Here is a 117,599-nt window from a genome sequence, read left to right as displayed (position 1 = left end):
AACCAAAGTAATTTGACTTGATTTTACTCATCAGATGGTTTACAGTGCTGCTGGGTGTTGTTTGTTGTTGTTGCTGTTGTCGTCATGCCAGCATGACTGGTTCGGTTTTAATGACAAACTGGATGTTGCAACAACACAAACTTACTTTTCAACAAACTCAATTTGAACAATTTTTGCGCGTGTGCTTGAAACAAGTTTGTGTAAAAGTGGACCGCAGACGTTTCAAGGTTAAACATCCCGGAATTGTATGATTCAAATAAGATTCAGGTTTTTTGCAAAAATAACAGCAGGTTACAGTAGATAAAAGAAATTTAAATACCACTAACCGTTTGTCTGTAGCTAAAACACTTTAGTTTGTACAGGAGATAAACTTTGAAGGGTTTTTTTCCTCACTTTCACATCCCACACGTCTTCGTATTTGTAAAGCACAGAAGATGCACGTTAATCGGCAACACACCCACACCTTAACCCTTATTAGTTTCATTTATGAATACATTTGCATAAAGAATATGCATCATATGAAAATTAAAACACTTCCTGTGTACATATAGTTTCTTTTCATGTCTTTGTTCAGTACATGTGTGACATTTCACAAGCATCCACATAAATCATCAGAAATAAACACTCAGCCTAAAATACTTTAAGACCAATCTCCTGCCACTGTATTTAGTTTTGTGTGAGAATCATACACAACCCATGATGGAGATTCATTAATTTCCCTTAAAACTTAACTTAACATAAAAGTCATTTCGAAATCCATTTCCAAAAGTCTTCCGGCCTCTTCGCTAATATTTATAAAAATAAATAAAATTGGACCACAGTTTGATTCGGAGTTAAAAGCAATATGACACCCAGAGGCTCATCTGAAACACTGTCTGTAAGTGCAATGTTGCATTCAAGTGATAAAAGGCCTTAAAATATCAATAAATATCTTCTGTACAACATTTGCACGCACACTGTTCAGCAGTCCCACTGGGTTTGTGCTGGAGGAGAAGGAGAAGTGTTCGGAGGAGAACAGCGTATGAAGGCTGGACTTAATGTGACGTGGTTGACTTTCCTCCAATGTTAAACCTGCGACTTGGTGCTTCTGTCCCCTTCCAGCCAATATTCTTCAGTCTGCATCTCTGTGAGCCGAGACACCGTCCTCTGGAAGGCAAACCTTTCCTCTTCTCCACTGAATATGGACAGACTGCTGGCCTCGTCCTGTCGAACCCAGGGAAACAAAATCACACCTTCGATATGTATGTAATGTGTACTGCTTAAAATAAAAAGGCAAGTGGTTTTGACATTAGTTTAAAAAAAAGACAATTAAACAGAAGAATCATACAAACATGTTAAAATCGGGTATTTTCTAAAGGAACCTCAGACGATCTTAAAGTTTTAATCTTAACATGTTTACACAGACTTTCCTTTTACTGCATATTTACATTTTAAAATGTTTTTATCTTAATGATTTCTCTTGATCCTAAAGAAACAACATTTCAGCTTTTTCAAAATCACCTCTGTGGAATTATATGTTTTATTAGACATTGCTAAAGACGAGTCGACAGGAAATGAGGAGGAGGAGAGACTGAGATGCGACGCAGGGGATTTTTGAGTTCATGGTGGACATGTCAGCTCCTTCACCGGGGGGGCATCCCACAACATTTAATATTAACTGTATTTTTTTAATAGTTTAAATGAAAAATAAATAAACTTATGTCAACGTTTCAAATGAGTTAGGGGAGATTCTACCAATCGGTTATTTCCATCTCTATCGAAAACAGGAAATTAATTTGCCACTGGAGTGAGATGATTTATGTATCTATGCAGTTTCCATAGATACATAACTTGCATTTAAAAATAAACCAGCGTTATTCTGAGTCAAATCTGTATTAAGAAAACAGCAACTCATGCAAGTTAGATTTTTATTTCTGTTTGGAAAAGGACTAATGGCCTTACACGTGTTTCTGTTGATTGTTGCAGATATTGTTCAATTATCAAAGTAATAAATATACTTTAGGAGTGAACATTCCTGGCAGCAGTTTGCACTTTGACTGTTTTATAGCCTTTTATATTGAGACTGAATGTACACACCCAAGCCGAAAAACTGGTTCAGCTGGATAAAAGAAAAAAGGAGAGTTGCAGAGCTCTTACCCTTTTCAGCCCCAGATCGTCCATGAGAATGTTGCTCTCATCATGACCGCGATCCCCGTCGAGCACAAAAAGGTCCTCCAGAGGGTGGTCCGCGAGAATCACCACCCGCACCTGAAAACAGAGATGACTCATTGTAATAAAAAAGTTTTGGGTGATTAATGTGTGAGTGAATTTGTGCACCGTACCTTGTGGTCGTAAAGAGCGTCCACCAGCGTGATGAGTCGCCTGGCTTGAGTTTTTTTGTTCAGCGTGAGCAGAGGAATGTGACGGATAAAGAGGGTGTCGAACAGCCTGGATATCTCGAGGTAGTCACTGGCCCCTAAAGGCTGAAACATTTACATTCAGACACTGGACACCACAGCAGCCAATAAGCAGGGCTTTGGACTTGACTGTTTACTAAAAAACTCATCCTTTTATGACTTATCTGATTTCTTTGGATAACATTAGCTCACACAGAGCCATTAATGTGTGAATCACTTTATCACTTAACAATCCAAAAATGTTTTAAAATGATCAAATGTAAACTTGGTCAAGTTCTCTGTGTAGTAAAAGACACCAAATAGTCTGAGGCTGAACTTCGGCGACAATAGAATTAAATGATACGAAATAAATCTATATCGATGTGATGCTGAAACAATGTTTTGTGTTTGAATATTTCGTGCAATATTATCGTATTGTGGTTTTGATGAAGCAAGCAAAAAAGTGTAAAAAAGCAACACACAACAAAAAAGACCCACAATTCAGGATTAGAAGTCAATAGTGACACAGAGTTTTACAACAGTTATGTCATAATATGCATCTCACAGTCAGGAGTGGAAAAGTCCAGACGGACTCACCCTATCACAGAGCTCCTCAAACGTACAGTCTGCAATGGTCCCACGAGCTTTGTTCAGACGCACTTTTCTGTTGAGAATGTTCATAACTCTCGGTCGTGTAACTGTAGGGAAATGTCACAACATATTATAACCGCTATAAGCAGCAGTGGGTCGGGGCTGGGCATTTTGAGGAAGTGTAGGAGGAGGATTATGTCACATATCATATTCAAGTCCACTTACTGTCATTCTGCTTGAAAGCCAGCTCATCAAACATCTTGTCAAGAGTCGCTTCTACGTCAGGTTCACTTGAGCTACGATAAATGTGACAGAGAAGCGTTGATTAATCTAACTCTGACTTTTGATGATTGATTTACCAGAAGACTTTCTTACAGGAAGTAGAGTTTTCCAGCCGAGGGTCTGTTTCTTCTGCGGTAATCGATCCCAGAATCCAGCCGAAGAGTTTCGCAATATTTCTGGAAGTGAGAGACAAATAATTAACAAACGGAGCTGTAAAAATATGTAAGAGAAAAAGAGATTTCAATATGTTTGTGAGTGGAAAACCTTTTATTCTACATTCTTACCTGCAACACGGCAATAAAAGGCACAAAGTTGACTCTCTGCAGCCCATTTTTATACAAATCTGAGGCAAGATGACAGATATAATTTATTTTATTATTTACATTCCCGTAATGTGGATTTCTAAATCGATGAACACATTTAATTTGATTAAAAAAAAAAATCACGAATCGCAGATATTTCAGGGTTTCTTCTCTTGATTTGCAATGTCTGCAGAATCATGTTGTGAATATGATTAATTTTAAATCATTATAATCAACTTGTATTGGATCCTACTATTTTGTCCTTTCAAGAACAAAATAAGGAATATGGATGCCAATTGAAACCTATTGAATGCCGAGTTAAAACCCTAAATTTTCGTTTTACACATGCAAGTTTGAAATGTGCTATGTTATCTAGATATACAGGGATTGCTGCACTTGTTTCTTACCTTCAGGAGGTCGATTAGAAGTTGCCACGACAACAACTCCGTTCAGAAACAGATTCTCAAAAAGCTGCTTGACAATCATGGCATCAGCGATATCAGTGACCTGAAACACATAAAAGATGGAAATTAACTTTTAGCGGCAGCACTGCTGAGGTTGCAGAGGCTGCCAGACTCACTGTGATGTGTTGAAACATGGAAAGAGCATTACCTGAAACTCATCAAAGCACAAAACACAAGCCTCCTCACTGATCTCCTCAGCAACTGGAGCAATTGGGTCATAGGATTTGGCCATTTTACCTGCTTTCCTCTTTGGCATACTCTGCTTTAATCGATGGATCCCTGAAAGTAAAAAAGTGAGAAACTTATAAATACAAATTAATTCACACAAATACATGGTCGCTCAGAACCTGAAAGCCGTTGTGGGTGTAAATATACAGTATAGTTAGAGTTACTAAGTACAACATGACAAACTAATTCAAATTCACTTCAAAATGCACTTGAAAATTTGCTAAATATTTGTGATTTAAGTTATTGTTTACTTTATCAAAGCACAATTTTTTAATTGAACAATTAAAATAAAACAAGTTTTCTGCCAACTAGTTACAATTTCACCTCTTCATAGATATTAGAACTCCACATATGCCCAATTTTTTCATAAAGACCTGTGAATTATTTCATAAAAATTCCTATAATTACCAAAAAAAACTCCCCATAAGACTGTTAAAAAAGAAATCCTGGGCCCGATATACAAAACAGGGAGAGGTAGAAAGCTAGGCTGGCGTATTTAAAGCCTCTAACTGCAAATACAAGAGATTACAGAAATATAGAAAACACAAAATAACTTCAGATCGTTTTTGCCAGACACCAAAGTGCTGTGTTGTTCTAGGACCCTCGTATTGGACATTAATATACAACTCAACAAATCACATCACCAATTACAACTAGTTTGCTTCAAAGACAACAATTCTTGACAGAGAGGCAAAGTGTCTTGGTTGATTGGGTAAGTCGTCTTTAACAACTGACATAATTTAATGAGTTGATTTAATGATGAATGAAGGACTACTTTTACTACTAAATGTAAGGTCACGTACAGTAAATGGTGACAAGAATAAAGATGCTTTTCAGGCAAAAACGACCACGAGAAAGCTTTGGTTCAATGTTTTTCCTTCTCGAGTGAATAGGGTGGGGACACAGAGTGAAGACCACAATGAAAAGGATACAAATCTGGTTAACTGACCATGTAGATGGTAACTACAAGTGGGTTGAATCCAGAGAGCAGATTCAACAACCACTGAACTTAACCCTGAACTCTGAGGTGTGTAACTCTGAGATGTGTTTTCAGTTTCATTGCAGCTGATCAGAGTTCACCCGGAGTCAAGTGAGTGTGGTAAAACAAAAAAAATCCCTCCTCAATGCTACGATACTGTGATTCACCATGGAATGTGTAAATAGAGAGTGAAGTCTCAGTTTTGATCCAGTGGAGCTGTAAGTATACTGGATGAGAATACACATGTATCTTTAAACCTAGAGTGTCAGAAAAGGAGCCTGAGTTGGAGAGAAGAGTCAGTGACATTTCATTCAGCAAAGTCTATTCATCCATTGCTTAGCAGATTAGATTTATTTTAATGGATGATGAAGCTTGAATCCTCATGTTATTTTAGATTTATTGCTAAAATCGGTTATACATTTATTTATAAATACACTGACTTTGGACAATTGCAGATTAAAGTGTCTGTTATAAACTAGAGTGTATATTTTTATAGTGAAGGCTGGGTATTTCATATATTGCGTTAGTTTTCAACATGTATACATTAATATAGTTACTGAAATACTGTTAAAACAGAAAATCTCAATCTCAAGTCTGTTTCGTCACTATAAGGACACAAATCTGCCAATGAGCATTTTGCATCCAGAGTTTTAGTAACACTCAGTAACCTACCCAAAATCAAAGTGATCTCAGATTCTAGAGCTGGAAAATTAATCTCCCTCAACTCAGGAATAATAAACTTAATGTTTTAATTAAACTTGCATAATGTAAACTCCAGCATATATCTCTCTCTCTTTTATGGAAAATATAAGGTGAAACGTTCACTTCACAGCCTTTTTTTTAGCTTGCAGCACAAATGACACCTTTTCAAACAACTCATGTGCCCTCTAGTGGCTGTTAGGAGGACTCTGTGTATGAAGTGTACTCACTTTTATGCACATCCAACATAAAGCCATGGAAATGAACCCGCTTTTTCTTTTCCGTCTCCACATATGAATAAAACATGTCCATGACCATTGTTTTTCCTGTGCCTGAAATAAGAAAGACAACGCCAGTCAGAAACAAATAAGGACATAAAATACTAGGTAATTAGAAAGTTGATTTCTAGGCCCACTCCTTACCGACATCACCAAATATGTAGAAGCCTTGTGGAGGTTTAGGCTTTGTAAAAAACTGGAAGAGATAAAGGGAGAGAGAAATAAGGAATTAGATAAGATAAGGAAATAATAGAGCACAAGTCTAGTGGTTACCCAAGTTCAACTGACTCCATCAAAATAGCACATGAGACCTGTTATCCATTCAAAGGCAGTAAAGTATGCTAATAAATAAGTTATTGTAACAAAAGATATAATCACAAAGGCTTTGAGTAAGCAGACTGGAGTTACTGCCTTTAAATAAACTAAGAACAACACATGATGATGCAACCATCTACAGAGAGGATAAGCCTGCATCTACACATAATACAGACACAGTGGTGGATGAACGGATGTGAAACCTATGAGAACCTCATGCATATGTAATAAGAACAACAGTACCAAAACATTCATGCTTGTCTGATATTCTACTCTAGCTACTGTAACAACAACAAGCACTGTTATTCTTCCACGTGTCATGATTTGACTTCAGGTCACAATGGGATTTGTGTGTATTTGATTCAGCTGACACTTACTGAAAAAAAGTAAAATCTATGTAAAACTTTGCTTTGCTATCTGTCAAGTATGGAGGTGGAACGATTGTTTGAGTTTGTGTGGCGGCTAATGGCACAGGAAACATCGCACTGGCAGAGGGAAGAACAGTTTCGGCAAATTGTGAAAGCAGATGTCCTTCAATCCATCCAGAAAATGAAACTGAGAAAAGGGTTGGGTCTACTACAGGATCCACAGCAGACCTCAGGATCCACCACGAGCTACTTCAAGACAAACTTCTGAAAGTCTGATCTTAAACATTTTGTGTTCAAGCATGTTTTGTTATATAGGAATTTCTCTTTAACAGAATTTCCTCCTCCTGTCAGCGAATCATTGTTTTTGTGAATGCACTTATTGGACTGCTGTAATTAATCTTGTACTCTGTGCAATGACAATAGAATTCTCTAAATATATAAGAGAAAACTTGAGGCAAGCCACAGCGAGAGTAGGTGAACACTTATAAATTAGGAATAGAGAGAAAAGCTGCTGTTTGCTACAGTAACATCTGACAGAAAGGGTCAGGTTACGAGTGAGTGAATCTGGATTTTTGTACGTTCAGTTTGCTGTAATATTTTAAGTTAAACGCTTGAAGATTGTCTTGTTCGCTGCAGGGGTTGTATTCACTTCTTTTTGAATCAAAAGATCAACACAACTGCACAATATTCAGGTAGAATTGGCCCCTGAAGTTCTGTGTTCAACAGATCAATAATTTCTCCAACCGATGTAAACATGTGGTGAGATCCTCGGGAACAACCAGTCACTACCTTGGAGAAGATGGACGTGGGAGTGTTGCTGTATCCTCTCAGTGTTTTGTGCAGCTCGTCCAGTCTCTGCACCACCGATCTCTGGTGCTCGTCCTCCCGCAGTGTCCCGTCCCTGATCAGCCCGCTGTAGTGATCCACAGGCCCGCAGAAGCTCCTGGTGGCGCCGGCACCAGCACCCACCTCCTTCTCCACCTCCTCCTCCACCTCCTGCCGGGCTTTGACGGAGTAACCTTAGAAATGAGCAGAACACAGACACTAGTGGAAGTTCAGCTCGTGTGTTTACAGCAGGAAAAAGAGGCTTCAGGGTTCATACACATTTTGACCAATGGGTTTCCATGGTTTTCAATAACTTTAAACCAAATTTCCATGACCGAACATTTTGTGAAATCTGGGTGTATACATGAAAAAGTGACAATTTAGTATTTAAGCTTACAATGAGATTTCAAAGCATACAGTATACCTTAAATTGGCATAGTGCATTATCCCGAACGACATGAATATGAATATAAGAAATTTCCATGATTTCTCGAAAACTTCTGGGATTTAATTGTTTTCAAGCACTTTTCCAGGCCTGGATATAAACATTTAACAATTCATGACTTTTCCAGGTTTTTCATGACCGTAGGAACCCTGAGGCTTATAGATGAGGTTCGTAACAGTGAAGGGTGACAGCTGTCAGCGACAGAATAAACCCAAAGAACAGATGAAGTTAAGTTTATAAAACTGGTCAAACAACCAAAACAACACCGGGTTCGCTGTGGGAGAATGTCACCCGGCTAGCTAGGTGGACTTCTACACCGTTTACGACACATTTTAACCTCCACCGTCACAGGGACTCCAGTGAAAGACGCCTCACCTCGTTTGCAGATCTGCGTTAAACATGTCAGCGGGCTCCTGGAACACCCCGTAAACAGACGCCTGATGCCCGGGAAGGCTGAGGGTGACATCCCCACACACAGCGGTGCGAGGACCGCCATCTTGTTTCAAATGACGTCAACGAAACTTTATTAGCAAGGACAGCACACACACACACACAGACAAAACAATCGTCAGCCAGCAGGGAGCGACACATCTCTCAACTCTGTGTTAATGATAATAATAATATAATTTTGTTCAACGTGTCAATCTATTGCAGGAAAGGGTTATTTGAGTTTTGTGGGGGAAGTTACTAAAAAAGGAAATTAAAAAAACACAACAAGATAAAATTTAGCTTTTCTCTATTTGTATAATATTTTAAAATGTTTTTTTTGTATATCAGACAATCGGACTTATCATATTCATATTCATTTCTGTCTGTGAAATTCAGTGGCTAATGTGCGATCCATTTCATCGTACATATGTGCACACTGTACATATTCAGTTTACACTGCATATATATTAGTTTTATGGTTTTAACCGCATTAATATTTTTTTAGACTTTTCTTATATCTCCTTATAAGTATTGCATGGTACTTGTTATTACTTTACTGGTGGTTATCCCTGACTGCCCTCTTGCTGCTGCAACGCTGCAAATCTCCCCTCTGCGGGACTAATAGCTTAGCTTAGTTTAGCATAGTTCAGCTTAGCTTATTTTGTTTTATCTTATATATGTCTATCGATGTACACATCAATTCTACAATATCAGAAAAACTGAATAGCAGCTTATTGTCATGTTTCTGAGGCTGGAATGAAAATATTTTTTTTGGACCAAATTTCCCTAGAAGAATATTTGCATTTCATATTGATATTTAGTTTCAGCTCAAATATTAACATCGGCTGTCAAATTAATTATTTTAGTCCATAAACTACAAAGTAAGTGTAGTAATTAAAACTAAGATTGACTGAGAATACTAATTATTGTTTATTACAAACTACTATTAATATCTACATTGTTTTAATTAACCGATTAATCTAGTTAATGCCGCTTATAATTCACCACAGCTCAAGATTTTAATGTCTTGTTTTTTTTACCTATAGCCAAAACCTAACATAGATTCAGTTTAACATCATGCATGGCAAAGAAAGCAGTACCCTCTTACATTTGAGAAGCTGCAACCAATAAATATTTGGCATTTTGACTCAGGAAATGAGTAAAAACAATCTTTGATATCAAACAAATAGATTATCTTTGTAATATTCAAAGTCACAAAAAATGTGAGTATGAATGTTTAAAGTAACGGTTAAGCACACCATTGGAAACCTACAACAGAACAATTACATTTTAATACTTTCCTATGAATTCTGTCATTATGCTCGGTCTAATTATATCTCCACTGCACTGAGCCGGAGTTGCAGACAAAACATGGCTGACAACAGTCAGGGTGTTCCAGGGCTTACAGGCTTGTTGCCATGACAACAGAGGAGCCCTTCTCTCCCCCACCCCTCTCCCTAATGCACACAGACACACACACTGTCACTCGCTCTCTGTCTGTCTCTGCTGTACACACACACACACACACACACACACACACACACACACACACACACACACATACACACACATACACACACACACACACACACACACACACACACACACATATACACTGTATAACAGTGGAATCCGCCTTGCTTTGAGATCCAAGCTCTGCTATTGGGAGCAGGAAAAATATAAGAAATCCAGCACGGAGCAGAGGGATCCTCCACATCTCCACATCTGTTTTGGATGGTGAGTGCCTGGTGACTGGTTATTGTTTGTTTACACACTGGATCCTTTGCCAAATCTGCTTTAAGCAGGATCCTTTTTAAGTGGCATATAAATAAATTGCAGTTCCTTCCTTTGGTTAGCTCTGCTGCTGCTGCTGCTGCTGCTGCTGCATGAAAGATGTGCCACATGTTCCTCTTCTCGGAGCTGCTCCTTCTTATTTTTTAAAGATTAGGGTGGAAGCTGTCATCGTAATGGTAATTCATAGCTGGGTAGCCATGGTGAAGTCAATTTCCCCCTCCCTCTGCCACTGCTGAATGCATTAGTCTAATGAGATGTCTGCAGCCTGTGTGCCGAGCAGCAGCAGCAGCAGAGGCAGAGGAGCCAGCAGCCGTGTGTTAACCAAGAGGGGACGAGGAAAAAACCACATCCAGAAAGACAAAGATGGCTTTCACTGCGGTGTGAGGGATTTAGGTTTATAGTCACCTTCTAGGCTCCTAGGAGTTAAGACTAAAGGGCTTGGCTCTTGGACTTTCACAATAGAAGATAGCAGGTAATAGACACCCCTCCCTTGCTCTATCCCCCTCTCTCCCTTTCTCTCTCTCTCTCTCTGGGTTATTGGTGTGTTATCAGTTCATGATGGAGGTGCTGTTTCCTCCACAGCTCTTGCATGGCTGCCTTTTGTGTTGTTGGATTATTACCACAGTGCTCTGCTAAATTCTGCTCTCCTCACTGCATCAGTCCTCTGCAGTCTCTCAGTGTCGCTGTTGTGCACCGTTACACCAAAGCTACTTCCTCTGTGTCCACTCTGAATTGATGCTGCTCTCTGATCTGCAGCCCCTGAGGAGGAGTATTGATGTTTAAGTAAAGTGCACGTTTCTGTGTGTTTTCTATTGCCTGAGCTCATCGGTTGTGTCCTTTGTCTCCAGCTCCAAATGAGTGTACCTGCAGCAACGGCACAGAAATCAGACGGCAACAACAGTGAAATGCAATCAGCTGCAGTGGCTCCCTCCTTCCTCCCCAGCCAGTCGGGGAAGATACCGGGCAGGAAGAGAGGGAGACCCCCACTCCGCAATGTCGCTAAGATGGATTTTCCCAACCGCTACCCAGAATCGCTGCCTCCGCTCAAAGTGCCAAAGAAGAGGGGGAGAAAGCCGGGCATCAAGGTCAGCCAGATTAGGGGGAAACAGGGGGGGTGAGATGTGATGTTGTGGATGCAGCATGTTGAAAAATGCATGTGTTCGCAGACACACAGGCTCATTGCCCTTCAGATTTTGTGGGACCCCGGTGTAACAGAAAGACATTAAAACATCTATGAGGCTTTGTTCTGCTGCAGTCAAATATTTTACATTTTGGGTCTTAAAGGAGCCGGTCATTAATACAATAACAAATTCATTGTATGTAGAATATAAAGTACAACTTCACACAGATTTCGTATCCAAATTATTTAACCACCCCCCCCCTCCTTACATCATTTAGTGTGTGTAAATAAATGATATGCCCGAAATAAATATAGAAATCCAAAAACATGTACTCTTCTGCAGCTCAAACCCAGGATGGTGATGACGCCGTTGGCTATTTCTCCACCCAGCAGCACTCCAGAGCCAGATATGAGCTCCATCCCTCAGGATGCCGCCACCATCCCTCACTCTGCCACGCCCCAGGTGCTCACAGGTAGGACACCAAACACTCTCATGGCCTTTTAGTTTCCAGTCTGGGGTTGTTTAAGGACAAACTCTGATGAAGAGATAGATGGTTTCTCCTTTTTTCCTTATCTCCACCTGTGTTTTTCCCCTGCTAGTGTGTATCTACATCAACAAGCAGGCCAACACGGGCCCCAACCTGGACAGGAAGAAGATCCAGCAGCTCCCCGATCACTTTGGACCCGACCGGCCCTCGGTGGTGCTGCAGCAGGCCGTCCAGGGCTGCATCGACAGCGCCTTCCAGCAGAAAACAGTGTTCACGCTCCTCACACAAGGCTACGGGGGAGAAAAAATATCAGGTGTTGTACAAAGACCCCCCTCAGGTGTTGTTTTCTGTTCAATACCCTTCAATACATTTCTTACCATTTTACCTGAGGTGGAAGTGAGAAATAACTATCTTTAGACCATATTGACCTACTTTGTGGGAAATTGTGTCCGGACTGTGCTGTTGTTTCAAGTGCTCTCCCTGTTTTGCTCTTGCAGCCACGTTTGACGGGAAGCAGCACCTTCTGAGCCTCCCTGTGGTCAACAGTATTGACTATGTGCTTCGTTTTCTGAAGAAACTCTGTCGCAGCTTGCACTGTGAGAACCTCTTCAGTGATCAGCCCATCACCCAGCACAGTGGCCGCTCCTACCAGTCAGATGGTACTTGTACATTTTGACCTCAGCAGAAGCAACTGGGCCAATACAAGCAAATGCTTTCAGCTAATTTTGACTCTAATCTTTTCTTTAGCTGAGACATCCATGGCAGACGACTACCACTTAGACCAATCAGACGGCAAACGCTACTCCATGGACCCTGGCGATTCTGCTTTCGGCTCCATAAGCTCGTCCTACTCGCCAAAGTCCTCCTACGGGTTCCGTTCATCACAGCAGTTCTCCAACGGCTCAGCCTCCATGAGCATGTGCAGGCAGTCGTCAACCAGCCCAAGCACGTTCCCAGAGAGCAACAGGACAGGTGAGGAGTCGTGGGGGGGAAAAACGAACCAAGATTGTGTCCGAGATTATTTCCCAGACGAATGAAAAGTAAAGCTGCCTTCTCTGCTTTGTTCTTCCAGGAGGATACAGTGCATCTCCAGAGTCCCAGGAGTCCAAAGCTCCGCACAATAAAGACCCAACCACCTGGTCTGTGGAAGAGGTCGTCTGGTTCATCAGGGACGCAGACCCACACGCTCTTGGGCCTCATGCGGATGTCTTTAGAAAACATGTAAGTCCACTGTGTTCTCGACAAGCTGACATGTCAGACTGCTGCTTCAGAGCCAGCAGAAATCCCCTTGGCTGATCAACAATTTCTCACTTATTTGACTTCTTTTTCTCTCAGGAGATTGATGGAAACGCTTTGCTACTCCTGAAGAGTGACATGATCATGAAGTACCTCGGACTGAAGCTGGGGCCGGCCTTGAAGCTTTGCTACCACATCGACAAACTAAAGCAGATAAAGTTCTGAAATCCTTCCAAAATATATCTCCTTCCCACTTGAATCCAAGTTGTTTGAGTTTGAGAATAGGGTCACGTCTGGGGTCTCATGTCCCCAGGCGTAAAGGTACGTCACTTTCTTCAAGGTCCCCAGAAGTAGGTGTCACTTCCTTTTCTACCAAAAACATAAGAAAAATAAATTGGCTTCTACTTTTTATTTATCTCCTTTTTCGTAAGGAAGAAACAGTACTGTCATTTTTGAATTGATAATGTGATAGTGAAAAAAGCCACTTAAAGAATTAGATGTCCAAGGGAAAAGATATGCTCAAACCTAATGCTGATATATTAATGGTGATATTATAGGGCTAATGTAAATCTTCTCCAACATCACCTGCAGTTTATGCGATGTCAACAATGCTGTATTTTTTAATATTCTCGTTTTTCACAGTTAACACACTATACGCACTTTAACACTACTTAAAGCTGCAATTACAGATTTTTTGGCCACTTGAGGGCAGTGGTAACATGGAGGACTTGTTATCAAACAGTTAACAGCAGTTATGGAATTACATTATTCGGTCTCATTTGGTGCTTCTGATCACCTGACGAATGTATGTTCTTTTTTTAAACAAACAGCAAAAGCTACAGCTTCAGGTGACAATTCTGTGTAGTTTTCTCAAATTGAGCATCGTGCGGTCACATTTTTACATGACCTTTTTATACTTTGTTATGACCAAAAAAATATTATCCATTCTTAACCATTTAGGAATGTTGAGCAAACTCGTTGAATGTGTTAAATAAAGGGAAATGAAAAGGAGAAAGTGACGTCCTTTAGTTCTAGGGACCCTAAAGGAAGTGGGTACCCTACTCTGAGCTGAGGGCTAACCCTAACCCTAACCCTTTTAGTACAGATTTTGTTTTTAAGATTCCCATTTAAAATTACTTACACCACCTTTGTCACTGATTTTGAATAAAAAACCTTCAGATTATGGAAAACATCCACCATAAACATCTTATGTATATTCCTTATCTGACTAGAAATGTATAAGAGAAAACATTTTTTACCTTAAGACAACTTTCCATTGTCAGATCTCACCACAGGATCTTGTTTACTCGTGTTTATTAAGATGAAAACATATCTATGACTATACTGAAAATGGTGCATTACATACTATGTTGCTTTTTAATTGAGAGATTTAGAAAATCATTTTGATACTATTTTTTCACATTTCTGTGTCAAAAACTAAAATACTTTCCCTGTGGATGGGTCCTTCTTTTAATTATGATTTCAAGATGTGAAAGACTGTATAACCTAAGCAAAATATAGAAAGACAGTAGCTCTCTTGTTCGTATACACAAAGTAAAATGAGAGCATGTGAACGTGATATATTTATGTTTCAATATGCAAGATTGTTACATGCCAATTATCTCTCCTCATGTATACTCATTAGGACATTTTTTTTAATTTCATATGTTTATAAGTTTTTATCAAGCATCAGTGTTGATACCGAGGTCGTCAAAACACGTAAATGTGACACTAAGAAAACCTAAATGGCGATGTAAATGGGTATATAATATAGTATTGCTTTTGTATACCACTTTTGGTGTACAGTATGCATCCTTTTTAATCAAATAACCTTTGTAAGTGAATGCTGCTGTAAAGAAATTACATGTAAGCCATGCCTAGTGAGAACATGCTGAGGTGTTTTATTTTGAAAATCACTATGAGTCATAGTTTTAAAGAATGCTGAGTGGATCAGAACTCTACGCCGGTGCTAAAAGTTATCTACGTATTTAAGTGTTTGCTTTTGTGTCTGTGAGATGGAAATGATATTCTATGTGTATACTGTTACTGTATGTGAGTATTAAATTAAGAAATCAAGTAATCAGAAATTATGAGTGAGTCAGGCTTCTTTTTTCTGTGGTTCTGGCTTCCTGGCTAAGCCTGAATTGATCCAGATTTGAGTTTGGGTCGTCACAACTGAGAATTACTTTGTCTGAGGTCCTTTACTGTGCTTCAAAGTGTGATTTAGCTAAGGTGACCTATATCTGTTGTTCCCCAGATGGTGTCCAGGGACCTCCAGGGGTCCTAAATAGGAAACTAAACTAGACTAGAAACAGCCAGTCTGGCTCCGTGAAGGGTAACACAATCTATTAACCTGACCTCTATAGTTCACTGATATGTATCTTACATGTTTATATTTACAAACACTTACATTTGTATCGATCTTCTCATCTATCGCAACAAGGAAACAAGCAAGGGTGTTCCCCAAAATGACACAACATCCCTTTTTGTCAGAGTTTTAGAGGGGTTTAGGAAATTAGAAAAGATAATGTCTGTTCAGTTTTGTGCTTCAGAAGTGCAAATTCACACATTTATGTATTTATATGTTTTTTTTAGTCACCTCAAACCATTTGCCACACAATCCAGGCTGTTGTTAACGCTTAAGTATGAAAGTCACACTCGGCATCGGCAGATTACAGACACGTGTTGTCCCAGTGAGAACAACAAACCGAGGATATTCAAGACAGAATGGTCATTACATCTTAAACACAGATCAAGTGCCCCTGTGCTTGAAAACTGGGATTGAGGTTTTCTTTACATCGGTGAGATTGTGGTAACTTGATGAAATACAAAAGATTTATTAATGCACCATGTGAGGACAATTTAAAGCACAAGAATAGCATTGGACCCATTTGGTTTTCTAAACAAACTAGCAAAAAAAACCTGTAATTTTATATTATTTTATGTTACAAAACCCTATTGTCCTATTATCCGAACACTTGGTGTTTATTTATGGCCTGATTCCACTTTTGCTTAGATACAGTATCTACACAGAATCTGACATCTTAGGCCAAAAGTTAACAAACAAATAAACGATTCAGCATCACAGCATCTCCACCTGACCTTTCCTATTCCCTGGTGGTGTGGATAAGGTTTTGACACTTCACTAAAAGAGCATGAAAGTCATTCATGACCTTGGGAACACAGGAAGATGAAGGTGGACTGGTTGAAAGCTCGAGGACTAGCTAAATTGGTATAAACCTTTGTGTAAATGGACGTAATGTCCTCTGATGTCCTCTTCTGGAGCCACGTTCGTGTGTGGATCAAACATTTAGCATAAAAAAACGATGTAAATGAGGCTGTTTCCAGTCGAATTTGAATGTCTGGGCTTTTGGACACTTGGGTGATACCTCAAGAGCAGTATGGAGACTTGTTATGTGTTTTTTATGTTTTTTTATCTACGTCTGAAGAATCGGTCACCCTTTACCTCAATTGCACTTGAGGGGTGGGGTTGGGTGACACCTCAAGAGCAGTATAGAGGCTTGTTAAGTTTTTTTCGGTTGTTTTATTTATGTTTGAAGAATCGGTCACCATTTCCTTCAATTGGCTGCAACACTGTTTACCCCTTAAACTCCAAAAGTGTTTTGTGGACTCAAACATCGGCATATGGTGAGTAGATAATGAGTGAATATCAAATTTCTGGTTAACTATCCCTTTAGATTTTCTGATGGGGGAATAAAACCAACATATAATTTTACATTAAACTGGATAAAAGGAAATGTATTGTATAACAGGGTGTGGCCATGGGTGTTTTGGCCTCATGGCTCTTGTGAACCAGAGGCTTTCAGTTGCCCTGATTGGTTTTCCAACCCCCGAAAATCCCAGTATGCTTCTTAAAGCGATGTTTAATGTGGGTGCCATAATCCAACCCTCAAGAGCATGGATTACAAATTCCTGTTTCGTCAGTTTCATAAAAATGGGAACGCATCGCTCCATCTTGCGCATTGTTTAGTTTCCTCAACAATCCCCAACAATCCCCCCCACCCCAACCCCTCCTTTTGGACACTTGGGTGATACCTCAAGAGCAGTATGAAGAATTGTTATGTGTTTTTTATGTTTTTTTATCTACGTCTGAAGAATCGGTCACCCTTTACCTCAATTGCACTTGAGGGGTGGGGTTGGGTGACACCTCAAGAGCAGTACAGAGGCTTGTTAAGTTTTTGTTCGGTTGTTTTATTTATGTTTGAAGAATCGGTCACCATTTCCTTCAATTGGCTGCAACACTGTTTACCCCTTAAACTCCAAAAGTGTTTTGTGGACTCAAACACTTCACCCACTCCTCCATCAGCATATGGTGAGTAGATAATGAGTGAATATCAAATTTCTGGTTAACTATCCCTTTAGATTTTCTAGCTGGGGGAATAAAACCAACATATAATTTTACATTAAACTGGATAAAAGGAAATATATTGTATAAGAGGGTGTGGCCATGGGTGTTTTGGCCTCATGGCTCCTGTGAACCAGAGGCTTTCGTTACCAGGTTTCGTCAGTGTCATAAAAAGGGGAACGCATCGCTCCATCTTGCGCATTGTTTAGTTTCCTCAACAATCCCCCCTAACCCCCCACCCCAACCCCTCCAAGAAAAAAACAGATTTATCCCCTGATGATGAAATGTGGGGGGGGGGGGGGGGGGGGGGGGGCTGCCCGTCCTCATCACCCTGAAGGGATCCGGTCATAACGTGACAGGATCCAGCTCCATCGAGCCCGAGCGGAGCAGCAGCGCCTCAGTGAACTTCTGATCAGGCTGTGATGCGCACGGTTGGTGACGCCGCGCTCCTGCAGTCGCGTAACCAGAAGACTGGCGTGGGATCGGTCCCTGCTGCGCCTCATCTGGAATAACGTCGGGAAAAATCCAGGAAAAAAAAACACACTGAATAGCGGGTGTGCGCTCGTTCTTTTTTTTTTTTAAAGGAGGCGAGCAGTGTTGAGAATAATCCCCCTGTTGGGCGAACGTCTCCATCGGAAGGAAAGGGGGGGTTTTCTGTACTTTGCAGAAGCCACAGCAGATTTATCCCGATAGAGAAGCACCAGATATAGACTGTGGGGGAAAAAAACACACACAGGTAAGAAGTGACTGTGCGTGCAGATGTGTTTGGATCTTCAGATTACAGATGCGGCAGTCGGTGGATTGTTGTGATTAATATTGATCATTTGGTTATTTGTCATGTTTTCCTTTGCGTTTTGGATGAATGCGATGATGGAGCAGACGAAAGGCTGGCACCTGCGCATCCCTTAAAAATAAAGCCTCTGCCTGGAAACAGCCTGAAAAAGAAAAAAAAAGAAAAACGGCGGTGGATGATTTGACGGATGAACAAAATGTCGTGAGGGGGTTTGCGTAATAATTGGCTTTTATGGAGACGTAGTGTGTCTGCAGATGGAGCTGCTTTGCGCATTTTCTTTTTTTGTGTATTATTCTGGCTTTGTGCGGTGGATGAGACTTGGGCAGGTTTCTGTCTCTCTCTCTCTCTCTCTCGCATGGAGAGGTGCCATTAGGAGCAGGATGGAGGGATATGATGGGAAAACACTCTCACTGCGTCGTTTCCATCGGAATGCAGCAGCAGCAGCGTCTCTCTCTCTCTCCCTCTCTATCTGCCTCTCTCTCTCTCCCTCCCTCTCTCACATTTAGCTTCAGTAGCATTAACTCTGATGTCATTGCCCACAGTGTGAGAATAAAAACAGCATCTGTCGAACCCCACGTCCACGGGCACGACGAGTCCTGCGTGCCCGTGGCCTGTGCGAGATGTGGCGAATGTCTGCCACCGCACTCGACCCCTTTTCTGAAGCGCTACCCCCCCCCCCCCACCCCCCCTTTTTTTCCTGCTAAATAATGCTCGTCCTCAAGGTCATTCACCGGAGCCTTTGTGTCAGTGATCAAACCCCCACGATCTCTGGCTGTAATTCACCACACATCGCACGTCAGGGTTGTGTGTGTGTGTGTGTGTGTGTGTGTGTCTGTTTATGTGACACGCAGTGATTGTGGCTGCAGCTCATTTCTGCTGTTTGTTGTGGAAGGCCTGAGCCAATGCAGTCCAGTCTGCTGCTGCTGCTGCTGCAGAGATCTGGACCATATGCTGGTCCTCAGAACATTTTCACACTGTGTTCCGATATGCAAATAATATGCTGCTGCCTCATTTGGTAAAATATGTATGAGCATTGACGCATACTTGGCCATTTTATGTCATTTTTGCCACATCACTGGTCAATAATTCATGACTCCGTGACTCCTGACAGGCTGCTCTGGTGTGGTTGTTCCAAGTTGTCATGAGGGCTACTGAGGGCTTTCGTTTTAAGAAACTAATCCAAACAGATTGTTCTGCGGATTCCCGACACCTGGCTTAAACACTATATGACATACTCATTTATAAGCTGTATTCCCCTTTGATCCAGATTATGGAAGGCCCTCTGCATTCTCCTGCATGATGCCCATATACTGAGGTCTGTGGATTTACTGCAGCGCTGCCGCTGACACAACCAGGCAGAGGCTTTGTTGTCGCTGTCAGGTTGTAGGACAGTGTTTTCAATGGAAACTTGATAGCGGCGATCGAACATTTGATGAACTGGTTCTGCTCTGACAGTGGTGATCCAGGTCAGTGCTACGCGAGCCACAGACTGGCACAAACAGGCTGAGGGGACAGAAATAGAACAAGAGCACCAGGGAGAGAAACCCCCCCCCTCAACAACTCAACAAAAACTAAACACATTTACTCACTCCCCACTAACTCATGTGGATGGCAGAAGGGGGAGTTTTTTTCTGTGCAGTGCAAGAGATTTTCATACTTTCGTCGCTCGAGCAGAGATAAATGCATTATTCACGTGTTCTTGCACCACAGGAACCATGGGAAAGCAGAACAGCAAGCTGACTCCAGAGGTGATGGAGGATCTGGTGAAGAACACAGAGTTTAATGAACATGAGCTGAAGCAGTGGTACAAAGGATTCCTGAAAGACTGCCCCACTGGCAGGCTGAATCTGGAGGAGTTCCAGCAGCTTTATGTCAAGGTCTGCACCAACCACGTCCTTTCTTTATTTAATGATCTGCTTCTTTTATATAATGTCAGAGTTATATTTTAGAACATTTATTCTTGCCACAGCCTTGTTGCAATATATAACCGAGGCTATTACCGCTGCGACTGCAGCCTTTTTAAAACCCTGAGTGAATAATTGAACGCTTCTCTCCCACACTTGCAGTTCTTCCCTTATGGCGATGCATCAAAATTTGCAGAACACGCCTTCAGAACCTTTGACAAGAACGGAGACGGGACCATTGATTTCCGAGAGTTCATCTGCGCCCTGTCTATCACATCCCGTGGCAGCTTTGAGCAGAAACTCAACTGGGCCTTCAACATGTATGACCTGGACGGCGACGGAAAAATCACCAGAGTGGAGATGCTGGAGATAATCGAGGTAAGGGATTATGGAGTCATTAAGCCCTCGTTCATTAGGGGACTGGCTCTGGCTCTTTTTTTTCAGCACACCTGTCATGCCTTGAGCTCAGACGCTGTTTCATAACGACAGAACTGCAGTTGTATTGAATTACATCCATTTCTGGAAATACACCAGAATAGTAAATCTGATCTGTTTCAGTGATAGTGGAGAATATTGACAGTTCCTGTTGCAATAAAGATGGTACGTGCTTTATTCTCAAGCATCTATATCAATGACAATCTGTTTTTTCTACTCAAGTACCCAATCTGTCATATACCAGACTGCTCTGATGGATGGACTATAAACTGGATGCTACTGAACACGTTGATATAAAGGAGGTTATCATACAATTTAGTGTTGAGGTTGCTTTGGTCACGTTTACATCCACGTTACTACCACTTTGGCAAAAGCTGGAAAGTTGAAGCATTCTTGCATCTGTAAATGTTACTTGTAGCAAACAGTTAAAGCACTGTATCTGTTGTTGAAACCTGCAGTTTGAACAGTTTTAGTTTTAGCAAATTTCAGCGTTATGTGACTAATAAAGGATTTTATTAACTGTTTGATTGTTGCTTGAAGCAACAGTTCACATTTTTATGTATTTTCTCGACCAGTTTATTTGATTCTGTTAGCAGTGAAGCCAAATTTTCTCGATCGCCCCCTGGTTGCTGGCTGCAGTATAGGTCTTATACCATGCATCCTCCACGTAAGTGGCTTGGACATAATTAAGAGTCAAACGACCTGTTAAATACATTTTTCTAAAGGAGGATTTCTGTTTTTTTAGGTAGGCCAGTTTCTTCATGTTTCTGATAAGTTTGGTTTTAATTAGGTATTTGATGCTATGAAAATGAGGTGATAGGTCCAGATTGACAGATTGACGTGGGGTCGGTCTGACGCATGGATCAAAAGAACTCGATATGACGGCTCCTTATCACTGCTGCACAGACTCTGGCTTCAGAGGACGTAATAGTCCAATATGGCAGCACACGTATCCAGGAAGCTAAATTTCTCTCTTTATTACGCGGTTCTATTTTTTAGTTTCACTTATTTAGTCATGTTGAACTGATCAGTTTCCTCTTCCACACAACCCTCAGCAACTCGGCATGCTGACCCCCTGGAGTACAAACACCCCTGGTCGTGAATCACTGATCCATGTCCTCATGAACAAATGACTACACGTAGGCCTGACTGGATTACGTAATAAACCATTAGCTAATTTCTCACTGCATCTCACCCACAGGCCATCTACAAAATGGTGGGCACTGTGATCATGATGAAGATGAACGAGGACGGTTTGACACCACAGCAGAGGGTGGACAAGATCTTCAGTAAAATGGATAAGAACAACGACGACCAGATCTCGTTGGACGAGTTCAAGGAGGCGGCGAAGAGCGACCCGTCCATTGTGCTCCTGTTGCAGTGTGACATGCAGAAGTGAGCCCACCCACCACCCCCCTTGCTCGCTCCTCTCCCTGTCTGTATTCCACACACTCTGGACAGCAGCACATGTTTTAATGTCTCATTAGGTTCTCTGCCATTTCCACAGGAAAAAAACAAAACAGTGCTTGGACTATTTTTCAATGGACTCGCTTCTTGTGGTTGTATGCATGAGAATGTTAAATGCTGAATAATTTTGAATATAGCTATAAGATATCATACATTTCTATTTCAAAACATGCCAATGTGATTTGTGCACAGTAACCCCACACATCCTCATCCATCCCTAGCTTGTATATCAGTGGAGCACTGCATTAAATTATGTTCCTACAGTATTTAGGATCCCCAGTGTTCACTGCTGCGACTACTGTACGCTTTACATAATAGTATCAAAACAATAATTCCTATGATAATTGTAACTGTCTCTGCTATCCAGACTTGTTGAGCTCGTGGAGAATAGAAAGGCTCCCGTCTGTTCCAGATGTTTTCACGCGACGGAACCGAAAAGTATAGGTTCTTTGCATGCCTATATTATGTGTCAAAAAAATATAATCTCTTACCTTTTGCATCTTTAGGTGGCTATAAAAGAGAACCCCTCCGAAATTCATTTAGTATTGTTGCATGGGATGTACAGTATGTGACTCACCAGACCATTAGTTCACCTCCAGCTGTGTGGGAGCATGCTTCCCTTTTAAAAGACGTGAATGTGTGACACGATATTTAGGTTGCAGTTGTCGGTTAATTATGCAGAGGAAGAGCATTCACATCACCATTCTATTATATGTTTTGCTTCAGTGATTTGTGGGATGAGCAGAAATATATATATGGAGCATCACTCCCTTTTGATTTTTTTTGTACTGCTGCCACTTAATCTGGAGTAGGGGCCAAAATGATTGCTGTCATTGGGAACAGTACTCGTGCATTATTCATAATGATCTAAAATTGGCTTCTTTTTCAGGCTGCTTATTGGAATTTAGGCTTAAATGAAATTTATTCCGTACATATCAACATGTTTACAGAAATGATGAGCACTGCAAAATGAGAACAGCCTCGGCTTTTGACCCTGATGCTGGGAGCTCGCTCCACTTCCAATTCAGCAAAAGGGGAGGACAAAAAAGCCTCGTATATGTTTACTGAACATACTGCATTCCTAAAACCTTTTTGTAAGGAGAAACTTTTTATTGAAAAGTCTCATCTTCTAATTAATTCCATTCGCAGCAATCATTCAAGATGCGAGACCCTCAAAGGGAGGTGATACATAAAACCTTTGAAAGAGCGTTTCAGAGAGTGACAGCAACTGGTTGGAGACGTAGGTTGAAAGTTATTGACGAGATTCTCTTTCAGGAGTTTTGCAAGCACGGAATGAGTGTCTGCTTGTAGTCCACTTACAGCAGTGGAGGCTGCAGAAGCTTTTCACCGTTCTGTCTGTAACATAAGAGAAACCGACCATCACATTATTGATGTCTATTTGATTTACACATTTCAGCCCAGTCACCACGGCAGATTCTTTGTTTGAGTAAATATTTATATCAAATATGAAAAATCATCATACAAGTGACTGTATTCTTTTTTACATGTGGCATGTGTTGCACCCAAACCCAATTCTGTAGTGATTAAAATAAATAAACCATCAACAGGCTTTTTCAAAGGACACGGTCTGACAGGTGCAGTTACTGAAGACCAGACTTTTGGCTTTGACACTGTGTTGAAGATATGATGCTGTTGATGGATGAATGAATGAATGAATGAATTATTGAATGATGCTCATGATGCACAAAGTAGTTCTAAGTATACTGCTTTACATTTATTGTAACATTGGTTAAGGTTTTTCACAGAAATGACACCTAACAATCAGTTTTCAGTACATGATTTGAGATGTTGGTATGAACATTACTTCAGTTATTGAACTACATTCTCATTCTCATTATTATTAATTACATAAAAATATATATTTGTTCAAGTTATACATTTAACTGCTGGGCACCAAAAAATGAAAATGCAGGTTTAAAGTTTCTGCATCACATTTGTTAGTCTGGAACATAAGCCTTAAACTGAAATCAACAGTAGGCACTAAGAAACTTTCATCAATATCAGAGACATGCTTCTATTGTCAAACTGCACTTTGTGTCGAAGTTTTCAAAAAGAAAAGCATGTAAACAGAGACGAGCATTAGGTAGATTGCCACCTGGTGGTCAGCAGGATAATAAAAATATCCGAGTAAATCTATTTCCATTATTAAACTACATGCTGCACATGAAGAGATGTTAAACGAACACCAGACGTACCAATATGGAGCAGGCCTCGTTGCTGTAATCAAAAATCCCTGAGATCATCATCAGATCATCTTTATCAGGGACTTGTTGAAGATTAACTTGCATCTGACAGAGAGAGACCTTTGGGATGAAGAAGAGGAAGACAGACAGGAACTACGATCATGCATCATTCTGTGTCTGTTCTGCCTTGGTAGAATCAATTCGAGGGAGGAAACTCAGCAGGTTTGTTTTCTCTTTGTAGTGAGCGAGGGCCTCAGCGTTTTCCCTAATGAGGGCAAAGGGAAGAAATTGGCAAAGCCTACATTTTTCTGTCTTCATCCTTCAGTATGCACATGTAAATTAGGCCAGAGGATGATTTAGTATTGTGGCCAATAGGCAGATCAGATTGAGGTATTTAGTATGAAGAGGTGTCGGCAGCAGAATTAATTAAAGTCTAAATATGTCTGCAGTGAATGATCAAGGCTAATATATCATGAGATTATATTAATATTATCGATGCATCAAAAGTCGGTCAGTTCCTCCTTCTTGTTTGAAACAAGTTGTCCTAAATACATGATAACAAGCAGCAGCATGAGTCCAAGCTGCATGGCACCCTTTAGTTTACCACAAGTAGAGCAGCACAAATGACAAGATACAAATGTTTAATTTAGAGTTGCTTCAACTATAAGAGCCAAATGATTCCAGCTTCTCCAACATGAGAATCTGCTGTATTTCTTAGACATTTATGACAGTCAACTGACTTTCTCTGAGACCGATGGTCACATAAAACAAGCTTTGAATAGATCACCTTGAGCGGCAGGAAACTATGACATAGTGACAATAAAAATAATAAATAGATGAATCTACAAAATAACTGGCACGTTAATCTATGAATTTCATCAATGAATTGAAATTATATTGTTTCTTTAGCCACATTAAAAAAAGAAAAAAGGTATTGTGTACTTAAGGTTAAAGCCAGTTAATACTCTTGGGCCGAAAACCTTTCCTGCTGCTCATAAATTTCATCAGTAACTTGTATAATGGTGAGCCCAGTTCCAGGTCCTTCTATTTATAAAACAACTCTGTGACATTTACAGCTCACGCGTAAATGTGAATGTAAATACAAGACACAGATGGTGAAACGGTGCGTACACATATAAAATGCATGCGTGTAAATTTATAGAGGGGGGATTCCTGGCCAGGAGTAAAGAATGTATACAGCGCTGGGAGACGAGGTGAACTGTCTTCACAACCCAGATTGTTTGAAGTATCTGACATTTACTACGACTGTGACAGACTGGACCTGGCATGAAGATAATCTGCAAGTCAGGAAAGTCCCCGGATTTGTTCCATCACTTGAAATCTGAAGCTCGATGGAGATGAAGTCGCCTCAGAAATCCCTTGGATAAAGATCTGGTCCTGTTTCTCAGTTTCATTGTTATATCTACATTACTAGGGAACAGAGTAAAACCCACCTGAGAATTAAATGTGAGACAACAAAGACTAGGGATTTAATATCTGCAAGAAAAATCATTTGAAAGACATTGATTCAGAGTTAGAATAAATTGATGAATGCAAATAAATACACAATGAGCAGATTAGGATTATATATATGCATAATATTAAACAGTGGGAAATTAAAATCTGTGCAATTTCCCCTAAGCTTTTAACAAAAATGTTGAAAGACGTCCTAGGTTGAATTTAAAGAAAGTGCCAAAGATTTAGCCAATTTTGCTGAATCCTTCTAACGAATAATTCAAACAAACATGTAATTAAACATAACATTCTCGGTGGAGTTAACAAGCAGCAACAGAAAAAAAAATACTTTTATTATTCTAGTAACATTTAATTTAGGTTTTACGTTTCAATTTGTTTTACACCTTATTTATACTAAAATTCATATATTTGGCCTTAATTCAAATATTTATAAATACAAAATATAATAGAGTTCTACATGTTCAAGATAGAATGCGTCATAATACAGGTTGTAGTTATTTTTAGTGTCAAATGGAAAAGCTGCTTCTTCCACCTCTGTCTGCTGCATTCAGGAACACCTGGGAGAAGTGACCCCTGTTCTTAAGACTACAACTACACAACTACAAGACTTGACAAACTTGAGCATCTCTTCCGTTGTAAACTTTACCCACCGACGTGTCCCACCCTGTGTGCTCAGCCAGCAAATACAAAACATCGTCAAGACGAGTGGATCGACCCCAAACTTCCTGCTGAGTCGAGGAAGGGAAATCTCCCACAGAGGAAGGTGCTGTGTCATCCCAGCCTTTATAAACCCAGGTAAGGTCCCGCCCCCTCCTCCTGCCATTCAACCGCATCTCAAATCAACGACTTCTGAAACCGTCACGGTGAGAAAACCTGAAGAATCTCAATTGTTTCCTGGCGCCACGTGTTCGCTTCTTGTTCCAAGTAGCTTTGACTTCATCGAGATAAACGTGGTCCTGTAAACACACGTGGAAAGCTACGAAAAGCGTGTGTTCAGCTGAACTTCTCGTATAGTAAATATCATTATATAAAAGCAACGCAGTGCATTTCACCACATACAAAGCTGTGTAGAACAGTAGGATCATGATTATGTTATGGACGTTTACTATTTTTATATATGTATTATGTTATTATTTATTTATTTGGTTACTTTCTTTGTATTTTTGAGGCTAAAATTAATCAGGATTCCCCCCCCCCCCCCCCCCCCCAAACAAGTTCGCACAACTCATAGAAATATTTAACTTTGATTGAGGGGCCTTTGTGTAGTTTTATAGTTGTGTAGATTAATTCAAATGGTGAACGTGAGTACGCGCTTTTGAAGATCTTTGTTTCACATTAATTTGTATCTCTTAAATTGTGAATTCAATTAAACATTTTATAAATTAAATTGATAGGTAAAAAAAACCGCAATAGAGCACAGATACAGAAAATAAATGTTACAGATGAGAAAATAGTGAAAGATTAAATAAAATATTTTAAAACGATTAAACATCAGCCCTAGAAATTGATTGATATGATGACTAGCAACTGAAATGTGTTTCTTAGAAATGAATACAATTTGTTGTTTTATTTTGAAGGTGTATTTGCTCTGGGCTCCACAATGTGTTCGATTCCCGGGCTTCCAGCACCAGGATTAGAAGTACGTCTTCTCATCACAAGGGTAAACCTAAACCCCAGCTGTGGTCTTGTGGAATTGTGGGTTAACATGGACGATGAAAGAAAGCATATTTATGAGCAGATGAAAAAGGAAATTCAGATCCCTAAAAGGAAGTTTTATGGATCAGAAGGAAAACCAGGGGACCTTTGTTTGGTCTGCATCAGTGACACGTGGCACAGAGCTCGGATTGTATCAATTCAAAGTGACGAGTACAATGTTTTTCTAATCGACCACGGAGAGACCCACATCGCTACAAGTGAAGCTTTAGCGTGGGCCCACAGTGACAGCTCTCTCCTTCCTCCTGAGATCGAGTCTTGTATACTCGCAAACGTCATCTTCCCTGAGAACAATTTGCAAGAAAGAGCCACAAAGTTTTTGAAGTCTCTTCCGGGCAATACATTTAAGGGAATGGTTCAACATGTGCTGATGCCAGAGGATGCCAGGAAAATTATCCTTGACATTCCGAACATTTCCGAGTACATCTGTGACGTGGGAGTTCCACAGACCATCCCAGGGGAGGACTTTAAAAGCCTTGTACTGAAATCTATACATTTACTCAAAGGAGAGGCGTCTGAGGCCGACCCTACATCGCAAGAACAGAATTTGAAGGTTCGCTGTCAACTTGAGAAACATGACCAATACTTATACCCAGAACTGTTAATTGACACATTTGAAACTGTAACTGTGACAGAGGTAACTGATCCACAGGGCATTTTTTGCCAACTCCTAATTTTCACCAAAGCATTGAAGATATTATCAGAACAGATCCAGCAGCACTATCGAGAGAGTTCAGAGTTTGGAGAGGTGCGACCACAGACCTGCGGGGATCCATGCGCTGCCAGAGATGGGACCGGCAGATGGCATCGCTCGTTGTTGAAGCAAAGCATCATGACCGGGGATGTTGCTGTAGAGGTCTTGCACGTGGATGAAGGAAAAACTGAATTGGTCCCAGTCAGAGACATCAGACCACTGCATGGAAAGTTCCTGAGAATGCCAGTTGTCACATACGATTGTTCTCTTAATGGACTAAATGGTGACGGCACTGAATGGACACCAGACCAGGTCGAATACCTGAAATCAATGATCCTCCACCAGACATTAATGGCCAAGTTTAACCACCACGATATATCTCAAGATGTCTATCGTGTCACGCTCTATACAGCTAATGCCGAATGCATAAACAGTTGTTTTTTAGAGAAGGTGGGACTTTTTCCAGCCCCAAAGGATGAAGATGAAAATGTTTCCCTTCCCCTCAGTTCCCATGGAGATGAACAAGATTTACAAAACACAGTCATTGTAAATGTTGATGATTTACTACATCAAACTTTGCCGTCCGACCAAAACCTAAACAGCAGTAGCAGTTTGGCTGATGTATACACGACTAGCACTGATGATCCTGTGTACTTAGAACATTCAGACAACAGTGAGCATGATTTCAATGTGGGAGGTAAAAGTAACGTTAATGGGACCTGTGGAGGAGTGACGTCTGATGAAGAAGGTCTGCCGCTAAACATGGTAGATATAGAAACACCAGCTCACAGTGTATGTCAGCGTTTGGCCCAGAAATGTGCACAGACAGAAGCTCACGTTCAAACTCCTCCACAGGTCCCATTAGACACATACAATTACTCCACACACAATATTGAGGTGGGTGGGAAAGAGAATGTGCGTGTTACCAGTTCAGAGAGTGTTGGTCACTTCTACTGCCAACTAGTCAGGAATTCTCATTTGTTAGACAAAGTGATGGAAGATATCAAGCAACAGACTGTCCAGCCGCAGTGCACAGATCACCCTATTGGACTTGGTAGCATTTGCTTTGTTAGGCACGATGATGATCAGTGGCACAGAGGTCAAATAGTAGAAATGTCCCCAAAACTTAAAGTGAACTATGTGGATTATGGTGAAACAGTTGCAGTTGATAAATCTGATCTATGCCCTTTTCCCTCTGAGGGAGGTCTTGCCAGGTCTGTCCCTGTGCTGGCTGTTCCACTGGGACTGTTTGATGTGCCAGCAGAAGTGCCACAGGAAGTTAACCAGTGGTTTGCAAACGCTGCCACTGACCAAAGTTTGGCCATTTCAGTCATATCAAAGGGGGGTAAAGGGAAGCTACTTGTTGAACTTTTTGATGGAACCCTAAATGTAAATGTGCTAGTCAGAGAGAGGATATCAAAGATGGCTCAGCAAAATATGACTGGTTTCAACCAGCAGACTGACCAGCTGTCTTCTAAAAGTTCAGAACAGTCCTGTGTGCCAAATGAATATTGCACAAAGCCAGCCCCCATGAATGGGTCATTATTAACAAAGACAACAGAGCAAAACAGCGACAATGGAATGTGTCCTAGAGATGAGGTTAAGATGAATTCAGAATCTTTATCTAATGTCTCTGCAACAGAGACTGAATATGGAAAGACTTTTGAGGTGATTGTCGTGGAAAATGAATTAGTGATGGCGGAGACTTTGATAGAAGGAAATCACAGTAACTCAGAAATAGCAAAACTTTCCCTGTCTCCTTGCCTTGAGGAAAGCGTGAATATCTGCATGTACAAGGAGCCAAAGATTGTTCATGAGCAGACAGAGGAGGTGTATGCGTCCTGCATTGTCGGACCACATTTCTTTTGGTGCCAGTATGCCAACACTGAGGATCTCAACAAATTGTCAATTCTTGCTCAGGAAGCTGGACAATCCCAGCAGGACACGGTTTCCCCAGAGACTCTTGGTCCTGGCAGTCCATGCCTTGCTTTTTTTCCCAGTGACAATCAGTGGTATCGAGCTCGGGTAATTAAAAGAACTGACAGTAGTCTTCATGTTGTCTTTATAGACTATGGAAATGAGTCTGACATTGAAATCAAGAACGTGAGACCACTGCCTCAGATTCTGCTGGATGTGGCTCCTCAGGCCTTTCTGTGCTCTTTGAATGGATTTGATGAGTCAAAGGGCAGCTGGGACGACCAAGTATACGATGACTTCTACAATCTTCTGGTGGATAAACCCCTCAGAGTGACAGTTTTGAACATCGAGGATCATCATTCCGAGATAGATTTTCCTCTATATTCAGTCAAAATAGAGTGTGAAAAGCTGGTTGTAAACGATACAATGCAGAAATATTGGAAGCCTGTTGCAGAGGAACAAATTATGACTGAGAGCCCTCCAACAAAAGGCTCTCTCCAGGTTCGGGAAACTGAGTCCGACCAGACAGAACTTCCTGATTCTGAAGAAAAAACAACTTCTTGCATGTACAAGAAACCAGAAATATGCAAAAACCAAGCAGAGAATGTGTATGCCTCTTTTATGGTGGACCCCTGTTTCTTCTGGTGTCAATACACCAAGACTGAGGATCTCAACAAATTGTCAAGTCTTGCTCAGGGAGCTGGACAATCCCAGCAGGACACAGTTTCCCCAGAGACTCTTGGTCCTGGCAGTCCATGCCTTGCTTTTTTTCCGAGTGACAATCGGTGGTATCGAGCTCAAGTAATTCACAGAACTGACAATAGTCTTCATGTTGTCTTTATAGACTATGGAAATGAGCATGACATTGAAATCAAGAACGTGAGACCACTGCCTCAGATTCTGCTGGATGTGGCTCCCCAGGCCTTTCTGTGCTCTTTAAATGGATTTGATGAGTCAAAGGGCAGCTGGGACGACCAAGTATATGATGACTTCTACAATCTTCTGGTGGATAAACCACTCAGAGTGACGGTTTTGAACATGGAGGATCATTCCGAGATGGATTTTCCTCTATATTCAGTCCAAATAGAGTGTGAAAAGCTGGTTGTAAACGATACTATGCAGAAATATTGGAAGCCCGTTGCAGAGGAACAAATTATGACTAAGAGCCCTCCAACAAAAGACTCTCTCCAGGTTCTTGAAACTGAGTCCGACCAAACAGAACTTCATGATTCAGAAGTAAAAAAAACTTCTTGCATGTACAAGAAACCGGAAATATGCAAAAACCAGGCAGAGAATGTGTATGCCTCTTGTATGGTGGACCCCTTGTTCTTCTGGTGTCAATATACCAACACTGAGGATCTCAACAAATTGTCAATTCTTGCTCAGGAAGCTGGACAATCCCAGCAGGACATGGTTTCCCTAGAGACTCTTGGTCCTGGCAGCCCATGCCTTGCTTTTTTTTCCAGTGACAATCGGTGGTATCGAGCTCAAGTAATTCACAAAACTAACAGTAGTCTTCATGTTGTCTTTATAGACTATGGAAATGAGTCTGACATTGACATCAAGAACGTGAGACAACTGCCTCAGATTCTGCTGGATGTGGCTCCTCAGGCCTTTCTGTGCTCTTTGAATGGATTTGATGAGTCAAAGGGCAGCTGGGACGACCAAGTCTTCGATGACTTCTACAATCTCTTGCTGGATAAACCACTCAGAGTGACGGTTTTGAACATGGAGGATCATTCCGAGATGGATTTTCCTAAATATTCAGTCCAAATACAGTGTGAAAACGTGGTTGTAAATGATACAATGCAGAAATATTGGAAGCCTGTTGCCATGGAACAAGTTATAACTGAGAGCCCTCTAACAAAAGAGTCCATCCAGGTTCGTGAAACTGAGTCCAAACAGATACAACTTCATGATTCCGAAGAAAAACCAGATACGTGCATGTACAAGAAACCGGAAATATGCATAAACCAGGCAGATAATGTGTATGCCTCTTGTATGGTGGACCCCTTCTTCTTCTGGTGTCAATACACCAACACTGAGGATCTCAACAAATTGTCAATTCTTGCTCAGGAAGCGGGACAATCCCAGCAGGACACGGTTTCCCTAGAGACTCTTGGTCCTGGCAGTCCATGCCTTGCTTTTTTTTCAAGTGACAATCGGTGGTATCGAGCTCAAGTAATTCACAGAACTGACAATAGTCTTCATGTTGTCTTTATAGACTACGGAAATGAGTCTGACATTGACATCAAGAACGTGAGACCACTTCCTCAGATTCTGCTGGATGTGGCTCCTCAGGCCTTTCTGTGCTCTTTGAATGGATTTGATGAGTCAAAGGGCAGCTGGGACGACCAAGTATACGATGACTTCTACAATCTCCTGGTGGATAAACCCCTCAGAGTGACTGTTTTGAACATGGAGGATCATTCCGAGATGGATTTTCCTCAGTATGCAGTGGAGCTTGAGTGCGAGGGGGTGGTTGTAAATGAGGTGATGGAGAAGTACTGGAAGGGAGTGGAACCAGATCCTGCCTTGGCAGAAGGTTTTGAATCAGGTCAGAGACTATATTTATAAAATATACATTTAATGAGCTTTTTAACTTTCATATTTACTGATTTTTATTTAATGATAATTTCTGTTCTGTAATCTTTAGTGCATCAGGATGAAACCAAGCCCACGAATGAGGTTGTTGGAGTTTAAGACAATGAAAAAGCCAGCAAATGAATGGTAGGACTTATCTTGTACATATCATGAAGATCATCCTGTGATTTTACAAAACTACTGCTGTAATAAGTTTTAATTCATTGCTACAGATGTTAGTGTTGAATTACTCATTAAGGGCATGTAATCACATATATTTGCAAAGTCAATTTCCGGAAATTGGATATGAATGAAAGCTCTTCAAAATGTTTCTGCTTTGAACATGTGCTAATTTCTTTCAGCTCTGGGCTGCTGGTGGAGAACCCAACTCTTAACGGAGAGGTCTCGACTCATGAGAACATGTTTGCCTTATTTCAAAATGTTCTCTTGTGGCACAAACAAAATTAAATTAGGCTTGTCATGTAGTTACCTTGTATCAATAAACACAATGAATTAACAAGTTTGGGACCTCATTTTTTTTCATGGATTCTACACATTTAAACAAGCTCTTTGCAGGCTTTTTAAGCTATGGATATTTTTCAAGTAGACAGCAACATATTCACAGGTCCTGGGTCTGTTTTGTTTTTTCCTACATATAATAGATCTGTTGTTGGAATAAAAGGAGGCAGATGGAGCCGTTTGTCAACTAACCAGAAGGTTGGCAGCTCGTCCACGTCTCCCCCAAAGTGTCCATGGTCAAGATACTGAACCCCAAACTGCCCCAGATGGCCGAGCCCACAGTGTATGAATAATGTGTGATAGTGAAAGTCCTGCAAACAGATTGTATGAAGGGATGAATGGCACAACTGAACTGTAAAGCCCATTAAGATTAGAAAAGCACAGATACATACAGACTATTTAGCTGAACTGTTTACAGTTCTGATGCTTGCAGCTCTTTAACAAGCTTAAGATATTTCTAGTCCTTGTATGTTTTAAGTAATTATAAACTATTTCACTTGACGATTAGCCTCACAGTCACTAAGCTTAAACTCTGTATTTGCAAATTTGTTACAAGCTAATGCTTTCCTAAGTTTATTTGCTCATTAAGTGGAATTTCAACATTTAACGTATTCCCTACAGAGTGATTTTGTCTGCAGCCGCCAGGTGGCAGCATCACTGTTCACAGGCTCAGGAGCTGGACTTCATGTTGTGCTGCTCGGCTGTTGCTGGGCGACCGCAGTATCAAAATGACAGAGTTGCACCAAGCTGCCGCAGCCGGAGACTTACAGGGAGTCGAGGATATTCTGAGGCAGAACAAGTGCAGCCCCAACCAGAGGGACATCGACTGGAGCCACAAGACCCCTCTGCACTGGGCAGCAGCCAAAGGTAGACGGTGGTGGATCCGTTTCCCCTTTTAGCCGCTATCACTAGTGTCTAGTGTCGTCATTCAAAAAGCGTTGTTGCCGTGTGTGTGTGTACATGTCCAGAAAGACCTTTGTGGTTTTTCTCTCTCATTCAGTGTAGTTTGTTATTGAAGTTATGTTTTGAACCTGAAAATCGACAATAACAATCTATCTTTTTGTCTCAAATTGTCAGTTTTATTATTTATAGTGAATCATTGGCTTTTCACCATTTTCAACACCATCAAAAACAACAAAGAAATTGTATTTCATCATTCAGTTGTGACCACAACACTTAAAAATACAATACAATATTTATAAAATAAAGAAAATGCAAACTCACTCAAATTTTCTACAATTATTATATATTCCTTTAAAATAATATAAACTCTTTAAAAGTATTAGTTTGCTTGAGTTCAACAATAACCTAACAACAAAGCTCTACAACTGTTAAAATAATAACATTGAAAATATTCACATACAACCCACCACCCACAACATCACACAAAATATATCAATCTGCACATGATTCCCATTTTCAGAAATTCAGCTATTGTGGTAAATGTAAATTGTAAAGAAATGTAAAATCCCAAAGGTTTTTGATGCTAACATAAACCAAGAAAACACAAATTCAATAACATATAAATTATAGTAAAAAAAACAACTTATGTCTTATTTTTGTGTTTATTTCCAAGTATCTTAATTTAAATAATTTGTAGTACCTTTAAAGCATATTAAATTCATTAAAATAAGTTTTTCAGTAAAACGTAAAACCAAATGTTGAGCCGAGAAGCCCCGATCATTTAGAATAGTTTGTTATGCGTAGTCTCGTTTTGCAGTAGTGAGAATTCGTTTTTATCAGGCTGGATTATAAAACAACAGATTCCTAAACACGTGCATCAGATCACAACTTGCTGTCTTTTCCGCAGGAGACACAGAAACCGTCAGGATCCTCATTGAGCACGGAGCAAGGCCCAGTCTGAGGACGGAGCACGGATGGACTCCTGCTCACTTTGCTGCAGAGTTCGGCCAACTGGCTGCGCTGCGGCTGCTGCACTACTTCCACGCTCCTATAGACAAGGAGGACTGCTGTGGAGACAAACCAGTGCGGATAGCCCAAATATATGGACACCAGGACTGCGTTCGATTCCTTAAAAAGTATCTAAACATTTCCTCTACTTTTGTTTTGTATTTCCGCCTTCAAACCACATTTACATGATTTTCCCACCTTTCATAACTTAAGTTAGCTTTTCTTTTAAACACACAGGCCAATAACTTTATGATACAACTTTTAAAATGTTGTCCTTTTTGTGTGTGTTGCAGGGCTGAGATCGAGTGCCAGGCCTACCGCAAGATGGCAGCCGAGAAAGGGATTTCACTGGATGACACAGATGAGGAGTGGGCGGATCACGGCAAAGAAAATTAAGCGAGAGGATCTGTAACAGTAACGATCAGATGATGGCCCAGCTCAACGTCACACAACAACATTCAGACATGAGTTATATCCTTGTAGTCTTTCAGTTGAAAGTGTTGCTGTGACTTCCCAGTGCAGTGAGAAATATATAACAAACAGTATTATCATATAAAACAGCTTTGGAACTTTTCCTGTCAAAAACGCATCTACTAATATGGAAATATCCTTTAAAATTGTATCGCAGGCAATAAAACCAAATGAAACATCTAAACAAGTCCATCAAGATAAATGTAGCTTACACGCTCGATCGTGTAATTTGTCGTTATTTCAGAGGAAACGTATTGCAGTAGATTTTCACTTGCTCAATTTTGTGTCCAACGTGGTGGAGCTGTCACTGACGGATGCCTGGAGAGCAGAGGAGAAGGATGTGTACGAATAATTAACAGTCGTTGTTGTGTTTTACATATTCACAAGTAAACTCAGTCGTTGTACGCTTACCCTTGTTTTCAGATGGTTTAGCAGTGCTGCACGGGTCTGTCAAAATGGGATTAAAACATATTTATTGACAAGACCTGTTTGTTGTGGATGACATTTATTTTGACAAATTTGATAATTTTCCAAAAGTTCTTATGACAATGGGGTGTACTTGTGGATAAAAGCCTGTAATTTAAAGTGGCGGCAATTTTTTTATATTTCTCCCCAAGTATTCGGAAAAAGTGTCCCATAATGACCATTTTAAGCACAGACAGGGAAACAATTCAATATATGCTCACTAATCTCAAATTGCATATGAAAGCAATTTAAAACTGTCTTACCAGATTGTCCCCCAGGTATGTGGTTAACAAAATAAACAAACCCTGTAAATGAAATGACATAGGTTACTGAACAAGAAATAGTGACTGGTACTCGTTAAGATGTCCAGTTAAGGATTAAATTAAGTATACCTGAAATGAGTTCAGCAGGATAAAGGCATAGTTGACCAAAGGAGCTGCGATCCCAGATGAGAGGTCGAGAATAGTTACACCAAATCCAAAGATCCAAGTGACACCGAAGATCGGTGTCAGAAGAATAACGGTCCTCATGACCGATTTGGCAGCAGATCTGTCATCAGAGGTTCCTGCATTCGTAGGGTGATCCAAAAGCTTAATGATTACCACCACCATGGACAACACGTTGACGATAACAATTATACCGACTGGTATCATAAATGTGTGGATGGACCCACTAAAAAGTCCACTATAAACCAGCCAACAGGTTTCTTTGGAGAAGTACACGCCCTCAGCACCAGCCCTGTTAGTAAGGAATGTGATCAAAACGATAAGTAGCGGACATGCGTAGCCCAGGATTATGTAGAACCTCAGGTAAACCTTCTTGCTCATCTTGTGGAACAGGAAAACTGCTTGATGAAGAAGCGTGCTGCTCAGACAAAACATCCAAAAGAACATGGACAAGTAACAGAAATGCTTCAACATCACCAAGGCCTTACACCAGACCTCGGAAATTGTATCTGGCTTGAAAGATGCTAAAAAGCAGCCATCTGCGACTAGCAAACACAGAGAAATGTTTACCTGGGCAACGTGCCGTAGATATCGAGTATTGCTTTTAACTACATCCCTCCAGACGATCACTTCTATTACAAGAGAAATAACTAAAGACATGACTGATATAGACAGACCAATGAGGGTTATCTCACTCATCCATGGGAGAACTATTGGATACCGAGCCATTAAAATGGCAAATGAGGACAAATGGTTGCAAACACAGTGTCCATCAGCTTGAGGACCCATCCATTCACATCCACGCGATGACCATTGTCTTTTGTCGTAGTCCCATGAGACACACTTTATTCGTACGTTGCGAGCCCTTGGACGGAGCAACGGGAATTTCATTTGAATCACTGAACCCGAGTGATCCTTTTGAGTGGTTGTCGTCACAACAATGCTGTTGACCTCGTACTCCTCATCTCTCTGGGGCAAATAGTTCTCCAGTTGTTTAAATCCAGCTGTTGCCACGCTGCCATTGTCTGAACTATCAAAATCGACAGTGACACCGAAGGCGGTGTTGGTACATCCAGACCCCGGCTTTTTATCACACGTGGCCATCTCTATATTTTTTTGGATGTTGTTAGCCGTTATGTTTGCCATCTTAATTAATTTCTCAACAGAACGTATATATGTCTCTGCCAATGTCAAATTTTGATCATCTTTTTTTACGGTCCATGTTTTCTCAAGAGACTTCTCCATCAAGTTGCTGGATGATTCCAGAAAGCCCTGAAAAGAGAGACTCTTGTCAGTACTAGTCTGCACAAAGTTAGAAAATGCCTGTCGCCTATTAATTGGGAACAAGAATAAGTTGACATAGGTTTTGATATTTGTATTAAAATAATAATATTAGAAGCTCTCCTTAAGATGTCGATCCTGGTTAATGAGACGATACCAAAGTTTCATTGAAACATTAGTTTAATACACTGACTTCATGCTGTGCCGCGGGCATAAACATAGCTGTGGTTGGTGAGCTTTCTATGATGATCTGTTATCTAACAGGTCATTTCAACTGGTCATTATATTATCATCATTGTCAATTGGGCCACAGTAGCAAAAACCTGAAAAATAACTAAATACGCCGCTTTCCCCCATAATTTTACATTTAAACGTTTAATTTGCAATAACAATAACTTCATGCAGACATTGTGCAATGCAAGTGAACTGTAAATCATGAAGCTGCACTGACATACAGAACATGTCTAGTTTCCTGTGAATACTTTGTGGGATGTGAGGGCAATTTGAACCCAGTACAGGAATTCATGTTGAAGTTTAGATCTTAAAAAAATACAGGTAATTCCCTTTCCTCCCCATATCAGTTCCAACCCATTGACAAGGTTTATTAAAAAGATTACCAGAGATTCGTCTGAGATACTTACAGACACTCCTGATCCATTCAGCGTGAGCCCTTGCTTGTCACTCAAGACATTGAGTACGTCCACCGTTGCCTTCACGTTGGACACGGTGTTGATAGCCATTGAGTTATTAGTGACATTACGCAGGCGGTTAAATACGTCTTCAGCATTTTCATTTAATGAGCCAAGTCCGATGTCAACATCCTGGAACAACAATGATATTTTGTATTAGTGATAATGAATTCATGTCAAGAAGGAAATCGACAAAAGCCACCAAGGAGTTATAATCTCCATAAAAGTGTGAAAACGTAACAATCCCTTCTGTAAAAATAAAATGTGTGATGTGATGTGTGTTTAATGCCGATAGAAGGTGATCGCTTTTGAAAACCAGAATATGCATTTTTAAAATTAAAAAAATGTAGCTTACACGTGCAAAGTGCAGCAAACTCGACACATCGTTGTTTACACAATTCTCTTCCTCCGGTTCCCATGTAGACCTGGAATGATTAGTTAATTAGCTGATTAGTCAATCAAAAGAAAATATTCCATCAGCAAATATCATTATTGATTAATCATTCAAGTTATTCATTTTTCTAAACAATAATGCCCACATTTAATTGCCCAGCTTGAGCTGTAGACAAAGAAGCAGTTATGTTGGGGATTTTCACTTATTTTTGTATAACAAACATCTGAAAAACAAATGGAAGATCATTTATTGATTTAAAAAAAAAAAATGATTAATGATTAGTTGCAGGCCTACTTAATGCTGCATCTCCTTTGTCTTAGTCCGTCTGCGTTCTGGCACTGTAGCTTTGCAGTGAAGCCAGCTTTGGTCTCTCCCCAGTCACCCTCTGGTGCACAGAACTCTTCTCCATCTGTTTAAAAAAAAATATGCTGTGGCTTGATTTATCATTCATTACATACGATAACTGAATAAATAACTTGATAAAATACTTTATGCTAGAGGGGGGCAGTAAATTAAGATATTCGCTAAGTTCGCTTAACATGCTGTATCTTGAACTTCATTGCGGCACTATATGAAATACACACAGAGATATAATATGGCAAAAAGAGACCTTGATGTCAGAGAAACCTTATTACCGTATATGATATTGAAAACAAATGACTCGCTTTTCGACTGATTGAGTCTGTTTTTAAATGTGCACTTTACTGTCGGTTTCGGGTCATTTGGGTTGCAGGTGACCGCTGCCTCAGCTGGATAAACAGCTTCTTCAGAGGAGTCTGCAGAGATCACATAGTTATCGCTTATCATTTCATCATAAGCTTGCATAAGAATCAATGGACAAGGAAGATGAGCACAAGAAAATGTACTTACCCTCGGCTTGTAATTGAGTAATTTTCCCAGGCATTTTTTGACTTTCCCATTTCACGGTGTAAGCTTCATTGTCCTTCCTTATCAAACATTTGGATGTTATTTTCAGTACATCGTCTTTGGTGTGACAGCGTGGAAATTCTGGGACTGCGGTGATGAAAATGTTTGGCAGGAGAGCTACGTCCATTACGGCACTGGCACTGTGAGTTATGACTAATGAGTCTTTCTTTTGAGGGAATAAACATGAGTACTCTCCTGAGAAAAAAAACAAAAAACAGACAGGGATGACAGTTAAACTGTTGTGACTATTCTGATTTAGATAGTCACAAAAATAGACAAAGTGAGTCCCTATTCTACAAGATACAAGTAATTTAACAAGAAAAAAACTAATTCTTGAATTTTATTTCTATAAATCAAACTTTTATCCCAAGGTCGTACAATATTGTAAAGAAAACCAACAGTTTGAACAACAATGAGGAAACTAGCTGTAAAAGCAGTGCTAAAGTTGTTTTTTTGCTTTGTTTTGGTCTCCACCAACTCCTGGGTTAAATATTATTGCTAAGTGCTCGACTTTAATCTTGATTGTATTATAGAAACTAGATAATTAACACAAATCCTTGAAACAGACTAATTTAACCTGCAAAGGATTAAAGCTGTCAGAGAGATTTAATGAACCCCCAAAACTCAGTGAAGTACAGTATTCAAAATTGGGCCCAAGTACAGTACTAGATGTACTTTGTTACCTTCCACCACCGATGACTATTTATTTATTTAAAATAAATATGTTGAATACTGAGACTGAAACAAACATACCTTCCCAGGAGGCTGATATCCTTTTGAGAGTGAGTGTGGACTTGCGTGTTGAGAGCGTAATGTCTGCCTCTGTGCCATTAGTTATGGAATATACTTTTTCATTGTCTTTCTTCTGGCGCCACACTGCCGTGATGTTCAGATCCGCATTTGATGTGCATACGAGGTGTTGCTGGGAGTCGTAATTCACAGGGTTGTCTGGCATCGTTAAACTCACAACACCTGTGAGAAATAAGAATCTGTAACAAACCTGAGGCAAGACTTGACTGGAATATTGTTAGCGCTCCTCTAAGGGTAGAAACATGACATCATGTCCTCTGGACAGTTTTGGGTCACTTTCTGTAAATGAAATATACCTTCTAAAAATACTACTGTAAAAAACATGGCAGCCTCCATAGAGAGGACCCGCTCCAGATGTAAATATAAAGTGTTTAAATATAAAGGGTCCATTCTAGCATACAGAAACAATTCAAACAATTTAGTTGAAACACACTATTGAAAACTAGGAGTATTTTATATAAAATTTCTGCTAATAGATTCTTTTCACCTAAATCTTACACTGGACCTTCAAAGACTTTTCTTCTTAATTGACTCAACAATGTAAAGCCTAACTCCGAAAAAATATTTTTTTGTCTATTGAACCGCTATGTATATAAATATATATCTACTATCTGCAATATATTATTGTGTGTCATATGTATATTTTATAAAAAAATGTATGATTAACAAAAAGTCAAGGAATCAATAAAGTTATTCCAGAGTTTTCCTGTAAGAAACTTTTAAGTTTGTACCATATTTTGAACCAAGTATATGTACATTTATGTCATTATTCATTTTCTGTTCTTAATTAGATTAAAATGAGTTTGTAAAAGAGTCTAAATGTTATTTATGTTTGATTTAATACTCGATTTAAAGAGGAAAAGTAGGATTTTAAAATAGTGCTCTGTGATAAGCCCATGAGGTTTAATTACCTGTAGTTTCCAGATTGAGTGAGCTGTTGGTCAGAGCTTTGATTAGGTTTTCTGATTTCTGGATCAGGTCGTTTGGACTCACACTTTTACTGATTGTAATTTCAAAATCTGCGACAATGCTTCCAAAACTTCAGTGAAGAAAAACAAAAAGGGATATTTCAGTCACATATTGAAACAGATCCTATTGAACAACACTTTATTTTATTCGTAATCAAAAAGAAATACCTGTATTTGATAATATTTAAAAAGTCAAATCCCTTCAAAGTGCTGTAGACTTTTTTCATCTGTAAAAAAAACATTTATTAATAATAATAATAAATTTAATTCCTAAATTAATGACATTACTCCTCATCATTACATGGAATTGATACTTAAATACTTGTATTTACCTCGCGTAACAATTCAGTATTACAAACACGATATTCCGGTGAGTTTTCATCTTTCAGACAATCATGAAAATTTGATCCCAGTATTCGAATGGATCCTGTGAGTCTAACTGTGAAGAACAGAAGATGTCAAACTTTGGGATACTTGATACAGTAAATAAACACACAGATACACAAAGACACACACAGAGGTTAAAAAAAGGCTAAATACCTGTGTCGTTTGAAACACATACGTGAGACTTTACGGGGAAAGTGCACGTGTTGCCGGCACAACCAGTGGAATTAGACTGACGCACATTATCCGTCCATCTGTGGTCCGCCTCGCAGTGACACTCTCTTTTACCCGCCACATCCTTACAGGCTTATTAGAGAAAAAAAGCACGACAGTTTTACTATGGGATCTTTTTTTTAATTAAATCAATGGAAATATGCAGTATTTGAATATCAGAAAATGGTTTACTTGTTGTGGGTTGAAAATCGTCAACTTTCCAGTTGGAATTACTCAGGTTACCTGGCAGCCGATGGATTAGTTGTCTGATGTAATTGTTATCGATTCTCACTTTGACATAATACATTTGTGTTGAGTTGGCTGAAACGTGCAGAACACACAGACATCAAGAAAAAGACCTTTCAAGAAATTTAGGCAAAAAAAAAAACGATTAACTGATTGTGAAACTCATATAAATGATTTTACCTTCTCCAGTTGCCTGTGAAGGTGAAATAAGAACATTAATGTTAATGTCATTTTATGTTGCAGTTGAAATTTAGGAAGAATCCTGTGTTACTGACCAACCTGAGAAATGTTTAGCCCCAGGATATAGAGAAATATAAAGCCCCACATCTTGTTCATGTTCCTGCAAATAATAAATAACCGAAATCAAATCATTTGAAATGGCCTCTGGTGAACAAGATGACTGATGAGAGACACTCCATGACCACTTTATTAGGTATATACATCCAAATCCATTAATTCTACTTATATGAAGTTGATAATGTTCAGTTTAGTAGTTAATAGTCTTGAACCTTTTGTCCTCACCATTTACCTACATGAAGGATGAAGAACATTAAAAACACAATCTAAGCACAAACAAATATATCAAGCACATGAAATAGTCCTTGTTTTAATTAGTCTCCCTATTTAGCATTAAAAGGCAGTATACAAAACATGTATAACACAGTAGTGGAGGTTTATAAGGTAGCAGAACAACAAGACAATTGTGAATACTTGCCTGTTTTCCTTGGGTTGTATTACTGAACCATCACAGCAGCATCTCAGGATGAAGAATCTGAGCTGATGCTGCCGCAGCCGCTCTCAGGGAAGTACAGAACACAAGACCACAGTCACTTTACATGAGCACAGTTAAAAACTGAAACTATAAACTGTTACTGCCTCTGGTCATGCAAAATAGGGATGTTATTCAGGACTCATTTGACTTTCAAAAAATGAGACAGACACATGGTGTTTGCGATGTGAAGATGGCTTATCAGCTATATTAGCCAGTGTTTCTTTTCATAAACTCATGAAACTAAAAGGCTGCAGAAATCAAGTTGAAGGTTTATTTCCAGCACATTTGCTGTACATTGTATGGCGCCTTCATTATTGTTTGTGTTACAATAAAAGGTATTTTGCACCTTCAAAGTACTATGCCTGTTGTATTGATAAAATCGGAAAAAGTTTGTTTTAGTCTATTTGAAATCCAGTTCGTAACAGTAAAAAATGGGAAGAGTTCAAAGGGAGGTGAGTGCTTATGCAAGGCACCACTGATGCAAATTTACTGCTGGTATTCGTCACAACACAACCTTTATTACAAAATATTTGAATATTTAAATGATGGAAGGACCATGTAATAAATAAACATGAACTCCTGAAGTATCTATTTATTTGATATAATAGACTTTATGTTTGTGCGTTTGTTGAAGAGTTCATTATGACTTATTTAGGAACATATAACTCGACTCAGGTCATTACATATGCAAGTGAGCCATGACAGTAAAAAAGCTTTTCTCACAAAAAGAGCAAAAACCATGAAAATATTAAATACAAAATCTTTATTCTTTCTCAGAAACGTTTTTTTTAATAACATTCATGAAGCTGCAGTAGTGCTGAACAACAGTCAAGTATGTGCAGTAGAAAATCCAGCTATAAAACATTTCTGTTGATATAAAGTTCACTGGATGTTTATTCTCAGACAGCAGCATATTTACATGTTTGGACCCAACAGCTTGTGAAACAGTGATCGTTCACCTGAGGATCCACAGATACGGTATGAAAATCAAACATGTGATTATGAGTCAACCTCTGAGGCTCAGCTGCACGATCGTACGTCTTTTATGAAACCCATGAAGAGGCCAGTCGATTTTTCAAATACAACTTCCGACTAAACATTGTTTAGCTTTCAGCGCGCAGAAGCATTAGCACAGTGCAAATCTCAATCTCTAACCATGAATTCAACAGTATACGATTGTGTTGTTTGGCCACGTGCTCTGTCCGAGGAGGTTTTCTAACCCGACACACGAGAGACTTCATCACACGGCTGTTTCATGCTCCACGTAAGGCGTTTGAGCATCCGGAAGAAAGCTCTCCATCTCTTCCTGAGGTGCTCCGTCCTCTTGTCGTGAGGCCGATCCGTTACTTTCTTTGGACTGCGGAGGCTGCGTTTGTTGTGACGAGAGCTGCAAGTATAAGGGACACATTAAATAATTGATTTACACTATTCACAGCCAGGACGTAAAACACTACAATTCTACAACGACAAATGATTTCACTTCACGTCAGCTTAGCCAGAAACAGTGTGCGCAGTTGTGTGTGTGTGTAGAGCTGATCTGACAAAGGTCAAAAGGCCAAAGTCAATAAAAATATCGGAATATGGTGCAAAAAAAAGAAATTTTCCGATAAATTTCTATTAACAATAAAGGAACAATCAAAATCTCATATTGATCAGGAATTGATTCAGTAGCCGACAGAACTACAGACACGACCTGAGGCTAATATAGATGGGAAAATGGGAATTGCTCATTCTGTCATTTTGTCTCACCGTCTGTCCCAGTGGAGTCACACAGCACAGCTTCTTTTTCAGGTGTTCAGGTAGAAAACACAGCAGTTTCCCCATCAAGGGAAAGACTGTGCCTGGTGTCACATCCTCCTCTTTCATAGGACCTGAAGAGAAAACATTTTAAAGTCAGACTTAAACGTTCTGAAGAGCAAGTGTAAATGTAAAAAACTTGCCTACCTGTGAGAAAGCTGATGACCAGGCCTATCACAATGACTGTGAAGCAGTTAAACGCACTGTACCACATGTAGGACAGTGAATAAAACCTCTTCAATCCAGAGGGTCGGCTGAGGAACGGAGAGAGATGATTAAGTTGGGATATGACCACAATAAACACACACTCACACAGTGTAATCTATACCTCAGATTGCTGCTGATTGCAGTCTGAATGACAGCAGTCAGGTTGTCTGACAGCAGGTCCCCTCTGCAGTTAGGCGGCAGCGGCCTCGTGCTGGGGCTACGAGTGAAGATGCTCCCGATGCCGACCCACAAAGCCACGGAGAGACCGGCGCCCAGACCTGCCAAGGCTCCCTGGAGATAACAGCAAAACCAATGATGATGTCAACAGTCTAGCCAGTGGCTTCCAACATCAGAGTTGTTTCTGTACGATCCCATCCAAACAAGATGCAGGGAAACACCATTTGGGAGCTCAACCTTACTCCACATGTTTGTGGAGCCTGCTGAGACGCTCCAGAAAATCTCATCTCTGGTTATCTCACCTTCTCAAATGCAGATAAAGGACAGCAGCGCAGTTAAGGCCACAGCTTTATTATAAGGTTTTAAAAACCAATTATTAGAGTATTTTGGTAATTATAAGATCTGATTATTTAGCAGTGATGATTTATGTCAAGATCATTTTGACCAAAGTAAGCAGAACATTAATAAAACAAGATGATACTGTATATTCCCTCAAGCCAGATCTCATTGGGATGTGGAACTTACAGTGGAGTTGGCCCAGGGGAAAAACATCCCGAGAGAGAACACACCCAGAATAGGACCCCCGACCATCCCGAAGATTTTTAAAGCCACCTGGAGTTCAAACGTCAAAACAATAAAAACACTTATAAGAATATTCAGTGCAAACTTAGTGAGAAGAGTTGTTTATTATTTGTTCGTACAACCTGTGAGCTTACCTGTAGAACTGAATCACCCATCAGGTGGGTGAGATAGGCCATTGCCAGACACAGCAGCCCATAGGACATAGCTTATTGAGGAGACAAGTAAAAACAATAGAGTAAAACTTTCATTTATCATTCAGCTATAAAGGCTTGTTTTTCTGTGCATGTAAAAGCTCTGCTAAGTTAAAGAAAAAGGCCAAAGTCTGTAGCAAAAGGGTTATTCTCTCCTCCAAAAGACTTTGAGGAAAATGTGTTGGCGTTCCCGGCCTTTGTTCCGTAAAGCAGCTACGTCCCTGAGTGACATGTGATGTACCCGCCCACCAGCTACCAGCTTCAGAGAGCTCACCTAAGGCTTTGGACAGCAGGATCGCTCTGGCCTCCGTCATGGCTGGAAAATGTGGTTTGATGAGGTCTTCCATCGTCACAGTGGCCAAAGAGTTGAAGGCCGAGGAGATTGTGCTGCAGGGGGAAACAAAAGATAAGACTTATTATTAGAGGACCTCTTCATCAAATCATCAAAGTATTTTAAATTTGTGTATTGGACACCGAGTTGGCAGATTATGAGGAACACCAAGCTAAAACTAATGTCTAATACATCAGTCCTGTAGTAAATTCTGAAGGTTCATGAAGGTTATAATGTTTAAATTATGGTGCAGGATATATTCTGTATTAGACTGCATTACTTTCAGTAAGTATCAAATAAAGATATTAAAATGTTTAAATAAGGTTAACAAAACATAGTGTAAACGATGACTTTTACTCAAGTGAAACCTCGTCAGGGATTTCTACAACTCCATCAAGAGTGAAATGAATCGTGAAATATTAAATTTGACCATTTAATAGCTGCCTGTGCAACTGGCATCTTTCCTGGTTTGGGTAAAAGGGAAACAACCAAACTTTGACGCTCTTATGTTGTTTTGAACAGGAGGCTCAGGGCGTCTGAGACCAATTGGGTTTAATCTTATGTTAAATCACAACTGCCCCAAAATAGAACTGAAAATAAAACTGTGTTGAGCGTCGTACCTGAGAGCTGCACTGAATAGACAAGCAACAAACAGTCCGGGCAGGCCAGGCAGACCCTGCAGCATGTCCATCACAAAGTATAACACCATCTGCGGGAAATACCCCATTACACAATTTCCTGGAAACTTCAGTTGGTTTTGCATGGATGTGAGTAACCACAGAAAAATACAATCCCTAGAAAATGCAAATGGTCTAACGGCTGTGGATTTGCTGTTAAGCCTATTATTTGCAAACAAACTATATCAAATATCATTTCCTCATTTCCCAGAAGATAAGCAAAAAAATAGATGGAAAACAACGATAAGTTGGTGGGAAAACTAAAACTCACCGCATCTGTGGAGTGGGAGGCCTGTTTGTCGGAGTGATCTTCACCACAGTAACATGCAAACATGACAAGGCCCATCACGCAGCTGAGAGCCAGAGCCAGCTGCAAGGAGGGAAACACCATGTAGCAGGACCTGCACAGAAGAAAGTGGATTTACAGGTATTTACTCCTGAATCAAAGTAGTGAATAAAGATTTCGACCAGATGATGGGGCAAGAGTGATCATTTTGAGTTATTGGAATTTACAGTCGCTGCTTAGGACATTGAATAATTGCAACTTCATTATAGTTTCTCAAATAGTCACAGATATATTTCCCTGTGAACCAAAAATATCATTGTGCTATAAGAAAAGTCAGGGGGTCACCACGGTCAGTGTAAGGGCACGGTGACACGCATGTGAATCTCATCGGCGTCCAAAACACAGGTGTTGTTGCCATCGGTAAAGGCTGTGACATCATCAGGAACACAGGAACATCTCTGTACTTATTTAGTAGCAACTATATAGATAAGGGTGACTCATGATGCAAAGGAACAATAAATGTCATGTAGATAACTGGAAACTTTACATAATCTACCCGTTCTACCTGATAACTGTTCAAACAAAAGCCAACAGAGTTTTTGACTTTTGACTTTCTTTTTCAGTGTGTTGGTTTTAATGTATGATTTGCTTTAATATCAAAATCTGTATTCTAAATCTACAGAAACGTTGAAAGGCTACAGTCCGGGTACCTGACAGCCTCCTTCTCTGTGCGCGAGCTGAGATATCTCTGCACCTGAGTCTGGTTCACTCCGTACAGGGACAGCATGAGGAAGATCCCGCCGACCCCCAGAGTCCAGAACGTGTGTCTCTCTGTAGGATCGGGGTTCAGACTGAAAACAAGAGGGACAACACAACACAAAGACACAACTTTAACAATTCAGAAGAAAGCTTTAAATCAAATGGAATACACAGATACACCCCTCTCTCTCCAAGCCGAACCCAAGGTCAGGTTATAGATAAAGAACCAACCAACAGTACATAGTTGTGTCTACGTTGACGGACTTTCACATCTAGCTCAGATGCCCCAGACAGAGAGGCACCACTTCGTGAGTTCTCCTTTCCCCAGCTTCCAGAGAACTTTCATAACAAAGGATAATGTAGTTTTTGCTGCGCCACTCAGTGGAGGACTAAAGGTTTAGTGGCGAAACATCCATGAACTGATTGATGATGACTTACTCGAGACCAGAGATGCGGTTTCCCTCCCAGACTTTCCTCCAAACTTCCGACACTCCTCCAGACTTCTGCACCCCGACCACGATGACAGCCAGCTGCCCCGCGAACATCACAAGCGTCTGAAAGACGTCTGTCCAGATGACAGCCTTCAAACCACCCTGTCAGGAACACAGAGGACACATGACTCTGATACATGCAAACATTAAAACACTAAATACTGTATTTACACTTTATATTAATACATAACATCTTTTAACTGTAGACTTTTCTCTACAAATGATTCATAACCCAGTTTTGTAGGGTCACTACCTTTTTGTGATGAGAAGTATTGTATTTTGACAATATTAAATGAAATTTTATGTGATTTTGAATGGTGACTTATTTGTTTGTGTGATAAAGTTTGTCCTAAGCTGTCAACAATCACAACATTGTACACAAATTCAACAGAAGAGCGAATTAATCTTAGTGAACGAGTCCTGAATGAGCACTGATGATGATGACAGAAAATAAATCGAGAACATTGAAAAGTCAGAACATCTGGCTTTGTGATAATAACTCACCATGGTTGTGTACAACGTGCACACGAGCCCAGTGGCCAGCACTGTTCCCCACAATTCAAACCCAGTAACTGAGAGAAAACACAGACACAGTCGCACATGAAATCTCTTCCGTTCAGATTTCATGAGTCAGAGAAAATGTATTTTTCTTACCTGCATTTAGTGCAAAGGCAGGAGTATACACACAGACTCCCATATAGATAACCTGCAGCAAAGCAAATCAAATGTAAGTTATAGATCGAATTTACAAAGGTATAATATTGAAGATTCTGAAACCAATAAATAGATGCATCAATCCACCCGATTACTTCAGAGCGATAACAATATGTTAAACAAAAATATGCTTATTTGCTTTGCTCTGTCTTAAGGTAACTGCTCCTGCTGCACACAGTTAAACAACAACATGTCATTTTTACCCTTGTATAGTTTCTTTATAGCTGCAACAAACAAGTTATAACAACAAGTTCCTTTTACCTCAGACATGACTGATTCAGTTTCTTTATCAATGTTATAATTCGGTGTTTTTGCCATCTGTTATATTTATTAAAAGCTTGTTGCCAACAAATACACTGAACTGAGGTACTGGTACTGAACTCACCATTTGACAGATGAAGGTCAAAGTTCCACAGATACGCACTGCTTTACTGAAGCGCATTTCTAGATACTGTGGGAACAAAATGTCAGTCATTCAGAAAAAAACTAATCTGGAAAAAAACAATACAACAGGAAAAATTCAAGTTTAAACCTCGTAAGTGCTGAAGAGCCGCAGTCTGTAGAACACTGGAATGTAAACTTGAGCTGGAATGAGAAGACCCAGAAAGTAGGCACAGCCGATGAACCAGTACTGAGTCCCGTGGGTGTAGATCTCCGCCGGCACGCCGATTATCGCCACGGCGGACTGGAACGAGGCGATGAGCGACAGGGAAACAGGAAGACAGTGCATGTTCCTGTCTGCCATCAGGAACTCCTGTGTGGTGCGCTGACGGCCACCGGACAGAGCGTAGTACAGGCCGATGCCCATGGAGGCGGCGAGCAAGACGGCAAACACCACATAGTCCACCACCGTGAAGTACTTGTGGTCTGAGGGGTCCATTGTGATCGTCTCCTGGCTGCAGCTGGAGAAGCTTTCTTCCTCCCGCAGTCACGAGTCAGACGGATAAGAAGCGTCTTCGTCCACACCCATCAGGAGGGTCCAGCCCTGGAGAAAGACACAACCCTGATTCAACTGATCGGACCAATAGAAAATTATTGCTATTTGCAGCCTGAATCCTTTGCGAGAGAATAGCAGCAGATGGAAATTTATTTTACGAATCATAGAAGTGTTTAAAATCAACATAACATATTTGAATGGATGCTGGAACTGTTGAATTTTATCATTTTGATTGGAAGATTCTTCAAAACAATAAACTGATGAATATAACTTCTGAATAATTTTTTGTTGATTCTCGATTGAATCAACTGACACCTGCTGCTTTAGTTGGCTAAAGAATCAGGCCCTCACACGCTGGATTCCCCCGAGCTGTTTTTTTCACATTTTTTCATTCCCAGACGGAAGATTTCTTCACCGTCAACTAAACTGACCTGTTTGTGTTACACGAGACAACCTTCTGTCTGTGAAATGGGAGAAATCAAGGTCAAACAACCATGTGTCAACAGCCGCCCCCCTACTCTACTGAGCGTTGCTTTGGAAATGTTGAAGGTTGAAGGTCAAGTATCCAGTTACTCCTGCTGTGGTCGTGTGTACGGAACCCAAAAGACAAACAGCAGGATCTTTGTGCATTTTACAGGTCAACAAGCGTTGTGGACAAATGTTTTTAAGTTTGTTTCCCCCCAGATTACGTAGTAATACTCATTTGGTTTTTTTTGCATTTGTAAAATCACACTTATGAAACATAATGGGTCAAATAAGGCAAATAGTAAGCTGGCTAAAAAAACTATGTATTAAGGGGCTGTGGTATTAGATTGATTGGATGATGATGTTGTGTTAGCTTTACCTAGTTGCACCTAATAACCTGAGATATCAGCTATTAAACACTAGATTTATTATCGGGGACAAAAACTAAAGTGAGGAAAAAGTGTGAACAGATTTTATTAGAGCCGGCCTGATATAGATAAATAAAACAAGAGGGTGGTACACAAATATTAACTTGTTTACTCAAGAAATTGTTTTGAGACACTTTTCAAACCACAATGTCAAAGATGAGCATTTTCTAGCTTCTTACATTTATGTGATGTTTGTAATTTTGTATCATAGAAAAATACGAAAGAGATGACTACCATCTGTGGGAAATGATGATTGCTAAGATTGCACAACAATTCCAATGTCATAGAAAAAACAAGGAAATAAAGAAAATAATTAGGAGAATGTCCCATAATGGCAACAATTAAGACAGCTAATGATTATATCATAATAAATCTCGGTTTCTCAATTAACGGTTATCAAGCATCAGTGACAGCCACAAAGTTTTGATTTTGTCTGATCACCAAAATATGTCCCAGAGAAATTGAATTTACCACAATATAAAAGAGAGAAACAGAGAAAATCCAGACATTTGAGAAGCCAAAGAATGATTGATTAATAAATGACTTATCAAATTCGTTGCTTATTGACTGATGTGTCAATACACTGATCAACCCAGATATAAACAAACCACTAATAACAGTAAGGTCACAATAAACTGTAATAGCAATGAATAACACATGAATAGTAACAGCTGCAATACTGCAACTGAACAAGTAGACAATAAAACGTAATCAACATAACATCATGTTCAGTGTTGGGAAGGATACTTTCAAAATGTATTTCGTTACAGAATACAGAATACATGCCCAAAAATGTAATCTGTAACGTATTCCATTACATTAACTAATCTGAGTAACGTATTCTGAATACTTGGAATACTTCCGGTTTGTATTGCATTTTTTTAAGTGTATGATTGCGGCGTTGTTATAGTCAGTGGAGCAGCAGCAGTTTAAACTCTCTCTCCGCCGATGCGGCGGGGCAGCTGGATGTCCGGCTCCCATCCTCTCCCATCTCTGTGCCGGTCCCAACGGAGGCTGAAGTGCAGCGCCACAGCAAGGCTGCCTCGCGTCGTGCAGCGATCGTTTCGGCGTCGAGTCTATTTTTGTTTGCGCTTGACGCGACCGTATCGCTCCAGGAAACACACTGAAAAATGATTTTAAACGATATTGATGACATATTTTATATGATATAAATGATAAAGTATGGATCCCATAGTTTAAATTCCCCTTCTGTTGTCCTGGAGTTTTAATTTTACCAATATTACCAATCACATTATTACATGCCCCCCTCTGCCCCTCCATACAGACACACAAGCAGTCATAAAGATAAAAAGAGAGGGGGGGGCCTCCCCATTGGCTTGAGTGGAGAATACGTAATTTACCCTCGACACCCGACATTGAACGGAGCAAACAGCGGAGAAGTTCTTGAAGATGGATGACATTAAATTGGGACGCTGTTGCAGTTAATGTTGGAGCAACAAGTGACCATATGCTTTTATACTACTGGGTCAACGGGTGATATTATTAGCGCTGCCCGGCGCTTCAGCGTCCGGTGTGAACCCGGCGTGCCTCGCTGGTCTCCTGCTGAGCCATGACAGCGGAGCTCTGGGAGCGCAGGTCGGTCTTCTCTCACCAGGCGCTGGAAGGGCAGCTTGCGGATCAGCAGCTCCGTAGATTTCTGGTAGCGACCGAACTCTCTCAGAGCCTCGGTCCCGGGCCTGTAACGGTCCCGAGCCGGTCGCGGTGAGGCTTCTTCACGCCGCCGGGGGCCGGGCGCTCTTACTGCAGCCCTGGTCTCCAGCTGCTTCCTGGGGGCTTTGCCTCCGGTGGATTTACGAGAGAGTGAATAAACTCGTGAAACAGAGAAGTACCGTCATGTAATCCACTGATTTCAACAATGTAACTGTATTCTGAATACCATCTATTTAATTTGTAACTGTAACGGAATACAGTTACTCATAATTTGTATTCTAAATACGTAACGCCGTTACATGTATTCCGTTACTCCCCAACACTGATCATGTTGGCTAAAGGAGTTTGGTGAGTTTTAACGGGACAGACTCACCTTTACATGTCAGCACCGCTGTGACCAGACTGGGGCACCATGCTGCTTACTGGGGTGTGTTCAAGAGAAGCAACGTTATTTCACAACTACTCGACTGAACATTTCCAACAGTAAAAGCGGGATCAGGAAATAAAACACTAACTGAACTTTGTACTTAAAGAGCTCTTAAGTGTTCTGGGTCGTAAGTTGTGTTCGTGAAGTCTGAAATAAACCCACCGCCTCATCGCAGCTCACGATTCCACGTGATCAGGCTGTTTTGAATCTACTTCCGGGACGAGGTTAAAAGTGTAGGCGGGGTTAGTCAGTGCTGCATTCACGTGCTCCTCGGACAGTTTATTTTACAGGAAAATTGTTCCTTTTCAATGGTTGGGTACGAAATCACCCACTTATCTTTATTGGCTATACAACTCACCATATAGAGGACTTTACGTTATCGATTTTGGACACAGCCAATGTGTTCATGTGCTTTTTACGTCATTATTTAGAAACACTATGAGAGAAAATTGTTCTTTATTCATAAAAAAATTAAATACAGAAATAATCAATTTACAAAGCGCTTCACAAGTGAAAAATACATAGAAACTAACATAATGCAACCAAGATACCAAGCAACAGATGTGAGCCACTTCAGGCAATTATGTCCTGGCCTTCTTGCTAAATTCTATAGTATATGCAATACGTGAGCAATGACGTTGACGTGAATTTTCCCAGTCTGAAAATAGTTTTTTCCCGATTATTTCGACAACACGTGAACGCAACAGCAATGACGGTTCAGAAGCCGCCAAACTAGAAAAACACACAACTTGTAGCGAGTGTTTACCATTGACTGTATGGTGTTTACACAAAGTTAAACACAAAGTTAAACACAACATAACGGTGACGGATAAACAAACATGGAGGGAACATCTACCAGAGGTAACTGAGGCCGCGGGGAGCTCCACAGACCGGGAGGGAGTTTGTTGTGACTGTAGCAGCTAGTGCTAACAGCCGTGTGTTTGAATGGGAGCGACTGAGACTGAGTCTGTGTGTGTGTGTGTGTGTCCCGCAGGAGGAGTCCTGAGTGTCCTGAGTGTCCTGGAGGTCCAAGCGAGGAGCCGGAGACATGTCCCCCCGCAGCGGAGCCGCCTGAAGGGGCTGAGGGCGGAGGCTGAAGCCCTAAGGGTCCGGAGAGAGCAGCTGAAGACAGAGATACAGACACATCAGGTAGTTCATAGAGATAAAGACACATCAGGTGATGCATAGAGATACAGACACATCAGGTAGTTCATAGAGGCACAGACACATCAGGTGATCCATAGAGATACAGACACATCAGGTGATCCATAGAGATACAGACACATCAGGTAGTTCATAGAGGCACAGACACATCAGGTGATCCATAGAGATACAGACACATCAGGTGATCCATAGAGATACAGACACATCAGGTGGTTCATAGAGATACAGACACATCAGGTGATCCATAGAGATACAGACACATCAGGTGATTCATAGAGATACAGACACATCAAGTGATTCATAGAGATACAGACACATCAGGTGGTTCATAGAGATACAGACACATCAGGTGATTCATAGAGATACAGACACATCAGGTGGTTCATACAGCTACAGACACATCGGGTGATCCATAGAGATACAGACACATCAGGTGGTTCATACAGCTACAGACACATCAGGTGATTCATAGAGATACAGACACATCAGGTGATCCATAGAGATACACACACATCAGGTGGTTCATACAGCTACAGACACATCAGGTGGTTCATACAGCTACAGACACATCAGGTGATTCATACAGCTACAGACACATCAGGTGAAGACAGAGCTACAGACACATCAGGTGATCCATAGAGATACAGACACATCAGGTGATTCACACAGCTACAGACACATCAGGTGGTTCATACAGCTACAGACACATCAGGTGGTTCATACAGCTACAGACACATCAGGTGATTCATACAGCTACAGACACATCAGGTGAAGACAGAGCTACAGACACATCAGGTGATTCATACAGCTACAGACACATCAGGTGAAGACAGAGCTACAGACACATCAGGTGATTGATGAAGATACAGACACATCAAGTGGTTCATAGAGGCACAGACACATCAGGTGATTCACACAGCTACAGACACATCAGGTGGTTCATACAGCTACAGACACATCAGGTGAAGACAGAGATACAGACACATCAGGTGATTCATACAGCTACAGACACACCAGGTGAAGACAGAGCTACAGACACATCAGGTGATTCATACAGCTACAGACACATCAGGTGAAGACAGAGCTACAGACACATCAGGTGATTGATGAAGATACAGACACATCAAGTGGTTCATAGAGGCACAGACACATCAGGTGATTCACACAGCTACAGACACATCAGGTGGTTCATACAGCTACAGACACATCAGGTGGTTCATACAGCTACAGACGCATCAGGTGGTTCACACAGCTACAGACACATCAGGTGGTTCATACAGCTACAGACACATCAGGTGGTTTATACAGCTACAGACACATCAGGTGAAGACAGAGCTACAGACACATCAGGTGATTGATGAAGATACAGACACATCAAGTGGTTCATAGAGGCACAGACACATCAGGTGATTCACACAGCTACAGACACATCAGGTGGTTCATACAGCTACAGACACATCAGGTGGTTCATACAGCTACAGACACATCAGGTGGTTCACACAGCTACAGACACATCAGGTGGTTCATACAGCTACAGACACATCAGGTGGTTTATACAGCTACAGACACATCAGGTGGTTCATACAGCTACAGACGCATCAGGTGGTTCACACAGCTACAGACACATCAGGTGGTTGATACAGCTACAGACACATCAGGTGGTTCATACAGCTACAGACACATCAGGTGAAGACAGAGATACAGACACATCAGGTGATTCATACAGCTACAGACACATCAGGTGAAGACAGAGCTACAGACACATTAGGTGATTGATGAAGATACAGACACATCAAGTGGTTCAGAGAGCTACAGACACATGATATCTATTGAGGAAAATCTGGTGCAGATCCCAATTATAAATGTAAGTGTGCTCAGGAGACTGTTTGGCCTTGTGAGAACTCTGCACTTCACTGAATACTGCTGCATGCTGATGGCTTGTTGTCCTGTGACAGAGTCTTCAGAGACTGAGGACGTCGTTGGACAAACAGAGCACACATGAGGAGGAGGAGGAGGACATGGATGAAGACTCTGAGAACTCACAGCTACTGAAGCTGATGGCCAGACACACACAAGTGAAAGATCTTCTACTCGCCCATCACCTCATCGGTACCGACTATCACCTGTGTCCCTGTGTAAAGAACATTCATATCAGTGTCTTTACATCCTCCTCACGCTTTTGCTCACCTCACCAGGCGGGTACGACATCGTCAAGACACGCCACGGCAAAGGAGTGTGCGTATCCGTGGCGACGGCCTACGAGGGCGTCTGCCTGGAGACCTACAACCTGGAGATGGACCTGAAGCCAACGCTGAGGATCTGTCGCCACAACGTCCCCCCGTTCATTCCCCTGAGCGTCCTCGCCGAGCAGAGCGACTTGCAGACGGACATTCGGGCTTTCCTGGACACGCTCAGCCAACATCTCAACGCCTTCGCTGGGCGCAAGCAGCAGCTGAAGCTTGTCAAGGTGCCAGGTTGAGTTCTGATAAGCCTGAGACAGGTTGGAACACCTGCCTCTATAGCTGCTACATGATATCAAAACCTGGCCTCTAGTGGTGAAAACATAGGAATTGCATCATTAATATGGTTAAATAGGGTTCCTATAAAAGCATACTTTAACATTTTTTATGTTGAGATTATAATGCACCGAGGCTAAAGTCTGATATACAACTGCTGAATTGAGCTTTATCCTCTAAACCAAAACATAAAGCAGATCAATTATGCAGCTATAACTCAAAGCAGCTTCTTTTACAACTTGACCCTGACTGACCTTGTCCTCCGCCCGTTTGCAGGAGCAGCACAAGACCATCGAAGTGCTGGAGAGCAACGCCTTGTGTTCGATACTGGTGCTGATGTTCACTGTGCCGAAGACGAAGACCGCCATCCTCTGCACGCTGAGCTACAGCGACCACACCACATGTCTCCCAGCAAGAGTCCAGTTTGAATGCAATGGTAAGTTTGCAAACTTTTTATTGAAATCATGTGACTGTACTCAATATGATGCAGGATTTAACTTACACACAAAGCTGAGCACTGCTTCTCATTCACCCTGCGTTTCTGTTATTAATCAACAAGCACTAATTCTCTCTTATTCTTTATCATATCATGTTTGATTTGAGAAAATAAGTCAAATATACACTTCATCAGTAGCTATTTCCATAATTTATCAAGTTATCAAAATAACAATAAATATTTTTATGTTTGAGGATATTCTCTGTGGGACCAGCTTGAATAAATCACTTCTGGCCGTTTTATGGCTGACACAATGATTATTTTCATTATTTCTTAATCTTTGGATTACTTTCTTTAAAATAACAAAAAGTGTAAAATAAGCCCACAGTGAACTATCTGATAAACTGTTACACCAACAGCACAAAACTTCTATGTAATGAGTTCACAGCTCCTCTAAAAGTTTTTATATTTGGTTATATAATAAATAATTATTCAATTCAACAGAGGATTAAACAAAACTTTCACCATCAAGTTTCACTTCCAGCCACCTGACTTTCAACAGACTAAACAAATAGTAAATGTATCAGACGGGAAAAGATCTTTCTTCTTGCAGCCCTGTTACACATCAGCATTCAGGAAAGTAAAAGGATGAATTAAATTAATAAATTAAAGCAGATTGGTTTGTTGAATAGGTTTGTTTATGGTATTAAACTAAGAAATGTCATTATAGAAAGTATTAAACCTAAAATATTCAAATATCTACCTTCCCAGCAAACATGTTAATACCAGGATGTGAACCCACATGCCTTTGTATTATGTACGTATATTTCTTTTTCAGTCAAGGAGATTCTTGAGTCTTCTGAGTGGAGGAAAAACTGCGGCCTGCTCATGGAGACTCCGCTGCACAAAGCTTTGATGACCATGAAGAAGATGGGGAATATCGTTTAATCACAAATTATGAAGTACAGATATCTACCGATAGTAGATGATACATTTGTGATGATGACTTTCAGGTTCCTCTATGGAGGTTCCAGTATTTCCACACTGCTTTTGTCTTTCAGACTCTCTACAAACGCCGCCACCCTCTTGTGTAACGTTTCCCTCTGAAGCCGCCGCTCACTCTCCAGTTCCTCTCGGGCTTTCCGCTGTTGCCTGGCCAGTTCCTTTTCTGATATCGAGTCGATGGTTGCAATATTTTTCATCTGCATGAGCGACACGTTGCTCTGGACGTAGCCTCTGTGTCTCACCGGACTCGGGGGCTTGGTCGACGGCAGCGGTGCCGATATCGACCGACTCTGCTTCACCTCCTCAGATGCATCACGGTGATGCTGGGATCTTCTGCCGTCGGACGTGTGAACGCCTCTCACGCCTGTCTCCGTGTCCCTGTGCTCTCCGATCTCCTTCATGGCGATGCTGCCTGTGGCTTTGGGCTCGCACACTTTCACCATCACCACTCGTCTCTGCTCTTTCATCAGCGAGTCCCGTCTCTGCTGCAGCGTTTTACAGGTGTAGCGGTACTGTTTGTCCAGCATGATCAGTTTCTGCTGGAGATCTCTGTGCGCCTTTTGGTTCAACACTCTCAGCTCTCTCTGCAGAACCGCTCGTCTGTGGACTGGATCCATTTGTATAAGAACTAGATGGAGAAATACATGTTTTTACACCATTTCCTTGTGAATTTGTCATGTTACTCTTTATAATAAAACCAATGTCGTTACCTGATGTGCGTGCATCATTCCACAGAGTGCTGCTAGACAGTCTGCTGCTATGGCTGTGTGAGCGTGTGTAATATAATAGCCCCATTGTATCTGAAATGAGGTGAATGGGATAGTTGGTTAATTGCAGTGAGGTTGGATTTCAGGAGGCCTCCACGGCCACAGAGCTTCTTGCACGCTCCACAATAAATACCGATGTCACATGATTAGTCAACGTTTGAGATCCACAAGTTATACTTTAGGTTTCAAATATAGTATAATAGAAAACCACTGCAGACCAAGTGTTAGCTTCTTTAACAATAATGTAATCAGGATGTAGGGACACAGATCATGAGTTCTCCAAAAGAAACTCAAAACCAAAACTTCCTCATTATATTCCCTTGACAATACTTGATGTTTTCCCTCCACCAGAGCTGGAATAAGGAATTGATATAATTATCTAAGTTGTTTCTAAGCCGCAATCTTCTGGTTCCAGGTATAATTGGGTCCGTCTCTCCCTCATCTTGTTTGACAGTAAACCTAAATATTATTGAAATGTATTTTCAGACCGAACAATGAGTTGATTAATAAAGAGAACATTCAATGATTTAAAAATGCATTGCAGTTGCAGGTCTTAATACATTACTCTATTTCTCCATTCGCTTTACTTTTACTAGACTTGTTTTCCCTGTTTATAATTAAATTGCTCCTAAACTTACATACATCCTCACTGATCCTGTTGGTGAAGATCAATATGATTATTGATTATTGTGATTTTCCTTTAACATGGCTCGTCACAGTCACGCAGCCTGGAGCCTCCTCCTCTTCCTCTTCACAGTTTGGTGGTAAGGAGGAGGAGGAGGAGGACGATCATGGCGCAACAAAACAAAACTTCCCACAATCTCACTTTCTTTTCTCCCAGTTGACGAAGCTTTAAACGTCTTTTATCCGGTGAGTTCATTTTTCGATGTTTGAATATGTTTGATAATGTACAGATACAGAAACACTGTTTACCACTGTGAGCTGTGCGCTGGTGCATCCTCTGCTTCTCGTGTCAACTTTAATACAACTTCATTCATCTGTTGCAGGTTTAAACACTTTAAATTCCCTAATAAACGTAACTAGCGGATCCGTTCACATTTCAGCGCATGCGCGTTGCGTAACTGGGGATTGTGTAACCAATCCTCAGTCAAATAAATAACTTAAGAACTTTGAACTGTTCTTTCTGTTCTTCTTTCTTCTTCTGCTAAATAGTTTTGTTTTTCATGTCCTCGGTTCATAAATAATCTTTTCAAGTTGTCACATGTTTTTAAAAGGCTGGTTCACCCAAATTATTAGAGCAGCAACTGTAACAGATTTTCTGATTAAATGTAGATTTTTCTTTTCAGAGTCTGAGTGAAAATTCATATTTTTAAATTAAAAAAAATTCAATGATTCCTAAAATGTTATCAGACAATTGTGATTAAGGTGTGATATTTAACAGCTTAACCAAAAACTTTTGTTTTTGAATAACAATAATAAAATGAAAATTAAACAATTAGATACATTGTTTCTTCTGTAAAATAAAACAGTTCATATTTGTACACCTAATTATTGCTGCAATTATTCATTCAAGTCAAACTGTGTGCTCGGCTGGACAATTCTATATATAAGAAAAAAAAACTCAAACCTTCAAAGTGCACATTCATACATTGTCAAGTATGGAATGGAGTAAAGAAAATGTATTTGTTTATTCTGAGAATCATGTTAACACTAAGCACAGTGCTTTTGTTTTATGTAAGAAGGCACTAAAGCATGTTTGCATTTCGATATACTGTAATGTGATCTATAAATAATTGGGAGGATCACATTTGCAGTTTCTGTAAGAGCCGTCTGCTCGGGTATGGTCGTCATTGCCACTGAGGTTAACTTCCCTTTTGCTCTTTTTTCAGAGTTACCTTTGCTGGAACTGTCAGATGCATCACATCCTGCACCCTGGAAGATTTTTATGGGGAAACGTCTACCAGACAGTGAGTGTTTGAAATCCAAATGAAAAGCTTTCATGAAGTTGCCTCAGGTTGACTTGGACACAGCATTTAAAGGGGTTGCAACAATGATTTAATTGTTAAACCCATCTTAATTCCTTAGTCCTGGAGAAAGTGTTGCACGAGTTTTGCCAAGATGATGCAGGCGGTGTGTGTGGACGTCCCCGGAGGACCAGAGAATCTGCTGCTGCGGTCTGTCCCCAGACCTCAACCCAAAGATGGAGAGGTCCTGATTAAAGTTCATGCTACTGCTCTGAACAGGGCAGATCTACTGCAGGTACACTGGTTATTTTATTACCTTTGGACAGAACTCAGATGCAAAGCAGCCAAATAATAAAGTGAAAAACCTCCGGGCTCTTGATTTTCCACAGAGGCGAGGACTGTACCCACCTCCTCCAGGTGAGAGCGACATCATCGGCCTGGAGGTGGCTGGGACCGTGGACACGCTGGGCCCTGGGGTGAAAAGAGGTTGGAGGCCAGAGGACAGGGTCATGGCCCTGCTCTCTGGAGGAGGATACGCAGAATATGTTGCTGTGCCTGAGGAGCTCCTCATGCCCATTCCCCCGAATCTCAGCCTGTCTCAGGCTGCTGCCATCCCAGAGGCCTGGCTCACCGCTTTCCAGCTGCTGGCGCTCGTAGGTATATCAGCAACTACAAACAAAAATCACAATCACACAACAAATAATATGTGTTTGGAAATAAACTGGCATATTTAATGAAGAATTAATAATAAATTATCTGATAATCACTACATAAATAATAGTACATGTATTTATGACTGATCATTTTAGTTGCAACTGGATGTTCATAAAAAAGAAAAAGAAACAAAGAATAATACCTTTTTAAAACAGCCAGAAAGACACATGAAAACAATTCTTTCAAATTAATTCCTTCATCAGCACATTCTCTCTCTGTCTTCTCGGCTGCAGCTCAGGTGAAGGAGGGTGAGGTGGTGCTGGCTCATGCTGGAGGCAGCGGCGTAGGAACGGCTGCCGTTCAGCTGGTCCGTCTGTTCGGCGCCGTGCCCATCGTCACGGCCGGGAGCGAAGAGAAGCTGAAGATGGCCGAGACACTGGGAGCCGCAGCCGGGTTCAACTACAAAGAGGAGAACTTCTCACGGGGAGTCCAGGACTTCACAGGAGGTGAACTGTGGAATCGTTTCCATGATGATTTTGCACTTTTGATTTATCCAATATGATGCAAGTCTGTAGAATTTTTCTGTACACTTCCTACTTCTTCATAATCATAATAGAGACCGTGGTTCATAATTACTATTTATTATTGTCATTTGTTTGTGGAAATATTAAATAAACTCCTGTTCTTGTCACCAGAACTTTGTTTAACTCAGGACATGCAAATTATGAAAAAGATGAAGCTCTTGTTATTCCTTATATATCTATAAATATTTTTTGTTGTCAACAAATCCCCCAAAAAAAACAAAACCAACATTGTGATTTTATTGGGATTGTATAGAGATCAGTTTATTCAAAAGGCTGAATGATTTCCTGAAACAGCTTTTTTGGGGGGTTTCTCAAAATGGTGTTCTAGATGAAATATTTAATTTGTTAGGGACTATTTTGAGCTGTAGATTAATACACAATCGGAGGCCAAGTAGAGATGATGTTCGTTCGTTCCACTAAAAATAAACGACAGTCTGCATCTGAATGAAGGAACATTTGTGGATCATTGTTGGTTCTGGTCTTTAAAGGGATTTGTCGACAAGTAGAATATCAACAGACTTTAAGATAAATACATACTGCAACTATATTCATACCACAATAGCTTCATTGTCATTTCACAGGCAGGGGAGCAGACGTCATCCTTGACTGCATTGGCGGATGTAACTGGGAGCAAAACGTGAACTGCTTGGCCACGGACGGACGCTGGGTGCTGTACGGCACCATGGGCGGCAGAGCGGTGGAGGGAGACTTCCTGGGCAAGCTGCTCGCCAAGCGAGGACACCTGCTCAGCAGCCTCCTCCGCTCCCGCAGCCTTCAGGTGAGAGTTCCAACGAAGTGACAAGCTGACAGAGATGTAATGAAAATCTGACAGGTTTCAATTGCTCCCTTTTGTGCACTCTTGTCTTGCCAAATGAGGCCATTTAAATAGAGTAAATGTAGACTATGTGTCTCCACTTCACATAAAGCAAAAATATCTCGAACACGAACGCTGCCGTCTTTACTATTTCAAGCACAGGCCATTTTAACAGCAAATATCTAACAAAAACCAAACGTACTGGCAAAATAACCATTTGAACATTTATCAGTTTGAGAAGAACTACATCAAATGACAGAAACCATCTTTGAGAAAAGGTTTTTAAGCGAGTACTTTGACCTTTTAGTTGGAAGTGGGTTTTTATTACCTATATAGCAGCCAGCCACCAGGGGGCGACCACTTTTGTGGAGCCATCATGTCGTCCATCTTTATATGTCTATTTCTATGCTGTGAACACATCTCTTGTATTTATTCACATGTCTGTGACTAAGACTGACTTCTTCTCTCCTCAGTACAAGGCGGACCTGGTCCAAGCCTTTTCTACTCGAGTGATCCCGCACTTCTCGGACCAGGCTGCTTCCCTGAGGCCAGTGATCGACAGCACGTTCAACCTGGAGGACATCGCAGCCGCTCACAGGCACATGGAGGCCAATAAGAACATGGGCAAGATTATCATCAATGTGATTCCACAGAAACAGGAAACTCAGAAGCAGTGATTTTGACAGAAATGCCATTGCCCTGATATGTATTCTTGATTTATGCCAAACTATTTTCTTACAAATATTATTGTGATTTTATGATTAAATATACAGCATCCAAAAATAAAATAATCCAAATATTTTACATATTCCTACAGTGCAGTTTCTGTGTGATTACAGTGATAAAAAGTTGACGACCCATCTTTAAATATTGTGTTCATACTGGAGATAGAGGCCTCCTTTGCACAAGTAATTTAAACTGCACTATATATGTTCACCACTAGATGCCACTAAATCATACTTTTTACAATACATTTCTAAAGCTGATGAATATTACTACACATTCACAAACTAGATTTTTGTTTTTTTAAATTGTTTTTAACCATTTATATACATGTATACATTTTTAGATGCACACAAAAAGGGTAACATACAACTGCAGTCTGTGAAAAGGCGTGTGGTTACTTTAAAATATTAACAGTTCTTATTTGAATCCTAAAATACCTGAGTTGTCGATAGAAACAGGAGAGATGCCTCAGGGATTCATGGACTGAGATACCTGAAAAAATCTAATATTTTAATAAATCCCTTCCACAAGCAGAAAATACTATTGATTCCAATTTGATGCCACACACTTCAGTTTACACTTCAGTATACACTTCCATCTCTTAATTTCACTTCAACAGCTTCTTCATACATCATGGCTGAAACATAAATTATCCTACCACAATTTTAGTCTGTAAATACTAAAACCTTTAGATTTAAAAGTCACAAAAGCGAGTACAAACATAAAAACACTGCACAGGTGATTTAAAAACAGGCAACAACTTTTATTTTCAACGGACATAAAATCTTATAAAAGCACAGTAAATAATCTACCAAAGCGTATTTTATAATCATGATCACAAAGCCACAAGCTTTCAATATAATACTGTAGTTATTACCCTCTAAACTAGTATTGCAGGAGTCTGTGACTGTGTGAAGTTAGCGAGTCGTGTGTCTCGACATTCAACTGTTGCGTTGTGTTTCTCACACATTAACCTGATGAACTGCAGCTTCCAACCATCTCAGGCGTCTGAAACACAGTGAAACCCGGAGCTCACACACAGCCAGGGTTACAGATGACGTGTTTGGTTTGTAACTGACATTAAGGGATGAAAACAGTGTTGCTTGTAGTTACAGCACATTTTTACTGCATTTTCTACCGACTAGGTCTAACTTTTGGATTTTTGTGTCACTTTATAGCAAGAAATTGACATGTGAATAACTGTATTGGATGAATAATCAACTTGGACTACTGGCACATGCTTAAGCCACAGGAAAACACCACTGTTATCCTGTCAGGTATCCGGCAGCGACAAAATCTCAGTGCAATATCCTTAAAGCTCTTCCGTCTTCAGACACCTCAAGACTGAAGTTTGTATTTTTCCTCTTAACTAAAACTTCGCAGCTACCAAACTCAAAAGATGATCACTTTTTTTCAGGAGCTGGTAAAAGTTGATGTACAGGAACTTCAGTGATGATACCAGTTCACAGACGAAGGTTCATGAGGCACTGAGCTCTGTCATTAAACTGCCAGTGTAGTTACTGGGATCGTGGGGAACAGAAATAAAATAAAAAGGAAACAATGGCACCAAACAGTCCAATCTCTAGTGGGTCGTACTGGTAGAGTGGCTGGGACAAAAAGGCGTGTGGGAATAGAGGGTAGACATGGTTAAATATTGAGTATATGTTGTGTTCAGTAGCACCAGGAGAAAGAGTTTGTGTTCATCAGCGTCAGAGCGTCTGAACGATGACAGGATACAGTAGTGACATGTGTTCTGCGCCTCGGATCGGCAGCTTGTGTGTCGTGTAGTGATGGATGACCTCCGGGATGGTGGAGAAGGGAGGGCTGTTCTCCCCTAGCACATAACGCCCGTCTCCAGACTTAGCGAACTTCATGTGCATGAAGCCTTTGCAGCTCCTGGGAAATAAGGAAAGAGGAAAAGGGGAGGTGAGTCTTTCCCTAACGTCTCTTATCAACAGATTCTGCATGCAAATACACTAAATCTGTGTTGACGAGCTTCACTGGATTTTGAATTAAAAAAGGTTCAGTGTGTAAGATTTAGGTGAAAGGGATGAATATAAAATAATCCTAGTGATGTTTTCACTCGTGTGTAATCATGTACAATATTGTTGTCTCTTTTTCCTGTATATTTGAACACTTTATATTCACATCTGGAGCAGGTACTCTCTACGGTGGCCGCCATGTTTTTTTTACAGAAGCCCAGACTGGAAAAACTTAACAGTTTGAGTTTTTATGACAACTGAGGGTGAGGTGAGGGGCATTCAGCTGAAACATGCAACTTCACCACTAGATGTCACAAAATTCTACACACTGAACCTTTAACAGTAAACAGCCCTTTGTGAAGCAGAGGTGGCGAGGCTTCAGGGTTCTTTAATGTTTTTCTAGGCAATCGGTTTTCACTTGCCAGTAATGAGTGGGGAGTGGGTGCTGTAGGGTGGGGGGGTCGATACATAGATCAAGTGTGTAGATGGGAAAAAGTTGATAAATTAGAAGCTGCTTCGAGGTTGAGAATATTCTGAAACAAATCCCAAATGAGGCAAAAACTGGATCAGATCATTTTTGGAAACAGCGCAATGCAGTTAACTAGATTAGAAATCCCCTTTAAGAGATTGCTGTGATATTTCAAATTAACACAGTATGAGGAGACCTATTTTTAGATCAAGTGCAACTCACAGCTGAAGAAATGCTGCATCTCAAGTAGTTTACCACCATGCAGTACACTACCAGTGCCTGGGTGCTGGGACTCAAAATGGTCAAAACACACCAACTTGTCTCAATTTGTAAAATGAAAGAGGGGAAACACGTTTTAAAGTCAAATAAGTAAAGCAGTAAATATATTTTACCAGGGGAAAAAAAGTAGCAATCACCATTTCCAGTGAAAGCACAATAGCAATGTTTGATTTGAGAAACCACCCTGTCACACAAATTCACACACTGCTCCGGTAACTTCACGGGACGACTGTAATAACACAAGTATCAAATTAAAGACAAAGCAACAGATACAACTGCCACGGAGAGGAGTCGAGTCCAGATGTGAATGTGTTGAAAGAGAGTGTAAACAACAGAGTCAATAGGAGTGTCTACCTGAGTGAGAGCGAGTAGTCGTTGCGGCAGCTCTGGCTGTTCCTCACCAGGTAGGAGCTCTCTTTGCACAGAGTCAGCAGCGCCTCTGCCTCTGGACGGCTCAGGGCTCCATGGTACCATCTGCAGTGACCGGGAGGAAACAGACTTCGTTATGATGTCGGCTCTTCTCTTAAGTCTAAAGTTACCCTGTGAAGTTTTCCTGTAAACACTCTGTGACTGTTCAATGGATATTTTTCCTTACAAGTGAGACATTTGCAGAGTTGCTGCCTGTCTGAGCATATAACTGCCTTCTGTAGTTCATTACCTGCAGTTTGTTAAAAAGTATGTGAAACTATTTCCTCTTTCTAAGTCCAAATGCATTACATCCAGCTTCTAAAATGTGTTTCTGGTTTGCCCAGCCTCCTGACGAATAATAATAATAATAAACTGAAAATATTCAGGATTGACGGGTGGTCGAAAAAGGTTTACAAACTTTAAAAAAAAAAAGAATACCTTTAAAAGTGGGAAACGTGATGCGTTTTTTAAACTACATTCCAACCTCTTATTGAACAGTTAATCATTAGAATAATTCGTAGAATCATCAATTAAATTGAATTCCTAGTCACAGTTCTTCATGGTCAATTGTATTTTCCTGCAGCACAGCCAGCGAAGGGAGTTGAACTTTGTGAGACACAGCCTAGTTCTAGACATCTGAATCATTGTTCACTTTTTTTATTGTTCAGCATTTCAAACAAGTCTAATGTTGTGATTAGAGAAACATATGACAGACTGTGAGCAGATGATACTTGAAATTGCTCCATGGCCAAAACGGTATGTAAATAACACATACAAGTGACAGCGGCTTTTTTTGCAAAACCACAAAGAGTCATTGGAATAAAACAAATGTGAGCCACCAGACACATAAATATACTGGTAAAAACTGGTAAATAAACTGGAAAAATACTAAACTTAACTAGACTGACTTCATACTTTCCAAGGATCATACACTATACAGGCAATAGATTTCTCGTGGACCCTCACATGTCGACTTACACTTGTCTCTCCAGATGCAGATACGGATCCACTCTCTCTCCCAGGAGTGGAGGGGTGTCACCAGCCAGACGGAGTGTAGATGCCTCGGCTGAGGTGGTTCCCGTCTTCGTGAGCCTGGTCTGTTCTGTCTGAGCTCGCGATCGCTCCCTTTCTGCCCCTTCAAACTGAACTGTGGCCAGAAAGAGAGATGCAGCTGGTTAGTTTAAGACACATCAGGAGCCGAGACATAAACAACAAGAATGAAAGAGTACCTGCTAGAGCTTTGGAGATGTTGTCCTTCTTCCATTCCCAGGGCTGGTCATATTCATCAGCTGGCCGCTCATCGTCCTGTGGGAGTCTGCTCTCCCTGCTGTCTATCAGGCCCAGTCCGCCCTCAACCTTCGGAGTTTGGTGGTGGTGACGAGTCCTCTCCTCGTATGGGTTATCATACAGCTGACCAGGATCTCCACTTCCAGATCTGTTAGTCATTCCGCCGTGCTGCAGTTCTTTTAGAAGAAAACAAACAGATCCAATTACTTCCTGTTGAATTTTACGATAACGTGTAACTGTTTGTCCCTTTGTATAAACGATACATTTTAACGTAGAAGTTAAGATTAAGAGCTTGTGATAAACCTGAGATGATCCGCTGGGCCTCGAATGGCTCCATGTAGCTGCAGCAGTCTGTCGCTGCGGGTTTGGCCTCCCAGGTTGGTCTCCCTCTTGGGTCTGGACGGGCATCAAATGGGTCAGAGTAGTCTGTGTCACTGTCCGAAGCTGCTGGGGCAGAGGGTACCACCTTCGGAGAGAGAGAGAGACAGAAACAATAAGCATTAAACAACAAAAATGGGGAGGAAGAGCTGGAAATGTAAGAAATATAGTTGTAGAGCAGAGAATTTTTCCCAGCAAGGAAAATGAATCAGGCGACAGAGAACACTTACTGGTTCTTCTTGAACTGCCACAGGACTCAAGGGGATTTTACAGCGACCAAACTCCTGAGAGTCCACTTTAATGAGTCTGTGTTTAGGAGACACCACTTTCACCTGTAATGTAACATATAGACACAAAACACTTTCAATAATAATCCAAACAAATGCTGAAAAATCTGGAACCAGAGCAGTTGCAGTGATAAATATGAGCTCAGTAGTTATCATCCAAAAGGTAAATGCATCCATCTGTGCATCAATGAAAGCAGGCCGTACCTCCACACCATTCGGCAGCACTGAACCAAACGCAGGGAAAGAGGGAAGACTCATTGTGGAACTGCAGGAGCTGAAACCGCCATTCTGCTGCTCCTTCTCCGAGGGCTGGTATGGGTCCTCGAAATCGAGTTCCTTCTGAGCTCGGTAAGCCCTCAAGATCTCACTCTCTGTGTAATCTGGTCTCGGGGGCTGTGGAGGGTCACGCCTGCTGCCGAAGTTGAGGTAGTCCTTCAGCCACTTTGCCATGGATCTGGGGATGACATTAAAATCTATTTATTTATAGTCTATAAAACACATATGTACAGCGAGCAACATTAAAATACAGATCATACATCTCAATAAGATAAGATAAACCTTTATTGATCCTCAGTAGAGGAAATTAAAAATCAAAACAGCAGCACAAGGAAGTGGCAAATATAGAAAGAATAAAAATAGAATACAACAGAAGTAGAAATATTGGCATTTATACTGTTAACTGTTTTCTACATGTGCAATATGAAGATAGGGATAAGTTGTGTAATTATTCCAATTCTTTGTAAAATTCAATGTGCAAGATGTGCAGCAGCTCTCTCTTGAACTAAAGAAATAGGAATGGAGTAAAAACTAAAACATGACGTGTACAAATAAGAAAATTAAGTTCAGTGTGAGAATATGAACAGAGAATGGTTTGCACATGAACCATTGTATTGCACAGACATAATATTTATATATATATTTTTTTATAAATAGTATTTAATACACAAACACCACTGATGAGAAAAACATGAAGCCAGTCGTTTTTAACATTTAACATGTGAGTTATTAGTGTCCGGTTGGTTTAGTGGCCTGATGGCACAACAGTGGCCGGGAGTTGGATTCAGTTTGGGGCTTTTGTTTGCAAGTGTTAGCCCCAGTTAGCCCACAATGGTTGACACACATTAAAGACCTATAAAGATAATCAACAGGTCCAGAGATAAGACGTCCACGTTTAACACGATCACAGCTTTGACACTGAGGTAAAGCGGACAGTGTGGTTTTAGATCAATTCCCCCTAATCACAGCAAGCTTTAACAAACCGCTAGTTAGCATCTCGGGTAAATCGGAGGATTCAATCAATTAGTTTAGTTAATCAAACCAGTTGATTGAAGCGTTTACTTCTGATTGATACATGACAAAATGAACATGTCAGTCTAAACTCAAGTTGTGTTGCACGTATGAAAAAGAAAACATGGTTTAAATCCGCAGAGTCGACGTTAGCCAAATGTGTGAATGTGCCAGAGCTAAGTGAAGCTAAGTGAAGCTAGCGTCGAGGCGTCCTGAGCTCTCACCCTCTTTCTCTGCATGGACGGTTCCCGGGTCCGGTTGTTGTGTTTCCTCCTGGTTTCTACCTTCCGGTGTTTACCACACCGAGAAAACAAAACATGGTTATCCGTGAAACCGGTGCCGCCGTGGGTCAGGTGGGGCAGCTAGCGTTAGCCGGACCGGGATCAGAGTCACACCGGCCCCGACACAACAGTCTGCGGCTGGCTTAAAGGGGAGTGGAGGGGGGTTCGGATGGGTCGACACTAAATGTGGGGCCACATGAGTTCCTGCCTGATCCAAACCTGGTGTAAACCTGATGTAAACCCGATGTAAACCTGGTGTAAACCCTTCGTCTGTAACATGTAGGTTCAGTAATTTGGACAATATCATTATTTATTTACTTATTATTTAATTTCTCCAGTTTATAATGGAGTCAAAGCTCTGCAAGCCAGTTTCTGCCAGTGAAAGAAAACAAGGATGGGTGCTGCTGGATAAAAAAGTCCATATTATCAGAGAGGAAACCAGAATTGTGATAAATTAAATCAAAATTCTTAGATATACAATTTGAATTATCACAATAATTAGAGGGTGAGCCATGACTATGAGATGGTATATCAAGACGTAGAGAGGACCCGCTCTCGATGTAAATATAAAGTATTTAAATATAAAGGTCCATTCTAGGTAAAGAAAAGAACAAGTAGTACAATTTAGAAGAAAAACACTAATGAATACATTACCAGGATTAATATATATTCAGTTTTTCTTTTTGAGAAACTCATGATGATTTGCAGGATTTGTTTTATTGAAGAGCACAATCCCTGTCTTCAATCTTAATAATGGAAATGAAGATATATGTCCAAGCAAATGTTAAATGACATAAATTGACAATATGAATTATATAAAACATAAAACTGCCAGTGCTTTTACAAAAGCTCATTTCACCCTTTTCAGCTCCAAGACAAGTTTGTAGTTAGATTATTTGTGTAGTTACATAAACGTTTGACAGTGAATGACCATAAGAACATAGAATTACCAATTCACATTAAGAAAGTCAGAATGTTGAGGTGTTGCAAAAGGTTAAACATATTACATGAAACAAAACTGTTACAGTTAAACTGATTTTAATAAACATTAAAAATTCAAACATTGCCATTTGGTATAGGTAAAATTCTCAACAAAAACAGGTCTATGAACAAGTGGGATGTGCCGCGGAAGATTATTTCGGTTTCACTGGATATGGATAACAAACAATACAATTCCTGCTCATAACAGTCGCACATAGGGGTTTTAATGGGGTAGACACACAAGCTGGTTTACACACTATTTTGTGCAGAGCAAAGAAGTCCATATCATCACAATTGTGTGTCAATCACTCAAGTCATCTTCCGCTCAGTCGCTGTCATTGCTGTCACTGTCTGAATACGCCCCCAGCAGGCTGAGAGACGAAGACACCTTTTGTGTGATTATGGGCTTTGAAGCATTTGTGGACACGGCCGTCTTGGATGCCAGTGAACCTGTAAAACAAGACAAAAGATTACAGTGACTTCAAGTCATATACAAATGTTTAACTAAAGATGTAAAAAAAACAGCTGAAGATGGATGTTTGTGATGAAAAATGGAAACATACAAAAATCACACGTGTAAATGTTCACAGATTTTTTACTAGTATTCGTGAGGTCATAAACTCAGACCCTGATGTGTTACCTGTTTTTAAAGATGAAGCAGCAGTACTTGGTTTGTTGACAGCTGCTGTTGGTTTCCTTTTCACCACCAGGGACCCCAGGGATTTTACACCACCCAGTGTCCCCACACTCTGCTCCCAGCTCTCAATCTTGGCCTTCTTCACTACTCCAGCTGAGGCTCCCTGGAGAAACACAGCATGAGATGAATATTCACAACTCACAGCCTCTTTTACAAGCTTTTTTTATTAGCTGCCTCTTCATAACACATACTACATAATACTGCAAAGCTGGTAATTCCACACTACTATCACATATACTGTCTGTATGTGAGTGGTCGTACGAACCTGTGTCTCTGTGGGTTTAATAGTTGTGAGGAAGTCTGTTGGTTTGATGGCGCTGGACTTGTTTGACTGGGAGCTGCTGCTCTCCGCTTCTTCTTTCTCCGAGTCCGGGTCAGAGTCAGAATCCCTCAGTCTTTTTATGAGGGCTCGTTGCAACATGTCCCTGAGAAACAATGTCTGAATTCAGTCTTTGTTCGTTTTTTTTAATGATTCCTGCTCAAGTCTACATCGATTATAAGAAGAGTGAATGACAAAACATATCAAGACATGGGCAGAGATCAGGTGAATGGGAGACTATGCAGTGGCCATGTAGTCTTAGGAAGGCCGGCAAACTACTTATATTTATTGTATTATGGAATAAACGTCTTTTACTGCCCATTGTATATTTCAACCTTATTCACTAACCTGGTTTCAAGCTCATCCTCTTCTTTCTCCTGTTCGACCTTCCTTTTTTCAATATCTCTGTACAGGCCGATCATTCCCTCGAAGTCCACCTGAGCCTGTCTCTGGTTCAGCTCCTGAAGCTCCTGAAGATTCTCTATAACCTCCATCTCCATCTTGGAATCCTTTGTGCGGTTCTCCAACACCTGGCCGAAGATGGAAACCATTTAGCTTCTCTGGGCAAAAGCCTGAACGCTGCCCAGTAACACAACAAAATGTTTATGCACCGACCTTCATGGGGTTGTTGAGTTCCTCCTCTTCTCTCTCATCCTGGATTCTCTTCACCTCCTCCTCAATTAGTTTCTCTGCTTGGAAGTTTCGTGTCGCACCATGCTCCATTGCATAATCTGTGTTTACTGGATCAGTCTACAGGAGATAAGACACTATGTTATGCTGGAAGTGTCACAAAGTAGTTGTTTTGTCTGATTTCAGTAAAATACCTGTAATAATTAGAACATTAAAATCTCACCTTAAACGTAATCTCAGCAAGACATCGAGTGCATTTGATGTAGAAACGGAAGATGGGCAGTCCCATGTACAGCTCATTAATAATCGTCTCTTTGCGTGCATTGAACTTCTTCCCCTTGTAGATGTACTCGCCACATGTTTTACACCTGCAAACAACAGAATAGAAGCTGAAGACACAGGATTCATATCTAGAATCAGAAAGTCATTTTGGCTAAGAGCTAGTCCTGTTCCAACTGCAAATACAACTAAAATCAGAAGGGACCCTTATGTCTTCCGATGAAATTATCCATCGACTCCCATAGATAGCCAGCAATAACTTAATCCATGTGTTGAGGTTGTTCTCACTTTTATTTGTCATCTCTTGTGTGTCTTTTTATTGGAAATATGTCAGCATGCTAGGTATAAGTGACCAGTTTCAAATGTCTCTGTTTGTTGACCAATGAGCAACAAGACCTTAATTGCTACAAAGACTAATTTACACTAATATTTTGGTTTATTATTGATCACAACTCTCTCAATAAAAAAGTAGTATCACATGTGCTTCTCCGTGTCATGTGTTTAACAATCAATATGTTGAGATATCTTTGAAAACACAAGGCAATGTTGACACTTGCCTCAATAGAGGTTGAAACACATTCCACCAGAGTCCAGGTTTTAAATTTAAATATGTTGCAAAGCACAGTTACTACTCGATTTATGTCCTTAGATCCCAAATGCAATCTTGTGACACCCGCACTTTGCTGGATGTCAACGTCCTTCACACACTTGTGTTGTTTATGCCTGTGTATGGAAAACAGCTACTTGGATCCTCGAATGAAACACCATGAACAAGTTGTGTTGCATGATGTTAAACCTGCTGCTGCTGTTGACGATGATGATGTTAAATATACTGTGAGGACGAGTAAGACTTACCTCATATTGAATGGAGCCATCAATCTGACCACGTACTGTCGATCCTTGGGGAGTTTGAGCTTTGGGATTTTGGACGGATCGAAATCCGGAGGGTAGTATTTCTGTGGGAAAACAAAACATAAATATAAGATACCGGAAATCATTAAATTATAAACAACAAGGCAATAACGCAAACTGGTGGCAATAGCGAGCATGTACTTCACATTCTAAAAATCCTCAAATACAAGCACAATGTACTTTGAACGTCTGATGTGAGCAGATAGCTACACCACACTTAGCTTCAGAGCTAACGTTAGCCTACTCGGTGGATTACACAGATAACTGTACCTTCACATGACTTCACAGGGCAAAACATGGTCGATCGTGTACTTACATTCAACACTTTTCTTTCAGACATTGTTGCTTTGGATAGAAACCAAACGACGACTAGAAAACGGAGGAGGAAACAGTAAGGTCAGGATTATATCGTGGTAGCGCTCAGCTCGTGGAGGTACTTCCGGTGTCAACAGGAAGTGCCATCGATGTTTGACGGTAGCAGCTGCCTTGGTGGTCACATTGATCAAAGGCAGCTGCCTTTGATGCCACACTGTCTGAGGGATCTCACATGCATTCTGCAAGGACTCTTAGTTAAATACACTAACACCCATAAGAACATTTAAAATAGACTTATTGTGAGTACTTCAGCTTCAAAATATGTTTATGAGTTATGAACCTCTATTGTGTAAAAGCATCAGTGCATATACTAGACAAATGACAAACGAAGCTGTACAGTACATAACAGACAGCTACTGACCTACTACTTTTTAACCAAGTTTTATTCTCAAGACTTCAGTTTTTTTATGAATTCAGTTAACTGACAATGACTCCATGGGCAGCAATATTGATACAGGTTGGCTTATCCCGTTAAAAAAAAGTGAGATGTACTGATATTGAAGCAAACTCTTATTTATTCTTTCCCGGCTAACCAGTAATTTCAAGTACCAAGGTTACCAAGTACAAATTGCAATAACAGACACTAACAGCAGGTTTTATTCCTAAACTTCAAATTTAGATCCAGTGGCAATCACCAGTTGAGTTCACTTAACAGTAAGAAAAGCACAAAGTGCCCATAAATCCTGCAATCACAATACTGTGGGAATTCTGGGTGTGGACCTCATATACAGTCTAGTGTGAACGTGGTGTTTTTGGCACCGCTGTTTGTTCATTAGACACGTAGGGGGATGCAAGTGGAGCCAGAGGGAATCCCGTAAACTGCAGGGGAACAAATAAACATCTCTCTATTGTCCTCAGCAGGCATAAAATACAGTGGCATGTGCACTGGCTGTTTCTGTGCCTGACAATTATGCAGGATTACGCCCCACTTGCACTGAATTTGATCTTCCTAATAGTTATTCTGATATTCACAAGAATAGGGGGCATGAGTGCTACTTGAAATTCAACACCACTGGAGAGAGCCCTCTGTGTTTAGAAGTCTCACAAATTAAAGGACTTATTTTCACATCTGACTTGTCATTGAAGGATATGCACAGGTCTGATCGAGGGCATTTACACTTCACAGAGTCATGTCAGTGGGACGAAGACCAGCGTGCACAACACCAGGACCCTGAAACTAAAGCAGCTTGACAGCCCAGAATCCACCCATCATTCATTACATTATTTATATTCATGCTTTTCCCACTGTTACAGTCAAAAAACCTCAACCCCGTAATGGCTTCTTTCCATTGGGGGCATGGACGTCCTACTTACCTTGACTTTGACTGAACCCATTCTGTGGTTGTGTGGCTTTTAAGAGAAATAAAACCAGGATTATTAATTCAAGTTCTGTGCCATCCGTGCTCAACCAATCCCCCAAAAACTCGACCAGAAGCAAAGAATCCATAAATAACCATGAGATGGCTGGACCCTATATCATGTTATCTCAACATGAATTGACTTTGTGTGCCACGTGCCATCATCATGAAAACTGCAACCATCATTGGCCTCATTTACAATGCGGCAGTGTGTAAAACTGACCAAAGAGGATCAGATTGAACTAAGTGTTGCTCATGAGAACATTCTGTCAGCAGCATATGGTTGTTTTGCCAGTTTCCTCGTATTGTTTGATGGACCTTTTAACCCCTTGCGTCATTTACCAACAAAGGATTGTGAATGACTTCATTTAGTAGTGTGACAGGCAAAGTGGGGAATATGGAGTTTTTAAACAGCATCATCAGTCTTAAAAAACACACACAGCACAGGTCACTTTCAATTTTTCCTCGCTTGATTTGATATCAGTTAAAAAAACACAGGAGCAAACAATGAAAAGGCTTAATCGATGCAATGAATACCAATGGTACTTTGCTACAGAGACCAATATGTCGATAATTTTCAATTTGGATAAGCTCAGAAACATGAATGCAGATTTAATTTAATATAAGTCACCAGTATATGCTTGAACTTAATGGCCACAAGATCACAGGATTTAAATTAACGGTTTTAAAGTAGAAACATTCTCCCGCCCAACTATGGTGTACTTTAAACGTATCGGTGACTTGAATTTTGAATGACGTAATTAATGTAACTCCTTGTGCTACATGTGTGTTTAAAAGTGTCTAAAAATATCTATTCAAGCAGTTTCATTCATGACTTCCTCTTGTTATGAGTTTTTTTATGTTATTTTGTTATGAATACTGATATAAATAAAAACACATTCAAATGCATTTTGTTTGGTTTCTCCCTTAGCGACATGTATAACATCCAGATTTTTTAAGGTGTATTATTAAATAAATATATTATTTGAAATGATTAGCTCATTGGGTCACAATTAACTTCCAATTGAAATGAAGGAAATCCTAAACCTGCCTGTACGGTGTAGGAAGAAAAAATAGTGTAGGAAGAAAAAATAATTATGCAAATGTTAATAATGCATGGTCAAATGGACGTACAACATGCATAAATAAAGAGTATAGTCCTTAAGGTGTTTAATAAGCTGCAAACTTGCCACATATAGCCTATGGGATGTTTTGGGCACAGCGAAATAAATATCCATTCTATTATATTTGCTGAATTAATTAACTTTGTCTTGTTATTGCCTCTCAATGTTCAGCCTCATCATCTGACTGGGTTCAGCTCTCTCAGTTCATGAAATATGCACGTTTTCCCATACGTGGATGATGTCATGCTCTAAGTCTGCCTCTGATTTGGGGTACCACATCTGCTGCATCCCGCCCCGCACCATGTGCTCACTCGCCGGCTGCCAAACGATGAGAGAATAAACCCCAGGCCTGCTGCTGCTGGAGGGAAAAAGGGAAAGAGTGAGTATCCATTAACCGATTGTACAAACAAGTCTGAAGGGATGCGGATGTCCCTCGGCTCATTGCAGTGTAGAAAGGCAGGTGGGGTGATGTGCACTGGGAATGAAAAGGGAGGAGAGCATCCACCCATCCTCCCCGTTGTTCTCGCTGCCGGCGTAAATAGCGTGCGTAAAGTTGCCGGTTTGGAGGCGGTACGGCGGTGTTTTCGGACCGGACCACTGTCCACTGGTCACTGGTGTGTGTGTGGGGGGAGATGGGACGTGGTCTGGTCCTCGGTGCTTTGCGACAGCTCAGAGAAAAGGACTCACAAGTGTCTCAGTGTGCCAGACGATCAGCAAGCGTCCAAACGGAGGAGGACACAAAAAGAGGAGGGGGCAGCAATAGAGCAGGAGCAGACAATGCGGTTCGGCGATGCGCTCGTTCCTCTGTGCAATTTACAACCACATCCAAGTAAAGATGACATGAAGATGGGGGGAGAGGCATTCTTCCTGATTTGATTCTTTTTATTTTTTTATTTTTTTTACATTCGCACTGATCATCCTGTCGTGCGTTTTGGCTGAGAACAACAAGCAAGATGAAATTTCCAATAGAAAACCCGAGAAAACAAGTTAACTGGGACCCGGAAGAAGGTAAATACTGCTTTTTTAATGTCTCATAACTTGATTGTAGAAGCCTGAACATCAGCAGCATTTAATAGGAAAACAGGAGGCACAACAAATCGCATCGGGCTTTCACTATTTGCCATTTCTAAACAGTTTCTTTATCCTTAATTTACTTAATTTTTTACGTACAGTTTTTGTAATACTCCTGTGGTGCAAATATGACCTATTACACAAAAGAAATGGGATTATTTCTTTATCCTCTCCATCCTTCGTGCGTTCATCTGTGTGAAGCAGCGCTGTGGGGAGTCGAGCATCAGCTGCGTCAAGGTGCCAGAAAAAGAACTGAGACATACCGGGAAAAGTTTCAAAATAAAAACAATGTTCCCTTGAAAGTAGTATCATATTATTGCACCATATCTACTTAATTAATTATCTGCAACTAATCTCTGATGCAGCTACACCAGAAACACGTCATTTCCAGAGTCGCAGTCCTCCTAAATTATTAAATTCAAGGGTAATCTCTGCCCAAATTAATATGGGTATTTTTGTGTATGTTTTCTAGAAATTAAGAAAGGATTGTGATTGGTCTTCTTTGTTTATTAAACCAAAATATTATGCTGTAAGAAACCTACATGTAGATTCAAACACTCAGGTACTTGAAAAACGAATTTCTTTCGTAAATGTTGTATTTTTTTTTTCTACCGGAAGTCTTTGCTCTTCGTGTGTTATTCCAACCGGCTTGACGCATGAGTTTGAGGCTCAGCTGTGAGTTAAACGCCTGCAACCTGTCCTGTGCCACAGGGACTAACTGGGCTAAGAGCCCGAACCGAGCGAGTCCAAAATCTGCCTTCATGCTTTTACTAGGACTTGAGTCAGTTTGTATTTCTGTTCAGTGAGTTGATCATTCTTTTGAACCATAATATGGGAGGCTTAACTGTTGAAAAGCTGAATATTTGTTGTCCCACCACAACTGTGTCCCCCTGACCTGTGTTGCAAATGGCAGCTGAAACATTTCTCATATTTTGATTCACTTTTTTCTGTGTCATCTCTTTCATTGACCTGAGTCGAATATTGTCTCTGCTTTGTCCAGACATGTTAGAAGCGGAGAGTGAGTGAGAGAGAGAGAGAGAGAGTATCAAATAGTATCAGATAAAAACCACTGCTTTCCACTCAGGGCCTTATTTAATTTGCAAAAATCAATATGAGGCAGCTTCAGTGGTTTGAAAAGGATTTTAGATTAATGCCACGCAGCCTCAGAAATGTGAAACCACATTATGCTCATCACAGTTTTCATTTTGCCTGTATGGTTGGAAATGGACTTGTATTATTTTATTACAACTGTTATGATCACTTAAAAACGTGAGAGCTTTCTGAACTCTGTCCTGCTGCATAGAGCTTACTTAGTTCGTTTCACTCAGGTTATAAGTTTATATTCTTTTATTAGAACTGTTTTGATAACTTCAATGTATAGGACACACTCTCAGCTGCCTCTGTCCTGCTGCACAGAGCTGATTTACACCCACTCATACAAAAGGAGATAAAAAACAATTGCTGTCTTTGTATAATACAACTATGGATTTGGTCCAAATCTGCATTGGATCTATGAGTGTATTTTCCACTGCATCCATCACAATGACCGCACCGGCCTCGGCACGGGAGATTAATGTGGGGTCACAGTCTTTTTTGCTGCTTCACCTCTTAGTCTTGATTTTCTAATTCATCACGTGTTCTAAAAATAGCCCAGCCGCCGCCCTTAAAGGGCATAGGCTGTAAATTGAAAGTGGCAGCTTTGCACCTTCCCAGGCTTGTGACATTACTTTGCTGTTATTGATTCACTCATGATACAGGGATTTACTAACAAGATGCAAAGCCGCTGGACCAGAAAATGAGACCCTTCCTGGACGTCCTTGACTCATCAGGGCGGGGTGTGCGTGTGTTTCTGGACGTGTGTGTGTATGTGTGTGTGTGTGTGTGGATGGTGAATATCCCATAAGTGAAACTATCCCATTAAACAGAAGTGTGCCTCTCTTAAACAAATCTATTTCATATTCCTGTCTTTAAAAGTTGCATCATTGTAGACAGAAGGCTCCGCCCATGACTATAGTGCACTCCAGGCCATGGGGGCGTCGGGGGTGAAGGCCGCAGCTCGCATGCATTAGAGGAATATACATTTGGCTGCTTCCGAGCTGCTTACTTCATGGTTGACTGCTGCAGCACATATGCATTCATTATAAAACCCACCCAGGAGCCAATAACTGAAAGTGGCACTTACCCTTCTCTTATAGTTGATTGGAAAAATTTTATCTTGATCCTCAGCAAAAATAATCAGTTTTCACCGGTACCCAACATCAGTGTAAGGGTCTGGCTGCAAGGTGTGTTTTGTTTTCACCCCTGGCCATTTGTAAGCAAGATTACACAAAAACTGCCGTATGGATTTCCATGAAACCTACTGGAAGGAGGAAGTATGGGTCAGGGAAGAAACCTTTTTTTATTCTTTTTTTCAGATACAGATCAGGTCGATTCAGGAATTACCCTCTTTATTTTTTTTTCACTGATCTCAAAGGGGTTAATTCATGGTCGGTGATGTAGAAATCAGGCTTATTGCTGGACTGGCTTATGTTAGTGAGTACAATTTGGTGCAGCTTGATTAAAATGTATGGGACTGTTTGGCCTTGGCACAGGTAAGTGCTCTCCAGTTCCATTATATGTTATATAATGTATATCAATGCAACCTTCAGGCACTGGAATACATTTTTCTGGAGGTTTTTCCAGGTTTTGCATGCATTACATTAAATTAATGATATAATTTCTGCATAACTAAGTATAGCAGCAGTTGTGGTCTTCATTTCACAGGTCTAAAGGTTTTTATGTGTGGAACCCAAAGCAATTTCTGAGGCAGGAAAACTCTTGAGGCTACACTTTCGGTGTCAGCTTTGCAAAGAGTCCATATTATCCCACAATAACAACAAGGAAATTGGGTTTAAATGAATCACACGGGACGTTCTTTTTTATATATTTCAATACCTGTAGTGCGCTTACACAGCAAATTAACATATTCTCTCAGTTCCATTTTCTTTTCTTATTATTTGAACAGATGGGTTATTACAGACGAGGACAAAGGACAAACACATCAAGAAAGGAAAAATATCCAAATGCTTCTCAGAATACTTTTTCGCATCTTTTCAACGTGAAGGCACATTTTTATTGTCCAATCTATAACAGATTCACTGCCTTAAACTGGATTGGCATGCAATAGAGAGCACACTTTGTGGGCTCTATTCAAGATCCATTAATTATTCTCTGGACAGTCGGTGAAAATCATGTCAAGTCATGTTCTTCTCCTCATTCTTTCCTAGTGGCGGTCCAGACCAACTTGGTCCCCCCCAAAAAGGCCCAGCCTGGCATGGTGAAGTCCACTCTAGTCCAGGCCAGTGTGGCCACCATGCAGAATCCAATGGGCTGCGACCCGAAGACCAACGGCCACTGTCCACTGCCGCGTCTGTCCATCTCCTCACGCTCCGCCAGCGTGGTGGCCAGCATGGATGCCAGCTGCGACGGCACAGCAGCAGCTCTCCACTCAGTGATGAAGTGGAAGACGGTGCTGGCTGTGTTCATCGTGGTCGTTCTCTACCTGGTCTGCGGCGGCCTGGCGTTCAAGGCGCTGGAGATGCCGTTTGAGAGACACCAGAAGACGAGCATCACCCTGGAGAAGGCTTCGTTCCTGCGGAGACACTCCTGTGTTACTCCTGACGAGCTGGAGTCCATCATCAAGGTGGGTGCTTGAAGGATTTAGGAAATGTTAGACATGCTGAGTAGCAGAGTCATTCTCCTGTTTTGTCCTTCCAGCTGCACACAGCCTTGGAACAGTACTTTGCAACCATTGCATCGATTAATGACCAACAGATTAGTTTGTAAGGAGATGGGAAGATAACTGAAAATGAACTGATACATAATACTGAGTGTCACTGAGTCTGATTGGTAGATAAGACGAAGTCACAGGACTGACCTTTACAGTAGCAGCTTTATAGATTGTAATTGCTATCGGGGGTAATTGGGGGTGTTCAGGGTAATTAATTCCGGCTCCATTAGCTAATCACATGAGCTTGAAAAGCTTGGAAGCAGCTTCCTTTCATGTTGAGACCGTCCTTCAGCAAATGATGACTTTAATCACACAATCGCCACGTGCATGTCACACATGTTGATCTATACGTCATGGGTCATTGTGATTCTAATAACCATCCATTATAACACTCACTCTGCTTAAATGGCTGCAAATATTCTAATATCAACCCAGATTTTGACAATAGTCTGACCGAGACACTATCATGTAAATATCATTTTTGATTACTGTAACCTGAATAAGGTATTACTCGGAATAAGCACAAGACATGTGGCGTATTCTGATTTTAGATGAATTATGTAGATATGTTTACGTCTTAATCCTAGTGGAGTTTAGAAATTTCCGGCACTGCTTGACATCATAATCAGAATTGGTTCTGTAACGTGTCAGCAGGAATATGAATAAAAAGTTCTATCAGACTAACCTCAATAGTAGTAAAAAATAATATTTTTTAGTGGACTCATTCCAAACAGTTTAATTTATGATAAATTTACCATGATTCATTTAAGAGCTTCTTCAGAGCCTACAGCCATGTCTCTTCCATGGTCTTCATCAGCCCCTGCCAGCTCCACCCATTGATGAAAATAATTAGTAAGTGGACTTTTGAGTTGAGGCCATTTTCTCCTGTTAAACAATTTACAATAACAAGAAAGATCTTTTAATGCTCAGATTTTGTTGCATAAATGAAACCCGCCTCCTCCTCATACTTTTATATTCATGTCTCCAGGCATCACAGTTGTAGATCGTGTAAGAGCTTTAGTTTAATCGTTGCTGCTGCAGAGACCGACACTCGAAGGTTTTCTCTTTTAGATGTTGTTGTCAGCTTCAGTTCAGTCATGCCTCATCTGACTCCGATGCTCAACCACGCCAGTGCTGAGAAACCATCCCCGTTCTGACACTGTTCCAGAGAAGAGTTTGTACCTGTTGCCTTCATTCTATTCTGGTATCTTAACTACTTTAATTGGTTGACTTAGCACCTGCACATATTTGCTGGGGCGGTGCTGCAGCAAGAAGGTTGCCGGGTGAAATCCCAGTGGTATGTACGAGTTTGTATGTTCTCCACGTGTTTGTGTGGATTTTCTTCACACACTCCACCTTCCTCCCACAGTCCAAAGACACACAGACCTGTGTTATTTGGAGACTCTCTAAGGCAGGAGGTGTGAATGTGAGCGTGAGTAGTTGTTTACGTCTGCAATTCGCTTGCGAGCTGCTCAGGGTGAACCCCGCCTCTCGCCCCAATGTTCTGGGATCGGCTCCAGCTCCCTGCGCGACCCTCAAAAGGATAAGCGGTACAGATAATGGATGGATTGTATAGGATGGATTGATATGTATGCAGGTGGATTGGCTGAATTAGCACTTGCTCTGCTGATTCATATGCATTTTTATTGAATTTACATGAGTAATTTTAACGCAGTGCTAATGGCTCGATAAAAGGATTATGCAGGCACTAAAGCAGCAGCAGCTACACCCCCGACTCTCTGCCCCCTGATTGGGTAAATGTCACAGGCAGATCCATCCCTAAGCAGGAGGTACAGTGAAACCTTCAGGGTTACGATAGGCACGCTCGTAATTCTCAGTGACACTTTGCATCTGCTGATTAATACCGCGTAGTAGTGTACATACTGCTACATGCAGTTTATTGGTACAAAACAGTAACAGTAACATACAGAGAAAAAGGGAGAAAAGCTGTGTGCATAATAAAGGATGTTCATCCTCAGAAACTAGGGTCGGTCAATGTGACCTTTGGGCTGCACTCAGTTGCCTAGAAAGAAGAACCAGGAATTGATTTTGTTGCAGCTTCACTTCATGTGCAAACCAACCGTAGTAAACAAGACCTACATGTTTTTGTTAAAATAGAACAGCGCCTCGCACCATCGATAATAAGTGCACGACTCTCCAGAGTGTGGCTTGAACGACACCCACACATCTTGAATAAGGAAAGCAGCTCGCAGCCACAACAGCACAGTTTGTTGTGTAGGAAAAATTTTAAGCCAAAATTTACAAAATCTGTCTATCAAAACTGGATTTGATTTAAAAAAGATATTTATTAAAACTGAATGTCCTTCTGCTGCTTAGTACTCGAATAATACAACTCCAGCAAAGTCTGTCTGAACACAAAACGAGCCATGCCATGATGTCATCATGATTTATAACACAGAGGTTGATACAAGCTGGAAAGAAATTCATCACAATATCGACTTAACTGTGAATTTTACAGTGTCTTTTTATGGCATCAGCTGCTTTATAACACAGAGCCTGGCGATGCTTCACCCTGCTCTCCGATATTACACCCCAGAATTATGGGTCAAGATTTAAGGTCACCGCGTCCAGCTGACACAAGCAGCTGGACGCGGGATTGCAAAATGATTTGAGATGTGTCGGCGTGAGGCGAGTGGAAAGTTTGATTTGTGAGGCGGTAAGGTGATGGAAAAACGCGGGACTAAGATCAGTCAAACTCTGAGGTCTCTGTGGATGTGAGCTGTTGTCCTCAACAGAGTCAGGGCCAATCCGGACACATGGCGTGTTGCAAAAGGATGAATTCAGGACACTGGGAAAAGCTCACGTTCTGAAGGGATGCTTTTAATAAATCATGGCTGTGTTTTGGGCACAACATGCAGTAAAACAATCCGAGTGACGTCTCCCGTTTCCCTTTAAAAGCATGGTGCACTTGGACATCGGTGGATTGCTGTTAAAACCTGCTCATACATGAGAGCAGACCGTCTGAATAAAATAAGAGTGATATTCTGCGCATGCAACTGACTTCAGACAAGGTTTTTTTTTTCGGTCAAAGGGTGAAATCAATTTCTGCTGCCTAAAGATAGCAACGCTCCAGCAATGCGCCACGTTTTAAGACCAACACTCCCACGGGTTGCAAGATGGATGCAAGTGCATTTTCTAATGAAACGGCGTCGGTGGGAGAGTTTGTAAGAAATGTGAAATCCATTTTACGAACAGAACATTTCACATAAATCACATGGAAATACGATAATGCAAATATCCCCAAACAGCACTGTGAATAATTTAGATTTGTAGCATAATCATAGCTTGTGATACAGATGCCAAGAGAGCAAAAATAACCTTTTTTGGAATAGGTACCCTCCATGTTTTTTCTGAGATTAGTAAAAGTAATATTCTCTGCATCTCTAAGGCTTGAAATAACCCTAAAGAAAGAGGCAACCACATGGCATTGGGTGTGCTCCACTTTCCGCTAGAATGGTTCCATTTGATGTTAGTGTCTTAAACACTCCTCTGGTGAATATTGGACTGCCTGACCATCCGCCCCCCCCCCCCCTCCCTCCCTTCTCCACACCCACCTCTGTTCATTCTTTTCTCGAAAATCCTTCTTCTTCTTCTTCTTCTTCTTCTTCTTCTTCTTCTTCTTCTTCTTCTTCTTCTTCTTCTTCTTCTTCTTCTTCTTCTTCTTCTTCTTCTTCTTCTTCTTCCCTCGCGGTACATAACCTCTGAGCCACTCTCGTGTTAAAACAAAAAGACAAAAAAATAAATCAATGGCAACATTTCCTGAGGAGACGTGTGGAAATAAAAACCTTTTACTGTGGTGTGACTGGGGTCTGTAGGGAATCAATTATTCATTGCACAGGCCAGCAGCCACAGACCTCCTGCTGCCCAAAGCAGTGCCGGGTTAGCAGCAGCAGCCAAGTCACAGACGATGCTGCTGACAAATAAACTGATTCAGATCCATGAAATAACATTTTACAGCACAAGCAACTGAGAGCCAAGGAGCTTTTTGTCTGGTCAGGATTCGTTTACTACATCGGACAAATGAAAGGTTTTCAAAGAATTATTCTGTCAGATGTTTGGTTTCATGTTATGTGGCGATTGGTGTACAGTTAATTTAGATTCACTGCCAGTAGACAGTGAGGCCATTTTCAGACATGAACTCCTTTGAGAAAATTGGGTCCTGACTTTGTCTTTAAGATGTGAAGCTTTTTGGAACATTTGTCGAGGAACGTCGTCTGGGCAGGACATCCCATTTTGGATCTCATTGTCTTTCCAATTCGACATCTTGAATGTTGAATTTTCAACATTTGTACGGCACCTCTTTTTCATCTGGAGAAACTCATATTTTTTGCACTTTCCATCACGTGTAAAATGTTAACAACGCGGCTACTCGCACTAGGGAGCTGGCAGGAAAAGGTTCTGGAAAAATGTCCTTTTCTACTCGGACATTTGTGTTCTCACATGCAACCCCTCTGGAAAGTTTAAGTAAAATATCTGGACTTCAGTGCGTGAAGGTGCCTTTAGTGAGCTTAGTATTAGGTCATGTTTTCGTGTGTTTATGTTGAGTTCATGGATACTGGCTGTAGCTTGATGTTTGACAGCTATGAGAGTGACGTCTCATCTAACTCCCGGTGATAGAGCGAATAAATCCAGAAGTATTTCTTTAACTCGGAGGAAGTGATATTGATTTATCACTCTACTCAGTTACGATGGTCCTTCAACCCTGAGTGTCACAAAATGAATCAGTATCAAGTCATATGAGAGGCTCACACTGTTCGGCGGAGGAGTCGACAGAAAAAATGGCAACGTTGGGAAGCATGTGTGTGTTTGTAAGAGTGTGTGTGTGAGAGCGAGATGGATGGAGAAGATGAGAGCAACAGCGGGCACTTGTCGGGGTTGGTGTGCGTTGACTCGACGTGTGCGTCCGTGCACGTTTCGGTTGACCTCCTCGTGTCTGCTCCAGTGTCTGTGCTGTCCACCTACCCACTGGGCGCCCACTAATGCAGCAGAGCTAATTGGTTTTTCCCTGAGCTGCTGCAGTGACTCACGCTGTGGCCCAATGTGAAGCCTCGCTGTTATTGACACCAGCCGACCCTCATTTATTTATGAGTCACTTATCTGCCAATAAACCTTTACACACACCGAGTTACCTGAAGTCAAACTGCGTCAGAACACGCAAATAAACCACTCATGTAACTTACTCAGACACTTTACATAAATTGTCAAATTCATATCTCTGACGGGTTCAAAATTCCGTCAAAATCAAAACTCATTGTTATTGTCCTTGTCATCGAAGGAGAATTTATGGCAGAGCTGTTGAGTGTGACACATAGATAGATAGATAGATAGATAGATAGATAGATAGATAGATAGATAGATAGATAGATAGATAGATAGATAGATAGATAGATAGATAGATAGATAGATAGATAGATAGATAGATAGATAGATAGATAGATAGATAGATAGATAGATAGATAGATAGATAGATAGATAGATAGATAGATAGATAGATAGATAGATAGATAGATAGATAGATAGATAGATAGATAGATAGATAGATAGATAGATAGATAGATAGATAGATAGATAGATAGATAGATAGATAGATAGATAGATAGATAGATAGATAGATAGATAGATAGATAGATAGACAGACAGATAGATAGATACTTTATTGATCCCAAGGGACAAAGCGCCATTCACCTGTTTATTTAAAGTTTGGTGAAGCTTGACTATAGGAACGTAGAATCCCGCACTGGAGAATCAGTTGTCGTGAATTCGCTCTTGTCGTTGATAATGTCATTAATGCTCCCAGCCGCCACAGCTATACCAGCTACTTATTTCAAATCTATAAATATTGAACCTAATGCATGTCCACATCGCACAATTTCCTTGGGCCATTACCAGTACAGATGCACAAATGAAGGCGATATGATGAATGGTTCTTGAGAAATGCGTCAAGGGAGAATTTATAGCAGAGCTGTTGCACTGGGTTGCATTTTAATTTTACAGTTGTACCTCTCAAATGGTCATTCAGTGTGACATATAATATTGTGACAGTGCTGGGAGCCATTTTGGTGCATAATGAGTTTTTCGAAGTCCTTCAACACACAACTTACTTGTAAATGAGCGTTTTCCCCTTGTATAACCCAGCTCATCACTTTGTTCTCGTCACGCGGCTCTGATGAATTGTTGCAGGGCCTGGCACAGTAGCACAGGGTGAGTGTGAAGGAGAGAGAGAGAGCGAGGCACCGTGCTGGCTGGATCAGTGCCGTCACCTGCTGCGGGGTAGAGAGCCACACTGAGAGGATAAAGATCTGCTTATGGGGTTTGCTCACTCTCTAATGATGCAGCAGTGGAGAATATGAAAACACATTAGCTAAAGAGCCCGTCACGATCTCTTGGCGGTGCTGCGTGTTGACTGAGCGTCTGTCCACAGCAAGCCGCCAGAAAAAAGAAAAGAAAAGAGCATGATGTGTGAAAGAAAAACACCATTTGTCACACTCATTAATAGGATGCAACACAAATCAAAGTTGTCATGCTTCAAAAAGTGCCGGTGCCAAAGGAAGACTTTCCACATCTTTAATGCAGCGTGAACTTGGCTGAGGAACGGACCAGAGACAAAAATAGAACTCTCCATAAAGAATTCAGATACATTGTGGGGCTATTTATAGCCCTCCCCCGACTCCATAATTAGGTTATTTGGAGTTAATTATATAATTAGCACTTTGATTTTGCCCCTATTAAGAAGCTGTGTCTGCTAAAACCTTTGAAATAACATTAGTGCAATTTAGGAATTTCAGATACAAAAATCAATCGTATTAAGGGGGAGTATGCTGATGGGGCTGAGGTAGTCACAGGCATATTTACAAGAAGGAACCTGCAGCAGAGTGTTGTAAAGTGGTCCTCGGCTTTGAAATCTATGTCACTAGAGTTGATACATATTTTATAAAGTGGACGTGCATCTCACCGACAGATTGCTCGGAAGGTTTGGGGGGGTTGCACCGAATGAAGAGGCCGACAACATCCCATAAGGAGTGTTGAACACATTGCTTATAAAATAAATCCCTCCGCATGGCTCCTCATGTCAGCAGAAACATTGTTTATCTGAGCCCATAAGCTAAATTCAAACTGTAAATTTCCGCAGAGATAAGAGAGGAAATGATTGCCTCATAAAGTGCCCACAAGCCGGGCATGTAGACAGAGAGCGAAGATAGTAGATTAACATTTCATGTCGACATAACGGAGTACAGAAGCAGATGAATGAGAGTAATGATGCAGTGAACGCAGACCATTATGTGGATGAGGAAAAGAGTAGAGGTCTTCCTGCTGCACGTGAAAGTCGATAGTTTACTGTCGGTGTGAACTGTAAAAACATGCAAATTTGGTGGAGACGGAAAAAAGAGCTGCAAGTGGAAAGCTACAGACACTGAATAAATTAAGAAGCGTGATGTTTGTGTGCCTATGTATTTCCATAGTTTTCATATACTGACATTTTCATCATTGATTGAAAAGGAAAAGAGATACTTGAGAATCTTAAGTGATTTCTTTTAGGATGTTTCACTAATACGCTAGGACAGTGCTTCCCAACTTGGGAAAATTATATTTAATATTTCATTTCATAATAGACATTTTATTTCATGACGTATATATATACAAAAAAAAAGGGATTTTACAGAAAAACTACTGAGTGGATTTTCACGAAACCTTTTTTCACTTTCTTTAACATTCCGAGAAAGAGTATTTTTCACAATTTTCCGCCTGAAGAATTCATGTATCTTGAAGACAAAAAAAGGCAAATTTAGGGAACCCATATGAATGAGTGTGTGAAATCTGATGCAGCTTTTCTAAATTGAAGGGGGGTGTCTGGCCCTGGCTGAAGTATGTGTGCTACTGAATGCCATTCAAGTTTTCTTTTTTTGAATTTTACTTTAGGACTCAAGTAAAGCACAGAAAATCATTCCCTAAATGCTGCTTTCATGCATTCATGTGCATAGAAATGCTGGTTTAGTTTGCATCTAATTACAGATTGAATTGAATTATTAATTTGAATAACCCATTCTAATTATATAAGACAATATGATCATATTATCATGGTACACTTCCATTTTAAAGTGCAATGATATAGGAATGATTGGATTTACTGTAACTCCAGCTTCTCAGCTCCACTTCCTGTTATTACAGTGTCATGACACATGATTACATTTTCCATCTGTCTTTAATGCCCCTCCCCCGCGTCTCAACACACCTTCTCTCCGCCTCTCTCCTTTCCCCTCTTTTATCAGGCGATAGCCTCGCAGGTCGATCCAGAGATAGACACGTTCCATCTATCCTCAGGCGCCTCAAGTGTTACACAATCAGCGGCACATTTGCAAACACACGCAAGAGACACATGTACACAGGAAAACATAAACATTGGCAGGAGGTGGGTTAACGTGCTCACTCTCGTCACGCCATCAGGACTTTTAGACCGTGAAGTCAGAGCAGGCATGTTGTGTGTTTGTTGTGTTGCCATCAGCTGAGCCGACATGAAACCATGACCCTGAATTCCCCTGTTGACCTTGATGATCTAATGGTTTAGGTGCTCGTTTAGCTGATTCTCCATTATTTCTAGTATTTACACACTTTGCTTCTAAGGATACAATCTTATATTTTAGGTTCAAATACCTATTATTATTATTAATGACATGTTCTCTTTACAGCATGCCATAGATGCGGTGAATGCAGGAGTGAGTCCCATCGGAGACACATCCTATAATTCCAGTTACTGGGACATGGGCAGTGCTTTCTTCTTTGCTGGAACTGTCATCACAACCATAGGTGAGTTTAAAATGCTCTAATACCAGTTAAATGTGATTAAATGCTGATGTATCCACACACTTTAGCCACGAAAATGTTTAGCTTCTGATTTACACTTTGCAATAAGGAACTTGGTGGGAAAGGGAAAAAAAACTTGTTATGTATGACATATTTTTAATAGCAATGATCCAACATTCAATATCAATTTCTTGAGATTTCTTTTTTGTTTTGTCTAAAACTGTTTCATCTAACAAAAGACGAGACAATATATGCAAGACTAGCTGGAATTAATAATGTTTTCAAAGGTATTGAAGCATTTAGAGATTAGGATTTGTCCCTTCAGGTTGTTAGAGGTGTTTTTTCTCAGTGTAAATCTATGATGTGTGATTGTTTCGCTCTTACCGTTGCTCTCAGGTGAGTTAAACAAATCCCTTTTCCCCACATAAGGTGATGTTTAATGATGCAAGGCAGAAACACTCTGGGATTTAACAACCGATCAACAACATCATCAAGGATTCTTACAAAACAAACAGGCAACACTGACACAGAGGATATTGTCAAGATGTTTGTCCTTTTTACTTCTTAAATTTGGATCTTGCTTTTATAAGAAAATCACATTATTCACAATATACGTATAATTGATCAAAGCTCTTTTTCTGTAGATACCTGTAAGCTTTGATCAAATGCGACCATTTACAATCAATGTGCAGTAGTTCCATTCCTGAGCCAGTTTTTGAAAATCAGAGCTAATGCATCAAAGTTTCAGTTCTGTCAAGCAGCTGCACAGACTGTACCTTCACTAAAATCACTGGAGGAACTCACTGTCACAGACCGGTTATTTTGGTTTGGTGCAGAGGTTTCAGTACCTCATGTACCGCTGAGCGTTGGCTTCAGTGGATTCATTTATTCCACAGCCCGGATAAAGAATGACCAAGAACGAAGACATCTAGCATAAATATACTCAAATGAATATAAACAAAAGAGATGTGATGTTGATGAGCTTGAGCGACAGGAGCATGGATGTAAACATGTGACAGTCAGGATATACAGGGCCCCACATGTGGAAATGGGAGGAATTGGGTAAAGAACAGTTTATGCTCTGCTCCCTGTCTCCTGGGCTCAGTCATTGTATCTCTGTCATTGCAGAGCCATAATTAATGTAATTTTCTCTAAGGGAACCTAATTATTGTCTCTCTTAAAGCTTATTTACCTCAGACCCCTTTTCCGAGAGCTGAAAGGTATATTGCATAAGAGCTTCAATTGATTATGTTGCATAAGAAAGTCTTGATTGTCTTCTTTTGCGTCTCACCGTAGTATTTATACCTCTCCCCCCTGTGCCACCATCCGCACCACATCCCCTCGGCCTTGTTTCACATCCTGGTTTCACCTCCTTATAATTTCATGTTCCTTTTCCTAATTCCTCCTCTTTTTCCTCTTCTTCATCAACTCTACAGGTTATGGAAACATAGCTCCAAGCACGGAAGGAGGGAAAATCTTCTGCATTCTTTATGCCATATTTGGCATTCCTCTGTTTGGCTTCTTGTTGGCGGGGATTGGGGACCAGCTCGGGACCATCTTTGTGAAAAGCATCTTGAGAGTAGAGCGGATATTCAGGGTGAGTCAAGTTTCACAGTGTAATGTATCACAGAGTGATCGCAGAACCCCGAGGCTGCACCACCGCTGCACAGAGAGCCGCTCACCTGTTTATTCAAAGTGCAGTGAAGCTCGAAATGGAGAATCAGTTGTCGTTGTCGTGAACTCATTGTTTATTGTGATCAACAACATTACTTCTGTTGAACTGCCTGAGCCACCACAGAGCGCTGGTCACCTGTTTAATTTAAGTTTATTCATATTGAGCTTATCTCTCATCTCTTGTCTAAATCGCAAAAGATTTGACACAGCACTTCCTTGGGCCTTTATGTGACGGAGCGGCTCCATCACTGACCGCCAGCGGTCTTCACACACGCGCACACAGTCACACACAGACCACACAGACCAAGTGTGAAGCCAATAAGATTAACGCTTCTTGAGATGTGTGTGCCACTTACAGACTGAGCTTTTTAATACTGTTAAAGCCCAAAGTCCGAAACGATTGTTTAACCATATCTGTATCGATATGTTTTATTAGACCATATAAGCTTTATTACACCATATTATATCTTATATATGGTCATATAAGGGCATTCACTCATTATTTTAACTTTCCCAGATTCATTCTAATTCTAGCTTGTACAATCTGTTATTCCTTTCAGCAAAAACACAAACAGATCAGTCAAACCAAGATCAGAGTGACCTCCACCATCCTCTTCATCCTGGCCGGCTGCATCGTCTTCGTCACTATCCCAGCTTTCTTCTTCAAACACATCGAGGGCTGGACCACGCTGGACGCCATCTACTTTGTAGTGATCACTCTCACCACGATTGGAATAGGAGACTATGTGGCAGGTAGACAGACGTGGAGCAGACGGTTGTTCTGTCATCACATGAAGATTTTACTATTTTTAACTTGAAGAACTTTCATATGACATTAATTCATTTTTTTCTCATCTCCAGGTGGAGACCGCAAGATCGACTATAAGCAGTGGTACAAGCCGCTGGTGTGGTTCTGGATCTTGGTGGGCTTAGCGTACTTTGCAGCCGTCCTCAGCATGATTGGAGACTGGCTTCGAGTGCTGTCTAAAAAGACCAAAGAGGAGGTGGGGCTCATTCAATTACACCTCTCAGTATTACATTAGAGAGGCAGAACGTAAAAGGTCACTCAGCTGCTGCCTCTCCTGCTCCGCGTGTCTGCCCTCTCATTTTGCACATTAATTGCTGTGATTAACGGACGGCTATTGTTTGAGGTGTTGCAGCTGTAGATGTTTCAGTGAGTCCAATCAGGACACACAGAGAGCTATCGATCTGCTAGAGTGGCAAAGTGATGTCAGGACTGAGCCTGTAGCTGTGGGGTTTGCCACTTTAGATGTAGTCCAAATGGAAAGTTGTATAAGAAAAGTACAAGGACAAGGCAGGTGAGATTATTTTAATTTATTCTCAATTTGAACAAATCTCACAGACCAGTGAGCCAAACCGCACTAGCTAACATGTTTCTAAAAAGCCATGAATATGGGCAGTGCCATGTCACATTTTTGGGGGTCGATACTGATAAAAGGGAGTCCAAATCTTCAGATACCGAAATAGCTGCTGATTTCCTCATCGACTAATTGATTTTGAATATAAAGATTGAAAAATGTAAAATCAAAACATAAATGCACATATGTTATTTTCTGCGTTTTTCAGTTTAATTTGGGGTCATTATTATGAAGGAGATCTAACACTGACAGTGGAAAGTCAAAGAATATTGAGAGACGGACAAACCCACTGTTGGTTTTAGTTTTTTTATGTGATTTGGTGACAATTAGAAAAATCCCCATCCTCATCCTGAAAACAATGATAATGTTTTTGACTGTACCCAATATCCCATTTCTCATCTTTTCCCTATTTCTCTGTTGTCACAGGTCGGGGAGATTAAAGCTCATGCGGCTGAATGGAAGGCGAATGTACGAGCAGAGTTCCGTGAAACGCGGCGGCGCCTGAGCGTTGAGATCCATGACAAGCTCCAGCGAGCCGCCACCATCCGCAGCATGGAGCGCCGTCAGCTCGGCCTGGAGCAGCGAGCGCTCTCTCTTGACATGCTGTCTCCGGAGAAGCGTGCCATGTTCGCCAGCCTGGACGCCGGCCGCTTCAAGACTTCATCCCAGGAGAGCATCGACACCAAGCTCAACAACCTGAGGCTGAAGGGGGCCTGTGAGTCGTACGAGCATCAGGGGAGCGGGCAGACACCACAGACAGCCTCTTCCTCGGAGGAGAACCTCGTCAACCTACGCTTCGGTTCCCTCACCAAACTGGGAAGACGAAACAAGAGCCGGGAGCTTCGGAGCAACATCACCGAAGATGTTCGCCGGGCGAGCGTTGGCATAAACACTGGCAGTGCCATGCTGGGGGAGGAGAGGACGGAGGAGGAGGAGGAGGAAGACGAGGAGCCACATGAGGAAAACGGAGAGAGGAAAGAGGGAAACGTCAGCATGACAAACCTGTCGCACTACTTGACGGAGCGCGCCAAGTTGAATGAGTTCATACCAGCACAGGCCAAAGACAGGGGGAACGATGAGGGGGGGAATGGACGAGCACTTCAGGTGTAGAGACAGAGAGAGTGAGGCAGAAACTCAGGCAGACTGAGAGATGTCCAGAAATGTGCCTTTCTGTTCCCCCATGCTTGGATTGGAACTGCTCCCAGGAGAAGTCAGTCGGCGTGCCATAGCCATGGGAAGAAAAACCCTGTTGCCAAAAACGAATACAACTGAGAAGAGGCTGTAGTTAAAATACCTCACTGCTTATATACTGTACAACGGGCTGCTGGGCGACTTGTCGGGACCTTCCCAGACGTCGGGCAGCGGTCAACTGCTCACGTTGAAACCGATTTTCCGTCAACGTGGACAGGACACGCAGAAAGCTCGAGCCATGTCACCCGTCTTCAAGAACATTATAGATCTCTGCTTTGTCATCTCGCGCTGTGGGAGCTATTTATAACTCGGCAGCCTGCTACGAAATAACAAACGGCGAGTGGGAGGTTGTGCTTCTGCCGGATCGATAGACAATACGAGCGTTTACCTCGCTGACAATTATTCCTACAAAGTGTGTGAAAATGTAGCCTGAGGGTTTAAAACAACTACACAAAATACTCATCTGGCTAGTGCATGGCTCTTGAAACACAACCACAGCAGTTAATTGACAGCTGTAATGATGTTTCTTCCTTTCTGTTGTAATCAAGTCACACAGCGCTGGAATTCACCCGTGAAAAGACACAGTTAATCACCTTTGGACACAAGATTGTCACATTGTATTTATTTTTTATTTTGTACATGACAAATGACAAATGAACGAATGTGATGCCTTTGATTTTGTACTCACCGCGCATGTCTGCATCTGTGTTTGTTCCTTTTCATATCAGACGAGCACTTGAGTTGTGTTTTCCATCGAGCTGTCAAATGTTTCTATTTCTGTTTTCTGAAACACGTCTTGTAGTTAATAACTCACTGACTATGACGTATTTCGCATTTCTTACAAAAACAGGTACTGACACTGGAGCCCTAATTTTACAGAATTATCAAATGTATCACAGGCGTAAACACACACACACACACACACACACACACACACACACACACACACACACACACACACACACACACACACACAAACACACACACACACACACACACACAAACACACACACTGGTTGTACTTGTAACCTGTTTAGCATTATTCTTTCAATGACCATGACCTGTGACGAGCTTAGCGACTATTTGTTGTGTACAGTTTATTTTATGAACAGATCACATTAAATGTAGTGAGTGCCTTTTTCCAGATAATAAACATGACAAATGAAATTTTAAGTAGTGGTAATTTTTGACTTTCCTCTGGTTTGGTGAAAAAGCATCACCCCATCAGTAGTGACGTGTATGTAAAGCCACAGCTGCTGCTCGGTGACGATGTTAGAAGACATATTTGTCGGAAGTACTTCATGAATAAGTTATTAAATGGAACAAGCTCATAGCTATTGAATAATTAATAACACACTTTATTGGCAAAGACAGAGACTATAGCTTCAACTTATGTAAACCCTTGTCATCCTCCACAAGAACATAAGGAATGGCCTTCTCAGCTGCCTGTTGCAACGCTTGTGTATTGACCCTGTGCCAGAGGACGGCCCATATCTGGTTCTAGGCTTCATTATTGTGTTAATTGCCATATCTTATAAATATGGGATAGGATACAAATTGGACATATACATTAATTGGCCCCTCGGTGAAAATTGGCCGGATTTAGAAAAATCCTTGATCCTCCACTGGCTCAAAGTATCTGTTTAAATAAACATTTGGCTTGAACTGGCCTAACTGCAGCAGCTACAGGGATTTCAGCCAATATTAAAGTCTCAATATATAAACCTATTGCAAGAAGCCATTTGCTGGAATAACTGTTTATAGGTTTTGATTTTAAAAATGAAAGAAGCGGATGGAATTAATAATAGTTTGAGAAAGTAGTGTGAAACCTGCTCCTACAGGACACAAGGAGGTTAAGACGACTTTTACTTTTCAGGTTTTGGCCCAAACACGTTTGTCCCCTTATTAAAATTTAATGGATTTGAATTTCACTTCTGATAAGTGGCCATGAAAAATTATGGTTCCTGTAAAAGTGACGAATTGAAAATAGTTAAATTTCACCTTTAGTTTAATGTAATTTAATCCTGCTGTGTAAAAAAATATGAAAATATTTAATGCTGCAATTGTCAATACAGTCAACGCTTATTAATGATCTCAGGTTCTACATCTATTTACTGCATTACTCACTATTTGTCCTTGTAAAAAAACAAGGTGATGAAAGGACAAACTGGAAATGATCTCAATTTACTGAAAACAATATGTCACCTTGTCTCGCATTAGTTTTATCCCATTAACCCCCCCATTCCTCAAAAAAGTTTATTCCAACCCAATTCATCAACTTACAATATCTCTGTGAATTTGCCTAGACACAGCTTTTGTGGGTTATTAAATGTCAGAACACACTTTTATGTAACCAACTCATGGCGTGTTGCAGGGTGCTGGAGCCCAAGGACTCCATCTGTGCACGTCTCGCTCGGAGCCACGGTCAGGTGCTCAACGTGTGTGTTGCACTGAGGAGAAGGAGCCAGCAGAAAGCACCACAGAAGGAATTAATCAGGGGGGCAGGCCAGTGTATGGGAGAGCTATAAATCCCATGCAATTGAAAGGGTGTGTGTGTGTGTGTGTGTGTGTGTGTGTGTGTGTGTGTGTGTGTGTGTGTGTGTGTGTGTGTGTGGAGCTTCCCTTCAAGGTGGAAGTGACCTCAACCTGCCTCCACCCTGCTCCTCCTCCTCCTCCTCTCTGTCTCTGTCGTCTGTCCATCACTATCTCCCTATCTCTTTACCCTCAGCTCCATTTCTCCCCCACACACTATGAAACACCGGGGGGGTTTTATGCTCTCAGGTTGTTCTTAATTAGTTTTTTACTCTATTTGTGTGGTCGTCATTGTAGTCATGTCAATCTGATTCATTTATACGGACGTGAAAATGCTCAAAAAGTAATAACATGACACCAATTGCATTAATATCCACATTTACAAAAGAAAAGATTACTTTTATTTATTTTTTGCCCCTTTTCATATTGAAGCATTCAATATAACATGGTATACAGGGTTTATATAAGTTAAAAAAGTTTAGGAATCGCAATATCTGATACTACTCACAGACCTACATGTGGTACAGTGCTGGAAACGAGTTGGGAATTACTACAATACCAGAATAACTATCCATATGTGGATGATCTCTGGGGCTCAGCACGTAGAGAGGGTCGTCCACTAACCAGAAGGTCTGCGCCCTGATCCCTGGCTCCTCCAGTCTGGGTGCATCCTTGGGCGAGACACTGAACCCCAGGTTTCCCCTGACGACAGCTCCGCCAGAATATAAATGATTTGTGGTAGAAAAACTGCTGCATTAATGTGAGTGAATCGGTAAATGTGACTTGTAGTAAACAGTTGTTTCACTTGTCATTAAGACTATAGAAGTGTTATATAAATACATGTGTCTAATTACCATTTTATATATCCAAAAATGTGGATGGGCACAATATTATTGTCGGGTTGGGACCAGGGTTTGAGGTAAATAGTCAAATCATAAATCTGCAGGGTTCAATGAAACAACACCAACCATTGTATTAAATCCCAAATCATGCAGTTTACCATGTTATGTGTTTTATTTAAATTAAACAAGATAATTTGGCTAAAAGAAAGATGTTTTCTAACAGAACCACCCTCCATATCCCTTGAGAATATCATTGACAATGACTGCACTTCAACACCAAGCCACTAGGATGCGCTGTACAATATAGCGTACAAACTATGCAGGTTGAAAGCGTGCAAGCAGCAAACATGAATACATATGGAAGAGGAAGTAATTTGTGACAGCCAGCAAAATATATTGATCGGCAAATTGGGAAAAAAAGGCAGCGGCTGCAAGCCTGGCTAGTTTCGGGTAGTTTAAAGATGCAAAAAGACAAGAAACACCCCTGCTAACATATTTTATATAACATAATCAGATATAACATTAACATTTTAAATGTAACACTGTTAAACAAATCGATCCAGACTCTGTTTCCATGTGTTCACTTGGCAGGCGGCTCCCAAATCGACTTCCCTCTTCACATAATCAGCGCCTGCTTGACAATCTGCACAAGTTGTTCCTCTTCCTGCTTTCTCCCTTTGCTTTTTATAGTTGTGTGGGTTTTCACGTGGAACCATCTATCCCCTGTGGTCCTCTGCAGCCGGCATCTGCAAAATGAATGTTAATATGCAACAGAAAAAAAACGAAGTGTTCTTTCATCCATCTGGACTTCATCTGAATCATGAAGCTCTGCCAAGACATGATGAGTAAAGGACAAAACTGAGCGTTCCTGGTGCAAAGCTGCATTTCTTCAGGTGTCAGTTGAGGAAACCTTTCTCCCATTAGAGAGCTGTGCACTTTATCCAGGGGGCGCTGGAGAAACTCAAATTCATCCATCAAGTGCAGGGGGGTGGGGGGCAACCAATTTCACTCCCTGCTCCGAATAGATCAGTTGCTCATGTTCAGTTGCTCATGTTCAGTTCTCTTTAATGTGGTTGAAAAGGCCCATGAATCACCTGGGAGGAGAGTGCACTATGTGGGGTTAACTCAATCTCTATTTTTAGTTTTTTTGTTAGTCACAACACTTACATATCACAGCTTTGTGGTGCAGCTCATACAGAGAGTGAACTGGTCTTCTTCTTGTTATTTTAAGATCTCAAGTGATCTCAACTGAGGAGTTTCTCTTTACTGATCTTTGACTTCCAAAACAACGTGACTCACCGAGCGTGTTGCTTCAAAATTCAAAGTTGAGGAAGTGCTTTTGTTTTTTTAGGGTAATCGCAAAGGCTGAAATGATGCAAGAAGGAAAATGCGAAAAAAAACAGTTGCATGATACGAAGGTGAATAAATAAAGTTTTCAGCCCTGGCTTGATTTTACCACTGGAAGACGAAAAAGATCAAATCACTTATCGTAAGATAAGTACTATTACTATACAAAATATTTTATTAAATTAAGATTTCTATTCACATTAAAGCTTTAAATACAATTAATCAATTTAGCAAGTTATGTTGAAAACAAAAACAGGTTTGAGATAATTCAGCTTCTTGTTTATGAAGCTATATCCTTCCATCCCTCCCTCCCTGCCTCCATCCATCCATCCATCCACATATCCATTCATCTATCCATCCATCCATCTGCAGGCCTGATCTTATTTAACCCTGACTACTCAAGCACTTCTTGTTGCTTCCGCTTTGCCACAGTTATTAGATTAAAAACATTTTAAACTTTCACTCCAGATATTAAATGTATTGTTCCGTGTTTTTATTGAGCCTTTTAATAATATGAGCTACAGACAAGTCGTTTCCCCACTTTCAGTCTGATGATGAGGCTGTTTCCAGAACAAGTAGCTGATGAGGGGAAAGTGTGAAAGTGCTGCGGGCGACAGGAAGGATGTTGAAGAAGAAGAAGAAAAAACTTTGGACGGAGTGTCAGACGCTTGCCTTGAGGACCCAGCGTGTTTGACATCGAATACAACATGAGGAATATGGGAAATTTGCCTGACAATGTGTCTGGCAGTGAAGATACTGGAGTGAAGAGAGATACTAAAGGTGTGACAGAAATTTAAGCATCACAGCTCCTTCTAATAACAAAAGCTAGAATAAATTGAAATCAGGGAATGTGTTACAATAAAAGTGCATTTTAAGCTTTGATTTTAAGGAAACATACGGACACCGCCTGTTCATCAGTAGATAAACAGACATTTGCTGGATTATCCTCCACATTGTTGGAGATTTAAAGGAGCAACATGTGCAATATACCTTCAGAGCTCAATATGACGATAACAGAGTCTAACTTTGGCCACACAGAGGCTTAAGATGCAACGTTTATCTGGTATGGCAAGAAAACTAAATCACCCAACATGGAGAAATATACAGTACAAAGAATAAAGGTTTCACACAAGGGAAAATTAGAAGACAAATAAAATAAAATAGTTAGACATCAACATTAGTTTGTAGTTTAGAACTGGTTGAATTACAAAGATATTACATATTCCGGTATTTTTAAAGGCTCTCTCCTCTTCAGAGACCAAATATATATCTGTTATTATTGCTAAGTCACAGAAAATGAAAGAAACTAACTACTAACAAGTACTAAATCAATCCATAAGCTAAATATATACATCTCTCTATGTATTAAAGTATTCATTCCTATCTTTATTTATTATTTAATTTAATTGATACGAATAATGTCAAAACAGCATGAAAGAAAATATTTTGTGTTATTTTTGTCCTGCAACAAATCTACTTCATAGTTGGAGATTAGAAGTAGCTGAATCTAAATAAAGCTCTATTGACGCTTGATCTATTCTTGAAACAACTGTAGTAAATACAATACAACTACACTGAGTCTATTATGTAATGTGGTTACCTCACAGCCCCACACTGCTATATTTGTCCATCTGTTTCCTTTTTTAGCCCATGAGTGTATTTGAAGCTGATTCTTCTCTGTGGCACGTGTGTGTGGACGTTACCCTGAGAGTTGCCGGAGTTTTCATCTGCCAACACCCAGCACCAGTCCCTGATGCCAGGGATCGGTTTAGGTTGATAATGTTTTACATGAGCAGGATCCTTTAAAAACAAGATAACAAGAATATTCAGCTTGAGATGTCATGAATCCCCTCTGAACACACATCCTGTTCCGGTTACATGTGTGTGTACACAGTCAGATCCCCAATGTTGATTTGTGTCCCATTCATTCGCCTGAGAGGGAACAGGCTCTCTCACAGACTCTGCCAACATCCTGGTAGACGCTGCTATTCACGGACCAAACCTGTTGATCCTCTTGTTATCTTCATCTGCGTTCGTACTCCACATGTAAAGACACCTGTCTGTTTCGCAGCCAAGGACAGCGCAAGGTGAGGGGATGAATATTCATTAGGGGTCCTTTATGGCCCCTTAGGTTCTGCTGAGGCAGGTTATTCAGGTGAGGCATATTATCTGACATGGATGGATGAATGGATGGATGGGAGAGAGAGGCGGACTCACATGGACGAGCACATGTCCTTTCCAGCCAGTGTTGTCATTGAAGCATGAAGGCAAAATGAGTAGTGTCACGTATTCTTCATACCGGAGGTAATAAAACGTGAGACGCAGACTATAGCCAGGTTCTTCATCTCTGAGGTTGTCATGGAATTCTATATGAATAAAGATCAAGAATACACTTTAAATGTCATGTATTTTTCACAGGGACACTCTGGGGACTCGCTTACAAACTGGGGACATTAATGTCCCCGCAAGGTTAAACTTTCCTATGGTCAAACTGTGTGTGCCTTTGTACATTTTTACACGTGTGTGTGTGCGTGTGTGTGTGTGTGTTTGTGTGTTTTCTTCTTAGAGTTGATAACCAATTCTGAGGTTATCAGATTATTATCAAAAAGAAATGATGATTACAAAGGAACAATTAAATTAGATAAAGCTATTTGCTATTAGGAAACACTACTAATTATGTGATAAAAGATTTTTTGTGATAGTTACATAAAATATATTTTTAATTGAAATTATAAATTTTTTCCAATGTCATCTGTGTAGATAGCTTGCTTTACTTCCATAACTGTCCACTAGAGAGCTTCAGATATCCATATTTACCATTTTGTACAGGAAGTATTTTTTAAATATGATGCACACTTATCTGACCAAAAACACAAGTAGCGGTTTGAAGTGGTCCAATCATTAAAGCCATATTGTTTACCTTTAATCCAATGATTATATTTGCATTAAAACCCTTCATTGCCATTGGGCCTCATCGGGGGAGGTTTCACACGACAGAACGGGGATGTTGACGTAGTTCACACTCCGCCCTGCATGGCTCAGTGTTCGAGAAAGTGGTAATAAAGGTGCCAAAGTTAATAAAGCATCTCGATAAAGATGTACGGCACATGCAAAGTAAACTGTCAGTACGTACATGCAGAGGGTGGACAAATTAACTCTTGCATTCACACTGAACTGCAATTGATTAGCTTTGTGGTAATAAATCCTAACGGCAAGCACTGGTTTAAAGACGTCTCTTGTGGGGGTGCATGACGTTCCTGTCAGCCCCCTCCAATACATTAACACATCTGCATAACATCTGCCAGATCTAATGATAAGACAATGCATTTATTCTACTAACAAGCACTGCTTATGTGGATACGTTTTTCCAGTGTTGTCCTTGAAACTATTAAAATATATAAGTGAGCCACACCACTGCAATGGATTATCTGTTCCTTGGATACAATGAAGACTGGCACTGCTACTAATTTTCAGATAGTTACAAACATACTGTCTTCATGCTGTTATATTGAATAGAGAACAAGACGTTTATTTTTATTGATAAGCATACATAAAACAAACACGTACATAAATAACCAAACACTTTACTTGTGACGTCCATTTTTAAATTAGCTCGACATCACTGTGTACACAACCATAAATACTAAGATAATCTCTATAATCAAAATGATTATAATGGTGACGTCCACGCCGGCGGCACCTATAAGAGCAACAATAGCAGCAATAATAAAGATAACTGTGACAGTAGGATATTATCATCAATAATTACATATAACAAAATATCCAACAAATCACCATTTACTCCTGTTTGAGTTGTGGTTGTTAAAAACTCCACCTTTTCATCAGAAGGAAATTAATTTTCAGACTCACCTGCTTGAGTTTTAACTATAAAATCCTGTTTTTTGATGAAGAGTAGACACAATATCTTTATTACTTTACATCTCTATTCTTAGCTTCTGCAACTAGATGTCTCATTATTATCATGGTCTATCCTGCATCAACTCTACACTACACCCTCATGTTTGCTTCTCTTCTTTCCCTGGAAGAAGAGCACGACCTGATTAACGTTCTTCTGTCCTGTTCTCGTGATGAAGCAGTAGAGCAGTGGGTCTGCCAGGCAGTTGAGGGTGGAGATGGCAAGGCTAATTTTGTAGGGATAGATGAACCAGGCAACATAAGAGCAGTGATACACCAGCGCTCGGAGCAGCATCATGATGTGGATGGGTCCAAAGCAGAACAAGAGGCAGAGTAGAACCACTGTCAGCAGCCGGGAAATCCGTTTACGCTCCTGTTCCTCTGTGGCCTTGTTGGACTTCACTGCCGTGCAGATGCCCCAGGTGGAAAACACCACCAGGAGAACAGGAACTACAAACCCCAGGCAGAAGCGCAGCAAGTTTGGGCGAGCCATATTCTCTGAGGGCAGGAGGAAGACGTCAAAGCACACGGAAGACTCGTTGTTTTGCAGGTACGAGTCCTCCAACGTGATGGTGGCGGCATTGAAACAGATCACCAGCACCCAAATGGCAACGCTCACCGCTGCTGCAGAGCCCACTTTCCTCAAGGAGGCAAACTTTAGCGGGTGGACCACTGCCAGGTAGCGGTCGATGGCGACGCAGCAGAGGAAAGCGTCGCTGGTGTAGAAGTTGGTGAAGAGAGAGTAGACGGAGAGCAAACACACATAACCCCCGTGGGCCCAGACCCCCTGCCACAGGAAGTCCAGCCACAGAGACAAACCCACAGTGAAGGTCAGGTCACTCAGGGCCAGGTTGAACAGGTACACACCGAACTCATTCTTCTGTCTAATGTGCTGCCATGACACGTAGAGGGAGAAGGCGTTGGACGGGATTGCGGAGATGATGATGGCAATGTAGAAAAATAGGAAAGACCTCCTCCCGAATTGGGTGTCGGGCAAGGCACAGTCTGAGTGATTGGCGACCAGGGTGAAGTTGTCCATTACAGATGTAAGGTTTATACGTTCTCACCTTGTGGAGAAACAAAGAGCGAAATGAGACAGAGCTACAGCAGTGGAGTTGAATATGTAACATTTTAAGATAAAAGGGCTATCGCACCAATTTGTACACTTTTTTAGGTTAATTGGTTGGTTTGATTGTTTGTGAGCAAGATCTCACAAACACTACTGAGCAGATTTCCATGAAACTTGGTGGAAGGATATGGTAGGCATCAGAAAAAAAAAACCCCATTCAATTTAGGTGCAGCTGAATTCAGGAATTGTATTTAACTTTCTTTAACATAGTGAGATAATTTTTTTATTTATTTTTTTACTTTTCTTCGATTTCATAGGGAATATTTCATGGACCTTATTGAAAACCTCGGACACGTTTATCTATGTAATTTGGTGCAGATTGATTGAATTGACTAGTTTCAGATTCTAGTTAAATACTGCAATTGATATTTTCAAAATACTGACTTATATTGACCAACTAAATTATCAATTTAAGCAAACAATCGTGATCATGAACGGAATATTTTACTACTGGAAGTTCAGCATTTCTGTGTTTGTATTTTGTGACTTATAAGCTGACATACATAACAGAACCAATATATCTGCAATAAGTTACTATTGACAAACGTATTGACCCAACAGTTCGTCAGTCTCGCTCTTCCATTTGAAAACAGAAACAATCATTTATTCGATAGAAGCTTTGACCTGGATGCATCATAGGAAATGTAGTATCCAGTGAATCTGGAGCTTGCAGTGTTTAAAAGTTATTTAATATATATATTTAAACCTCTGCTGGCTTGATTTTTATAAGAAAATTGTGTCCCTGTGAATGAAGGAAAGTGAAAGTTCATTTGATCTAATGGATGACAATTACAGTTCAACATTCTCATAAAGTTTTGAGATTTGTTTCCACTCATTTAGTTTATTTCAGTCAATGTCTAAAATGTCAACCTACGTATTTAACTAAACTTTAAGCATCATCCATCAACACAAGTACTTTATAAAGTTCTTACAAGGAAGAGCATGGACTTAATTCAAATTTAGGAACAAATAAATCATAAAGTTCAACTCACTGTGGTTTCAGCCGAGGTTTCTTTTCCAGATTCTGTTCAAAAAAGTTCATCAACAAAATGGAAACATGAACACCGATGGAGATATTCAGTTGTCTTGACTTCTTCAGCCTAATCAGATGTTTCAAAGAAACAGGAAGAGTCTGAGACCGCCTCCTCATCCCCCCTGACTACCGGGTGTCATTTACTAGGTGATAGGCCATGACAGAACAAACTGCTTTGGGACCACATGGGAGATTTAATTTGAGTCTATACGAGGCCGCTCGTCTTTATGTTTGTTGAGTCAATAAAGAGAGGGTGATGTTGGTTATTGCCTGATAACGGAAGTTTTTCCATTAGCATAGTTATGTTGCTACAGCTGGTTGTTATGTGTGTTATAACTATGGGCTCTTACAGAACATTTTGTAATGAGTCTGTCTTAAAAACTACACTCATATTCTCCCTTGTTAAACCAATTGTGTAAAAATACAATTTGTATTGGTTTTTCTAACAAATAGAAAGGAAGAAAAAATAGAAGAGAACATTTAAATTGTTATCTACATACCAATACAAATACCTACACAGTGTGTGAATCAATGCATAGCTCAATATATAAAGAAAATTATTCAATAGGATGACTGTGTGAGGGAAAAAGGCATTTAACAAACAATGTCAATTATGACTGTCCACAATCGACGTTCCTCATCAGAGAGATTGAGTGTTAATCAAAGCAATAAGTAAATAATGAAGCAAATATACTCTCAGTATAAAGTCAATATGAGATCTTCAATGTTTTGTATCAAATACCTTCTTTGTGTTTGTATACTGTAGCTATGGCTCAGTATACACTCTACATTGAATCCCAGAGTGCACTTAAAGGACCAATAACCATTTCAATGTACATAAAGAGCATGTCAGAATTGTATTTAAAAAGATTCAAGAATAGCCTTTAATGCAGTAATGGACCAGGACAGTCAGAACGATTCTGTGATTCAATGTAAATAAGAAAAAATCTATTCACAAATAAGTGCAAACATTGTAGAGTTTATATTATCCAATAAAATGTCAACACTGTGAGTATATCAATGTTTAGTTTCCTCCACACCTATTATATCACACTCAAAATCAAATAATACTTTAGCTTTTATTTTCTTTTGCAATTACTGTGTAAAAACAAAACCTACAAACAATTCAGTTGTCAGAAAACTGACTGAACTCTACAATTATTCCCTCCACCACATAAAAACTCCCCTGCTTTTCTCACGAGCTTTCATAATCTCTTTCTAAACACTCCCACTGATTAAACACTATATCATACGATCCTCTGCATGGTTTATGGTTTGTTGGCAACTGTGACCATTTATGGATCTTTGAGCCTTGTGGCCCAGGTGCAGGCTGCAGGGCTCCAGTGTGGCCCTGTGCACAACGCACAACAGTCTTTATACTACAATCTAGTGTTTGATTAGAAGCAGGAACAACAGATGTCTTTCTTCCCTGCTCTTTGGTTGCTCAGAGCAAAAAGCTCAGATATAGACAGGTACCAATAAACCCAGGCAGATCCGCTTGAGCCTTTGCTCCTTCATCAAGCAACGTGAGGAGAAAGCTTGCAGCGCCTCTCTGTGGTCAAGTGCGCGGATTGCAGTCCCTAAAGCTTACAATGAAGAAAATAAACTAGGAAGCCAATACATGTGCTGATCCATGATGCCGGAGGTAGATATTGTCCAGTTTATTGGGTTTAGCAGTGCTGAGTCCATCCTTACATGATGATGATGACGGATGTAAAAAGCAACAAAAAGCTCTGTGCTGTGTTGACCTCAGATTTGAGTTTAGTGATGCAAATAGCTCTTGGTGGGAAATTCAAAAAATGTCAAAAATTCTGAAAGTTGTGTAGCACCAAATTTAAAAGTCTACTCTGCTCGACTTGTGTAGAAAGCTAAATCTCCCAACTTTGATTGTAAAATCAATCTTAGCATTCAGAATTATATTTGATTGATCATCTAATGACCCACCTAGATTTGTCTTATGGTCCTTTAAAATCTCTATATTTTTATGACTTAAACATCTGCAGAAAAAGTGGCTCAGACTTAATTTAAAGCACCAAAACACAATGATGATGAATACCATAACATTTAAACAGCTTTCCTTTTACATTGTACAGTACATTGTAGTACTGGAACAAACCAGTGACGGACAGTTAGTCATCATAATATACTGGAATGAGGTTTCCAGGAACTTCCGAACATCATGTTATTCGGTGTGATCGTGGTGCAGAGAAGGATTGTGTTTGTTCAGATTGGTTTCATCAAGAGAAAAGAAATGTCAGGCACAGAAATTAGTAGAAGTCGAAGGATGATCCTGTTCTTGTTTATATTAAAAAGCCTTTTTTATCATTGTTGAGGCCTGGTGTTTTTTTTATTTCCTAAAAATTACTTTCATCCCTGCAAACCAAATATAAAGTCTTATTCAGTCTTAGATATCTGCCCGCTCCGATCTGTGCAACACCGAGTCTGCTCTAATAAATAAATGATTTGATTATCTCAAAGTCTCATTTTTCTGCTTTTTTACAAGAGGGATAGTTTGAACATGTGTAACCCTGGAAGTCAGTTGAATATTTCAGCAGAAATATGTAGTTTTGACACATTTGACACATTTCAACAAATACAGTTTGTTACCAGGAGATGTTCTCTTCAGGAAAAACAAGGTTCAGCCTTACTACACTAAGTTGAGAGTGATACTATTCTATGATGGGTTGAAACAAATAAACTCACCTCCGAGCCCAAGAGCATTAAAAGAGTTCTCCACTGACTGGGGCGGCTGTGGCTCTGGGGGAAGAGCAGGTGATCCACTAATCAGAGGGTAGATGGTTTGAGTCCCAGCTCCTCCAGTGTGTATTCCAAAGTGTCCTTGGCCAAGATACTAACCAAATGGCCTCTGGTGGCTGTGCTGGCATAACGCTCTATAAATATGTCTGTCCAAATATGATTATACAGAGCACTCACAATGACAATAAAGGCTTACTGATTTCTGGATATGGCTTTGTACTTTAAAGAGCTGTGAGTGCAATACAAATACAGTCCTTTCACTATAGATCGTTCCCCTGGCATAGTACTAAACCTCATTAATATCGTTGGATCGTGTTGGACACATTCTCCTGGCTTCAAGCTTCTTGCCACAAGCCAAGATAAACTCCATCTCGTTTGCAATAACTGATTTAATCACGATATTCAAAGCATACTTCTTAGCTGTGGGCCTATATGTAGACTTTTATCTGAGGGGGCCTCTTCATTAGAGATTCATTTTAAATGCAGTTTGATTTGTTTTGACATTCTCTGCTGGGAAACAAGACTCACTGACACAGGAGCAGCTATCAGGCTTAATAAGCAGGGAATGGGAGGAATGGGAGGGGTCATTCTGCCTTTATTAGACTGTAACAAAAGTGATGAGACAGAGGTTCAGGGTTCACTTAATTAAATTGTGGACTTTTTAAGACCTTTTTAATACCAGGTAGAATATGATTTAATACGTGTTTCATAGTCAGGCCATCAAACGTATATGATGAAAAACCTGGAGGGATGACATTAAGACAATCATTTTAAAGATGGTTAATTAAACTACACGTGTAGGCAGCAAAAATATATATGTATGGATTTCCCAATGAAAAATAATTCTTCTATAAAACGCACTAAAATATTTTTCTAAAATGAACCCATGAAAATGCAACAATAATTCCTTGTTACTAACATTAGTGACAGTTCTTGCAAAAAGGGCACAAACTGAAATATTAATGTTTTCCAAAGATTTTTAGCTGAAAAAGTAAATGGACAAGAAGTTCAGATCCACTAAATTTAACAACAGAAGGTTATAGCAGCTGTCATTACCACTTGGTGAGGGCAGAAATTGCTGGTGTACGTGCTCTGGAGGAAATTAAACCCACTGACCAGTTTCTAGCCGTGGTCACACAAACATCTCAAATTCTTCATTTAAGTAAAGAATGTGGCACGATGGACTTACTTCCTGTCTGGAATAAATATCTCCTCATTCACTTTGCAGGGACTCAAATCTGAACTAGTGGAACGTGTGAAAATGAACCTGAGGTAGAGGGTGGGCTAACATCTCGTTAAGGAAGCGCTGATTGATGGGATTCATGTCTGTGCACCTGCATGTTGAACGAATGCAAGCAGTGGAGTTATTGCTGGCACAGACAACAAAGACCAAATATCTTTTTCACAGAAGATTGTGGAAAAACTTGGGTGTGCATTGAATTAAAATTTTTAAAAAGCTGAAATATATTTAGCTTCTCCAGTTTCAGGGTTTAGGGAGAACAGTGAAATGGGCAAAAATCATTTTCAACTAATCTATGCTGACAACACATGGAATTAAAATACTGACACAACTCCCACAACTCAAAGTAACCTCCCTTTAAATTCCTGAATGAAAGATGCGGCAACAACATAAAACATGGACCCTCCCTCTGTGAAATAAATTTGTTCTTTTCCAAGAATGTCGCAGGGATATAAAGTCGTAATACGGCGGGGAAATGACGTGATCACAGCAGTGAGTGGGGATAAACAAAGTTAAACCAGGTCAAAACAAGGCCTCACAGTAGATTAATGACATGAAATAACTGGATGTCAGGTCGGATCATACAACAGACAAACAGGAACATACAACAGGCTTAACAGAGATACACAAGGATACTGTAGATTATCTTTTATTTTGTTAATCCAATTTGTTAGTATGAAAACAAGGGCTAAACAATTCATTTTAAACATGACAGGCCTAATCCTAAAACGTTTGCTGTAAAATGTTTGTTTGGCATCATTTGTTTCTAGTTTAGCTAAAAAGAGAGAGAGAGAACAGCCAATTTAATAATTTTGTCATTATAGCACCAATTTTAACATGCTGGTATGGTAACACACACACACACATACAATTTTATCTACACTAACATGAGCGTATCTCAAAATAGCTAATGATGACAGAATTGCAGTCAGTGTTCTCTAATGACGTGGAGATATCTGGGTCGGGCTTGATGATAGTCAGTGAATCTCCAAGGACAAGAGTCTTTTTCTGGTGATTATAATCATACAAATGTTTTGCACCCACTGACTTGGTGAAATTGATTGTTGGCCAAACCTTGTGCCCTTAGTTAATGTTGCTGCGCCTGTCCAACTTTCCTTTAATAATCCATGGATGCTTGCCATAGAATATTTGGAAAAGCACCACAATGGTGATAGTTATGATTCATTACAGGCAAGTTTTAAAAGAGAAAGTGAACAAGCTCAGTAGGAAAACTTCCTCTGAGTCACAAAGCTGCTACTGTAAACTCCTGAATCAAAAGGGACAGGTTCTCCTGGACTGGATTTACCTAAATGTAACCTGTAGTTATAGTAGTAGATAGGCTACATGTGATCAAAGTGATGTTATCAGATTATTAAGAATATCATGATATCCATGAAATAATCAAAAATGCTTCTATTATTCCTGCAAACCAAATATGAAGTTGCTGTCGTCTGCGTAAAAGTCATCACCTCATATCTGAAGAAGTCAACGTGAATAGATAAATTCATTAATTAGGTCAGTTGTTTTTAAGAACAGGTCCCTGTATGCCTTACTTTGTGCTTTCAAAATCAGTATTTATATTCATTAAGGAAGATTGTGTATTCCCTTGAGTTGCTTATAGAAAGTTCTCCAGTAATACACAAAAATCAAGTGATGAATGAAGATACTGTCAAGAGAAACTGCAGTAAACTTTCATTCCACAGTATCAGGTGAATTGAGAATTCAATAGTACACAAAGTACATGGTTGAACATTCTTCTATATGAGCCTACTGTGTGGCAAAAGACGAATTTAAATAGTATTTAAAATAAATAAAGTTTTGGGTTTCTCATTAAAATACACAAGTCATTTCCCCTACATATTACATCCATTATTGTGTACATAAAAGCACAGTATTAAATATCCCTTGATAATGCTCTTTACCCACATTATCATAAGTATCAATGAATATGAGTCATATCATGTCTGTTGTATCATTTCACCCATTAGCAGCATAGGTAAGGATCACATCTGATCTTATTTATGGAAAATTACCACAGGCTTAATTTGCTCCGCTCTGTTAATGTAAGTGGACACAACAGAGCGTTGATACGTGGTCTGATCTGATCCTCTGTGACGATGCCTTCTCCTCCTGTAGATGGCGATAACTTTCCTCCTAAAGTACTGCCCTGAGAACACATACAGCAGTGGGTTGAGGGCACTGTTGAGAAAGGCCAGATACACTGAAACCTGACCTCCTATATCGAGAGTGTGAAACCACAGCGCCTCGTCCAACACCTGGAAGTCACACAGGGTGTCGAGGAGGGTGATTATCTGGAAGGGGCCCCAACAAAGTAAGAAGAGCAGTGTGACAGAATACACAAGTACTGTGGCCTTTTTATCAACAGCGTCATGAAAACCTACACTCTCCCTCCTCTGAGCTAAAGCATTGATGATGTTTCCACTGCTGAACACAATGATCAGAACAGGCAGGGCAAAGCCAACAATGTTCATCAGGATCTGATGAGCAAACTTCCAAGAGATATCATGGGAGTAATCCAGTACACAGGACGTTGTCTGGAAGTCCTCGATGAATTTTACCTTTCTGTGAATCATGGTCGGAGTACTCAGTAGAAGTCCTAATATCCACAGGATGAGGCAGGCCACCTTGGCATAACGTGTCCGTCTCAGCCACCTGGCCTTCATTGTCTGTACGAGGGCTAGGTAGCGGTCAATGCTAATCATGACCATGGTGTAGATGCTGGTGTAGAAATTGATGATGATGATGGAGTTGACCAGCTTGCATAAGGTGTCTCCATACGGCCAGTTATAGCCGTTGAGTATGTTTATTGCCCAGAAAGGAAGGCCACAGAGCAGAATGAAGTCGGCCAGTGCCAGGTTGCCCAGATAGATCTCTGCTACAGTCAGTCGATCCCTTTGGGCTACAAACACTGCCAGGACAAAGCCGTTAAAGAGAAGACCTATCAGGCACAGGATGAAGATGTAGGGGGGAACGACAGTCCGGACAACCTCCCACTCTTCCGAGGTTGGAGACTCTGATGGACCCACTGGCAGGGACGTGGTGCTGTATTCAGACCAAATTGCCGCCACAGAAGTAAGCTTCATTGGCTCCATGGGCTTGGAAACAAAATTCAGAACTCATCATTAAAATGCTATAGTTGGATTCAGAAGACACACAGAAAACTGCTGTCTTACCTATTTCTTTCGCTGCATGTCTGGAACTTCTACGTTGTTTAATGTTTTCATGCGACACCTTAACCTTCAAATTATCTACAATTTAATTGCTAAACAACTAACTAAATTTCAAAGAGACCCTTTAGAAAGAAAGGACAGACATTGAGAAGTCCTTACCGTGTGTTTCCTGAAAATATTCCCAAAGGCTTAAGTCAAGAGACACGTCTGGAACATCTGTGTACACTGAGCCCCTGGTGAAAGTATACGGCAAGTCAGAAGGGAGATGTGCTCCGAGCGGGTTTGTATACAGTTGCATTCTTCAACACTTGGCCAAGGAGTCAAATACATCAACTTGTTTACGAAAGAGTCACATTTTTGGTCCCTGCACATATTAGAGACACGTGTGCTGAAGCTGCAGTGCACTGAATGTTTGGAGAGAAGCTGAAACTGCAGACAGCAATTCACCGAATGTGTTCAATTAAGCAATGCAACCAAAGAGTATATGACAATTTTATTATGACATTTAATTTGATTAATCGTGAAATAAAAGACTCAAGTTACATGATACACAATGTTTACTTATACAACAACAGTCTCCGAAGCCAAAAGGAAATAAGACCTCACTAAATTATTCGCAGTTCATATGAATGTCATCTATCTTATTTAACCAAATAGCATGAATATGAAATGATACTGTCTGTAATACCTCACTCTATTCTTTGATGTTGAAATATCATGAATAAATGCTTTTTGATTTCAAAACATTATACCGACTATCTCAAGTTACTGATTCATAACTCTTAGACTTTTGATGTACAAAATCTTGATTTATCCCTATTCCTTTATGTCTTTGATACATTTATTATCTTTCCTTTATCAGTTCTTAATATCAAGATAATACAATACTTGATGTGGCTTAAAACCAAACAAGAACACAACCTTTTTGAAAGTATACAATGACACGTGTTATTTTAAACATTAACGTAGCTGAGGCATCCCTTTTATGGTCAAAGTAACCACAGCACACTCAAATATTGCACATCAAGTGTGTAAACAATCCTTTGTTATCAAAACCGCCCACAGCTCATCCTGCCAACACTCACAGATGATACTTTTTGGAGACAGCAATACTCATGCATGGTTGATATATCTTAAATAATGATGAGATCGTTTTTTAAGCCTTATTGGAAAATGTGTCATCTATAATTAAAATGCTTTGTGGTTGATGTTTTGTTTACTTAATTTTTCACATTAATGCAGTAAGCATATGTCAATCTATACACGCTTTACTCTATTATACAAATGATGGCTTCTCTTTGTCAGATCTGAAAAAAACTAAACTCTTGACAACTAGAATAGAAAACTGCATCGCTGATAACACACATGAGGAACATCAGCAACTCAAAGTTTGTTTAAACAGCCACACTTTGTTTAGTAAGTATTACTGAAGTATAGTTAGAAAATAATAAACTATAAACCTCAAACACAATGACAAACAATACAGTATAAAGGAGAACATTATACTGTCAAGGAATAGATGTTATTTATCTATACAAAACAATGGAGCTGCATATGTTAAATATACACTTAATTAATTGACTTTCAATTTGTATGCTGTCACATCTGGAATTTCTTTTTCATGTCTCTTATGTGAACATCGGTTCCCAAAACCCAAATAATGAAATCTGAAACACAAAACTGAACCCTGAAAAGCTGTTTACTTTCTTGCCAAGCGTTACATAAAAAAGATTAGTTAGCTTTACAAAGCCAGGCTGGCAGTTTCTTTATGCGTATCTTAATCAACAAGCTACAAGCTAGAGCTCAATATTTACCATACATCTATTTATCAACTGTCTCATCTAATCATTTCCGAGAAAGTGAAAAAGCATATTGCATTTCAATCTAACCTAATTCTTTAACACTAGTTTTTTAGTCAATTTTGTCATTTTACTAAAATGAGGTTTAGATTTGAGTAGTCTCACTTTGTTTAGTTGAGTTGAGATTGGGGCTGGAATAACCGTAATTTCCCCATTCCTGTTTCCTCCTGCACAACATGACTCTAAACACTTCTCTCGCTTTCTGCTTGAAGTGCTTCCCCACAATCACGTACAGGAAAGGGTTCAATGAGCTGTTACTGTAGCCAAGGTAAGTAGCTAACTGGTTGCCAATGTCCAACACGTAGGCCCACGTACATCCGGAGAGGACCTCATAATGATCCAAGGTGTCAAGGACAATGAGAATCTGGTAGGGCAGCCAGCAGAGAATAAACACAGCCAGAACAACGAGGACGAGGTATGCTGCTTTCCTCTCCACACTCCCTCTGCTGCCTTGTCTCATCTTCTGGCTGCTCTGGATGACTTTAACGATGTTGTAGCTGCAGAAAGTGACAATAGGAACAGGGATAAGGAAGCCCACTGTGCATACAGTCACGTTGTAGCGCAGTCTCCAGCCGTCATGGGGGTATGCCAGGTAACATGCATCAATGCCCAGATGAGGGAAGAACTGCACAGAGCGGAAGAGGATAGCAGGGAAGCTGAGCAAGATTCCAACAATCCAGATACTGAAGCAAATTCCACGTGCCCAGAGGGCTCGTCTCTTCCGCCCCTGGGTCAGCGGCCTGGTGAGGACCAAGTATCTGTCCACACTCACAAGCGTTAGGAACATCACACTGCAATAATAATTCATCCCAATGACAATGTTGATAAGTCTACACATGAGCTCCCCAAACTTCCAATTGAACCTGTCAAGAATGGTCGCCACCCAGAATGGCAGACAGGAAACCATGAGGAGATCAGCCGCTGCCAGGTTGCCCAAGTAGATGTCGGCCACAGAGCTGCGCTGCTTCTGGAGACAGAACACGCAAAGCACGAAGGAGTTGCCGATCACTCCGAGAAAGCAGATGATGGACATGTAGGCCGGCTGCATGGTGTAAATCCACTCCCATGCATCTGTTTGGTTGCAGACAAGCTCAGATAGCGAAGCATTTTCCATGAGTTACTCCTCCTGTGAGCCGAGGATCACTGTGAAAGCTGCTGCACAGTAAAAGCACTTTTAGAGGCAGAGAAATAAGGATGAGTTCACACCTAATGCATGCACCTGTAAAACCTTTTAACTGTGTCAACATAGTTTTTATGTACGTCATTATTTGAGTTGTAAGTGTGAAGGGACAATTGATTTAATGGAGTGTGGCTAATGGCGGTTTATCAGACTCACAGCAACAAAATTCCATTGTCAAAGACAGGAGTCGTAGCAGCAGGTACTGGAAAGCGCCTGTCTCAGATTGTAACAACTCAGCCCATACGTCTGGATTTATATAGTGTAGTTACAAGTAGACATATACACACACAATGACAATTTAAGATCATCTGAATTTTGAAATGTAATGTAATCCTCCAGCCTTGGCACATATATTTCCATTTTTTGTGGGAATAAAACTGTTTTTGGACTCACTTGTGAAAGCAGGGTCTGAAATTATATCCCCTGGGTGGGCGGGTTTTCATGGAGGCTGTTGAGTGATATTTGAGGGCTGGCAGTGCTACACCATGAGTTGCATATTCGGTCAACCTCATGTCTCAAAACTTTGATACACAACTATTTTCCCCTTCTCTCAGCAAAGATACCATTTTGAACTGAGTCAATCATTTCTTTACAACAATCCACATTTTACTTCTTTAAGTCGCAGGTTTTATTTTTATTTCCTAGGTAAGCTGTAGTAGTTAGCATAGCTCGCTAATATTAGTACTAGTAGACAGGGATTTTTTATCTTGTTTGAAGCTCTGGTCAGTAATCATCTGCTCCTGTACCCTCAATATCGGGAGCGTAAACTGTTTTACTGTCATGGATTAATCTGAACCAACCTCTCTGTGTTGGGATTTGAAACAGCAGCTGATGTACTGAGTCACAGACAAACGTAAAGAGAACTAGAATTTCGTACCTCTGGTTGTATGCCTCCACCACAGTCCAACTGAAAGTTTGTAACAAATTGGAGGAAATAATCTCAAGGCGTTCATGATATTTATTGTTCATGAATATTGGAACAACAAAATAATGCCTTTGGCCACAGAGAAAAGTAGAACCTGTCGCTACACGAAACAAATATCAAATAAATTCCTTCCTTTTCAGAGACTGGTTTTCAAAGTGTGTGAAATGCATGCTGTCAGAATCCTGACAGTCAGACAAAAATACAGAAAACAGGTCAAGCTGTGTATGATTGGTGCACACTCAACCATTTGAGGTCACTTTTTTCTGGCATGTTTTTTATTTTTCCGTTCCACAACAGTTTTGAGCTCAGGCAATAGTCTCCTGACCGAGATTTCCTGTTTGGCATCGTACGCCTTCATTTCAGAGACAACTAGGGGTGTACCCTCGCCCACAGCCCACACTGAGTCAACACTGGG

General features: G+C 40.6%; 15 protein-coding genes across 15 annotated transcripts; 7 read left to right on the top strand and 8 right to left on the bottom strand.

Moving 5' to 3' along the window:
• Positions 1-469: 469 nt before the first annotated feature.
• On the bottom strand, positions 470-8,647 carry afg1la (AFG1 like ATPase a). The gene is made up of 13 exons (XM_061082155.1): positions 8,527-8,647; positions 7,671-7,900; positions 6,343-6,394; positions 6,151-6,252; positions 4,163-4,293; positions 3,958-4,057; positions 3,533-3,591; positions 3,342-3,424; positions 3,192-3,262; positions 2,973-3,073; positions 2,322-2,462; positions 2,137-2,247; positions 470-1,203 (listed from the first exon to the last, which is right to left on the bottom strand). Exons 1-13 carry the CDS (start codon positions 8,645-8,647, stop codon positions 1,066-1,068), a joined length of 1,440 nt encoding a protein of 479 aa, XP_060938138.1. The 3' UTR covers positions 470-1,065.
• A 2,581-nt stretch (positions 8,648-11,228) lies between these two features.
• LOC133016002 (sex comb on midleg-like protein 4) lies at positions 11,229-13,443 on the top strand. The gene is made up of 7 exons (XM_061083298.1): positions 11,229-11,459; positions 11,838-11,967; positions 12,095-12,295; positions 12,480-12,641; positions 12,730-12,954; positions 13,058-13,203; positions 13,318-13,443. The coding sequence occupies exons 1-7, from the start codon at positions 11,229-11,231 to the stop codon at positions 13,441-13,443; spliced, it is 1,221 nt and encodes a 406-aa protein (XP_060939281.1).
• Positions 13,444-18,049: 4,606 nt separating this feature from the next.
• vsnl1b (visinin-like 1b) lies at positions 18,050-23,769 on the top strand. Its single transcript, XM_061082720.1, has 4 exons — positions 18,050-18,320; positions 20,088-20,254; positions 20,444-20,659; positions 21,918-23,769. Exons 2-4 carry the CDS (start codon positions 20,093-20,095, stop codon positions 22,113-22,115), a joined length of 576 nt encoding a protein of 191 aa, XP_060938703.1. The 5' UTR covers positions 18,050-18,320; positions 20,088-20,092; the 3' UTR covers positions 22,116-23,769.
• Positions 23,770-27,463: 3,694 nt separating this feature from the next.
• Positions 27,464-32,890, top strand: LOC133014941 (tudor domain-containing 6). Its single transcript, XM_061082154.1, has 3 exons — positions 27,464-30,415; positions 31,109-32,744; positions 32,844-32,890. The coding sequence occupies exons 1-3, from the start codon at positions 27,464-27,466 to the stop codon at positions 32,888-32,890; spliced, it is 4,635 nt and encodes a 1,544-aa protein (XP_060938137.1).
• A 1,127-nt stretch (positions 32,891-34,017) lies between these two features.
• On the top strand, positions 34,018-35,596 carry LOC133014866 (ankyrin repeat domain-containing protein 66). The gene is made up of 3 exons (XM_061082086.1): positions 34,018-34,156; positions 35,100-35,328; positions 35,494-35,596. Exons 1-3 carry the CDS (start codon positions 34,018-34,020, stop codon positions 35,594-35,596), a joined length of 471 nt encoding a protein of 156 aa, XP_060938069.1.
• A 342-nt stretch (positions 35,597-35,938) lies between these two features.
• adgrf3a (adhesion G protein-coupled receptor F3a) lies at positions 35,939-42,032 on the bottom strand. The gene is made up of 13 exons (XM_061082153.1): positions 41,984-42,032; positions 41,820-41,878; positions 41,595-41,722; positions 40,627-40,845; positions 39,817-40,068; positions 39,582-39,722; positions 39,241-39,355; positions 38,908-38,977; positions 38,505-38,684; positions 36,529-37,854; positions 36,400-36,441; positions 36,077-36,118; positions 35,939-35,989 (listed from the first exon to the last, which is right to left on the bottom strand). Exons 2-13 carry the CDS (start codon positions 41,876-41,878, stop codon positions 35,939-35,941), a joined length of 2,625 nt encoding a protein of 874 aa, XP_060938136.1. The 5' UTR covers positions 41,984-42,032.
• Positions 42,033-44,014: 1,982 nt separating this feature from the next.
• Positions 44,015-53,597, bottom strand: slc5a6b (solute carrier family 5 member 6). The gene is made up of 17 exons (XM_061082505.1): positions 53,569-53,597; positions 53,353-53,401; positions 50,011-50,463; positions 49,864-49,929; positions 49,419-49,470; positions 49,269-49,336; positions 48,712-48,866; positions 48,225-48,365; positions 47,500-47,629; positions 47,172-47,260; positions 46,495-46,607; positions 46,164-46,234; positions 45,973-46,059; positions 45,392-45,561; positions 45,211-45,317; positions 45,016-45,137; positions 44,015-44,653 (listed from the first exon to the last, which is right to left on the bottom strand). The coding sequence occupies exons 3-17, from the start codon at positions 50,356-50,358 to the stop codon at positions 44,507-44,509; spliced, it is 1,866 nt and encodes a 621-aa protein (XP_060938488.1). The 5' UTR covers positions 50,359-50,463; positions 53,353-53,401; positions 53,569-53,597; the 3' UTR covers positions 44,015-44,506.
• A 648-nt stretch (positions 53,598-54,245) lies between these two features.
• On the top strand, positions 54,246-58,470 carry cenpo (centromere protein O). Its single transcript, XM_061083449.1, has 6 exons — positions 54,246-54,267; positions 54,404-54,555; positions 56,526-56,679; positions 56,766-57,037; positions 57,363-57,522; positions 58,361-58,470. The coding sequence occupies exons 1-6, from the start codon at positions 54,246-54,248 to the stop codon at positions 58,468-58,470; spliced, it is 870 nt and encodes a 289-aa protein (XP_060939432.1).
• Positions 58,471-60,049: 1,579 nt separating this feature from the next.
• On the top strand, positions 60,050-64,075 carry tp53i3 (tumor protein p53 inducible protein 3). Its single transcript, XM_061082433.1, has 7 exons — positions 60,050-60,164; positions 61,145-61,222; positions 61,341-61,514; positions 61,609-61,876; positions 62,167-62,379; positions 63,039-63,235; positions 63,745-64,075. The coding sequence occupies exons 2-7, from the start codon at positions 61,169-61,171 to the stop codon at positions 63,946-63,948; spliced, it is 1,110 nt and encodes a 369-aa protein (XP_060938416.1). The 5' UTR covers positions 60,050-60,164; positions 61,145-61,168; the 3' UTR covers positions 63,949-64,075.
• A 664-nt stretch (positions 64,076-64,739) lies between these two features.
• On the bottom strand, positions 64,740-70,785 carry LOC133015427 (SH2 domain-containing adapter protein F-like). Its single transcript, XM_061082619.1, has 8 exons — positions 70,599-70,785; positions 69,292-69,541; positions 69,031-69,132; positions 68,726-68,888; positions 68,365-68,598; positions 68,114-68,282; positions 67,082-67,201; positions 64,740-65,893 (listed from the first exon to the last, which is right to left on the bottom strand). Exons 2-8 carry the CDS (start codon positions 69,535-69,537, stop codon positions 65,707-65,709), a joined length of 1,221 nt encoding a protein of 406 aa, XP_060938602.1. The 5' UTR covers positions 69,538-69,541; positions 70,599-70,785; the 3' UTR covers positions 64,740-65,706.
• Positions 70,786-71,676: 891 nt separating this feature from the next.
• yju2 (YJU2 splicing factor homolog) lies at positions 71,677-74,905 on the bottom strand. Its single transcript, XM_061082633.1, has 8 exons — positions 74,790-74,905; positions 74,417-74,517; positions 73,506-73,650; positions 73,268-73,402; positions 73,001-73,182; positions 72,599-72,758; positions 72,277-72,436; positions 71,677-72,086 (listed from the first exon to the last, which is right to left on the bottom strand). The coding sequence occupies exons 1-8, from the start codon at positions 74,811-74,813 to the stop codon at positions 71,962-71,964; spliced, it is 1,032 nt and encodes a 343-aa protein (XP_060938616.1). The 5' UTR covers positions 74,814-74,905; the 3' UTR covers positions 71,677-71,961.
• A 3,378-nt stretch (positions 74,906-78,283) lies between these two features.
• On the top strand, positions 78,284-95,153 carry kcnk10b (potassium channel, subfamily K, member 10b). Its single transcript, XM_061082152.1, has 7 exons — positions 78,284-78,338; positions 81,668-82,083; positions 90,876-90,993; positions 92,427-92,587; positions 93,225-93,417; positions 93,526-93,668; positions 94,470-95,153. The coding sequence occupies exons 1-7, from the start codon at positions 78,284-78,286 to the stop codon at positions 95,151-95,153; spliced, it is 1,770 nt and encodes a 589-aa protein (XP_060938135.1).
• An 8,805-nt stretch (positions 95,154-103,958) lies between these two features.
• Positions 103,959-105,633, bottom strand: LOC133014937 (psychosine receptor-like). The gene is made up of 2 exons (XM_061082151.1): positions 105,624-105,633; positions 103,959-104,932 (listed from the first exon to the last, which is right to left on the bottom strand). Exons 1-2 carry the CDS (start codon positions 105,631-105,633, stop codon positions 103,959-103,961), a joined length of 984 nt encoding a protein of 327 aa, XP_060938134.1.
• A 6,254-nt stretch (positions 105,634-111,887) lies between these two features.
• On the bottom strand, positions 111,888-113,142 carry bdkrb1 (bradykinin receptor B1). The gene has a single exon (XM_061083440.1). The coding sequence runs from the start codon at positions 113,140-113,142 to the stop codon at positions 112,045-112,047; it is 1,098 nt and encodes a 365-aa protein (XP_060939423.1). The 3' UTR covers positions 111,888-112,044.
• Positions 113,143-115,164: 2,022 nt separating this feature from the next.
• Positions 115,165-116,193, bottom strand: LOC133016149 (B2 bradykinin receptor-like). The gene has a single exon (XM_061083476.1). It carries the CDS (start codon positions 116,191-116,193, stop codon positions 115,165-115,167), a length of 1,029 nt encoding a protein of 342 aa, XP_060939459.1.
• Between the last annotated feature and the right edge of the window lie 1,406 nt (positions 116,194-117,599).

The sequence above is a fragment of the Limanda limanda genome, chromosome 12 (genome assembly GCF_963576545.1).
Source record: "Limanda limanda chromosome 12, fLimLim1.1, whole genome shotgun sequence".
In the NCBI taxonomy this organism is placed as follows: Eukaryota; Metazoa; Chordata; class Actinopteri; order Pleuronectiformes; family Pleuronectidae; genus Limanda; species Limanda limanda.
The sequence above is the reverse complement of the archived record's forward strand: the minus strand, read 5'-3'. Positions and strand labels throughout refer to the sequence as shown.

Bases quoted from the DNA above. Each gene is read 5' to 3' on its own strand.
- afg1la (XM_061082155.1), bottom strand. From the start codon at position 8,647: ATGGCGGTCCTCGCACCGCTGTGTGTGGGGATGTCACCCTCAGCCTTC. The intron at 6,253-6,342 runs GTAAGGAGTGGG...TTCTTATTTCAG, and splicing joins CTACATATTTGGTGATGTCG to GCACAGGAAAAACAATGGTC. The intron at 1,204-2,136 runs GTAAGAGCTCTG...TGGGTTCGACAG, and splicing joins ACGATCTGGGGCTGAAAAGG to GACGAGGCCAGCAGTCTGTC.
- LOC133016002 (XM_061083298.1), top strand. From the start codon at position 11,229: ATGAGTGTACCTGCAGCAACGGCACAGAAATCAGACGGCAACAACAGT. The intron at 11,968-12,094 runs GTAGGACACCAA...TTCCCCTGCTAG, and splicing joins CACGCCCCAGGTGCTCACAG to TGTGTATCTACATCAACAAG. The intron at 12,642-12,729 runs GTACTTGTACAT...TCTTTTCTTTAG, and splicing joins CCGCTCCTACCAGTCAGATG to CTGAGACATCCATGGCAGAC.
- vsnl1b (XM_061082720.1), top strand. From the start codon at position 20,093: ATGGGAAAGCAGAACAGCAAGCTGACTCCAGAGGTGATGGAGGATCTG. The intron at 20,255-20,443 runs GTCTGCACCAAC...CCACACTTGCAG, and splicing joins TCCAGCAGCTTTATGTCAAG to TTCTTCCCTTATGGCGATGC. The intron at 20,660-21,917 runs GTAAGGGATTAT...TCTCACCCACAG, and splicing joins AGATGCTGGAGATAATCGAG to GCCATCTACAAAATGGTGGG.
- LOC133014941 (XM_061082154.1), top strand. From the start codon at position 27,464: ATGTGTTCGATTCCCGGGCTTCCAGCACCAGGATTAGAAGTACGTCTT. The intron at 30,416-31,108 runs GCCTTTCTGTGC...GTGGCTCCCCAG, and splicing joins TGCTGGATGTGGCTCCTCAG to GCCTTTCTGTGCTCTTTAAA. The intron at 32,745-32,843 runs GTCAGAGACTAT...TGTAATCTTTAG, and splicing joins GGCAGAAGGTTTTGAATCAG to TGCATCAGGATGAAACCAAG.
- LOC133014866 (XM_061082086.1), top strand. From the start codon at position 34,018: ATGACAGAGTTGCACCAAGCTGCCGCAGCCGGAGACTTACAGGGAGTC. The intron at 34,157-35,099 runs GTAGACGGTGGT...TCTTTTCCGCAG, and splicing joins GCACTGGGCAGCAGCCAAAG to GAGACACAGAAACCGTCAGG. The intron at 35,329-35,493 runs GTATCTAAACAT...TGTGTGTTGCAG, and splicing joins TGCGTTCGATTCCTTAAAAA to GGCTGAGATCGAGTGCCAGG.
- adgrf3a (XM_061082153.1), bottom strand. From the start codon at position 41,878: ATGAAAAAAGTCTACAGCACTTTGAAGGGATTTGACTTTTTAAATATT. The intron at 39,723-39,816 runs GTAAGTACATTT...TGATCTCTGCAG, and splicing joins TACTCAATTACAAGCCGAGG to ACTCCTCTGAAGAAGCTGTT. The intron at 36,119-36,399 runs GTAAGACAGTTT...CCATTTTGACAG, and splicing joins CATACCTGGGGGACAATCTG to ACCCGTGCAGCACTGCTAAA.
- slc5a6b (XM_061082505.1), bottom strand. From the start codon at position 50,358: ATGGACCCCTCAGACCACAAGTACTTCACGGTGGTGGACTATGTGGTG. The intron at 46,608-47,171 runs GTACGACGCTCA...TTCCCCCTGCAG, and splicing joins CTATTCAGTGCAGCTCTCAG to CACAATCTCCTCGGCCTTCA. The intron at 45,318-45,391 runs GTATAGATTACA...TCCGTTCCTCAG, and splicing joins GCAATCAGCAGCAATCTGAG to CCGACCCTCTGGATTGAAGA.
- cenpo (XM_061083449.1), top strand. From the start codon at position 54,246: ATGGAGGGAACATCTACCAGAG. The intron at 56,680-56,765 runs GTACCGACTATC...TCACCTCACCAG, and splicing joins ACTCGCCCATCACCTCATCG to GCGGGTACGACATCGTCAAG. The intron at 57,523-58,360 runs GTAAGTTTGCAA...TTTCTTTTTCAG, and splicing joins AGTCCAGTTTGAATGCAATG to TCAAGGAGATTCTTGAGTCT.
- tp53i3 (XM_061082433.1), top strand. From the start codon at position 61,169: ATGCATCACATCCTGCACCCTGGAAGATTTTTATGGGGAAACGTCTAC. The intron at 61,877-62,166 runs GTATATCAGCAA...TCTCGGCTGCAG, and splicing joins CCAGCTGCTGGCGCTCGTAG to CTCAGGTGAAGGAGGGTGAG. The intron at 63,236-63,744 runs GTGAGAGTTCCA...TTCTCTCCTCAG, and splicing joins TCCGCTCCCGCAGCCTTCAG to TACAAGGCGGACCTGGTCCA.
- LOC133015427 (XM_061082619.1), bottom strand. From the start codon at position 69,537: ATGGCAAAGTGGCTGAAGGACTACCTCAACTTCGGCAGCAGGCGTGAC. The intron at 68,889-69,030 runs GTAAGTGTTCTC...CTCTCTCCGAAG, and splicing joins TGGCAGTTCAAGAAGAACCA to GTGGTACCCTCTGCCCCAGC. The intron at 65,894-67,081 runs GTAGACACTCCT...CTTATTTCCCAG, and splicing joins GACTACTCGCTCTCACTCAG to GAGCTGCAAAGGCTTCATGC.
- yju2 (XM_061082633.1), bottom strand. From the start codon at position 74,813: ATGTCTGAAAGAAAAGTGTTGAAT. The intron at 73,183-73,267 runs GTCGGTGCATAA...ATCTTCGGCCAG, and splicing joins AACTCAACAACCCCATGAAG to GTGTTGGAGAACCGCACAAA. The intron at 72,087-72,276 runs GTAACACATCAG...CTTGTTTTACAG, and splicing joins TGCTTCATCTTTAAAAACAG to GTTCACTGGCATCCAAGACG.
- kcnk10b (XM_061082152.1), top strand. From the start codon at position 78,284: ATGAAATTTCCAATAGAAAACCCGAGAAAACAAGTTAACTGGGACCCG. The intron at 92,588-93,224 runs GTGAGTCAAGTT...TATTCCTTTCAG, and splicing joins GAGTAGAGCGGATATTCAGG to CAAAAACACAAACAGATCAG. The intron at 93,418-93,525 runs GTAGACAGACGT...TCTCATCTCCAG, and splicing joins AATAGGAGACTATGTGGCAG to GTGGAGACCGCAAGATCGAC.
- bdkrb1 (XM_061083440.1), bottom strand. From the start codon at position 113,142: ATGGAGCCAATGAAGCTTACTTCTGTGGCGGCAATTTGGTCTGAATAC.
- LOC133016149 (XM_061083476.1), bottom strand. From the start codon at position 116,193: ATGGAAAATGCTTCGCTATCTGAGCTTGTCTGCAACCAAACAGATGCA.